The following is a 144,179-nucleotide window of genomic DNA, read 5'->3' as shown; positions in this document are numbered from 1 at the left end:
TTATGTTTATTGTTTCTCACAAGCCACCTTAATATATTGCATTGGTGGGAAATGATCAAACAGCTTTGAAAAGAAGCAAACACTCAATCACAGGTCAATTTTTCTGCCAATTCACTTTCATGTTTATCTGGGGAGGGAATCTTGGCTTCGGTGGTGTCAGAACAAATTTCCTCACTGACTGGAGTGGTCCCAGAATTTCAGTCAGTGCATTATAGTATTTTTATTGCATCTCAGGCAAAGTAATTTCCAGCCTTTCCTCTTGGAAACTATTTAAGAGCTCAATGAACTTCACCATAAGGGTTTTTTCCCTTCTTTTTTCTTCCCAACACACATTAACTAATTCCTTCTCCACTCAGTGTTTACACACTTCAAATATTCATAGAGGGCTACCTTTCTCCCCATTCTCATCACTGCCAGGTGCATTAACTTTCATTTTTGCTAAGCTGAATCTTCATTTGTTCTTGTACTGACTCTCTAATCTCTCTAGATATCTTCACATTATTACTATTTAATTTCTGCTAAGTACTGACAGTGTTCCAAGTCCCCTCAATTTGCCAGATGCAGCACAGAGTTCTTCTACTGTGGGGAAGACAGTCTAAAAGACAAAGCAAAGAGGGGACAAAGTGTCCTCACAGCTCAGAGCATATGGTTAAGCTTAGAACATGGGTGCACCTGTGAAGCCAAGCTGAAGGATGAAAACATGCAGGCTCCTTCTGCAGACCTGGTAAAAGAAAGTGTGTTTCTTGACAGCACCAAAAGGAAAAGCTGTGTTAATTTTGTGGGATATTTATAGAAAAGAGGTGGCACAAGGCTGAGAGGATGAGATGGGGAGCAGAGGGGAGAGTGAAAAGCAGTGCATAAGCCAAAGAAAGCAGTGCCCATCTTAAATTAATATAGCGTCTGCAAAGAGTGTGGTGGCAAGTATGACAGAAGCACCCCACAGCTCTCTCTCATGAGTGAAGGCATTGAAATAAAAGGATGGAACAAATACCACCACAAAAGCAAGAGAGAATTAAGGTGTGATCAAGTGGACAGCCAGCCTGAAAACACATGAGGAAAGAAATGAAGACAGGAGCAGCTTTAGATCACAATGAGACTTGCTTCCCCAGGGAAGCAAATGAATCCCAAAACCTGACAACACTGGGGATAGCAGTTTTACTGTTCTGCCCTCAATCCTGTCTACAGTTCTACCTAATTTGCTAGCATCCATGCAAGAGACAGATGTGCTATTTTGTCTTATAGCTATAACCATAGTCCCCTTTGGAGTAGTAAGCATCTATTTTATCCCCACTACATGGATCTGTGGTCTGCCCAGGAAGTGGTCCTTCTCACATCCCTCAAAATTCAGAAAACCAGATGAATTTTTACAGCAACATTCTTTCAAGGCTGAACATAAGAGATCTTGGCTCTTTATTAGTGAAGCAAAAAAAAACCAAAGGGAACAGGAGGTTTTCCCACTGAGAACTGAGTAGAGGATCTCCCATCCTGCTATCCACAGTCTGAGAGGGAAGAAGACCTGAGGGGAAAAGCAGGGACCAAAAGCATTTCCCCTCAGGGGCCAGATTCTGCCAGCAGCTCTAAAAAGTACTAAAGATTCACTCTTACCAGGAAACAGCCTGCATTGTTTCCATTGAAATACATACAGAAGTAACACACACTTGTTACAGTAGCTCTCATGTCTGCTCTTCAGGCAAGATGTTCCTGTCCACTGGACCTCTACATAAACCCAATAATAAATATTTTATCCAACTTCAGAGCCGAGGTCTAGAAAGCTGGCAGCCAGCACTCCTTTTAAGTGTCCCCTGCACACATATGCACCTTCTGCAAATAATCAAGCTTCCCAATAATACTTCAGGCTCCTCAGTTATGTAACCAAATCTCAACTAAATCTCAATTCTTGCTCTGCCATTTCTGGTGGGAAAGAGTATTGAACACTGCCCTCCTGCCCACCTTTCATCCACTTCACTCAAGAAGGGATGTGACAAAGAGTCCCAAGTAGGTCCAACCATAGAAGGGAGGGAGAAAGGAAATACTAAAAAGTTACATTGAGCCCTTGAGGTCCTAAAAGCCATCTTCAGGTTTCTCTGTACACAGAAGTACCGAAATACTGGCCCTCAAGGAAACAGAATACCACATTTAGTACTGCACAGATGTGAAAGGATTCAGGCTTGAGTCCAGAGCAGAAGCACCTCTGACTGCATGAAAACCAGATAAACCACTGATATCCTATTTCTTACAGAAACGGCATCCCCCTCCTTCTCAGACATCTCTATTCCTTCCCTCCAAGAAACCTACAGGCAAGGAGATAAACTGTTTGTAAATAGCAGTTTCACACCAATTAGCTCTATGCTCTGCAAACAGCATTGCAGACTCAGTGTAGTGTTTCTAAGTGCTTGTTATTTTAGAGTACTACATATATATTTCTATATAATTGATCTGTTCTACTTTAAAGAGGCCATCAGGAAGATATGTGGGCAATTTATTGTAGAGGTAAGAGAGAGGGGCAATGGGAGTCAACCTCAGATTAGCTGTATTTACACAGCAGTGTTTTACAGTCCCAGCTCTCAGAATGAGACCAGAGCTCACAGCATTCTCTCCTGACTTCCCAGCATCCTGCTTTCCCCTGAAAGGGAAGACAGTCACAGAAGTAAAAAGGCAGGAGGTCCAACCTCACAGCATCAAGATAAGCACAGAGGACACTGTCCCATAGCATGGATGGGACCACTTGGACAGACATTTACAGGGCTAGGTTCAACAGAGCTCAAACATACCAGCCTAAACATATGACCAGATGGTTATGGCCTAAATTAGGCAACATTTGGCTATAGCAGCTTGAAACACCTGACCAGCAAGAAATCTGGCAAATGCTGGTTGTAAATATAGAGTACTGGAATATTTCAGAAATGTAAAGGTCCATGGCTTCAGAAATCCCTTTCTTGCCCTGAAGATAACATATCATGACAGGAGAAGAAGAGGCACACTACAGAACTACAACTATCATAATTTGTTATCCAAATACAGATATTAAGAGCAACCAGAACTATTCTGACCTGCAGAGCATAGGGTACATTCTCTGCCAATAGTTCCCGCATCACACTCATAGCTTCTGGGTCACACCATTCTGTCCATGCAAAAGGCTGCCAGGGATGGGCTGAAGAGCTGAGTGCTGGTGAACTCCCCTCCTTCAGACAGAGCTCTTCCAGCAGCTCATTACTCTGCTGTGCCTTATTTCCACTCTGTTTGTCTAGCTTCCATCTCCAGATCTCAGATCTATTCACATATTTGAGTACTAGATTAAAGTGCTGTCTTAGATCAGACAAATTCTTCCCCTGTTGGCATTATTCGGTGAACAAGACCTTTCACTTTGATAAGCTAAATAGATAGAAGTGTCAATGCCTTCTCTGCAGATGATAATATTCCCAACCCTGAATCTTTCTTGTGGATCACTGCCATTTTCAGTCTTTGCTATGTGGACCACAAAACTGAAATAAGACCTGAAATGAGTAAATGAGTAAACCAATATATATCTACTTAATACATTTACTGAGGGCTCTGCAGCAAGGAGAAATATACCCCATTGAGCTCTTCCAGGTGAGCCAGGAAACATATGCAAGCATCACATTATGGAATAGAGTGAGGGACTGAAAACCTAAGCAACATAATTCTACAAAGAATATGGAAAATGTATCTTCCCCACAAAGATTCCAGATACTCCCAGAGAAGCTGTGACTGCCTCCTCCTTGGAAGTGTTCAAGGCTAGGTTGGATGGGGCTTTGAGCAACCTGATTTAATGGGAGGTGTCCCTGTCCACAGCAGGAATCTGGAACTAGATGATCTTTAAAGTCCCTTCCAACACATGCCATTCTATGATTTTATGATATAATTGACTTGTAGTCAGAATTTTCCATTTCAAGGGTTCTATAAGAGTCCTCCTGCTGTAACCCAGCTCCCTGCAGTCACTAAGCACCACTCACACTTCCCAAGGGAACTGCTGTACTGTCAGATAATCAAGATCAACATTGGCAGACATGGCTATCTGCTCATCAAGATTAAACACTTCTCAAAACAGAAGACATAAGGAAAACCTAGCAGTCTCCTACTGATGTCCTCAAGCCATGTTCCAAGCATTCATGTTCAGCCTATTAATAGCAGAACCCCAAAGTCACTTACCAAATCAGTCCAGCAGAAGAGACTGTACTCCCAGCCTATGCCTGCCCCACAATCTCCATTTTCTTGATGCCTGACTGCCCAGGCTTAATGTACCTCTTGCTCACTAAAGCACATTGCTCCATAGAATTGGCCTCACACTGCCATTAGTTAACATGCAACCTCTGTGTAAGCTTTTGTCACCATTTGAACAGGAGGATCTAAAGAAGGATGACTTATGGATTCAGAGAGGGGCAGAACACAAAGGGAGAGATTTATACTGACATACTCTATAAAGGTGGAAAAGTCAGCAGCACCTCCATCTTTTCTTCCCACCTCCTGCTACCTGTCCTGCTGTTTGTTATAACCAGCTCACCATATGTTATCTGTATATATATATATAAAATGTAAAAAAACAAACCCACTTGTGTCCATGTTCTCTTTATATAAACACATACAACCCAATATATATTTGTATATATTTGTATTTTTTATTTTAGGTTATTTATTTCCCCCCATGTTAGTAAAATCTGTATCCAATTGTTTTCAGTTTCCAACTTAAAGTCTCCAGTCTTCATTCCCCTTTTATCTTCCCTTTGTGGGGCCTGGGGGGAAATAGAGAGGAATTCTGTCCTAGGTTTGTAGTCTGCCCAAACTGCTAAGCCATGACAGCTTTACAAGCAGTAATTCTGCCATCTCTTCCCCACAGACACATCTGTTTCACCATCGTAACAAGTGAACTTTTCCACTTTTTATGGGATGGGGAGTAGGTCTGCTAGTTTCATAATAAAATAACACCTTGATGAACAAACTTTATTGGAAAGTATTAAAAGCATACAAGTGACAGGAAAGACATACCAGCCAGTGAAGAAAGACCTTGAAAGAAGAGATCACTGAGGACAGATCAGCAAGAGATGCCATATAAGCAAACCAAATCAGAAACATTAGCAGGAGCCATGAGATGTAAGGCTCTGAGAACAGAAGCTGATTTTGATGCGCAGCACAATGAATAGGCATTGAAGTGAGTTAAGAAGGCAACTGTATAATTAAGAGATCTTGAGGTACTTTATAGAAGGTTTCATAACTTTTAGTCAGGGTGAGCTGACAGAAAAGCAAAATAAGGTAGGGATAGGTTGTTGGTTTTCCCTTATGATAGTATCCATAACATCTATCTTGTGCTGGAAAGGTTCAAAACTAAGAGAACATAGACAGAAATGTGGGGTTTTGTTTTTTACACTTTAAAAGTTTGCACGAGCATCTTGGTTAAAAGTTCTGTGGAAAGCTAAGTCAGGGATCTACAGAAGAAATACATCCATTGGATAGGAGCTATTTAAATATTTGATGGCTAATATATTAAATGTTAATTGAATACTACAATGATTTTCTCCCCTGGACAGCACACAATTAACATTTAATTTCTTATAAAATATTTAAAGTTATGAAATATCTGAGGGCAACTGAAATGTCTCTTCCACCAAATTGTCTAGGGACAGTGTGTTAAGGGGACAAAAGGTCAGGTTAGCATTTCAAATTCCTCTGATGATCTGTACAAAAGGCATGGGAAAATGTTTTAGCGTTGACAAGGTTCAAGGACATAGTCAGAGGATATGAGGGGACACAGGCAGGTATCTAATCCCACCCAGGCTAAGCAAGATAAGAAGTCCTCATGGCGACAAGGCACCCAACTCCAGATATGCTGTGGTGACTATCCATTCATCAGAGAACAGCAAATGCTGTGCACTTAGACCAAGCATCTATCTGGTTGTTATTTGTTTCAGAGATGCCAGTGAAGGATTGGACTCTTAAATGCTCTGCACTCATTTGCTCCAAGGCATATTGACAAAAATAGGATACGGATGATACAGAGCTATTGCTTTGGCTGTGCCCAATGCTTCAGTAAGCATCAGGGATGGTAATCAGCTTGGAATGCTAAAATCAAGCCAGTTGTTTGGGATCTGAAAGCAAATATCTCTCTTGCTGTAGCAGAGTTGAAGATCCTAGCACTTCAGAAAATCAGCTTATTCAAGTGCCTTGCTTAGTGAGAGGGGGAGAGACATTTGTTAAGACTTAAATGTAGAAAGGGACCTTTTAATTAGTCCAAGAGTGAATCCTTCAAGTTTAGGAAAACACAGACTCAACAGCCCTGATATTTTTGAAATAAAGCTCGAAGAGCAGAAAAAACAGTTTCACTGTTTCACTGAGTATCATTCAGGAGACAAGGGGAATTAATCTATGAACAAGCCAAACATCTCTTGCAGGCAATTAAAGAAGTGACTGCCATTGCTAAGAAATCCTGTATATCCCATGGGGTACAAAAGGTCCATCTACTCAGCTCCACCTTGCTTGTCCTTGACTTACCTCAGCTTTAAAGGGAATACATGCTTTGTAAAGTTTTGTCCTTAATGCAGTTTCTTTTAAATTCCTGACTTGCCTAGACAGATTTTTCATTGAATGTTTTCTAAAAATCTACTAAACAAACTACAAGCCTTAGGGTGTAATAATGGATTATTCTACCTTGAAGATTTTCAGCTTCCAAAAGCTTCTCTCATTTGATGCTTAGAAAGGTTTAACTAATGTGAAGAGAAAAAAAAAAACCCTGACATTCAGTTCACGACTATGTGGAAAAGAGTGCTTGGGAAAAAATCCAAGTCGTCATCAGATGGAGGTCTCTGACCTTAGCGTTACACACTGGCTTACTCCCTCCTTCATGTTCCTTTGATAAGAACCATATTGTCATCAACTGCCATGGTGAATCACCATCACTTCATGCACAAGTACAGCGCATCGCAGAAAAACTGCATCTGACAAAGCACAAGACTTGTCTGTGGGAACTGACTGACAGCTTGCACCAAGGATTTCTCTGGGCCAAAGATGGTGGTACTGGGCCCTGGCTGTAAGAGAGAGGGGCTGCCTTCTGCCTACTGAGCTATCTTTCTGTCTGGGGCAGAGAAAAGAGGGCTATAAGAGCACAGAGAGAAGGCAAGGGTGCCAATACACTCAGAAGATCATAGTAATCAGAGGGCAAAATACTGTACATCTGAGGTCATGGTCATGATGCAAGAGATAAGTCTGGAAGCCTGCTTGGTGCTGCCAATACAGAAGCTGCACAGACAACTCCAGGAAACTGAAGAGGTACCCAAGAGAAAAGATTTGCTCAAGACAATACTGACTCACTGATTCTAAGAGACCCTTAATTTCACACATTTGTTGGCCCAGAATATTGGAATCCAGCATTTTGTTCTGACCCATTGGAAAAAAAATTTTTCAGCTTTTCCTGATCCATGAATCTAGTGCTGTGGGACACCTTGGGGAATTTTTGCTGGAATCCCTCCCCACCCCCTAAGAAGGAGCCAATGAAAGGCATTTAAGGTTTTGTTAGGAACGTTTCCACAGATTTTGCTTCTGCAGAATGATTCTTGAGACAGTAGCAGTAAGGAACAAGCTATCAAATAATTGTATACACTTTTTGGTCATGGAAAGGCAAGAAACAGTAGATTATAGGACCACTGAAGGTCAGAACTGATAATCTTTTTCAGAGATAGGCAGAGCAACTTCGGAACACTTCTTTGAGAAAGAGAAGATGTAGAACATGAATGATGGGCACGATCAGACATCAGTGTGGAGAACATAGGACATGAACTAGTGAGGTTCTTTTGCACATCCAGTTTACTAACCAGATCTTTGATCCCACCCTGGGCTTCTTCCTTTCATGGTACCAGATTGTCCCTTCCCATTTCATTCAGTTCTCAGCTAAAACCAGATTTGCCCAAGCAGGAGCCCTTCTGGTATGGTGGCTGCCTCTTGCCTATCAAGTGGGTGCAGTCTTGTGGCAGGATCCTGTAACACCACAGTATATCAGTGTCATACCTAATTACCATTCTCTGAGGAGTAAGCCCATTAACAAGCTGCACTGGAATCAGATCTGCATACTAATTAGGGAGCTGCCTTGGAGGATATTAATTAGGGGTGACACTTTCAGGGCAAGTTCTACTTTTCTTCTTTGTATCCCATTTGAGACATGGCTGGGAAATGTGAGCACAATACAAATAGAGAGAAGATGGGGCATGATGGGGACAGCCCATTGCTGCAGCATAAAGTGAGAATAGAAAAGTTAACAGTATTCCTTTTAGGAATCTCTGTCTCAAAGAAAATTCTAGAAAGTCCTTAAACTTATCTTTCTCTACCATTCTTTTAACCTATAAAGGAAAATTGTTCATTTGTCTCCACATAAATAATTCTCCTACTCCTTTCATTTACACTCCTCTAGGTCTCTGTTATATGTAAGTCAAAGAGCCTTTGCAAATGGCAGGGGCACAGGCAAGAGGATCAAGAACTCAGTTTCTTGTCCTGGCTCTGACCAGAACTGAAGATTTGTTCCTCGAGTTCTCACTTCTGTTTATTATCTTTAGTCACATACAATACATTCCTCACACAGCCCTGAGCACTCTCGAGCTTCACAGATGTGCTCAGAAGTCCCCACTCCCACCTTCTACAGTAACTTTGGAGAGCCAGCAAAAGAGCAGTTTTGCAACTTACCCCAGAACCCAGAAACAGACTTTACAGCACTTTGCAGATTGCCATTTTTTTTTTTTTTTTTTAAATATGAAGGTGGAAAAACAGCAGCAGGAGTGAGAACTCCATAAAAAGAAAGACCCTGTTTAGGAGTGCGCTCCACAGCTTCATATATTGTGTTTGTGTACAATTCACACATCTGTCAACACATCACTGTACAAATAATTTCACCTCCCACTTAACTGCTGCCACCTCACTCACTGTATTCTGAATGCATCCCCTGCCATTAGTTTTTGTTTGTCTCACAAAATGAGGGAATGAGCAAAGTGACTGCTAGATTTGATCACATCTTGCAGGCCAATGCAGTCCAGGTCCTCAGTCCCCCTGTGACTGGCAGGAGAAGCTGCACGAGAGCGTGTGTAATTATACAATTAACAACCTGCCAATAGAGAAAGTTTCCTCCTTAATGTCATCAGTTATTAGTGAGCAAATGCCTTCAAGCATGAATGTTTCCATCCCTTCTGCATTTTTAGCCTGTCTAATGTATTGTGCATGCTCTGAGTGGCTATTTTGGCCTTCCCTTTCTGAATTCTGTAGAGATTTTCACCCCAAACCTTGATCACATGGCAGTAAGTTCCACAGGTTAGCAGCTTTATAAAAATGTTCCTATTTTTCCCCTCTTAGAAGGGAATGAAGATTAGGAAATGCAAATTTCTCAAACATCTTTTTGCTCACATACATACTCCTTTAAAAGGCCACATTTTTGCTGCTGATTTGTAATATAAACTTCTTTAAGATATTGGCATCAGAGGCAGCAGAAGCAAGTAAAATTCAGAGAAAACAGTTTGGCATTTCTTTTTCACATGGGAAAACTGGAAATCTATCTGTCATTTCTTTTTAGTGATGACTTACTCTGAATATCTTGATTTCCATAACAGAAGCACAGATAACATATTTGGGTCAGCAGTTGCTGAGGAAGCCAACAAAACACTGTCTCCCCTTTTTCTTCTAGGCTGAGATCACTTACCTGACATCACAAGCATGGCTACTCCATAAGGAAAGATAAGCTAGGAGCTGAGGAATCCAGAAATAAACCAGGGGCTGAGTTCATGCAGAAAGTTCAGTCAGCTAGTTGAAGCAACTAAACATAAGACTACCCACAGCATAGCTCAAGGCAGGCCTGAGAGCCTGGGTCAGAACATAAAAGCAGTTCCTGGACCAATAGAAGAGGCTGGTAGAGGGTCCAGCTGAGGGCTGGTCAGGTTGATGAAGCCACACAGGTGCACTCAGGGCCTTGATCTGCAAATAATTAATATGGAGTCTCACCTGCACTTAAGCTTCAGTGTTGGAAGGCAAGGCTTTCCCTCATTGTGCTCAGGCTCTGTAAGGTATCCTCAAGCCAAAGAAGTTTCCCCAATTTTTTAAATCCCTGTAAGGTTCAACAGATGCAAGTGAGTTGGGGTGACTGTTAGTGGGCAAAGTTATTTGCTTTAACTCTCTTACTCTTTCTTTCAGTTTCTCTAAGGCCTTCATAGCTGACAGCTTTCCAAGGAGCATGTGAAGTACTAGGATTCACTTTTTCTTTAATCTCTTCCTTTTGCCATGGAAGAATGTTCATTCTTTTTATTTGAACAGGGTTTGGGCCTTCTATCTTAGGGTCTACAGGGCTTTTCTTTTGTGTGTGTGTGTGTAGGAACACTTGTACTTTGGGGAGCAGTCAGTGGGATGGCATATATATAGGAGTTCAGTTCATCTCAGATTAGCTCCTGTAAAGTCGGTGCTACCTTCAGACAGAAACTTAGACCTTGGAGTCAGTGATTCCTGTCCAGCAATATGCATTTTGTCCCTGTCTGCACTCTGAGCCACCGATGCCTTAGAGGACAACCTTGAGATTAGCCTTGCCTAGCTCCCATGCTGCATGATGTGAGTGTAGTCTCAGGCACAGTGGCAGCATGTTTCCCACCCCATCTGGAACCAAAGGAGTCCACAGATACCCAACATGATACATTGCTGAGAGGCACAGCCTCCAAAGGAGAGGACTGGTTTGACTGTAAAGCAGCCACAGAGACCAAAACCACACAAGCTGCAAACCATTTGTGCTTTTTTGCACAACTCACTTTCACTGAGTAGTAGACATGGACTGTGTCAGTCCTTGTTTTTGCCTTTATCCCATGGGTACAGAGCAGTAATGTATTCAAAGAACACTGCTGGGCTCTATTCCCAGATTTATCTGTATTCTGGGGATGATTTCCCCAGTGGTTTTCTTCTCCACTGCTGGTGAATCATCCCCCCAGCAGAGATGACATATCCTAGTAGCTTCTAAGCATACTTTGGAAGAGCATATTTTCTGTTTTTTATTATGCCAGATGGCATCAAGTGATTAGTAGGTTTAATATAAGAAACTTCCCAGAGGAGGAAACTCCTAGACCCCACCAGTGGGTTTTCACCAGCCCTCTGGTCCTTCCACATCCAAACTTCAAATTACAGTAGCTAGGCCCCTGCTGCACAACTAAATCTTCTGTTACTCTATCAATACACTCTGAACATTTTTCAGGAACAAAGTGGAAAGCATTTCCAGCAAGTGCTTTTAATGTCACTGTGTTTGCCAAGAGATGCTGCCTCCTGCTTTGGTTGTCATTAAGAGAAAAGATATTTGATTACATAGGAAAACAAGTGATGATTTTTCCCTGAGTTGCTCATATTTCTAGCTAAGCAGCTCATACCTCTATCTAAGCACTCCCTGGCAAAGAGACATGGCCTGTGCTGAACAGAAGAAAATGTTTGGAGTCCCCTTTTTAAAAAGAACCCCTTTGTAAGCATCACCTCACCCCTTCAGCTGAAACCTATTGCCAAACATCTGTCTCTCCGTTTCCCTTCTCTCAGATGAGATCAGATGGATAGTGTGACTTGTATTTTTTTGGCTGTAATCCATCCTAACATGCTGTGCTGCTTGCCTCTCTCCTGTGCCTACACTCCACCTATGAACTCATATTTCAAGTCAATAATTTTGATACATTTCAAGTGAGAGGTATTTGTGGGAAAGCACATCTCCCTTTATAAGAAGTTGACAGCAGATAACACATAAGCTAATTGAGTACCTTTCCCAAAAGTTACCCTTTGCCTCCAGAGATTGGTTTGGAAAGGTGATGTTCCTCAGTTTCTTGGTAGTCCAGTACTCTGGAGAGAAAAACATTTTCCACGGTCCAATGTACTCTCACCTATGACTAGGTGGTAGAGGGCACTAGAATATGATCTGTTTCTTCAGGTTTTCTACTCCTGGTGGTTTTCTGAGCAGCTCTTTCATTTAGACATAGCCTCTCTACTTATGTAGTAATTGCTTACTTCTTTGTTACTCATATTTTGAAGAAACATTTAAGCAAGGGCAAACATCTTTCTTGTGAAGGAGCAGAGAGAGGACCTGACCTGCATCAAGCATCACCATTGTCACACCAACCGGCGAGTGTGACTAGAGGCATCCTAGGTATGACATTCTACAGCCAATTAGACAACAGCTATGTTGTCTTTTCTTTAGTGGGGATTTTAGAGATTGTGACAACTGAAAAATCATGCCATCTTCTGTTAAGCAGGATGATAGCATAATTCCTACCTCTCTCACAATCTGTCTTGAGTGGCTGGCTGCAAACTGCCTGCGTGGACAACCTGCTCCCTCATACAATACTTAGGGTCAGAGGTTCTGAACATTGCCATAACACAGAAGCCAGGTGATCACAAATTCAGAATTATGGTACATCTGCAGACATTTTCGCTGTTACTGGCACTCTAGCATCTTTTTACAGACTGATCCAGCATTGTTTAAGAAGTTTAAGAAAATAATTCCTGCTGTTTGTTACAGTCCTTCATATGAGAGGGCTGCCTTCAGAAAAGAGACCTAAAAATGCTCTTCTAAGAATGCCTAAGAAGTTGTAGCCTTTTACCCTTCTCCAGTTAGGTCTGCCAAAGATACCTGCTTGTGCTTTCACCACCAACTAGTCATAAACAACTAGTGCAAGTCAAGGATTTAATCACTGCAATGTATCACCTTTTCTTTCCTTGCCAAATGATAATCCAAAATGTTCATGAAAGTGTCTAGATTTGCCCTTTGCAGCTTAAATGTGGCATTTAAAACAGCTTCCAAAACAGCCATCTTGCTGGGCAAAGAGAAAAAAATAAACATTGTATGTGGCAGACTTGAAGGACAGAGACCATCCCTGAAACAAAATGATCCTGAAGTCATGGACCATGATCAATACACTAAGTGGAAGAACAAGGCCATATGGTCCAAAGGTTCTATTATTATGGATCTCTGAATCATTTAAGCCACTCCACTGGTCTGGATGTACTGTGATGCTGTGCATCTGAATGTCTCACACCTGGTCAGTCAAGGAAACACAAAGAGACCAGGAGGAGGAGCTCATGCAGTGGGAAGGGGAGAAGCACACAGTGGGGAAAAGGAAAATATGTGTTGTACCCCTTTTTCAGAAATTCAGGAAAGAAAAAACAGAGGTGAAAGCTCTGAGATCAGTCACCTGTGCATGTGCCATTGAGATCATCTCTCCTTACCCCAGACCAATGCTGTGCCTGCCTTTTGCTGTGCTAGTCCCTTTCTTTCTCTCTGCCTTTCAAACTGTAGCTTCTTTCAACAAGTAGGGATTTAAGTTTCTAGAAAAATAAGGTGCTCATATTTCCCAGAATCTGCATCCTATGTAACAGCCACATTTTCCACAGCATTGTATTCCAACAGCCACATCAAGGTGAGGATCACATACAAACGGCTCTTGTGTAAAATGGATTTGCTGATACCACACATCACTTTTGACTCACATCTGGAGCTTGTCTGTGTTCGTGCAGCCTCCTTTTACCTGGTCACCTTTCTCACAGTAAGCTGCTCTTTTCATTGCCACCTTGTTCATGTTTTCTCTTTCTCCCCTGCTGCTTCCTCAAAACAGTTTTGTGCCTGGCTGAAGGGTGCATGGCAGGGGCTGGAAGAAGGTCTCAAGGCTCCTGCTCTTCTTTTGTCTGCCTGGTGAAAAGCTGTAGCAGTCCATAAATGTTATTGCTGAGTCTTATGGTCTAACTGCTCCTCAGTGACATTGATACTACTTAGGAACCTCTATTCCAAACTTCCTTATTTCCCTGCCTTCTTTTCTTGATGTTACCTCTAACTACTTCTTCTCTCTCCTCTTAAGCTTAGCTCTCACTGACCCAAGCCCTTGTGCTTGCCCTCCATTGTTTTGTGTGTGTCACTGCTTGCACATCTGAAACAGGGGCACTTGGCAGCCACTCCACCTCTCAGCAGCCTAATGCCAGCCTGTTCTGGAGAACTGCAGACACCAGTCACAGACCATGCTTTGTGAGCACCTGCAGAGGGCAAGAAGTGAGCATGTTCAGGTGGCAGCACTGTTCAGGCAGGTGGTACCCAGCTCTTTGCCTAATCCATCAGACTGTGGGTATTTGAATGCAGGCCAGGATACTCTGGGAAGCTTCATAATAAATAAAAGTTCAGGAACCTATGGGTCTTAGCAGCTCCAAGAGCTGGACAACAGCTGTGACTACATGGGATAACAACTACATCCTAAACAAAAAAACAGAATTTCATTTTAATCCCACTCTGGCGTCAGATGGCTTGAACAATCACATTTCTGAACATGCCACTGAAGAAATCTCTCTTCTTCCCCAACTCAAAAAAGACCCAAACCCTGTTCCCCTCCCCCCAAAATTGTCTCTCCTAACACAGAAAGGTATTTGTAGGATTCAGCCTGACACATTTTCTAGCTTCACATCCAGTGACATGTATTTGTCCTGTCTCTGCCACTGGCTCATGATGCTTCTCCAGCCAGGCAGACACATATCAGCTTCGACAGGATGCCTATAGTAAGCAGACTTGGAGCCACTTCCCTACAACTGGACAGCCAGTGGTGTTTGTTGAACATATCTGGCAAAGAGACACTCAGCTCTCAGCTGCTTTGTCTTTTCCTTCAGGTCCTGTCCAAGAGGTGTTCTCTGCACTGACACCAGGAGGTTCGTTGGCAGGAACCTGCTATTTCATACCCACTCTGGTATCTACTTCAGTCCAAGCCACAATGCCTGGAGACCAAGGGTCTTATCTTAATGCTTTGCAGTTTGATCAAGGTGAAATCTGATCAGCTGTTCTGAAGCCCAGAATGGCAGATGGCAGAGAAGAAAGGTGAGCACAGCTCTTTGCTGGCATCCAAGACCCTGAAAGAAACCAAAATGCTCCTGTAGGAGTCAAATACCAGGGCAAGTAAGAAGAAAAAGGTGCCAAGAAGTGGCTTGATTTTTGTTAGAAAAGCCAACAATAAAATATTATGGAGAGATTAAAACCCAACACAGTGACCTGATTTATTGATAGTTAATGTCCTGGTCCATCACTGACAAGGAAAATCAGAGGGAAGTGAAATTGTTAAGCAATATAATTGCCCCCAGCTCAAGCTCAAGCTGTCCTCTTTCCTTTGAGACTTTCACAGCTCACTGAGATGGACATCAGTGAGCATAAATCCATCTGTACTGGTGTGTGGGTGTGAAAGGGGGGGTTGGGTAGGGTTCTGTCCAAGATTCTGGTTTCCTTTCCCAACACCAGCTGCTCCTCCAGGCAGCAATAACAGCTGTGCTGTTCAGTATTTCCACCATGTTTGCACACACAGATAACCAAGCACTTCACAGGAGAGGGAACTGTTGTTGTCTCAGTACACCCAGTGTGAAAGAGTGCAACAAGCAACTGACCCCCAAGATCACCCAGCAGCTTAGGGAGGCAGAGGATCACAGTCACAGGAGGCTGATGGCTCAGAGTGTTACCTGCTTTGCTAGAATGCCTCTCTTGGTAGAAAAAAAGGCAGAGATGAAACCTCACAACTTGTCAAAAAAGCCCAGAGATGAGTGGGAAACCAATGCAAAATAACAGGAACTGTACAGATTCAGAGAACAGTAAACGTGATTAAAGGGCTGGGGAAACTGATTCCTGGGGAGGGAAAGAAAGCTAAATATGTATAGCTGCCTAGCTATACCCAGAGGAGCATACTTAAACCTGCTACAAGCATTTGATGGAAGAATAATTGTCCTGGGAGGAATCAAGGTCTTACAGCTATGAAGAATAGGGTGAAATTAAAAGGGTGGAGATTTAGCCTCTGATGGGCACACTTGATAATGGAGATGCTGACCTGTCTCCCTAAGGAAAGCCTGTTGCTTAGCTCATGTGGAGCTGTCTGGAACACAATCATTCTCTGGTACAGCAGTGGACTCTGGAGGTTTTTCTAGCCCTATTTACTTGGTTTCTGTGGACTAACTGGAGTTTCTTGTCTCAGTAGCCTGTCACTTGGGGTCAGTTGGGGTTTTGTTTTATAAATTCTAATGACAGCTAAGGGATACCTGGCAAATACGTCTCACTGGAGAGTCTAACCAAACATCCACCTCCAGAAGCACAATGCTACAGTAATAACATACACTGCCTCCAGCCTTTCACTGTAGCAGAAGAGATATTATTATTCCTGTCAACAAACAAGGGACTGAAATCTATTTCCTTATCATTAAGGAAATACTGCAGATAGGTGTTTGTGGCCAAATGTCGTGACAGCAGACCTCAGCATAATGCTACCTGAAAGCTAGAAATAATATAGCAGTTGTAAGAAGAGAGCATTACAGTGTATAAATTCACTACACAGAGCTGGTGAGGGGAGGTTCAGCCCACTCTGATACCTTGCAAACTACCACCTACTGCTGAATGCAGTGAAACCAAATGGTCTGGGCTTGGCACATAAAGGATCTGAGTGCATTGCATTTGCCCACCTCAGGCAGTGGCACGTCCTTTGAACATTCACTGATTTACCTAGTAAGGATGCAGAGTGACAGACAAAAACTGCTTTTCTAAAATATGTACTAAAATGTCTATATGGAAAAGACAGAGAGCAGTGGTCAAAGGCAGAGAGCAGAGATTGCAGGTATTGCAGGAACCAACTATGTGCAGAGCTTTCTTCATAGATCTTGATCTTTGGGTACCTTGCACCGCACATTTGCAGGATGGGTGTTGGTATCTTTGCTCAACTTCCCCAAACCAGACTACTTTGCAGCACAGAATGGCAACAGTTGTCATTAGAACTTAACTGTCTCCACAGAAGTTCACATTCCTGGGAGAAGTTACTTCTCCACCTGTCTTAACTTCTGCTGAGCACCCGAAGGAACACACTGGTTTGAGAGGGTTGCCTATTTTCTACAACCGCTTTCCTCTCCTTTTGGAAACAAAATGTTTTCAGCTCCTATGACATCATTAATGTTTCCAGAATAAATTTCACAATATTTTCAGATAAAACAGAAGCCATGCAGACAGGTGCTGTGATCAGAAGAGGCAGAAGTGGCTCACATATCAGGCAAATGATTCTTGTAGTTATGTTATATACAGCCTCATAGTTCTCTGCTTGGGCTAGGTGACAGAATCACAATCCAAGTATCAGGATGCCACGTCCTCTTTCAGCTGGAGTCAAGAAGACATTATAGCTTGGTCAGACCTGCTGTCTGAAATGGTCCCCAAACCAATCTTTTGCCCATTTCAGGCAGAAAGAGCTGGCTTAACCTTAATAACAGATCATGACAAAACTAGTTTAGATGGTTAAAGCCAGTTATGGGGTCCTGACCAAAAAAAAAAAAACAAAACAACCAAAAAACAAACCAATCCAAAACAAAACCAGCCTCTGGAGTTAGGTATGAAAGGAAACCTATCTCAGGCAAGGGGTCCATGCAAGAAATCTGAAGTCAGCGCACCCTTCACCTGACACAGCAGCAGTCGGAAAATCACATGTGCCTCAGGGTGGCAAGGTCTAGAAATCAAGGCTCTTGATTTCGGGAACACTGGGAACAGGGACTGGTCTGCTATAACAAGCTTCAGCAAACTACTTGCTTTCTTGCTTCCCTCCTTTACAGTTCTTCCTTCAAGTGCAGGAAATCCAATCCACCTGGTTTGCAGAGCTTGTTACTGGACCTTTAGACTGGAGGAATGAGTTTTTTCTTGTAGAATGTCAGCAGAACATGTTTCTGGGAGACTGAAGGGCAGGTGGTACTGCCTTATAAATCATCTAAACATGCCTGATGTGATAAATGCCTGATGTATTTTGCATAGCATCTGGGATGGCATGGGAGAGACCTTAGGGGGTTGCAAGGGAGCAGAAAAGGGACACTTTTCTGACCATTGTGAAATGACAAAGATAGAGATGGTGTCACCAATATGGTCAAAGAAAACAGTCAGAGATGCCCAGTCCACTTCCTTTGAGGGGAAAGGCAATGGCTGGGCATGAATGAACAGCAGCCAAAGAGCATTAGTTCTGTTTGGCTTTGTCAGGATTTGACAGTGTTAAGAATAGTGTGGTCTCTCTGAGCCACAGGCTGAAAGGACAGAGGCAGGGTGAAAGAGGAGGAGGAATTGTGTGGCTTTCAGATAAACTGGGTAGTTAATTTGTCTGGGGTTAAGAGGAACAGCAGAAACCAATATGGAGAAAAAGAGTTCCAGAAATTACAATAACAGTAACAGAGGTCAGGACAAAGAAGGTTTAAAGAATTAATCTGAAAAATAGTCTGAAGCCTGAACATGATTTCAACACTTTAGTTTGACCAAACTGTCTTGAAACATCTCCATCTATTGCTGAAAAATATACATGATAGGACATCTTTTGTCTCAGAGGATGTATCTGTTTCAACTTTCCTTGCTTCCAGACCTCTCCCTAACATCTAGCTCCCACTGCAACTGGAAGAGAATCCACCGCAGCATATTTTCAGAAGGCATTGGAGCCCACTACTCAGCCCAGCCCAGGAGAGTGCTGGATCAGCCTTCTAATTACACCTTGTGCGACTGGATCATTATTTTTGCCTTTGATAGTACTGCTCCAACCCAGGTATGGAAGATTGAATCCCAGGCACATGTGGAACCACAAAGTAAAGAGGCATGGAGAAACCTCAGGAAATCATCTAGCTTGTCCTTTGCTGTGAGGTAAGATGAACTAGAACTAAACCACACCTGGCAAATGGTCACCTATCTCCTCTTTAAAAGCTTTCCAGTGATAAGAGTCTTCACACTCTCCCCAGGCAATACATTTTGGTTTTTCACTACTATGGGCATTTTACTTCTAGCCTTAATCTTCCTTGCTGCAATTTAAACCCATTTTTTCTTATCCTATTGACCATGGAGGAGAACAGTTTATTGTCTTTTTCCCTATAGCAGCCTTTCATATACTATAAGACTGTTATCACCTTCCCACTTCAGTCTTTTCTGTCGGCTAATTAACCCAAATTCACTCAATTCTTTTTCATAGGTCATATTTGTCAGAACACTGATTACTCCAATTACAGTCCTCTGGACTCACTGGTCAGGCACCTGCTTTCTTTAAGACCAGTGCTGGGGGAAAAAAATAATTTTAAAAAGTGCCCGAGTACTTCTGTGAATGGTTATTTGGGTTCACTGCAATTCTACTGATCCTAAGTCAGCACCATGTTTCTACTGGATTATTTTCTCATTACTTCTCTTCTACTACTCTTCTGTTTCTTTCCAAAGATGTTCATGACAATTCTTGCCTCTTCACAGTGCAAGTACTGTGCCTGTACTGCCCTCTTAGGTCCTGCTCCTTGTAGCACAAAAATGGACTTCCCCATAGTTTTGCCATGCCACACACTGGACAGTAGATGAAATAAGGGACATTTGAGAATGTCTTCATAGTCAGTTTGGTCCAGCTATTTCCTGAAATAAAAAGCTAAGCAAAAACTAAAAGCTAAGACAAACTGTATGAGCCAATGTACCTTTGTTCTTGGTGTCTTGGTTCTGCTGCTACCATAAACAAATCTGCTATGCAACACACTGGGTTAGTTCACCCCTGATGAGGCCAAAATCTGGAGCAGAGCAGCAAGGAGATGTGGCAGGTGAGCCACAGTGGGTAGAAAGAGTGGAGAAATGAGCAGAGAGCAGTAACTGAACTGGGACAGGGAAACAGCTTTGGTCAGTGATTGTAAGGGAAGGAAGGTTAAGATCTGTCTTTAATGATCTAGTGAGAAAAAAAGGAGCAGCATGAACTAGTATTGATACAATGCAGTTTACTCCCCACAGACACTTGTAATGAAATGCCATGCCATATTTGTAAATTAATCTCCCTCAAATTCACAGGCAAACTACTTCTGTAACTTTCCTTCACATGATGCTGGTGTGTTACCTCCTCCCAGCTGGACTCAGCTTAGAAGCTTTCAGTGAATCTGGGGGAGAAGAGTACAAGCAAGGTGAGCTTTGGAAAAACCATCTTCACTGCAACACTTGAGTGTTTGTAGAAGTGCTGTCCAGGGTTTCCAATTCAGAACAGGAACATTTTCAGTTTAATTTTTGAGTCATCATTTCCTGAATTACCTTGGATTCAGTGTTGGCTGCTTTCCTTGGCACTCACTGGTTGGTCAAGCTTCAGAAGTCAGCTCCAGTTCCCCCTTTGCCAAAGTGAAGCCAGCTCCTGAGGCTGCAAAGATGTGGTATGGAGCAGTTTCTGTTGCCTGCATCATGTAGAAGGATTCAGCTGGTCTAACTCCATATTACTTGCCAGGGAAAATGGGCACTTAAGGCTGCTCCTAAGCATTCTGAATTTATGAGTAGAAGCCAGCCAAAGTGACTCTGCTTTGCAGTGAGACAGCATGTACAGAAGGGACAAGCAGGTCTTAAAATGGGGCAATGTAGGGTGGAACAGATGACCACCAAAGAGAGATATTTAGGCACATTTCCACCATGAACCTGAAAGTGTATGAATTCAATGTGTAGTTACCATTTTTCCTGGAGGGCTTGCTAGAGTTAGCACCATGTAAAATGCTCTGTGAAATAGAGGCATAAAGACATGTTGTACCTAGCTGTGAGGCACCTCCAGGCAGATGAACATTTAACACCTTGAATATCTAAATAGCCTTGTTATCCAACAAGCTATGAGATATGTTTTCTTATACCATTGATGGAAATTGATCACAGCTCAGCCTCTCAGTGAAATAACATTGCAAAAAGCAACATGACTCTCTTCCATGGCTGCCAGACGTTTCCCATGAATAAGCCCTGGTATTAACTCTTTTTGCCTTCAGTTACTGCAGTCAACAAGGAGGGGATGATTTCAAGCCTTAACTTCTGCTTTGAAGAGCCCAAGAGCACTGCTTGGAATCCAGAAATCCTTTCTCAAGCACAAGGCCTTTACTGGGCTCCCTCTGAGGCAGGTGACATTAACACTTCTCCATATAGTTGTTTCAGAAAGAATGGTTTTTACAGACTATTCATTTGACATATAGCTCCCACAGCTAATCCTAAAGTGCTTTTCTAAAACCATAAACGTATACATGGTTACAGAGATTAGAGCTGAACAAATACTTCACTATAAATCATTTATTCAATACAGTTTCATATGAGGTTTGAGGGGTGTTTGTTCTATTTGTCTGCAAACCAAAAAGCCAAAATTCCCAACTCACTCATTAGTCAAAATTGCCCATGATTTCTTCTGCAGATAGTTTTTTTTTGCCCTGCAGGCCATTCATGGACAGTTTGTTATGAAATAGCCTCAATTCAATGCTTGGTTGGTTTAGCTGCAGCAGTCATGTGGACTCCTCTCTGTTCTGAATGAAAATTCTCTTCGAAATGGTGAACCAATGTTCACTGTGAAATTTTTCCCCCTGGTTCACTCAGTCCTGGTAGGAATCAGCTCATATAATCTAAACTGGATGGGCTAAGCTGTCCACATCAAACAATGGGCTGGATAAAGAACACAGTGAGACCCAGTTGAAATTCCTCTGTACAGAGGCTATCTGGAATACCCACTGGACTGAAAGTGCCCAGAGTTCATGTCCTGACTCTTCCTTGAAGGGTGACACCAGACAGAACTGGAAAGGTGGCTACTTCTACAGTGCAACAGCTCCTTGTGTAGCACAAGAGTATGTGTTCTATGTTTACCCAAGAAAGATGGATCCTTTCTCCTAATATTCTCATAATGAAGTAACATGGGTGAATTCTGAGTCACAGCCAGACCTAGCTCCCTCTTGCCAACCTTCTTTCCAGTAGGTTAATCTATTCAGCATGTTTCCAGGGCATTTGAAGCATCCTGCACCTCTCTAGAGAAGAAAGTAGATGAAGTAGAACATAAATAGCATGTTGTAAACACTAGTTCGAAGTTTGAGTTACCATTCAACAAGCCTGCAGGCTTCTCTCATCCTGTTATCTGTCTCTAGCAGATGTTCTTCACATCAGATCACTGTGTTGCAGTCCCTGCTGCTGCCACTACCACCAAATCCAGCTGCTGCTCACACACGGGCTCTGGACAGGCACCAGCTGTGCCTGCTGGTTCTGCTTCTCCATCACCAGCACATCAAGGCAGCAGCAACTTGAAAATCTTAGGTGAGTAACAACAGGGGATGCTATGTGTGTGTCTCTCAGCATCACAGGAGTGCCCTTAGGAACAGATTTTCTTGGCTGATGCAACAGTGCTAATTTTAAGGCTTCTTTTCTTATTTCTGAAGCTTGAATAGCTCCATGTAGCAATTTCATGATGGAGAAGCAAATTCAAAGGCCTTCTCAGTTGAGATTTTAGATAAATACATCAGCGGCCAAGAGAGAATAGTAAATGTCTCCAGCTGTAGAAAACGATGATTTTTATGTTGAGAAATTCAAAGCCAGGAGAAACCAAAAAAGTAGTCAGGAGAGGAAGGAAAAAGAAAAAGAATACTCAAACACAGTAAACAGCTGACAAACCTGAAAGCTTTTCATCTTGCAATGAAAAATATTTCTACTCCTTCCCATGAAAAGCAGATATTTGCTGTGAAAATATTTCAAGGAAATTTCATATGAACTTTTTACGATTTTTTTTTTTTTTTTTTTTTTTTTTTTTTTTTTTTTTTTTTTTTGCCAGGGAGGTTTGAAGCAGGCCTAGTTCAGTCTATACTATATGTGTATACAACTATAATAGTTATACATCTCCAAGATGCCATTTAAAAGGTATTTGTATTCTTTGTACAAGAAAAGCTCCATTACAGAGACTTCAGAATGTATACAAGATAACAAAACCTTATCTAGACCTGTATTACCTTGAGCTTTGACCATGAAACGTGTTGAGCCTCAGCCTATTCAAGACACTGCTGCCATTAGCCTCTCCAATACCTTTTGCTCAAAACACCTCCAAGCCTCTTCTTCATCAGTTCTCTTTCTCCTTTGCAGTCCATTTGAAGGTTTTTGCCCTCACCTTGACAACTCATCTTCCACCCACTTTTCTGCACCTGTTTCTTCACTCAGACTTCCATTAGCACCTTTGCTGAAGCCTCTTGAGCAGGTATTCTCTCATCTCCTCCAAAATGGTCCTGTGACTGAAGATGCTTTCCTGATGCTTCTCTGATCCTTTCTGCAATGATGTTTTTGCCAGTCTCCAGATCTCTCCTTACATGAGATTTTGCTTTCCAAGGTCTTTTTGCAGTCACATGGGAGCAAATGCAGCATTCTTCTGCTCCTCCAAACACACAGATATAACTGGTCAAGAAAATAGAAAGGCACACATGAGATTTATCTTCAAATTCATTTTAGAGTCAGTTTTACATCCTCCAGGAGAAGAGATTCTAAACTCCTTGGAACAACTTCCATGGACTTCTATCTTTAAAAGTTCCTATCACTTCCATCATGATAAGAAACACATACACACACACACAAAAAAACCAACCAACCAACCCAAACAACCAAACACCAAAACCCCCTCAAAGAAAACCAAACAAAAAAAAACCCAAAAGCACCAGCAAACAAGAAAACTAAAGAGTACTTCACCTAAAATGGAAATTAAGCCCCCCTTTGGTTTGCAACAGTAGCTGTTAAACACTGAACAGCAAAGCTGCATCCCAGCAGGGAAGGATGAGAGAAGAAAGCTTGCAGCTGGTGAAAACTATTTTGGTAGTAATTTATGGAGGTGAAATAATTTACCTTTCTAACTCTTAAAATGTAATTTAATTTCATGGCTTTTTCTTGCTGGGACACCTGAAGGTGAGTCATATCTGTGAATCTTGTCAAAATCAAACTAAACTAATCTGCAAAACAAATACATGACACTTTTTAATACTTGGAAGAATCATGCACTCACTCAAAATCCCACTACTTCCCTCTGTGTGCTGCTTGCTGCTACCTCAGCCTTGTAGCGGCTAGCACAGCCCCTCTCCCAGGCAGGCTCTTTTCCCTGTGAAAGGAAGGAATCGGATAGATTCCCAGCTAGAGTGCATTTTTTTTTTCTTGGGCCCCCCCACAAACCCCCAACCCGTGTGTCCTTCACCATTTCCAGGAAAACCTAGGGACTTTTCCTCTCGGACATTGGGCCTCGGAGACATGAGGGTTGCACCCAAGTTTATATGAATGACGGGTGCAAGTTCTCCCTATGCGCATGTGAATTATAACAAAGCTATTGTACCAGAATGAGCTGGGAAGAAAAAAGGTGCACTTGCTGGCAACTCTCTTCCTTGATTCCTTTTTCCCCTCCCCACCCTTTCCTTTGGAGCTATGTAAACGATAAGAGTAACGGAGAGATTTCGCTTAAATTAGGTTTACAAATAGCCCAGTGAATAGGGAAATGAGATGCAGTATGCTGCATTGTTAAAGTGTCACCGCCACGCAGCCCCGATGCGGCTGGGATTTGGAAAGCAGCCGGGTCCTGAAGATCAGGTGCAAAAACACTGTCAGTCAGGAGCGTGCTGGAAGGTTTCTTGGAGCCCAGCTTCCCAAGCGCTGGGTGCTGCTGCCCCCCGCCGGGTCCCTGCCAGCGAGGTGCCGCCTGCCAGCGCGGCCCGGCGGCTCCCCCAGGGTGGGGGAACCGGGCTGCTGGGGCTCCATCCCGGCTCTGGTGCCGGAGTCTCACAGCTTGCCAGGCCGGGGGGCGGGTGGCTGCAGGGTGACCCTGAAAGAACACGCGTCATTTTCAAAGGTTTAAGTGCAGTTATGGTCTGGAGGAAAAAGTCTATTAAAAATGACGACTCAGTGCTCTCTATTTATTCCCTGTCAGTGAGATTTATTTTTTGTCCAAAGTTGTGGGTTTTTTTCTTTTTTCTTTCCTTTCTTTTTTGGTTTTTGGTTTGGTTTTTCTTTTTTCTACAAACTGCAGCCTCCATCTAGCAGCTGAACATCAAGCTCTGGTTTTGACACCTTGCAGTAAGGACATGCCTTGAATTGATTAAATCAGTAGACCAGTAACTTTCTCACCTCTGGCACAGGGCGTTCTGTAACTGAAGATTCGTCCCTGATCCTTTCTGCAAAGCCGCTTTTTGCTGTTCTCCAGATCTCTCCCTACATGGGATTTGGTTTTCCGGGGTCTTATCTCCAAATGCCTTGTGACCAAATGCAGCATTCCTCTGCTCCTCCAAGCAGACATTCTGACTAGGAAACTGCATCATTCATTTTGGCAATGAAAAATATTTCTATTCCTTCCCATGAACAGTAGCTTTTTGAACAGATGAAAAATAACAATAATTGATCTTCTCCACACAAAAAGACAGGGACCTAGGTTGGTCAGAGAAGGGAGGCAAGAATGGTCAGTGGGATGTTAATACTTCTGCTGTGATGACTGAGATAGTTGCAGTTGTTTAGTCTGGAGAAGACAAGACTTCAGGGAACCTTACTGGGGCCTTCCAATACTTAAAGGGGGCTATAAAAAAAGATGTTAGAAGCATCTGCTTTGATATGACAAGAAATAATGGTTTTAAAGTGAAAGAGGGTATATTTGGATTAGATTTAAGAAAGAAAAATTTTACCATGAGAGTCGTGAACAGGTAGAAGCCCCATACCTGGAAATATTCAAGGTGAGGGCTGGATGGGTCTCTGAGCAACCTGATCTAGTTGAAGATGTCACTGCACACTGCAGTGAGGTTGGATCAGGTGATCTTTGAAGATCTCTTCCAACCCAAACCATTCTGTGATTACGTGATAGTTGAGCTGCTATCTTGGCAGTCCTAGAGACCAAAGTCCTCTGACCACAAGGTATCCACATAGTATCACCTGTCCACATAGGATTCATGGCTTGCTTCTTCTAAACACTTGATCTTTCCAGCTGAGCTCACTCTTTGTGTAGAAACAACAGCACCCTCAACCTCCATGCCTGGCTGATGGCAGGGGAGGTCAGAAAAAGGTCTGGCTGTTTTCATCATCCTTGTTATTTACTAACCTTGATGAATGATTTGAGGGCAGCTTATATCTTCATCTATAGCTCTCTAGAGGAGGGATGGGGAAATCTGGAGGTAGATTCTCTTATCATTTGAGACATCAGGGATGTTATCAGCATTCATATCAGCTTTGCACCTTGGAGTCAGGGCAAACACCAAGAGATAAGCAGCCTCCTATTACACAGGCATTATTTTAACCACAAGTTGTGTTTTCATCACCACTGATTAACAAAGGAGTGAACAAGACTTAAATGATTTTCTTAAGAGATGGTAGAACAAAGTCCTGGGTGCTAGTGAATATATTGGGCTCACCATCTTTACAGTCTGCCAGAAATCCTCCCGAGAGGAGAGTCACACTGCAGAGAGTCAGAGAGTCGCACTGAAGTTAACTGAGCCTCACCACAAATCTGGGAAAATCAGGATTTATGGAGATACTGGGTGGAGGCAGAAGAGGGATGAACAGGGGAAGGAAGGGTGAGGGAAGCCCACAGAGTTGAAAGCCAAAGAGTGAGGAAAAGGAAACTGAACAAGAGTCTTCAGCCTCAGGGACTGGGCAGACAGGCCTGAAGAGGGCTGGGGACAGGGAAGAGAAAGGGGGACAGATAGGAAGAGGAGGAATGGAAGAGTCCACAGAGAGGGAACAGATTGGTCAGCAGTAGGAGAGGCAAAGCAGAGGTGGGGGACAAGAGACAATCCCCCTCTAAGGCAAACAGCAAGGGAAGGAATAGCTTGGAGACAATATATGGATGGAAGAAGGGAAGCAATGGAGAAAGCCAGAGGTGCCTAGCTCTGAGAGCAGGATGCTGAGGAAAAAGGACATTGCCTTTGGTGGTCAGCTTGAAAAGACACTTGCCTTGGGGATGAAGTATATGAGCTGGGACAGCACAGAGGAAGACACAGTTTCCCCTGTCTGTGCTGTGGCTGTCACTGTGCAAAGGAACTGGATTCAATGTGAAGGCTCTCAACAACTTCTCAACAAACATCTGTTTTCAGCAGCTCACCTCTAAGCACAATCCCTGACTGTAAATGACCCAACATACTGGAAAGCTGTTTATGCCACAGATGCCCTGTCAGAGGCAGCCAGGGCAACAGAGCTGGTGCTTCTACCTGGTATCCTGAAAGACAGCTGAACTACCACACAGTGCAGCGTTAACAAGGTCCTGACACTAATTTACAGATAATATTGGCTATTGCACCACCCCACAGAGCAGCAATCCTCCTTCAGTCAGCAAGGCAAGCCATGAAACTGACCTGCTGGATCATCCAGTATCACCAGTGGATGATACCTACTTCAAGCCACAGAAGCTGGCAACCAAAGCTCTCCACTTTCTACAAAGAGCATCAAAAATATGAAACCTATAGCTCCTTCCCTTTACCCAATCAGTAAAAAAGGTTTGTCTTTCCATCCAGGTTGGGGAGGGCTCTGGGGTTAGCTGAGAGTGTCAAGACTGCTATCCAGGGGTGAACTAAACACAGCTCTGCCTGTGGAGGTAATACACAACTCTCCTGTGCTTAAGGAATACTCCCAGCATTGAGTTTGCTTAATGCTAGAAAAAACATGTTCCCCATGGCTATCCTGTCCACTGGATGAAGGCACCATGTTTGCCAAAGGTGACTGGAACAGAATTAAAATTTCTTCTTGCATCTCTTAAAAGCTAGTTGGAGTATGGCTGGTCACCTACTTCCAGTAGCTGCAATGCAGACAGAGAGGAACACAGGTCAGCACTAAGGAAAACCCTAGTCTCTGGTTACAAGTACAGAGATCTGCATATTCCTAGCATATCCTCCTTGCAGTACCTGGCAAAGTTAACACAAAGGGCTGGCAACATGCATAGGAAGAGATATATAGATTATTTTTGTAAAATAAAACTCTACTAAGGCAATCATTCAGAATCAGTATTGAAAATATTCCCTTTTATCCCTGTGTTTTTTAAGACCATGGACTCTCTGAGCAGAGATCTTTAAGAGCAAATTAACCTTCTTTCAGCAAGTGATTAAACATAGTAGAACCTCCCAGGCCAGATCCTGCAGGGGGTTGTGCACACAGTGTGCACATGCATGTATGTGTAGATTAGATGACTTCTTTTGACGTAGTTCTCAAACCTCTCCTTGATGACTGTATCATTTGTGCAGGTGGGGAACAAAGTCTCAGAGAGACTAAAGTTAGTAGTTTCACCATCGGGCTCCTATGTTCAGATGAACCAATGGGTCTGTCTCTGACATGTGTTCCAAGCATCCAGCTGTGGCCCCCCTGGGGCTGGGGGTCTGAATCCCTACCTACGTCAGGTCACGCAGAAGTCAATGACAATGACAAGCTGAGAGTGAAACTCAAGTCTGACTAGTACTCCAGCAGCACATTTGCTGGATCACAAGTGCCCAGTGTATTTGTCTTCATTTAATGTGCTTTTTTTCTACTCTCTTGAGTAATTTCCTTCCCTTAAAGGATATAAATCACCTACCTACAAAGTAAAGAATTATTTAAAGCACAGTTACATTTAAGCTCAAAAAGGAGTTTGAATTTAACTCCCCAGTGGCTGAGATGTAACTGGATGGTGAATATAACTTGGATTCACTGTATGAAGATATTTTATGGCCTCAATACCAGCCAGCCTGCAATCCAGTCTTCAGTACACTGGTTTGCTACTGTGGGTGAATACCTTTCCTGCAAGTTAACATAACACTGCCTTCATTCATTTCACCTAAATCAAACTACACTGCTCTCAGCCCCAAATGCACATGTGCACACATCAGGCTTTGCCCCAAGTTAACCAGATTAACAGCTCCATTTCATTCTGTGCCACCCTCAGATGTGGACAAGGTACCAGAGGTTTCTCTTCATTTCTCTGAGTCACATCACGGTTTCATTTTGTTCCTGATCCCGTTGCTGATAAAGGCCAGTGGGGGAGATGCAGGAGTGGAGCCATTCAATAGCATTGACAGTAGCAAGTGTTAAAGGTAATCTGTATGAAAAGGGATACTCTTTCAGTTTACCAAGTATAGATTAGCAGCAAATACACACGAGAAGCTTTCAATGAACAATGAAAAGGACCTAAAAGAGATTAATACATTGGGAAGAATGGTAGTGACCATGTTCTAAACAACCTAGCACCTCTTCTCTCCCACTACTACCTTGTGTAGCAGTTACATTTGTGTAAGGGCCATTTTCTTCCCTCTGTGCTTCAGTCTAACAAGCAACAAATTTGCAATAGTTTGAATAACACAAGCATATGGCAAGTTTATGAGAGCTGAAATGTAAAAAAATTATGCAAAGATGCATGGCCATTATTTCTGCAAGACAGTCATTGATAATTTCCAAAACCCTTTGTAAAAGAAAAAATAATCTATAAAAACTGGCATAAACTGGTTTGAGAAATGTTAATGCAGACCTTGAACTCCACACTCAGAAATATGACACAGCTGTCAGGAACTGCAGCTCCCTTGCAGCCACTGGGCAAGGAACTTCATATCATTTGAAAGAAAGCTTAGACCTAGTGTGTGCTAAGGAGAGATGAGGGCACAATGTTGATATTAAAACCCGGCTGAAAGGGGATGAAAACAGTCCCATGGGCTCTATGTTCTTGACTTGACTGACAAGAGTAGAAATGAGAGCATGACATAAAAATCCTCATTATAAGCTGTATTTCAAAGGCAAGCAGTATTTGTTGAGTAGCTGGCCTTAGAACTGTGGTGTGGCCCATTTCATAGACATGTTTTTGGTAAACGTAGATCTGGGACCAAGCTCTGATTTCTAGAATCCCAGGAGCCCACTGCCTGGAGCTGGAGACAGCTCTGTAGAAGAAAAAGCTTTGGAGTCTCCGCCACATCCAAAATCTGTTGGAGTCATATTTCTTATTTCCCATACACACATAGCTGAGAATAAAATCAGCCTTGGGAGGTTTGAATGTAATTACCTTACCTTTTGAACCAAAGACTCACCAGACTTCACTGAGCAAGTAGATTGCTCTCATGTCTGAACCCAAACTCTGAGGTGTCTGTGTTGCAACTAATCTGGGCCAGTCAGCTCCAGTTTCACAAGGTCACTGAAGCCTTGGATCCCCAGGGCTGACTGGCAGGCTCATCAGACTTAGTTTGCAGTGGCTCTTTCCCTCCATGTTCTCCTAAACTCTGAACTATTGCCCTAATATGGAGAAGCTAGAAAACTCAGCCCGACAGCTTTTCTCAACCACAGCAACAGGGAAGAAGAACAAACTTCAGTTCAGTTGTGAGTCCATAAGAAGTCAGTCACACTGGTTGATAAAATAAAGAAAAATAAAGAAGCAGCAGCTCTTTCCACTATCTGTGCCCACTCCGATCCACAGCATTGCACGTGTGCCAGCCCATTCCTCACGCCTCTGAATCACACATTGTCATAACAAGGGGAGGAGCTGGGAAGCTGAAGGCTGCTCCTGGTGAAAAACATTGCTTCTGGAACATAGACAGCAGCACCCCAACCACTACATCACTGCAGACACTACTGAACTGAGGGCAGAAACAATACTCGAGGTGCAGAGTACTTTGCTCTTTGCAGGTCCACAAGGAAAAGAAACGACAGACGACCTAGGAAGGAGGAGAAGCCTGGTGCAGAGTACCTCAACAAGTGGACAAGGGGAGTCAATGTAGTTCTTAATCCCTCCAGAGGATGTCATCATAGAGCCACCAAAAAAATCGAGCTTTGTGACCCAAATCTGGAGATGGAGGGAATAAATACCTAGTGTTCACCTTCTCTTCGGACAACAAACTCAAACCTCCCTGTTTACTTTTCTAGAAGCAACCAACCTGCAAGGAGAGCTTCCAGTCTGCAAGGAGAGCTTGCAGCCTGTGGAAGGACAGGAGGCATGGCAAAACCCTTCATAGTCTGAGAGATGTGCAACAGGTGCTCTGGGTGACTGAGCTGAGCAAAAGCATGGGGTGTTCACACTTGTCAGCTTTCAACCTCTCTTGGTACCCTTGATGGGGATGCAGAGGGTTCATTCACACAAGAATAACGAGCAAAGAAAACTCTGAACCTGGGAACCCTGATCATGGGTAGCGGGGCTGCATCCTGCAATCGCTGAAGCAGGTTACCAGAAAACAGCTAATGGGACGTCTATGTGATTGTTCACCTTGCTCACCCATTTCTGTGGTTTGTGTCATAAAAAGGTAGTCTTTAGTGTTGTGCATATTTGTGCCAGCAGCCAGCCACAATCAAAAGGAGGAAGCAATAATTATGTTCATGGTACATTTCTGGAATAGTTTTTATCCCCATAGGTCTTAACTTGTAGAGTCCACACTGGCTTTTCTACTGAACTAACTCTGACCTCTGCTTCTTTTGGTTGTTCATGTGGGGCACAGGAGCATACATGGCTTTGCCACAAGCCTCAGTCTAAGAAGGCAGAAGAGTACCACGAGTGGAAATGTTGTGCCAGTGATGAAGATCACTAAAACCAAGTCTCTAGGCTACTGTGCAACCTTGGAACCTGACATAGCTTAAGGTACTGATGCTGCAACCCAAACCAGGCACCTTTTTTTGGTCTCAAATGTCCACATGGACAAAAAACTTGACAAAGTGTCTAGAGATCCTTCAAGAAAAATAACAACCTGAGAGAAGTTCTTCAATTATTGATAGTATCCAGAAAGCTGGGATGCAGGCTCTTTATCACAGCCCCTGTATCAAACACAGTAGATTTAAATATAAACAAGCTAAACTATAGAGCCCGTGGCTTTACTATACAAGGCCCCTTAGCCAGTGTTTCTATGTGCATCTTCTCCACACGAGTTTTCCCAAAAATGTGTGTCAGCTAGAAGCTAGACATCATCCCTTCCCAAGTATGATTTAAAAAGTCCAGATCCAGGAGATGACCCAGACTACATTCACTGCTAAAGAATCACTTGCCATGCAAGCTACATCTTAATCTCCTCTCTTTGCTGTTATTTGTTTTGGGGGGGGTTGTTGGTTTTTTCTTACATGGATAGATTAAATTTCCTGCCAACCCATTTTCTCATTCAAACATGTTACAGAGAATGTAGGAGGTAGGAGGAAATCAGAAATATCCAACCAGCAGAAAATGGCATTAGAAGGCTTAATGAAAAGTCTGATCTTCAGTTGTGCACACTGTCTTGTACCTACACATCAGCAGTGCTCTCTAAAGCAAGGGATATATACCACAGTGAAAAGAAAAATGCTTTTTAAGCTTGTTGTTTTCTATGGAAACTCATCAGAGAATATATGCCAGAGCCCTAGAATTTGGAAGTCCCAAGGCTAGCAAATTTCTCCTCCCAAAACCACTGTATTCACCAGTCCATGCCCAATGCTCTTGCCCTCCATGACTGTATAGGTGACCTAATGAAATCTCTCTCTGGGCTGCCCACCAGCAGGCAAGAAGTGCTCTGGGCTAATGCTAGACTCAGGAAATGCCTTGCATGTGCCCTCCCTTGCTTAGAAGGTCACAGACCTGATAACATCCTCCCTGCACTTGCAACATGCAGAGGCAGATAGGAGGGAAAGCAGTCTGGAAAAAAAAAAAAAAAAAAAAAAAAAAAAAGGCTCTGATCTTCATCTGATCCCCACCTGAGGAGATACATAGCTCAGAGACAATGAATTCCCTTTCTCAGCATCCATATTCCCGATCCTAATCAGCATGTCTTGCCTTTCTCAGAGATCTAAGAGGGACACGATGGGGTAATTCCTGCTTTGCTGGCATCAGGAGAAAAGTTGAAGGCAGAATGGGCAGCAGCACTTAAAAAAAAAAAAAAAGGAGAAGGGCAACTCAGTCATCAAAATACCTCAAAACAGCTATGCTCTGGGTCTTCCTTTAACAGAGGCCTTACAAAGGGAGATTCTTCTGGTTTTGCTCTGAAGTGAACATGTGACTGGTATCTGTTTCCTCAGTTTTCCCTGCCCTCTGTCTTGGAAATGTTCAAGATCCTTTTCAGAGAATCTGCTGAACAATTTTGGGTACACTTAGTGTAGACTCACCCACCTGCTCACAAACCAGCAACACCATACGAGTGGGATGGTCCTGGTCAGAGTGCAGACACAGAAGATGTGTCTGCCTCATCAGAGTGCAGATGAACCTTGGATGCAAAATGTTGCTTTCAAGAGAAATCCAGTAGGCTGCAAAACCTTACCAATGTGTTTATGAAACTAGATTTTTCTTTCCTTTGACCAATTCCAAACCAGTCTCCCAGTCACCTCAGTTCTTCGTGTCATCTGAGGCTACCCTCTTCTGAGAACTCTAATGAGTTCCATGACATAAGAAGCCTTGATATGAGCATCCCAGGTCCACATGGAGAAGCCAGGCAGTATTGAACAGGACACCATCTGGTAGAATGGCTTCTGCTAGAAGCTCATCTGTGTTTTGGCAAGAGTTTGTTGAAGTGTGTGCATCTGGGTAATTTTTTTTGGTTGTTTGTTTGTTGTTTTTTTTTTTAGTTCAGATAAATCAGCAGATTCAGGTCCAAAAACTGTGTAAGTTAAAAAAAGTTTTGACAATATATAGACCAGATTTTCCAAATGTTTTAAATTGAGCTCTCATCAACATCGGCCTCTAAAATGATGCCCAATTCTAAAGTGTGAAGCATCCTCTCAGAAATATCTCTGTCTCACACTCAAATATACACTTAAGCCTCATGCTACTTTACTTCTAATATTCTTTGGTGGATGTAGTGAAATGAGGCAACCGGGTGCCCCTAATTGCCAGGGAGTGAGCATGAGCTTGTGTCAAGCCCACCTGTGCCTAATTAGGGTGGGTCCCCACTGCGCATGAGCAGAACCAGGGGGCCAATCCTAATTAGGCACAGGTGGGCTTGACACAAGCTCATGCTCACTCCCTGGCAATTAGTGGCACCTGGTTGCCTCATTTCACTACAGGTGGAAGGTGATATAACTAATAGGTACTGACATTTAAAGTAACATCTGTGGCATCCACCATGGTGGACAATCCTTGCTACAGAGCTGGGGTTGAAGGCTGTCAGCAAACTCAAACATTTCAATAATGACTTCCATTTACAAGGATAAGTACCAGTATCCTTAGGTACATTGGAACACTACTAAGTCATCTAACTGGTACTGGGTTTTGCTAGATATTTGTATTGCAGCAATCCCTAGTTAGGCACAATCCTAGTTAGGTACAATTTACAAACTGCAACTGCAGCATATGAGGTACTGCACAAAATTTGTATCTTAGCAAATTCTGTTCTAGATCAATAGGCAGAGAGATGCAGAAGAATGACATAAGGAGCAAGCCAGCAGCAAGGAAAGGATAATATAGAGGAATACTGACAGGGCTATCATGGGAATAAAATGCAAAGATGCTATTCATGTCACATCAAGGTTGCACAATCAAAAGATGAAAAATGCAAACATTAAGATTCCCATGACAACTTTCCTAAAATGGCAATGAAGTCATCTAATTTACTGTAAGGCCTATAGCTGAAAACACATTTATAGGAGTGTTTTAAACTAGATGATGAAAAATACCAAGGAATGAGAACATGATGCATGTGTGGCAGGGCTGAATTACCACTGCTGCTGGATCTGCAGGCTTCTGGTTTTCGTAACTCTTAGAATGTCTGGGGGATTTTAGAGAAGAACCAGGGGAAATGAAACACTGAGACAAAAATGCAAAAATTTTGGCAAAACTTCAGGTTGCCCTAAATAATAATAACCTTCTGCTAGACACTGTTGATATGGACTAAAAAGTGCATGCTTCCCAGTCCTGCCATGCCCTGGAAGTGTGAAATCAGCCACTGAAAGTTTCCGTGTTCTGTCTATGGGGATCAGCACTTATTTTAACTTCCTGACAGTTTCCCCCATCAAACATATAACAATTCAAGGAAGTCAGTGAGAACCTTCTTAGTGCCCTAGGTTTTGAATCTGGGATGAATATGCCATGTTTCAGATTGGAAAACCAATACATGAGCTAAGTTAGATGATTTTTAAAGCATTTTCCCATGTTACACAAAGTAGCAAAGGATCTCCCCTAATAAATGACACAAAATAAAACTTACCTCTGTCTAGAGAAGCAGAGACCTTGCAAGCCTGGAAAACTGTACCTTCAAAGGCAATGAGTCAGACTATTATGAGTGAGGAAAAACAAAGCTAAAGTACCAGGCTTCGCTACCAAACTATCTGGCCTAGTAACTTGCAGGTCTTGGTTGCATGGTCGCTGCTTACTGCCAGTCTTATTAAGGATGAGTATTAGCAACCAAATTCTTTGTACCTACAGAATTAGGAGAGGGTGGGAAAGCAGCAGCAGGCAGTAAGAAGTCCTTTTTTTATATGAATAGAGTTTTATTGAATTTTAGACAATTAGAAAGAACAAAGAAAGAGGAGCAAACAGTCTCATGGAGGGTAAGAACCAGAAGAGCTTTCCCAGTAGAAGAGGGGGCCTGCTGAGGGCAGTGTTCCTGTAAATGTCACACACGGTTGTTACAAAAGCAGAGAGAATGTGTCTGGGCTTTTCTTTGATTGATTTTTTTTTTTTCCCCCTCCTGCATTCAGTTTTCTAAAGCCAGCTTTCTTCCCCCATCAGTCCTACCACCCAGCAGCAAAGTGAGCAGGTAGGCAGGAAAGAGAAGTGCTCTGGTGAAACATGTACACACACACAGAGAAAATGCCTGCCTGCACCACCATAGGGGTTTGCACCCACGCTGGGTGGAGTTGTGCAGAAGAAGAAAAGGGGGGATTGAACTTTCATTTTTTTTAATATTTTCTTTTTCATTTTAAGCAAAGAAGGCACAAAATCTCAGCCAAGCTTCGAACTTAGTGCTGCCTGGGAGCCCCCAACCTCCCAAAAAAACAGTGTGTCCATGTAGGAACCCAGCCCTCAGCTCTCCTCCCTCTTTCTCAGAGTCTGTGCTTGCATTTGGAAGGTATCACTCAGGCAGAAGGGCCTGCCCAAGGTTTGTGCACTGCTAGGGAAAGTAAAGCCGTGCCGGGACAAGGACAGTGGGGATGAGGAAGAGCCTGTTGGCTTAAACAGACCCATTTTCCAATGTGAGAGCTATGGAAAGTCACCTGTGACTCCCCACACTGTTTTTCCAAGAGTAGACCTGGGAGGCCTCTGGTGTTTTTGGAGGTAACCACAGTCTTTACATATGCAAGGGTTGGTGTTATGTAGGAAGGCCAAGATACCCATCCAGGCATGGCCCCTTTGAGCCAGTGCTCTGCGGGAAGGTGAGTCCTAGCCCTCAGTCCAATCCTCCAAATGGCACCAGATTCCTTTAGTGACTTCAACTCTTGGCTTTAAGGCTATTTAGTTGCAATAGAAAAAGGATAGGTGCCAGCCACAACCACTTCCCTGGCCATGAGGAAATGGCAAAGCCACTGGCACATACAACCAGTACCCAGCCCCAGAACATGGAGGAAAGTACGTGGGACAGAAAGATAGCATGTGGGCTTCCACAGGGTTACTCCCTCCATTAAGCACCTGCTTTTACTCTTTCTGAGGAAAAAGATTTGGAAATGAATCCAGCCAACATTAGTGCCTGGGAAGTGTCTGCATGTGGGAGAGCAGGAATGAAACCTGTGATGCCTCCATGTCAAGGCCACAAGCACATGTGTCCTGCCATGCTGGCCAGCTGTGGGTACCCAGTGAGGAAACTCCCCCATGCAAACACCAAAGCTGTGGGGTTTGAAGCCACCTGCCCTGAACCAGAGCAGCCCAGAGGCAGAAAAATCCTCTGGATCTGTCTCCTGCTCTGCCACACCACCCTGCTCCTCTCTGGCTCCTGAATAACCCCAGCAACACTTAAAAAAATAAAAAACAGCAGTGATGCATCCTCGCCCAGCACTGGGTGTCTCAGGGAAAGACACTAGGATTGCTGCATCCTCCACAGCCATGAACAGGGCTTTGGTGGTGGCACCTCAAACTAGTGCAGGAAAAACACCCACTCTGAGGAGGACTCATGTGTGTCTCTGTGTGTCTGCATCTGTGTCTCTGTGTTTGCGTGCTAGGGTAGGGGCAGAACTACAAAATTAAAGACAAATGCTCCCTGGTACACACCTTCCCCCAGCTGTCCCCACGGCGGGGCTGGTGGCTGTGCCTTCATCTGTTCCCTCCAGCCTGGCCTGAGCCTCCTCAGGCACCCAGCCTTGGTGTAATGCCCTCCCTCATCCAGCAGCAGGGCCAGGGCTGTGGGGAGGGGGCTGGGACCACCATGTTGAGGCACACCCTTCCTCAGCCCCCATCCCTGCTCAGCCCACCCTGCTCCAACGGAGTCATTAGTCCTTCTGGAAATAAACAGCAACAACAATGGAAAAAAAAAAAAAATATATATATATATATCTCCCCATACCTCCCTGAAAGACCCAAAGGAACGGAACCGACCCCCAGCAAAACCAATGGGAAACAAAAGCAAAAGTTCAACCCCCCCTCCAGGGGTCAGGGCTGGGCGCACATCCTGGCCGGGGCCCAGCAGCCAGGGAGCCCATCCAGACCTCCCTGCTCCTCAGGTGTTGGCACATCTGCAGCGTCCACCGGCTGGAGGAGCCCTGGCAGCCCCAGGGGGATATGGCATGGCCGGGGCTGTCCCAGCATCTGGCAGCAGCCTTGGGAGAGGAGGGAAGGGGGTAGAGGCGAGCGTGAGTCCCCCTCCGCCACCTCACCACCCTTCAGGAAGGTGTAGGGTCTCTTTGCCCCCCACCAGGTACGAGGGGACCCTTGTTTAGCTCTTGGCTGCTGGCGTGGCCCTACACGAGGGAGCCCGCCCTGCTCTGGGCAGGCACCATGACAGGGACAGCCCCAATCCTCTCCAGTGTGGCCTGGCTGACGGCATAGGAGCGGGTGTGAGGTGGCCGCGGCTTCCTGCTGACCGAGCCATTGCTCCGGATCACCTCCTGAGGGGACGGCGCTGTGCTGGCCGTCACCACCAGCGTCTTAGGAGGTGCCGGGGAGGGGTGGCCACCATTGGCATAGACGGGGCGAGCGCTCGTGCTTCCCGAGCGGGAGAAGGGAGGCTGGTGTGCGTCATTGCTGTTGCTGAAGCGGGTGAAGGAGTCTGTGGCGTGGTTGGCTTTGGGGTCATTCCAGTAGCGGCTGTTGTAGGTGTTGGAGGAGGTGAGGGTGTCATTCTCCGACGAGGATGCATCAGGGTGGAATGTCTTTGCAGTGGAGTTGCACTTGGGTGGCAGATCGTCCTCCCTGGGAAAGGAGAGGGTGGAAGGGCACATGGAGGATGCTGCTTTGCTCTCCCCACACCTTCCCCACCCCATCCTACACCCCTGTGCTGTGGTCAGCACCCTCAATTCAAGATGAAAGGAAGCATCAGCATGAACTAGCGTTGTTCCTTGGCCCATTTGTTCAACTCTCTTTGTGGGACACACCTCTGTGCACATTAGTTGCTCCATATGCTTATCACTGAGAAAAACAACCACACTCATGTGTCTAAGGGAGCAAAGCAGTGGCTCAGCCACTGGAACAGCGACTGGTACTTCACAGGCAATCAGTACGACATTACAACCAATGAGACTAGTCCTCCAGAGAGGTGCAAGAAGATGACAGAGGGAAATACTGTAACACCAGAGAAGCTCACAGTTTGTGTCCAGAGTTTTCCAGCTATCACTGTCTGGTATTTTGGGCCAGGATCCCCATCCCCCATGTCAATCTTCTGTGGAGCTAAAAATATCAAGCCAAAGTTCTTAATGAATGCAATACTGAAAACAAAATCTGACGTCATCATTTTTCTTTGCTCCCTATGTTTTCCGGAGGTATATGCACATCTTCCCCACTAGCCCAGGGGAATACACCAGGATTAGCAAGATTTCTGATTGCCTTTCTGATAGCCACTGCTCTTGTTGGGCAATCAGTGGTCCCCTGCCACCAGCTTTTCCTGACCCTTACCTTATCTCATTGGGAATCTCTTCTTCTTCTTCTTCTTTGTGTTTATTTTTCCAGTAAAACAGAGCCACGGCCACTACCACAATGCAAACAATGAGTACGACAGCACCTGTGGCCACTGCTCCTGCAATCAGGCCAATGCTTCGAGGATGGGCTGTGGGAAAAATTACAGAACAGAGAAGAAATTAAGACTGGCCTGTGGACATCCACAAGCATTTGAAGCTACTGTGGATTAGGAAGGGGAGAAAGGCAACATCCCCACCCCAGGGCACAGTGATCTTCTAATAGAGAGGCAAGTGTTGGCTCACAGCAAACATGGTTACACACTTTACTGCCCCAAGACAGAAGCAGGTGGTCAAGCCCCCCTTGGCAAAATACTTACGTGCAATGACTTGCAGGTCCAGAAGGCAAGTGCTGGTTCCGATGGCATTTGAAGCCACACATTGGTAAAGACCTGAGGTCACAGTGCTGATATTTCGGAGAGTGACAGTGCCCTGGACTTGGTCTATTCAGAGAGAAAAAAGGTTTTAAATGCCTCACTACCTTGAGGAAAACTAAAAAGTCAAAGGCAGCAAATAGAGAATTTTGGCATGAGATTCTTATGAAAGAGATAAATTATTAAATAGCTTTCAGATGGAAGCATTGTGCATACACACACACAAGATTAGGTCTTAAGGAGCTTACACTAGGTATTTCTTTTTCTTCTAGATGAATTTCTGCAGCTGAAAACTTGAGACTCTCAGCATTGCATGAGAAAAGGGAGTGAAGAGGAGATATGCATACTTATACCCAGATCTACCTGTTAAGTTCAATCCTGCCTAGCAGAACCCCTGGCTTTCCCATCCTTGGGGTCCCCACTCCCCATTCTGCTGATTTTCCTAATTCCTAAATTATGTAAAACAAAAAATCTTGCGTATTCTTAAAATACAGCAAGATAAAAGGAAAAAGTACAGCTACCACTACTTGGACACAACACGTAGACTAAAAAATCTTGTGGATGGGACTTGGTGCCAGGCAATACCCAGTCTGACCAGAGCCTTGCTTTTACGCACATCTGAAAAGCAGCTCTGGCAGTAAGAGATTGGAGAACAGTGTGGGAAGCTGAAAGTATTTTCCTAGAATGATTCTTCCTCCCTTCTCCCAGTTTCCAATCTACGAGCCTTTCATTTGGTTTAAAATGTGGCCAAGTCAGCAGCTTAAATCTCCAGCCACATGTCAGCTTTTGGCAACTGTGTTCTCCCTTTCCCATTTGATGTGACCCTTGTTCCTCAATGAGCAACAGGTTTCTGTACCAAAACAACATGAAAATTCAAATGGCCACTGGAGGCCACCTAGTTCAGCATGGGCTCTGGGAATCTTCATTCCAATAAAGTGACCATGCAAGCAATGGCAGACACTCAATGAACTCTGGCTCAGACAAAGGAAAGCCCAGGCTGTCACCAGGGAAATCAGAGGGTAATCAACAGAACAAGCACCTTGTGTGGCAGTTGGGGGTAACTTGGGGACATTGTCCAGTTTCTCCCAGATGTATGTTGGCCGGGGGATGCCTTCTTCTGAGCTGCAGGTAAGTGTGATATCACTGCCCACATCGAGGGACCCCTGGATTCTGCAAAGTGGGGCAGAAGGAGGAACTGCGAGAGAAGAGTGGAAAGTGAGGAAATATGACCAAACAGTGGAGTGAAGGCTCTTTCTGGACACACACTGCTGCAGAAAGCAAGAACACTGGCATGAGCTGACAAGAGGGGAGCAGCAGACAAGAACCCATTAATGTTTTGAGGGTGAAAATTCACAAAGATTCCTGACCCACGAGTAGGTAACAGGCTACTGGTGACTTTCACAGGACCCAGTACTCTTAGATCCCTCCTTACTGAACATTTATGTATGTGAGACAGCAAGGGTGCTAACAAAGCTACAGGCAGAATTTGCTGTGGTTGGTTTTTGCCTTCATATCCCTATGAAGGCACATGCTCCGGAGTATTTAACATCCTAGGGAGCATCCAATACTAAGTGCTTTCATGAAAAGGAAGTAAAGATCTAAAGTCATCCTCTTCTCCTGTTGCTAATGCACAAAACATTCACGGTCCCTTCAGGTCTCCAGGGTGCCATACTTCACTCATGCTTCTTTGCAACTCCATCACAATGCTGCCACAAAACCTTTTTCTCCACCATATTTCTTTTTATTTTTTTTTTTAATATTCCATTATATGCCGCCTGCCTATGACGTTTATGTGCCCTACAAACTTCCACAATACCCAAAAGGCAGCCCGTCCCTCATCACAACATATCCATGGGCTCCAATGCATACACTATCCTATTGCTCTGCATTGCTCTACTATCATGCTCAGAAGATCCTTTTGTCCCTTTTCCTCCCTCCTCCCCCATAATCCAAATAAACACACCCAAGACAGTAAGTCCAATGACTCCAATATTTCTGACGCCTCGGTCGGGAAGATTGTTGACCAAACACTGGTATGTGCCAGTATCCGATAGCTGAGTGTTGTTGATGAAGATGGAGGCACTGGTGGTTGGCATTGTCACAGCAAACCCCACTCGCCCATAGAACTGGGGTGCACCACCAAAGATCTGACCACCTTGGTAGAGAATAACCTGGAAAAGAAAGGAAGGCTCAAACGACACTCTAGGAGATGAGGAAGGAGGAAGAACTGCAAGCAAACCATGGTCTTTCAAAGACTAAAGCATCAGTCCCTAAAGCATCTCTAAATAACCAGGCTTCAATATATACTTCTCCCTGGGAAACCCATCCTAGCAGTCTTCTCAGAAAGATACCCAAGTCTTCTGGCATAGTTGAACTGGCAGCCTGTTTCATATAATAGTCATTACTCATCTGGACAGGATAGGACTCTCTGCAGGTCAGTGAGTACTTTGCTGGAAAGCATCCACCAAGTGGCCAGTATAATTTTGAGTCTCAGCCATTAAGATTCTCCCATGATTTGACACTGCTTACTGAAGATCAGTGGGGTGAACTGAATACAGCCCTTGAACTGGTCCAGTCTCTACCAGTCAGATGAATTATACAGCAGTCTGTACTCTGACTGATCCTCTAAGGAGCAAGTACTCATCAGTGTGGGTTCTCACAACTGAATACCAAATGTGATGGGGGGCAGTGTGACCCAAGACAGGTACATTTCAGAGCAATGTCATTCTTCTGCTGTCAGAATATGTGGGCAAAAAACAGGCCAGCAGACATCAGGTTATGATTCTTATGCACCACAACAGATCCTCACTTGCTAATGTTCGTAAGAATGGACCTGCATAAGCAACAGACTGTTAAAAAGGAAGAGGAGAAGTATAAGGAGAGATGAGCTGCTGATGAGAGGCTTTATGTTCTGGCCACATTTTAGATAGATTTCAGAGGTTTCAGACTGTAGCTGCTCCTGAGCCTCTGAATACCAAACCTAGAGAACCAAAAACTCCATTACATCTCCTGTGCTCTTTTGAACACATAAACTACTAGAGATCCAGGGCAGTCATACAGTATCACATACACCTGCCCGAGTTGCAAGGCCAGCCAAGGACATAATATGCATCTGTTCACAAAGCACTTAAGAAATCAGTTTCATGTACAATCCAGAAGACATGTTCAGCAATGAAGTGAATGTTCTGGGACAAGCAGACACTCAGCTTTGTAAAGGGGCTATATCCAGATTAAAGTGAAAAGAGTGAGGAATAGGAAATCCCCAAAGAAATGCATGCTTCAGTGAGAAAGGACCTACCTGTTGAGGCTGGTTGGCATTAGAAAGAGGAATGACCATCCAGATGACATTAAGGTTAGTGAGGGCAGCGTTAGTGGTGAAGGTGCAGGGCAATACTGCTGTCTGGCCTCGGGCAACCTGGATGCTCCCTGAACTGACTGTCACCTCCAGAGGACACACCAGACCTGGAAAAAGAAGAACACTCAGTTCAAGCATTTCAGGTGGCCCCATACACATGCAGATCGTGACAGCAGCATCCTGTAGTTACACAACTGTCCCTTACCAATTACTTCAGGCTAAAAAGAATTATATTCCTCTCAACAGATGAGGCTGCTCTCATGCAGACCTTTTCACAGGCAACTGCAGATAGGCAGCCCTTAAAAGTCAGAGCACTCGAGTTTCAGAGCCTCGGAAAACAACAGGCTTTGTTTTGACAGTGGGGAAAGGGCCATAAGAGCAGCCAAGCTGGGTCTAAGAGGTAATGAAATACGTTTTCAAACCCATCAATCTTAATGATACTTGATATCACTGAAACACAGGAAACTGCATTCTAAAAGCCTTCACCAAGAAGAGAGAACTCATACCACTAAAAAAAGATTACAGTTCTTCCCTGACATCTACTCCTCTGCAAGTCCAGCATGAGCAGAATCATCTTAGTACTATTTTTAATGTAAAGGGTTAAAGAACTACAATTCTTCCAGTCTACGTATTTCTATCTAGCTGCTGAAAAATGACCTCCAATAATGGAGGATCTAATCAAATGTCATTTATTTATTTTCCAGCATTTCCAACACTCACTTCTTTGCATTTCACACAGGCTGGACAGGGCTCAAAGCCTGATAAACCCCAGTTTCCCAGTGCAACAGCTCAAGGCTGCAGTTTTTAGATTGCAAGTCATACAAGGAAATATAACCCTTCCTACTGCCAAAAATCTTGTCAAATGAAACTAACCAATGAGTCACCACCACCATTTTCAGTAGTACTAAAATGATTTAAACTGTTTTTCCCCAGAAAATCAACAATCTGACTACAAGAAACATTTCTCTGTATCACAACTCACTACCTTCTTGTTCAAAATATGTGGTGGGTGGCTACTAGAGGAGAAGGCAAGGAGTTTTCAAACTCCAGGGTAATACCAAAACACCGCTTGCACCCAGGTGTAATCTGTGGACTGCATTATTCTCTTGCTGACTCCATTGAAGTTTCTATTTTCTGCCAAGAGATGATGGTTTGCGAAGGGTTAAATGCTCCATGCCAATAGGTTTTTTTACCTGAACTATGAAGAAGTCAAACAGGCTGACTTCTGAGTAAATGGTGAGTGGTCTCCTGCATGCTTGTCTCCTAGGATCCTTTCCAGCCTACCTACAGGAGTGGTCAGATCCTGGAAGTGCTGAGCTTCGGATGCTATAGATTCAAAGTCTCTAGCACCTGGACAGCCTATGGTGAGTTCCTGGGTTTGGACTGACTGTTCTAGAGCCGCAATACCCCAGATTGCAAATCCTCCCTCAGAAACCTCCTTCAGACTTCCATTCCTTCCTCTCTATCTCCCACCTCTAAAACCCCAGGTAGATCAAGGAAGCTCAAAAATGATTTAGAACAAAGCCAGACAAAATGCCATTGTAATCTCTCCATATGAAAATAATGCGTTTCTCATTTTGAAGAAAAAAAATCCTTCTGACTTTCCTCACATGTTTGGAATTTTTAAAAAATATAGAACATTTTGGAAATTCTCAGGGCAAAAGTTCATCTCTGGTGCTAACATCTCAGAGAACTAGGTGCCTGTACGAAGAACAGCTGGTAAAAACTTAATCATCAGTCTCCCATGAAAGGCTTTCAGCAGCAAGCAGAAGTAAAATAATCCGAAGAGCCAGTAATCACCTTTATTACAAGACATTTCCCTTCCAGTTTTTCTGTGGTCAACATATTTGGAATAGTTCTGGAACCCCCATTTGCTTGTGACTTCTTGCTTGTGCCAGGCAGTAGAAGCAGCCCAAAACCCAGAAGTGATCCATATCAACTTGGGAGATGTTTTATACTGAATATGGCCCTGGAAAAGGATCACCTTACTGGAGGTCTAAAGGCTACCTTGCCGTGACTGCTCATCCAGTCTAGCATCATCCATGTGCTAAAGAGTGTGCAAGGAGTCATTGACAGAGATTCTGATATTTGTTGGATTAACCTATCTCTCCAACATCCTGCAGAAAGGTCTGTTGTCATGGTCAGTGTAGAGTCATATAGATACTCTCCACAAGAGGAAAACAAATTATTCATCTGATTAGGAACATGTGCTCTTCAGCCTGATCTCTCAGCCCCTCCAGTTTCCCCTCCAAGAAAACCCCACACATTCAAATTTTTGTCATTCAGGAAAAGTAATACTTAAATATGAGTATTCACATAGCAAATTTACTGCAAAAGTTGGAGTTTACAGTTTTCATTGCAGGATTAGTTACATCAATCACTTAATCATCAAGATGATGTGATTTTTCATACCTAACCACCCTCTTATTACTCCTAATATTTGCTATTAGTTGATTGTAAACATCCTGCGGAATAGTAAATTCAGAAAATAGAACATGCATAATTTGTTCACTGTAAACATTTCAATACATTTGAGAACTTCTCAATTTACTTAAGAACAATTTTTAAAAGGAAAGAAAACATATAATATTCTGTTTGCTCTGCCAGTACCCTACTCTTGCCCAGAAGCACCTCACAGTCCCCATAATATCCTCCTTCTTCCAAGGCACCACAATGTCCTTTTTAATTTGAATGCTGTGGAGCGGTTTCTGTGAGGGGTGAGCACTGCAGAAGAGCTGAGATCTCTGTCCATTTCTCTTATCAAGAGGAGCTACTTTGAACTGGGCACACAAGACCAGCACCCCCCCACACACCATGCTGTCCCAGTTCTCTGTTGTTAAACCACCAGGCAAGCCAGCTCCTCACACTTCCCTTTGCCTCAAGCATCCCAGAGCCCATCAGCTGCTCTCGGGCCTGGGATGCATACAAGGCAGGTGGCACTTAAAGACAGGGACTCAATTTGTTAAACTAAGTGGCACCTGCAGGGCTACATCTGGGGAAAACACACACAACCATTTCTGACAAGTAAGCTTAACCATGTCAGCAGGGGAGTCAGAAGACTGAATACAGGCAGTCCTCTTCCACCAGCATGAACAGGGAGGTAGGTTGGTGTGTTAACACAGCACTGTGGGGGCATTACTGCACTGTGATTGCTTTCCCAGGGAAACAGCTGAAAGAGCAAAGATCAAATCCTCTTCAGAAGCTACAGTCTCTTTCTTTATATCTCGGACTACTAGCAAATGTAACACACACATGCCCTTGTCCATTTACACAAGGATCTACGTGACTGCCTCCTTCCACACCAATAGTCATGGCCCAAAACCCAGGTGGATGCACACAAAGCCACACGTACTTCTCAACCTGAATGCACAGAAAGGTCTCTAATAGGAAAACTCAACCAAATATTACATGTTTAAACATTTCAAAATTAGGAGTTGCAAAAATGTAGATTTGCATTAAGGCAAAGGGAAGGAGTAGAGAGAAAGATATTTCAAATTTAGCATATCTATTGGATAGGGACTTTTCAATGCAGCCTAAGGAATAAAGACTTGGATCCCCTTGGATGATATAAATGCAAATATATATTTATGCACATGCATACAGCCCCATCTAGTAAGTTAAATTACACAGAAGAGGTCAGAAAAATTAAGCAAAGGATGTTTTAAAGGGCCTCCTTTTGCCAAAGTACACAATCCAGGTCTTTTCCAAGCATTCAGAGTTGTTTTATGACTTGTGAGAGGCAATAAGAATCAGTCACCAAATTGTGTCCTGGAACTGTATTACAGTGGCCATCATACCCTCTCTTGTATGTGCAGTCTCCTCCTTACTTAGTAATTAAGCATCCCCAGAAGCAGCATGCCTGGAGAAAGAACAGGGTACACTACCGTCAGCAGAAAGAGGAATGGGCCCTTACTGTACCTAGCTTTGATCTTAGCTTGATTCTGCAAACAGCTCTCTCCTTTGATCCCGACGCAGCAGGCTCCCATCACTAATTAGAACGGATGCTCCATTTTTTTGTCCCCTATTAGGAAACCAGCCAGCAGAATGATGTTTTGGCTACAGAGGCGCTTTTAGAGTTTCTTCGTATTTCCAGGACCAAGCAATCTGGCAACAGATCACTCTGATTTCATTTTTCACGGGTGACTACTGCTTCTCCAAGTAGCACGCTCAGCTCCTGCCCCTGCGCCCATGAAGCAGCCTGGGTAGACAGTTCGTAGAGCATAACACAAGCATGTAGGCCCAAAGTCCCACAACTAGCCTTTTCCTCATTACTGGATATGATAAGAAGACAGATGTTGCCACATGTTTGCTAGCTGCCCTACAAGGGCTTCAACCCTGAGAGTTTTCAGAATATATCAGCTCCAGTGAAAGACATGGGCAGTTCTTAGCACTTTGGCTCTTACTAAGTTGACTGAAAATTTTCCCAGCTCCTACTCACTGCCACACCTCCCTGCCAGAGATCACTGGCAAGACCATCAAACCACCTTGGCTGACAGGCCCATGAGTAAGATGAGAAATTCCACCACCACCACTTCACATCACTAGGCCAAATTATAACATGAATGACTGATGAGCAATCACTAGTCCATACCACCGTGATGACAGATGGTCACAGAGCACAGGGGGTCTCAGAAGCTGTGCCTTCAGGAGGCACTGTGTTCACACTGTGGAAATTTTGCTAAGGGTACACCCTTCTCTACTGCTGGATCATCCCCAGCAATGTTGTTTTAGAGGTAACCATGCTCAATGAGATATCTGGGTGTCACTGGCTGGGTTGCACCAAAGTGCACAGAAAGGGTCTTCCCCCACTGGACTAACCTTAGGAATGTTGATATCCCAGGACTACAGAAAAATAAGAGGTTTTTTTTTATCGTAATTTGCACCATAAAAGTCAAGCTCTTGCCCTGCCTCACCCTCTGGAGGACAACCTACACTTTTCAAGTACCCCCAAGAACTTCTGGCAAGTTAGCAGCATCTGGCATCTGCTAGAATTTGGGAGCCTCTTGATACTCAGTGATGTGAGAGACTGATCTATCATGACTTTGCATATGCGGAGGCAAGGGTAGAGGTTCACTCTGTAGTGCTGGCAAGACAGGGAAGCAAATGGCCAGGGGACCAAGGAGGAAGGAATGTGTGAAACAGATGAAAAAAATCTTAGCTGTGTGTATTCTGCATCTCCAGACCTCCAGGGAAAACATGCAGATGTGTATGGCTGAGGGGAAATGCGAAGAAATTTTCAAGCTGTATCAGCATGCATTCAAAACCCAGGGAATGCCTTCCCTCTTCCCAGTTCAATTAGCAACCCTGTTGCCATGTGCTGGGCCTTTGGCAGTATGACATTTTGGGTTCCTCATTAGAGAGGCAAAGATGAGGTCACTCAAAAGTTTCAAGAACACGAAAGGAACACACTGTTTGATCTGGCAACTGCAGGCAACCAAGGGAGAAACTGCAGAGCAGTCTTTTTCCTGAGATGAAAGAAAAACACAAGTCACTGTGCCTTTGGCCCACCCCATATCCCTGAGTCTGGGACCAAAGCTGCCTTCTGTGCTGAAGGAGAGAAATGTCTCCCACCCTAAATGATCTGAATTATGTTGCTGACTCAACACACTGAACAGCAGCAAATCCCAGAGCCCAGGATGGAGTAACTCACAGCTGGAGGGCACAGTAACAGATGCAAGTGAGTTCTTCTGCCAAAGGACCTGATAGTGCAGCAACTATTTAAAAGCCCCTGAAAGAGCCTGACTTGAACTTGTAAACAATGATAACATTGCCTAGGATATGTAGGATCCAGTAGGATATGACAGCATCCAAACAGGCTGCTCAACGAGCTGTCTGAATACTGGTCTTCCTCATTCTCATCAAGGCCTGAGTGTTTTCCTGTCATTCCAGATTCTCTATACTTGGTAGTTCAGAATCTATCTTCAGAAGCAGTATTTACCCACCCTGGTGTCTGGAGGCAGAATTCAGCAATTTCCATCTTGGTCATGTAACCAGCATCACTAAGCATTCCACAGTACCACAGGTCTGAGTTGATGCCCATGCTCTTGGGAGAAACATCCTCAGAACAAATATACAGGGAGGTGGAAGCAATGGTGAGAAGAAGGGAGGGCTCCACCACACTATCACCATTCTGCCAGTTCATAGCAAGGAGAAGGAAAACTTTGGTCCAAAACCAAAGTGACTGCCTCTATGCCCTAATTTGTGGGTATGTCATCCAGGTGCTAGAGGGACCCTTCCCAGGGAGACTGCAGGGCATACTGAGGACACTCAAAAAAATGTCATTCTTCTGTCAGAGAAGGACACAGCCTTTCTAGCACAGCTCCTCCTTAAGACACAACCAACACACCTAAGCCACTCCCAACAGAAGTTTGTCTAATTTAGTCTTTAAAGTCCCAGACAGGGGCCGTACTGTGCAGCACAGCTTAGGTGTCTGGTCCAGTACTCATCAGTCCCTGCTTCCTTGTAACCCTCAGAACTCTCACCAGTGGTAGTGCCTCTGGGACCTTGTCCTTTTCTCTTTGCAACCCAGCCATGCAAGTCACACTTGCCAACCTGGTCCCTTCCTCTCACCTCATCCTGACCTTTTTGCATATCCTTTGCTACTCCCACCACAATGATGGGCAAATATAGAGCTCAGAGTAAAATCAAAAGTTGCAGCTGAACAGCATTTGGTCTGTTTATTCTCTGAAATAACTGCATCAAACTTCAAATACCTTAATACCAGAATGATAATTTATTCCCTTTATTTAGATAGGCTCAATATGCCGAAAAAGGCTCATGCTGGTTCTTTCTGGCCCATAACATGATGGTAACCTGACAGTGTATAAGACAAAATAATTCCCAGCTCTTTCCTTCTTGTATTTTCTGGCTTTGCAGGACAGACTGAAACAAACAGCAGGAAAACTATCACATCCAGGATGATTTTAGAACAAGTTGCTGTAACACAAGCGTTAAACCCATACTGACACTAACTTTTCCTCTGAGGTATATGCAGTCCTTTGAAAGTGTTACTCTCTATATCAAAAGCAGGTCAAAAGCCAGATCAGAAGTTAACTTCTAAGCACCTTTATCCCTGGAGGAATCATCTATACACAACTAATAGTATCCTCCAGCATGGGGTCTCCCATGTAAATACATCTGGTTTACCACAGTGTAAGCAATCTCAAAGTTGTTGCCCACCCTCTAGGATACACAGGCTAGCAGAGATTAATCCAGGGAGAAAACACAATGTCAGGGTCTTGAACTTAACCCTGTCAGAGTTTCTTGTCAATAACTCAAACCTGCTGATCAGGGACATTGGCTACCTGTAAATCTGTGCTGATCACACCAACCTTTCTCCCTTACCATTTATGACCTCGTCTGAACTAGACAAAAAGAAAACAGTGCAATTTCCTGCTAACCCATTAATGGTCACTACAACCTAAAATCTCCCCCCTTTCAGAAATAGGTCTTTTTCTGCTGGCCATCTGGCAGGAGGATTTCTAACAACTGTCTGATTGAGATGACATGGAGCATATCCTCCTGCCTCTGACCTTCCCAGCCTGTAGCTGTAGGTGGGAAGAAAACTAGACTTTAAGATAAAAAAAGGAAAAAAGAAAAAAAAGGAGGAAAGCTTTGAGCTATACATGCTTCAAGAATGCTGTTCCCTCCAATATCCTTTTCAGAGGAACTTGACTAATGCTTGCAGGGGCAGAAGAGGGGCTCTCATTAAAGACTGGAATTTGATTCCTTTCTCATTTCTGCCACAGACTCCCTTGGTCCTGCTGAGCAAGTCAGTCAGCTCCAGATATCCTCAGAGTTTAGATCTCAAGGGTTTGATTTGTTGGAACTGCTGAGCATTCAGACCTGCTAGGGAAATCGAGAGGAGCTGTGTACCCCATGTAGCAGGGGCCACATAATGCTCAGCTCTTTGTGTAACCTGAACAGTGCTCTTCCAACAGATCTTAATGCTTGTGTGTAATTAGTCCCAGTCCTGAAATGCAAAAGAGGTTTTTGAATTGTGAGAAGAGCATAATGCTACAGCAGCTTCCCGACATGTACAAATTTGGAACAAAATCCCAACTCTGGTTTGCAGGTGCCCAGGTGATCACAGGGTCAGCGGCCCAGTGACCCAGATGGTCCTTTCCAATTCCAGACTCCTGCTGTGCTTCCATTACTGCCTTCTCTTCTGTGTCTCTATCCAACCTGGATGGAGATGCCAAGAGCGCTGACATCTTCACAGATCTTGCTAGCAGGATCTAGGGATCATTGCATTGCATCTCTGCTGTGTCTGATGTAGTATGCATGCAGGTTAGCCTTAAAAACCCCAATTGCATTTTATTAAAACAAGACCACAAAAATAGGAAAGGACATTGATAGGAACAAAAATAGCATCTACAATGACATTAGCTAGGATAAAAGTAATCAATTGCTGTGCTCTGGGGCATACAATAATCCCCTCTCCATGGTATAGTGTTGCACAATTAGGTACGTAATGGAAGGTTTAGCACTTCCCTCCGATGCATGCGGCATTGGCTGGAAACAGACACTGCTGCCATCTGAGCTGGCAGTCCTTGAAGTCATAGCGTTTGCAGAGGACTCAAGGAGCAGCTGCACCAGTGAGGCTGGGGATTTTTTTTTCTTTAGCAGATGAGCAAGACCAGAAGGGGACCCAGAGACAATCAAGAACTTACTCGAGTGCCTACTCATTGCTCCTCTGAATCGAAAAAGTGGAAGGGTGGATAAGCCTATTTCAGACCACTCTGTGGGACAATTTGTTGACAACTTTGCCCATTTCTGGCTGTGCCCAGCATCAGTCACCCATGACTCATCCCCTCAGGATTCCAGTGGGCAAATCAGGAGCGTGCAATCTGTCAACAGAAGATGGCTGAAGGCCACAATGAGGCAGCATGCCCAAGGTACTAACAGGATAGTGTGTCTCTGCAATGAGGTGCTCGTAATTTCTTTCCCTCCTAAGGTCCTCTAGAGATGTCTGAAGCACCATTTTCCAAATCACAGGCAAAGGGGAAGGTGAAAGTCCAGGTGAGCATAGAAAAGTCTCTCCGTATGCTTCATCCTCTTCAAAGCTAAGACTGGCAAACAGAGTCCCTTCTCCTGCACCCCTAGTTCTGTGACAGATCAGCTCTGGGGAATCCTGCTGCAGAAACTTACAATCTTGTCCTCTGCTGCTGTTTGCCTTGTCACTTAGCACAAAGTTATTGTTCCAAAAGCAGCAAAAGTAGAAAGCAAACTGTTCCTCCATCTCACAGCCAGATATTAACCAACATAACTTGCTGAGGAAGGGGTAAAAATAGAGTGATTTGCTTTGCTGAGAAAGGGAAAAGCTGCATTGCAGACAGGCTGTCCTATTCTGCCCACTGCTATAGTGAAGGCATCATTCAACAGCAACAAATGTCTAGTGGTGGGAGCATTTTAAATAATCGTGGCAAGTTACTTTAGCTGCAGTCACTTGGGAATGTTCATGCAAGCACATTCAAGGTGGGAAGCTTAGTATGAGTTTGCAAACAGCCTGTAACAACACTTCAGAGCAGCAGAATTTCCCATTCATCTACCGCAGATGCTAACATAAACTTCCCACATCCCGCCTCTTAATTATCCCACTGATTGCCAGACCACATCAGAAAGGAAAATACACCTTTTACAGCAAAGGTTTATATTTATATTCCCTAAAAGAGGGAAAAGGCACAGAGTTGACTGAGAGCAGTGAAGGCATCTGTTGGCTTCGTTTTCCTGAAGCAGGTTGCAAAACCACACAGGAGCCAGATCTTAACATTTGGGAAGCACCACCACAGCCAGTCAGTGTCTCTGGAAGCATCCCATGGGTATCTGTAACCATACCTGAGGCCAGCTAGGCCTGCAACATGCAAAAGGGCAGAAGGAGGGTGCATGGGATGAGATGAGAGAAGTCTCTAACTTGCTTACCCCAGAGCAGGAGTCTAATTAGAGCTCTTGCTAAGTTACAAAAGCAAAAATAGCCTCGAGTTCCCCCCTGCCCATCCCATTTCTTTGCTAGTGTTCTCCCAGCGCAGCCCAGTCAGCAAAGATGTGTCGTGCTGCAGAGAAGTGCCAAGTGCTGGCAACAGCACATGACATTGCTGACAGAGCAAAGTGGCCTCCTTCGGGAGAAGGTATCCACTGGTGCCTCAGCAAGAGAAATGTATCTCCTCCCAAGACTGGGGAACAGAGAGGGAGGGTTAGGAAGCTGAAATTAAAACAAGTCAGTGAAGCTCCAAGACACTCACTCCTATTTTCTGTTTGCCGAGCCATAAAAAATACATTAACTGCCCAGCAGCCTGTTAAATGATTTATGGTCAAAAGAATAAATTTCTTCCTTTTGTCCTGGTTAAAAAAAAAAAAAAAAAAAAAAAGGGGGAACATATTGATAAACCGCTTAATAAGGGAAAACATCTTGAGATTTAAATATGCTTGATGGTATATTGAGTGGGAAGGACAGAGCCCATAAAGGTTGAGATTAAAGCTCCATAAGGGGAGCTGGCACAGGGGAAGGCAGGATGAATAGGTGGACAGACTGGAATATATGATTTCTGTATTTGTGTGTGGTGGGTAGAAGCAGGAGCATGGGGTGTAGCTCCATGGGAAATGGGGAAAAGGGAATGGGGAAAGGATGACTGTCTTTTAATGCTTCAACAGAGCATGCATCAATCATTCTGCACATCCCTCCAGTTCCTTCCCTTATTACAGGAAAAATGCCATTTAAATGGAGACTACAGACTCCCACCCAAGTGGCTTTTTCACATACCAAGCTAAATGCAGGGGACCTTCCCCAGTGCTTCCTGGAGTATCCACCTTACTTGCCTTCCCCCATTACCAGGATATTCCAGCACCATCATCATCATCCCATGGTTACTTATGATGGGCCATGGCAAGTTCTGATGGTCAGGTCCCTTAACAAAGAGGTGCCTAAAACAAAACTAAATACAATTAAATAATGGTAAGCCCTGAAAAGACAGAATCTAATAATTTCTAAGGAAAAAAATTCATTTATAGACTGATCCCTTTCTCCTTGAAGTCATTAAGGGCTGTCACCAGGATGGGTGTCAGATTCTTAAAGGATTTGGTCCAGCAACCTGCAACTTTTGGCTGAGGCAATGCCATCAAGTTAGCTGTCTGCTTTCCACACCAGTTTTGTGTCTCCGGTGTGAAATGCTCTCATCCTACGGAGTCTGCAAATGAAAGGATATTTGCCAGATACTCTTTGGTGTTCATCGTGCTCTTGAGCCCCCCCAAAAATTTGCCTGCTTTGTGGCTTGGTTGCAAGTCCTTCATGGCCAGCAGAGTGTCCACAGCCAGACACTAATGCCTGGGCTGATTTGGTATGTCTGAGCAATTCCACTGAAGGCAGTAAGTCCCTAGAAATACATTTGATGTTTAAAAATTAAGCATGTGTTCAAACATCTTGCCAAATTGAGGCTTAAAAGGTCTCATCACATTTGCATCCCTTTTGATAACAAAACTCCTGTGGCCCGGTGGTATGAGAGACTGCCTTTAAGTGAGAAAGTGAACAATAACAGTGGAACTTCCCTGTCTCATAAAAGATGCTCAAAGTAAGCCTAATAAAAGCATAATTTTCAGTCTCCAAAAGTAGTCAGATTGAAACTAGCTTTTATAGAGATGTTCAAAAACATTACACTTTCATATCTTAAACTTGATTAATCACAACTATTTTGGATGCAAAATTATTAAAATCAAACAAACAGACAAGAAACAAAAAAGACAGGCTCTTTTTCATTTAAATTGAAGAGAAAGGAAAACCCAAATTTGTCTTCTGATCTGGCAGATGTCAGGTCAGTAATTGAATGTTTCAGATTATGAGTTAAGCTGTCTGAAAGAGGTTGTAAAAGGAAAATTTTCCACTGGGAAAAAAAGAGTTTTCAATGAAATCAAAATAGGTTGCAAGAATATCAACTTTGATGACATTTTCAGTGACTGAAGTCAAAATGAATTGCTTCAACTTTCCCATTTAATTATGGTAATATTGGCACACTTCGGTTCAATAAGGTAAAAACACTTTATTTCAATTCACTTAAGCTTTTGCCATATATTGAGATATTACATAAATTCTGACTTCATATAATTTTATTCAGTAACAGTGCAGTGTTATACACAGACTTTATAGGCTATGGGCTTTCAACATCACGTGAAGAGTATTTTTTCCTAATAGAAATTTCCTATGAGTTTCACTACAAAACCTGTACTCTAACTGTGATGTGAAATGAAACAGAGAAAACTTCCCTGGAATAGATGACCACTTCATTATTAGCTTCATTTATGTACAACTCTAGTCCAATTTTCGCATTGAAACACCCAGAGTTCAGGAGCTGTACATATTTCCACGGGAAGTTTAGTCCCGATGTTGCTCAGCTGGCCAGAGTCAGGCACAGATACTTCTACACATGAACCCTAGGGACATATTTGTTTACACACTTTGCTGTCACCTCCCTGAAAGAAACTCACTCCTGGCTCCCCATCCTCAGAGAGCTCTGTCTTCTGCACCATCCTGCCCCAAAACCCAATGCTTTGCTGCAGATGTTACTGACTATACTCCAGTTCCTCACTCTCCAGCCATTTGAGCTAATCATTCCCACACTGCCTGGTGAAAGCAGGACCAAAACATAAAATGGTCCAGATTAATGCAACCAGATTAATGCAAATCTACTGTCTGTCTGCTGTCTGCCCTTTTGACATACAGGTATGTGCCAGCACAGGATGCAAAAGAAAACAAGTCCTAATGCTGGGAGGTTCTCCCAGCTCACAGTGTACCCAGGGTTGAGGCATCTGAAGCTGTAAGCATCCAAGCAGAGATCACTGGGCCTGACTTTGTCAAAAATACTAAACATCCATCCTCATTACCAGCCAGTTCCAGAGCTCCTGCTCTCTAGTCTGGTGCCCACCATCATGCTGGAAAATCTCAAATGGAGAAAGCTGCACCAGTAGTTCTAAAATACACCAGCAGGTAAGGCACTGGAGCAATGCAGAGAGTCTCCGTTTTGCAGTGAAAAATCAAGGTGAAGAGAGAGTATAACTCACCTAAACACCACACAGCAGGTCAATGCAGAGACGAGAGCAGGACTTTAGCACCTGATTCATGGCCCTTGCTCTGCCGATTAATCACACTCTGTACAACTGTGCCAAGTATTAGTATTGATTTCAAATTAACACACACATTCCTCATCAAGGAGAAAAAAAGTAACCAAGAAGGTTCACTACGTTCAGCTCTATTGGAGGCAAATGTGACTGTAAGAGCAAGGGCTTTCTGCAAAATGTCCTGCCTCAAAGTCTTCCAAACTGGAAGACACACAGCACCACCCTCAAGGAAGTGTCAGATGCTCACAAAACTCTTCAGAGTGCTTAAGGAGGTTTTCCAAAAACACAGAGTATCATCATAACATGTCTGAAATGCAGGAAAGAGCCTTTGTGAAGGCAGCTGCTGCTGTTATTCTACATTACAATGTTCCTTCCCCTTTACCACCTTCTTTTCTGATGCAAAGTCCTGAGAGTTAACTCTGGGTGACCAGGCTTCACAATTCTGTCTGATTTCAGGCTTGCCCTCTCCCCTTCCCCTGATGTCCTAAATTCCCTTTTACAAAAGCTACTAACTTTGGTAAACATAAAGCTACTACAGGTTTCCCTTGCCTTTTAGAGTTAGGGTCTCAGGAAAACACTTAGCATATTTTCTGGCCATAACAGATAGAAGAAGCTGCCTATACCTAAGAAGCAAAGCACACAATTACTTAGAACTAAGAAGTATTTTTTAGCACACCTGGCTAATTTTTCACACCAGATGTCGTTTCTCTGTTGTGGCTCCTGCCAAGCCTAAGAGCATGCAGAACAGCATTAATACAAAAAAACCCAACTGGACACTGGTTTAACAAGTTGAAAATTCCCCAGGCACAGTCTGGATGCTGTATTTTTTTTTTTTTCTTAAATGCACCTAGAAAAAAAAAAACAAACCAAAAAAAAAACCAGAAGAAGACACTGAAGGAAGTCAGTCTTTCGGGAATAAATTTCAATTTTGAAATCCAAAACATACATGTTAATCTTTAATGTTAACCTCTGGATTAAAAATTAATTCCAAAATCTCACAGTTTGGAACACTTACAAGTCCATTGCATTATTAAAAGCACAGATCAGTGCTACTCCTCATAAAGCAGTCTCTCCAAACTCTTCCCATTCTCTTGAAATCAAGAGCAAGTACTCATTGCTCTCTCCATTTATCCTTTAAGCTCAGAGAAGCCTTGTTCTGGTTTCCAAGAGCTGGGAAAGACTCACCTTTGGGGTCTCTCAGTCCCATTTTGCAGTATTGCCACTCAATCTATGTTCCTGGGGAGAAAACTTAAAGCGAAATGGAACAAGCAGTACACTTCCAAACAGCAATCCCCTGTTTAGCAAGGGTTGGAAGCGGGACAAGGCTATGGATTGGCTCAACCCACCCAGTTGTACACTTCTGAAACCAGCTCCTATCCACAGACATCAAAATTATCACTGATAATCACAAAATTATCAATCTGCCTGAGTGCCTGGGCAGTGCTAGGAAGGACTCACACCAAATTCTGCAGGTCAGCCCAAAGTGTTGAACTTGCTGGTACCCACAAACACTCTAGTTTTAACAAAGTGATGCAGGATACACAGACCCATGGGAAGAACAATCTATGCCTGGTATGGTCTGGGCTGCTGCAACTCATTTTGTCAGAATAATTTCCAGAGGATTTACCAAAATGTTTTTCCTCAAAGAAGGAAGAATTGTTCCCAAACTGCACTGTGCCACCTTGCTGCAAAGGTTCTTATTTAGAAACGCATAGCATGAAGCTGAGCTCTCAATTTTCCTTTTTTTTTTTTCTGTGCTCCCTTTTTGTTTGCTTGGGGAAGGGGAACCAAGGGACCAGGCAGCATGTGCAGGTGTTGCAGATTTTACAAGTATTTTTGGTACCATTTGCTCTCTTACCAGCTGCAGTCTTGCAATGCTGCAGTAGGCTGAACAGGAGGTTTCTATCTCTAGAGTCTGTGCAACCACGTCATTTACCTTAAGGGGTAAAACTGCCTTTTTTAAGCATCGATGTTTCTAACAGCCACCTCAGCACAGTTGTACTGGCCATGAACATCACGAAGCAACCACTCTCCTACCCTCTACCCTGCACTCAGAGGCTTGTTTCCTTCCAATTCTTCCACCTGAGACCATCCCCAGGAGGCTGCCCTCACCTGCAGCCAGCTGGGTTCATGCCAGATGAACCACAGTGCCAGCCAAGAGGAGCCTTGCCCACGCATCTCCTGGGTGAGGAAGGTACACAGGCAGCAAGCACAACTCTTAGAGGGGGTGTCCCTCCTCAGGGATGTGCTGATGCCTCTCTGACCCTCCAGATGCCATCAGAGAAGAGGAATTGTCATCTGCAGTCAAGGTTGATTCCCGCTGCATGAAAGGTACTGTGTGAGACTGAATAAATTGTGCTGCACCTCGCAATGGGCAACACCGATGTCATCAGACTCCAGGCAAGAACAAGGCAATCTGTCCTTGGCTTTAAAGCTGTCCTTGTCATCAGGGAGGAAAAGAAAGAAAAGGAAAAAAACACACAAAGAAGATTAAACATGAACAAAACACGCGTCTCTCTTGTTTATAACGTTTCCTGCCATGTTTGCTAATGGCAATAATAATAATAATTGCTGTAGTAGAATTATGCTTTGGCTTCATTCCCAGATTCTCCTCTTGTTCACCAGGCAGTGAAGTCATTGTATCACCAAAACTTCACAGACACCTGACTTTGCATGAAGGGCCACACCAAGAAAGGTTTTGACAGCTTCCCTTGGAAGCTGAGAAAATGGGAAAGAGGAGGAGGATAGCCCTTGTCTAGACAGGGGAGTGATAAACAGTAAGTTAAAAATGCAGCCAGTCTCCAATACACTTGTCAATAGCAGAAAGTAAGGAAAGCAACAATTATGAATGAATATGCAATCCAGCACAGTCCTGCTCAGGATGCAGACTTAGTTTCCCATCAGGATCTGAGCACCCCTGGGATTCAGGGGAGTCAGGGAGCAACAACCCCAGATGTCTTGTCCATGCTTGAGCTAGACATGAACCTACATTCTCCAGAGTCTGGATTGGTAGATCATCTCACAGATCTTCTCTCTTTCCATAAATTCATTCTTCTACTTTAAAACCATATGCCTGTGAAGTCAGCTTACAAATAAGACTCTTAAAATACAGCAACATGTACTAAAGAACAGCTGTTTGAATAATAAACCTGAATTTGCTTTGACTCAACCTGGTTTCCTTGCCTTCTGTGAGTACTCACACCAGCTCTCCCCTGTTCAAAGACAATGACATAAGGGAGAGTCTGCTGCACAGACTCGTGTAAACATGAAGATGTTTTTGGTAGGTGGAGGAGAGTTTTCCAGCTTCTGGTGCATAGACCCTCCCAAGGTCACAGGCTACTTGTGGACTTTGTAAAAATCAGCTAAGATAAAATAGTCTGAAGGCAGAAGGCTAAAATTTACTACACAAAGACCTGGTCTAGCACTCAGAATTCTCTATGTGGGTTTGAATCCTTTACAGTTTGTACTTGCTGGGAAAAGAGTGGTATTGCTTAAGTTGAGGCTATACCTGCTCCTCTGACTGGGTGCCCCCAGGGGTGCAGGAAAGCATCCTTCCTGCTACTCATCCCAGCCTTCCCCCCCTCATTCTGCCAGCATAAAGGCTGCTGTAATAGCTTTCCCATACAGCTCTGGCAAGAAGATCCTCATTAGTGAGTAACAGCAATTTTTTTTCTACTGCAGATCATGCTGACACTGTCAGGTTACAGAGCAAGAATGCAGGCAGCCGTGCTGGCAACCTGAACTGATGGTAACCCCTGGCAGGGAAAAGGGGAGCAGGGACAGCCTCTGACCTCTCCATTCACCTCAGTGGCAGTCAGGGCAGCACATCTTAACTGCAGCCTTGCTCCCTGCCTCCATTTGCATGGCTGTGGGCTGGGGCACTGTCTCCTTACTCCACCACTGTTCTGTGCTGCTAGGACATGTGGTATTGCAGAAAGGCAGGTAAACAAGAGGGGAGACTGATAGAAGGAGGAGAAACCATGCCCTGAGATCTACGTGCAGGTTGAAGGTAATAAATACCTAAACCAATAGATTGCAAGACTATGACCCAAAGAAAAACACTTTTTGAAAAGCACAGAGGATTATACTCAATTGTATATGCTTGATGACCAGCTGAAGAGAGAGCAAGGAGCTACATATGCATGGCTTAAAACACACATCCCAGAGATGCGTGGGAAGGCTGCCCACTGGATTCTTCTACAAGAGCACCATATCTATGCAGATATTTTCTCTCTCTATAAGCAGGATGTGGAGTGGTTGACAAATAGTACAATGAAACAAGAAGGGTCTCCAAGCAAGAGGAACCAGGATTTTGAGAAAGACCAGCACTACACTGGCTAAATCCTAGATCAACAGAAGTTCAAAGGAATTGTCTTTTCAGGCTGCCACAGGGATGCTTTTTACAGTCTCAGTAAACACAGGCCACAGGGAAGGAATTCAGCTCTAATGACAAGGTGGTATTGTGGGAGGCTGTGCTATACTGAGAGTGGCATAAGGATGCTGCCCATCCAGGGACAATTTTCATAAAAGGAAAAGGTTTTTACAATTGCTTGCCCAGCTCTCAGTACTGTAGGACCTACTGATGTGTACTTTTACTTCTGTGTAAAAAAATATGAAAGTCTTTTCCAAACTCTAGGAAGAAAAAGACATGGCAGTGGAAGAAAGCACTTTTGCTAGGCTAGAGCACAGCATTACTTCAGATAGCACATGCAGCAAAAATACATTACGGCAGAGGGCAGATGAAGAAACTACAGCTACCTTTGGGGAGTGGAAGTTTAACAAATGAAAACAAGCTTCCATTAGTCTTTTGGCATGAACATCCCTGGCTCAAAGTAATTAAATGGATTTGGTTCATGCTTTTCCTTTTAATTCATCAAGAGGAGCTGCCTTATTGCCTCCTTACATCTAAAATGATGAGTTGTAGCTCAGGACTTCCCTGGCAGGGGAAGAAAAGCCTTGGTCATTCATTCACCTACCCTCTTTCCTGCATTTCTGTCAGTCTCCCTTACAATGCCAATATTGCCCCCCACCAGTGAGGGGACATGGTTTAAAGCAGTGTGGTTGTCCCCACCACCACAACAGCATTGCTGGCCATGGCTGTGAGAACCAGAAGAAGAGGCTGGGGGGAAAAATCATGCCCCAGGGTTGATGGGCATCACATGGAAACTCACTGCTGGAAACCTGTGCTTGCTTTGAAGGCCACACCTCCAGCCCTGTGGTGGCAAGACACTGAACATGGAGGGGGGGATGGATGGTGGCAGCACACAAGCTCCCTACCATGACAGCACCTTCATCCCCAGGGCGATGGAGAAGGGGGTGCTCACTGGGTCTGACAAGGCCACGCAGCACCGATTCAGAGTTTTCCATCCTCCAAGAAGAGAAAAACAGGAGGTGGCAGGGTGGTTTACCCCCTGCTTCCTGGATGCTTGGGTTTCTGACAGTTTTCTCTGCGAGGGGCTACCCAAAAGCTCCATGGAGCTGGAGTGTCAAACGTTAACACTCAGCACTTAATTTGTGGTGCAAATCCTGTCAAACTCGATTACGTCTCTTCTCCCCTCCGAGGCATCCCAGGCCCTCTGCACTTCTGGAGGGGGCTGAGGCTTTAAGGAATGACCAACTGTTAAAGCAAGCCTGAGAAGCTGCAGGATGCACAGCATATGCTCTAGAGTCAGGCATGCCCTTACCCCCTTCCTCCCTTCTGCCAGCTCCATGCCCATACACAGGGTGGTCAGCAGGGAATACACCCCAGGAGGCTTAATTAATGAACATATTTGGAAGCTCCAGGCACCATCATGCTAGAGGAAAAGAGTGATAAGAGTAGCATCTGAGCAGGAGCTGTTTGGGTTAAGAGAAGAGAGAGATGGGGCCCGAGGCGCTAGCAGGCTGGGAAGCATCCCAAAAGCACGGGGATTTGCCGTGCTCATCTGTATCAGACACAAAGGTACCAGAGGGGAAGGAGCCTTCTAACACTGGGGAATCAGGCAGGATTAACTGGGAACCCACAAAACAAAGCAGATGAAGGGCAGAAAGCCCCCTGTGAAAAGAGAAAGTGATTATGGTGGAAGAAGGAAGGTGGGAAATAAGGTAGATACGGAGAGATACATCAAAGGGACAGAAAAGAAACAGAAGAAAATTCAATTGAAAAATGCTAAAAGATAATTGTAGTATGTTTAATATGCTTGTGGAAAGTAGTTCTCTTTTCCTCACTGATCATATTTATTAGCAAGAAAATCTGCAGCGAGGTCTCAGACTAGCTATCTAGTTATGACAACAGCAAAACTCTGAAACAAACTGCTCCAGGGTGGCTGTGAAAACTCCACCTCAAGCAGCTTTTAAAGGCAGAGTGTAGGACTGATGGAGCCTTAAGCAGGTATTTTGCCTTTGCAGCACGCAGACAAGATCAGTGGTGCCTGAACATTTGGCCCACTACCCACTATCTCATTTTTGGAGAGCAGCCACATAAAACCATTGAGTCTGTAAAAGCTACTGTTTTATACAGTTTATCTGCCTTGTGCTCACCTCAGTTTCACAGACCGCAGTCCTGATATCATCGGCATAAAAAAGATGCCCCAAGATCCTCTCAAGCTTCTGCAGCTCTGCTTTTTTACAGCTCTATCTACAAGCTCCAGGAGAGGTGAAGAAGGCCACAGGAAAAAAAATTTAAAAAATTAAAAAAAGGGATATGTAGGAAGCCCACTTCACCCCAGAGACCTGTAGCTTGTTCAGCAATAGTGTGTGTATTGTATATGACCACACTGGGAGGAGCAATCTCCCCAGTGCTTCCAATCCCCCTCCTAAATCCAAAAACCCACTATCCACCATTCATATCAACTTAAAGCATTGAGCCTCGAGATGGAGCATATCAGGCTGAACTGCATCATTTTAGACCTTGACTATAAGCAATGAAATCAGTGACTACACCCTGGGCAAGGTGAGAAGTTGGTGTCAAGTAACTCTTCCTTCATCTCTCTCTTCATGACACTCCAGGGAGGAGATACATGGAAAAAGATGCCTCTTTGGACATCTTTCTCTGAGCATCTGTTGCAATCCAAATTCCAACTCTTAGCACAGTTATGGGGCTAAAAAAGCCTGAGGTAAGGCTCAGAAAAGGCCCTGCTGTTAAGAGACTGAAAAAAGCAGTGACTAATCTTGGGCAGAGAACAACCATAGATAAGAAACCTCCTGCCAGGATCAACGGAGCATGACAGGAGGTCTCAAACCTCCTTTCCCACTTGAAGTCTTTTCATTTCTCAAGCCAGCAGATTTGATAGGAGAAGACTGACTTCCACAGGCAGGGAGAAAAATTAGGAAGAAAAAAATATCCTGCTTCTTCCAGGAGAGAAGGGTAAGCTCTGCTTGCTAGAGTTTTCCTGCTTTACACAAAGATGTGAGCAGCTGGAGGGTGATGATCACTCCGGCTGTGGCTTATCAGGCTGACACCAACACAAAGCCCTTGGCCCAGCAGCTTGCCAGACTGATGTCCAGCTTTAGAGATGAAGAAGAGGTCATCATCTTAGCTTACAGGACTGATACCAAGGTACATTTTTACCTGTGTTTTTCTGCAAGTTTCCTGACTTCCTAGCAAATATCAGCGACTGGCAGCTATTGATGTTCTCAGGAAAGTGACTGCCTGGAACTAGGGAAGCTATGAGAAGCGGAATCAAGGAAAAGGAATGAAGAGGAAAACAAAGAGAAACAAAGTAGAAATAGAAAACAAATAGATTATCATTTTCCAGCACCAAATTTATATGGAAAAAACCTTACTAAAAAAAACAAAATAAACAAACAAAAAAACGCAGAAAAGTTTCCCTCTCTTTCTTGACTTCTTTTCAGTCATCTTTTCCCTCCTTCTTCCTCTCAGTGAAAACTGAAACCTGGGTCAGAAAAAAAAGAAAAACCACCACACTATTTTCCATAGGAAAAAAACCCCAAACATTAAACAAAAACATAGTGGAAGCTCCTGTGAAAAACATTCTCTAACTAAGAAAACTACCTTTCATCAATGCATACAGCTGAAGAAAAAAACTGGACCAGCTCCAGACAACATTTTGGAGATACAGGCTGGCCCCAAACCCACAAGTGTTTGTCCTCAGTGAAAGGAAAATTCAGACAGTGTGAGTCCATGTGTCTGTACTAGGTTTAATCCAGATAGCATGCTAAAACCATAAGAGATGCCATGCTGGAAAGCGCACTGTGTACTTTCCTGATAGCAGCTCACAGTGAGACCTGTGCTACTATGTATTCCCTCTGCCTCTTACTCATGCTGAATACAATGGGTGCAGCAGTGTCATTACATCTTCCTTTATCCAGGCAGACAAAATCCCTAAGTGTACTGATTTGGCACTATAACCTCATCCAGCAGGCATCAGAGCTCCAGCTCCTGGCCAGGAGCAAGAGAGCAGTTCATGTACATGGGCCCACTGTCAAAGGCACACATCTTTGTGAGGTTTACTGGCTCTCTACCTACCATTTGCTGGGAGGAAGCCAAGATGCAGGAATTTGTGCTAACTCTGCCTTGCTGGCACAACATCTGGACACAGCCTTCTGGAAATCTTATGTCCACTTGTTGGTTGCAGGGCCAAGGCTCAAGTCTGGGTCTTTTGCAGCTGTTGCCCCAGAGCATCAAAGCTTAATGCTATATTACAGGGTAATGAGAGCAGCACTAAAAATTCATTAGGTAAGGGAGGGCTGTGAGGATCCACTGGGAACAAGCAGCAGGCACTGCTGCCCACCTGGCAGCCACGCTTGGACAGTGGGCCACTGGGTCACACTGCACCCCACTGGTTGGGGGATTACATGGGGCATGCCAAGAAGAGATGGAGTGCACCAGGATTAGAGCCACATGCTCTGAAATAACAGAGTGAATCTGTTCATGTATGCAGGAGAACTGCACTACTTCTAGATCTCCCTCTAAAGCAGACTGAGGAGAAGCAGAGGTGGGTTCTCACGTTTTCTTCAGTGCAGTAGTCCAGCAGGAGGGAGCAGAGGAGGACAACATCTCCCTGTGGAGGGGATGATGCACTGAAAATTCTCTGCCTAAAGCACTCTGTTGTTCCCATGTGGAGTGTGTAATGCTGCACCCTTAGGCAGTTGCCTCATATTCCCCTCATGCCTCCTGTGCCCTCACAAAAAAAAAAAAAAAAAAAAAAAAAAAAAAAAAAAAAAAAAAAAAAAATCCCCCTGTACAAACATTTACCCACCTCAATTTGTTTCTCAGTGTTTCTCAGACACCCTGTGTTTCACCTATGAAAACACAAAAAGAAGCTGAGCTCTGATATACCACTATATCCTCCCCATTAATCCCCATCCTTTCTTCAGCACAATTTGAAGGATAATGACCTGAACCAACCCCAGCTTAAAACAATGGGTGTCTGTTTACTGACTTCAATGGAATTTGGATTAACATGGGATTGCAAAATCTCCAAAATTAATGCAACTATAATGCTGTTAAAACAATGGCTCAAAGGGTAGGAGATCCCTGAAGTTAAAGGTTTCCCTCAAGATAAAGTAAGCCACACTGCAGATCCTGCATTGCCTAGGATTACGCTTTCATACAAGAGACCAAGTGCTGCACATTTGAGAGCAAAACCCAAGAACAGAGAACACCATGCATGCAAAACAAACATTAAGAGTAGATAGCAGTAGCTATCTACCTCTTTCTTTATCTCCCAGTTGGTGCTGATATCTTGTTCACTGCGATGCTTTTTGTTCTTGTGCTTTTCTTGAAAAATTAATAAAACAAAAATGTTAGAAGACGACAGTGCATGTAGAACAAATACTCCTCTGACAACAGTTATGCTACAACAACAGAGCTCAGGGACCAGCAAACTCAGCTTCAACCTCAGCTTCATGTAGGCAGGGGATGGCACATTTGAGCTCCCTTTCCAGCTCACCAGATGACAGGCAGGAAAGCAACAAGATGCTGATGAATATGGCACTAAAAGTAACACCTTCTTTCAGAGCTTCTCTTCCCATACAGGTAATGCCCTTGCATGGATTATTATCCTGGCTGCATAAGAAACACTAAACCACTGAACTGCCTGGCTCCAGTATTAATTAGAGCACCCACTAAATTGTGACTACTGACAATATTTCCACTATTGCTCATCTTTTGGGAGGCATTTACCCCAGACATTTCCAGGGAAATCCTGACTACATTCAGTTTGGCTATGGTACAAGGCTAGTTTTATGGAAGCAAGCAAACAGCCAAAGATACATTTTTAAAATTTCATTTAGGTCAGGGATTTATAATTTATGTGTTAATTTTGCTTTAATCTCCTTGTCCTTCATTATTGCCTGAGTTTCACAGCAGTGGAGAGGAGGGACACATGGAGAAGTGTGAGGAGTAGGACCCAGTGGGAGAGCAGTGATGAGGAAGGTACTGAAAGAGGGCAGAAATTGAGGGGGGAAGAGTATTGGTGACAGCATCTGATCCTCCGATTAATGTTTTTCTAAGCAGATTAACCGAAGCCCAACTGCTCTCTGCCAGGTTTCCTCTCTAAGCTTCTCTTTTCCCCATGTAAACAAAAAGATATTCCCTCTGAACAAACATCCAATGTACTGACCAGAGCTCTGGCAGACTCCCTGTCCTCGTGTAACACAACACCATGGAGCAGAGATGAAGGGGGCAAGTATAGGTCTATGGAGGTGACCTCTATTTTTAAGCATATTTTGTGTTTGTTCTTTCACTTCCTCAGTACCTGACATGACTCCTGACTTGTCCATTTTCAGGAAGTATGAAAGGATGCCAGGAGTGATGTGAGAACATGAAGAAGCAACAACTGGTACTATTCTGGTCCCAGAGGCACATGAGAACTTGTGACCTCGTTACACTTTGTTTATCCATTGCTGCTCTCCGTGGCACCCACACAGATAGGATGAGAGGGAGAAAGGTGAGTGAAAACATCCCTGAATGAGGTGTTTGGGATCACTGAACACAACCCACTTCAACAAGGGCCCTGCCCCACTATAAACTTCATAGTCACTTCCTACAGAAAAGAAGCATTGCTGTTTCAGACCTGGTTAATGGAGCATTTCACAAACAGTAGCTGGCCAGTCCCTCATAACCCTGTATTACAGTCCCCATTTTATAAATGGAGAAACTGAACATAGGAGAAACTTCTCAGAGGTCACAGGGCAGGTCAGCTGCACAGCCTTGTTCACATGAGCTCAGTTACAGGCATCTTTCCAGGTCACAAGATCAGCCTTGGATGAATGAGTGTTCTCTTATGAGTCCCTGAATGTAGCCACTGAGTTAATTTGTTTGCTGACCTTGTGAGGCAGCTCCTTCACCAACCAGTCTCCAGCCCTGCTGCCCAAAGGCAGGTTTGCCATCTCTGCTAGCAACAGTCTTGGTGATCATGGGATAAGTCTGCCTGCCTAGCATGAAGATGGAGTACAAAGACCACGTTTGCATTGCAGCATTGCCAGCCTGTCTTGAAAAAGAGCCTTGAAGGATGGAAAAACTATCTCCTCTCCCTCTCCTCTCTCCTCTCCTCTCCTTGTCCTCTCCTCTTCTCTTCTTCTCCTCTTCCTCTCCTCTTCTCTTCCTCTCCCTCTCCTCTTCCTCTCATCTCCTTTTCCTCTCCCTCTCCCTCTCCTCTCCCTCTCCCTCTCCCTCTCCCTCTCCTCTCCTCTTCCTCTCATTAAAAGAACCCTCCTTAAGCACAACAGTGGATGAAACCACTCAGAAAGAAGAGGAATACCCATTTGCTCATCTGCCCATCCTGTTCGGCTTAAGTCAAAACCACAACAAAACTAAAACACTGGCTTTGCCACACTACAATTGTTCTCAACATAAATTGCCCCTGAGAAGGTTCCACCACACAGAAATAAAACACTTCAGATCTTATGGCACTGTACAGCACAACATTTTCCTGCTGATGTGTTTTCATTAAGAAAATCACAAGAGGAGTCCTGTGCTTCAAATAGAAGTGATGATTGTGACTAAACAAGAACATACAGAGTCAGTTAAGGCTGTAGAAAAAAGATAAGGGGGAGAGGAAAAAAGCAAATGAATTGCCTAAGGCACTGAAGGAAATAAGAAGGGATTTACAAATTCATCAGGAGGAGAAGCAGTACCAGAAAGAAGGTAGGTTCATTAATAAATGAGGATGAGGATGAAATTAATGGTTTAGAAATGGCTGAGCAGCTTTTTAAAATCTGTCATTTTCCAGTAGAAAAAACAGAGGAAGTTTGCACTAGAATGGAGGAAAAAAAGCAAGTTTTAAAAATTAGATGCAAAATGAACTTGAAGAATGAACTCCACGAACCAAATAAAGCAAATGGTATCCTAGAACTTAATCCAGAAAAGGCAGACACATTTTTAAATGTATTTTTTACTTTAACAAAATTAATAAAGGGCTAAAAGTTGAGCAATCTATACATATAAGCACCTGCATAAATGTATGCAAGAGCAGGAGCCTAATTTGTTATGGCAAGGCATTGAAAAACATATTATCCCTGTGACAAATAATCTGACAATTTACAATGACCTAAGGGGGCTCCACAAAACCAACCAAAAAGCAAACATATAAAGATTTTCAATAAGGAATAGAGTTGGCAATCTTTAATCCCAAGTCAATATCTATCCTCAGTGAAATAATGAAACAAAGATGAAGAGTCATTAAAAATCTAAATAATAAAATCACATGGAATACACAAGTGAAAATCTTTTGCTTTTTAATACATCTGTACAACTAGCACCCAGAGAAAGGGCAGTAAAGAGAGCAGCTCTAGGAATTTGAAGGATTTGACAGTGTCCCACTGCACCAGTTTGACCAGAACCAACAGCCCACAGATCAAAAAACCGTCAGAGGTACCAAAATAAAATATGATCTGCTGGACCGGGATATGACAAATGATGTGCCAAAGAGTTTGCATCCATGTTGGTCTTATTAAACCATTGTCACAGAAAACCAGCACTAACTATCCTTGAAATCTGCAGCTGATGCCCTACAGAGAGATTGCAAGTACAGTGGAAGACAAAGAAACAGGCCCTCGATGAGAACAGAGCTTCTTAAAATTAAGCATGCATGGGCAATGGTCCGAAAGCTAAAGCAGAGAGTAGCATGAGTGGGACAGAGAATGATTGAATCGAGACTCATCAAAACTGCAAGCTGTATCCAACAAAATAGAAAAATGCAGGTAATGTCCCTAGAGACCGACAATCCAAAAGATGGATGCTCAGCAGGAGGGAAAAAGCACAGAAGCTGTTTTCATCTCCGAGACTTAAGGTTATAGAAAAAAGCAAATAAAAAATCTTGATGTCCTATATTAGCAAAACCAGTTCTTGTGGGTTTGGGTAGTGAATTTAGGGGCATCCCATCACACCAGAGAGAGAGAGGAAAGAATTTCTGCACCATTTCAGAGGAACCAGCCCAAGGATTCAATTTTTTTCCTTCCGCATCAGCAAAAAATGTGTGACAAACCAGGAAAAAAATCAGAGGTGATTGATAAACAGATCTGGAAGAATATGTGAATAAGGCTAGGGAGGGATAAATGTGTACAGCTTATTAAGAAACAACCCCAAGGAAGTAAACTAAAATATACTTAATGCATGTGAATACTACAGAGTGAGAGGAGGTAATAACTAGGAGCTAGGAGATTAAAATAGGGGGAAAAATAAAAATATACTTTACATTAGGAAATAAGCTGGCCGGGTCTGCTTCTGCATCAGTGCAAATTAGAAGTAACTCAAGAAAAGGGGGAAAAAGGGGCATGGAAAACAGGTACTGTGAGTGCAATCAAAGAGAGTATTTTTAAAATCCTTTCCTTCTCTCCCAGTCTTGGCACTATGCTCCATAACTCCAGCAGCATTCTTTAAGGCAAACAGACACTTTACCCAGTATATGAGCATTGAGCAGAATTCACAGAATCACGGAATGTTTTTGGTTGGAAGAGACCTTCAGGATCATCCAGTCCAACCTTTGACCAACACTGTAAACTCACCACTAAACCATGTCCCCAAGGACCATGTCCACATGCTGCTTAAATAACTCCAGGGATGGTGACTCCACCGCCGCCCTGGGCAGACTATTCCAATGTCTGACAACACTTTCAGAGAAATTGTTTCCTAATATCCAGCCCAAACCTCCTCTGGCATAGCTTGCATCCATTCCCTCTGGTCCTGCCACACACCACCAAGGAGAAGAGGCTGTTTCCCTCCTGGCTCCAGCCTCCCTTGAGGTGGTTGAAGAGAGGATGAGGTCTCCTCTCAGCCTCCTTCTCCAGACTAAACAACCCCAGCTCCCTCAGCTGCTCCTTACACAATTTGTGCTCCAGGCCCTTCATGAGCTTCGTTGCCCCTTTCTGGACACGCTCCAGCACTTCTGTGTCCCTCCTATAGTGAGATGATCAGAACTGAACACAGTACTCAAGATGTGGCCTCACCAGAGCTGAGTACAGAGGGATGATCACTTCCCTATTCCTGCTGGCCACAGTGTTCCTAACACAAGCCAGGATGCCACTGGCCACCTGCACACACTTCTGGCTCCTGTTTAGTCTACTGCCAACCAAGTGTTTCCCAGGTCCCTTTCCAACTTGCAGCTCTCTAACCACACATCCTCGAGTCTGTGGCTCACCATAGGGTTGTTATGACCCAAGTGCAGGGCCTGGCATTTGGTCTTGTTAAACCTCATACAATTAACCTTGGCCCATTGGTCCAACCTGCCTGGGTCCCTCTGTAAGGCTTCCCTACCCTGCAGCAGATCAACACAGCCACCTAGTTTGGTGTCATCTGCACATTTACTGAGGGCGTACTCAATCCCCTCATCAAGATCATTAATAAAGATATTAAAAAGAAGAGGCCCCACTACTGAACCCTAGGAGACACTTTTTGTGACCAGATTTAGTTCTCCTTAACACCATTCTTTTAGCCTGGCCAACCAGCCAGAGTGTATTTATCCAAGCCTTGTGCCCAAAGTTTCTGAAGAAGAATGCTGTGGGAGACAGTGTCAAAGGCTTTACTAAAGTCCGGACAGAGAATGTCCACAGCTCTTCCCTCATCCCCTAAGCAAGTCAGCTTGTGGAGAAGGAGATCAGGTCAGTCAGACAGGACCTGCCTTTCATAAACCCATGCTGACTGGGCCTGATCACCCGGTTGTCTCGTACATACCATGTGATGGCACTCAAGATGACCTGCTCCATTACCTTCCCTGACACCAATCCAAACCATTTCTAAGGCAAAACATCAGGTTTCAGCAGCTCTGACTAATCCTATGCCCATTAGCAACATGCATAGTCACACAAAAGAGATACTAAGGTTCTCATTCCACTATTCATTACCATTATTCATACAGTAACATACAAATGCGTAATAAAATAATGACCTAGGGAGGTCATGTTTTCAGATGCCTACTCATCACAAGAAGGACTGGGAGAGGGGCACAGTTTCTGAATTCCTCTAGTCCTACCTTCTTAAGCAGACCACTTCTTCTGGACAATAACAAAATTGAACATTCTTATCTCTCAGTGGAATTTAAGTCAACACAAACTCCAGATAGGCCCACAGAGGACTAAATCCAGGGAGAAGCATCTTTGGGGTCCTACATATTATGAAAAAGATAAATCAACAACCCTGGTCAGGTGATGTCAGTATCTCTTATTAGAGAGACAATGAAGAAAAAAAGAGTAACAGTTCTCAGCAGCTCTGAGGACTTTATTTAAACTGCTGCCAAGGGTGCTACTGCAGGCATGAGGACAGAGTACACTGGGGAGATGACTGGAAAGTGCTGCTGCTTGGTGGTAATTCATGTGACAAATTTGGTCACTCCTTCCACCCCTTAGTGCAGGATGAAGGACCTGCTGTGATAGGGATTTTCAGAGTTTGTGTCCACTTGTGGAATTAAATGGACACTGCCTGCCTGTGAGATGTCTTCTGAAGGATAATACACTTAATATCTTCATTACATCCATTCCTAAAATTCAGATGGCTAAATCCTGGCTTATCCTGCCTTCATATGCTGTAGACTTAAGCAGATGAGATGCACACATGAACTGCACACCTTGTATTTTGGGCAGGGACAGGTCCAGCACAGCTTGAAGTGTTCCCAGGCTACCCAATGTTCAGCTGCACCCAGTGGGTCCCAGAGAAGCAAGCTCAGGTGTTTGGGGCTCAGGATTGGAAACCTACCTTCCTCTTAATGTCTGGCAAAAGCACTTCAGGAAAAGCAATGCTTCTAATCCAAGAAACATAAAAACTTCTGTACAGCTCAATTGCCCCACCCAGAGGCATTTTGCTCCTTGTCATGCAAATACTGGAGTTAAGCAGCCTTCAGGTTTCAGAGGGAGGGGTGAAGATAACACCCCTCAGCTGTATCACTGAATTAAGTCCGAGAAGCAGTAATACTGGTTGTGAGGGAATCCTACAAACCTTGACAGTTATCAAGTTCAAGCTCTCTGGAGCCTTTCTTCAGTGTCTCAGAGCTGTGGAATTGATCTGGAAACCACTGTATTAATGTTCTTTCTTTTCCTTCCCTTCTCCCCAAGCAGCAGCATCATTTATTAATTTATGATTAAATGAATTATTGATTCTCACTGCACCTGCAGTATTTGCCATTGTCCTTCTTCCCCAAAGACATCTTTGACTGATGTGAGAATGGCAAGATGTCAGAGAGACAAAAAGAGGGAGAGAAGAAATTCACTGTGTATAGGACCTCAGACCATGCTCCCCACCAAAGTGCCAAGCTCCAAAGGATGGACCCAATTCACCAAGGCACACCAATGGTGCCACATTCTCAGGCATCAATGAAAATATAAAATGAAAGAGCAAAGCAAAATTGCTTCTGATAGAGAGGGAATGAGTAGCAGAGCTATTAATAGGCATTCAGCACACAGGGTGGTATTAAAAAAAAAAAAAAAAAAGTCTGACCCAAAGCAGAAGCTTTTGTTTTTATTCAGAAAAGTCAACTGCATTTCTTTGAATACATCATTGAAAAAAACCTTCCAGGCTTTTGGCTTTTGCCTTGTGATTACAATCAACAGATGGTGATTATTTCACAAGCTGGGGCATCTGGTCAGCCCCTAGCCAAACATAAATAAAAGACCTTTACTTGATTCTATAGGGAATTCTGGTCCAAAAAAAACCAAAAACAAAAAACCAAAACAAAACAAAAAACCAAAAACAAAACAAACCAAGTTTGGAAGCAAAAGGAAAAAAGGTAAAAGAGAAGAGGTATTTAAATTTCCTTGGCTTTGGAGGGATTTCCTTTCCAAGAGAAAAGATGAAGGTGGGGTAGAATAAATAGATTATCTTTACAGCAATGTACCCCTTGCACAGATAATCAGAGCTCAGCATTCATGAAACTGATGGAAATTTCTGTGCCAGAATCTCCCTGTCATGAATTAAGACTAAACCCTGGCCCTTTATCTGGCTTTGCAGGCCAGATAAAAATTCATCCTTTTTTATAGCATCTCTCACTCAAGCATTGTGATGTGCTTTCCCCTAAAAAGCCAGGCAAATTTTACTCCATCTGAGAATGGGAGGAATGTGTCAAGGTGCTGCTCCTGCAGCATCTCCCCATGCACCTTTCCATGACCAGAGGAGCTGAAATATTGTTCCAAACTAACTGCACAGAAAACACGACTCCCAGTAGTTGTCTTTGTCACTGCTCACCCTGAGGCCAGGTGGTGCACACTGGCTTCATAAGCTTGACCACTGCCCACCCAGGGGCTGAGCCCACAACAGCAAGGAAAGACCTAATTGCTGCAAAGAAGTTACCCCCCTTAGGTGGGAGGTGAGGTATTTTGGGGAAACAAATTCCTCAGTGACAGAGACTTCAGGCATACATATGTACAACCTCCCTCGAGAGAAGTGCAATGACCACGTCTGTTGTTCCCACACCCTGGTTTTGTGATGCTTTATTAGCCCACAACTCTGTTTCCTTCTCAGCATATGTGAAAGGACAGCAGGTTTTACCTCTCAACAGCCCAGACACTACAAACCTCAGGGAGGTAAGAGGAGGTTATTATTTATTAACTGCATCTCACCCAGCATCCTGACAGATTTGCTGCATATGAAAATAGTTGTATACCACCCTTCTGCTCTCCTCTTTGCTCTTGATGACACTGCAGGTCTGCCTTGCCTGCTCTGCAGAGAACCTTCAGAGCACTCATTGCTATTTTGTGCTACAGGACGGTGGCTGGAAATCTGCGAGGCACGCGACCAGAGAGTAATTTTGTTAGGAAAACAAGGCAAACACTTTCTGTTCCTGCCTTACATATGCCTCTGGGTTATTCAGCCATTATCTGCTAAATTAAGGCCAGCATGGCTGGACTTAAGAGCCCACTCTGTAGCAAAGTCACAGCCAGCAGTGACTTCCTAGCCATTGCCGTGGGGCACACGTGGGCTGTCTTGAACTCTCCAGCAGCTTGTGCAGAATCCTTGCCCACTGCTTGTGAACATCCAAGCCCTGCTCTCACAGGCAGTGCAAGGGGAAGAGATGAGGATCTCCTCCAGGTTCCCTGCCATCACAGTTCACATTACAACATCCCATTGAATGGTTTCGGACTCCCTCCCAGGCAGAATTGGTGGATTTTGGCCATTTCATTACGTGCTCGGCAGGACTACTGGTGAGAGTGGAATTGGATGTCTGCTCTCTAGCTGAGGAGGCGTGAAAGAGACGTCCTCTGGCCCAATTTATACAGTGGTATCTGAAGACAATGGTAAAACAGGGCCCAAGGTGGGGCAGGGGGCATGGGAAAGTAATACAGGAGTAAATTCTCTGCAGAGAACATACATACGTCATGGGATGAAGGAAGGAAATTAAATTACACCCTACATATAGAGCTTGGCTTTTAAATAAAAGAACAACACACTACCCCACCACCTCCTATTAAATTGATGGACTACATGGCTGTGCCCAGGAATTCTCAAGATAAAATGTTCATTTCTCTAAAGAGCAAGGTTTTGACCTTCATGACCTTGCTGGGCCTGTATGCATTTACTCATTTTAATTTCAGATCAGCATCTCACATTTTCAGTACCCAGGGAATTACTGTTTTCGCCTGTGTAGCAACTGCAGTTCACAAAAGTATCAGTTACCCTCCCCCTTGTTCACAAAATCAAGGCAGATCTGACCAGATGGCACATGTTCCTGTGCTCTGTGTCAGGCTGCATTAATTCAGGGGAAATGAACTCTCCTCCAAAACTATATTTATTTCAGACACCGCCATGCCCGGTTGCTGGGCTGTCCTCAGGAAAACCTAAAGCCAGCTCTCTTTTCCTGGAGCTTAGTAGGGGGAAAAGGATGGCAAAGGTCTTGCTGGAAGTCTCAGATGCCAGGAAGGAGGACTATACACAGGCTGCCAAGCAGCTTGGAGTATTTCAGTGGCCCTTTCCTAGGGCTTTGCTGCAGTAGCTGTTTTCCTAATGTCCAAAGTATCAAGAAGCAGAAGGTGCTACCACATCTCATTGGACCAGCCCGGTAACATCTTAAGCCAGTACTACTGGAACAACTCATCCTTTTGGGAACACTTGCTAGGATCAAGAATGGAATTCTTCCAAGCAATGGAGAAAGGCAAAAGCTGTTCTGTTACAGTGGAGGATGTGCCACTTGAGTTGCAATCTAAATCCAGTTCTTTGACAGGCCCACATCTATGGGGTTTAGGCAATGCATTTCAGCTACTTATGGCCCTGGCCATGTTGCCCACTGATGGCCCATTTCTTCCACCTTCTGCTAGGGTAATTCTCCCCATTGCTGGAGAATACAGTGTGAGTGCTGGCAAGAGTGTCTTGTTGGGTAAGAAATGCCCTTTGTTCTTGTCTCTAAAATGTTATTTACTGTCTTATATAGCACATATAACAACACCTAAGTGCTATACTATAATTAGTAAAATCATGCAGAGAAACTGTTCATGTGTATAATGATACTTTGCGTCCTCCCATGTGGGTAGTTTAAGGTTGAATTAATTTGTGTTTGCCCAGCTTTGTGAGATCTATGGAAGAAAGGCTATTGTTATGCAAATAATTATTAATAATGACTCCTCCTGTGCTGCTCGCCATTAACTGTGCTCAATTTGTAAGTCAGAAGGTGGGTTTTCTCCTTGTTTCAAGACAAACTGGATTCCACAAATGGAAGTGTTGATGTCAATGTACCTGGCAAGGCAGGACAGCTCTGGAAAAGGGTGCTTTTCTGAGATTAAAGGCTCGGATTCTGGACCCTCCTTTTCTCTGCTACACACAATACATGTAGCCCTGGAAGTCACCTGGAAGAGCAGTCACACTGCCTAATCAAGGCATCAAACTCAGGCACAGTTCAAAGGATCTTAACACAGAAGAAAGGCCATGTAGAGGGATATTCAGATCACCAAATACCATATAATTTGCCCAAAGGCAAGCAATTAATTATCTTTATTTCACAGACTGAATCACAAATACTTTTGACAATAAACCAACTCTTAGAGGTGTAGTGAGTATAAATACACCATATATATAATGCTCAAATCCTACAAGAAATATAGACAAATATCTAGTAAAGACTGTTTTTAAGAGCAAGCCTCAATACTATGCAGGTATGAAGGGGTTGGAATCACAACCAGTGCCCTTTGGAACAGATGTGAAAAACTACTCCACAGCTGGCTGCTAAGGTCCCTGAGAGGTCTCCCACTGTGGTTGAATGCAGAAACACTCAGGGCAGGTAAATAAGGAATTTCATATTGAACAAAACTTCTTCCAGGTTGCATGGTATATTGTGAGCCACACAGGAGTCACACCAACACAATGCCCACAGGACAGTTACATGACTGGGTGCCCCTCAAAAAACTGTCTTTTTTTTTTTTTTCATCATGTAAAACTGCAAAGGCAGGAAGAGGGAAACTTGTCTATTAGTGTAGCCTTTTTAGAGCTTCATCAACCCTGTACAGGAATAATAAACTTATAAAAACTTATAAACTTATAAAAAAGAAAAACTTTGCCCACATAGTGTGCAAGCCTGCTTGCAGCTAGGACACACCAGCTTTGCTGTGCTGCTTTCACTAAGGAAACACCCAGGTGCAGCAGGTCTGATGCACCCCAGGTCCTCATGCAAACTTACTTTGGTGAGGGATTTTCTCAAAGACAAACACAGAGGAAGAATTAAGTTACACCTTTGGCTCCCAAGGCAGTATCTTGCATGCACAGAGCTCCTCTCTGAGAGAGGTCAATATATCCTGTTTTGGGTTAGTGCAGTGGTGTTTTGGAAGCACAGGAGACCACAGGGGTGGCTCCTGTGAGAAGCTGCTGGAAGCTCCTTGATTCCAGTCTGGCCAAGGCTGAGCAGACAGAGGAAGCTGGATGCTCCTCTGCGCTGGTCAGTGAAGAAAGAGGAGAAAAGGTGCCTGAGCAGAGATTTCCCCACAGCCTGTGGTGAGATGGCAGCTGTGCCCCTGCAACCCATGGAGGAAAACCATGACGCAGTCCCTGAAGGACCACAGAGGTGGTAGACATGGATTTGTAGCTCCCAATGTCACAAGTGCACAGACATGAAGCTGCAGCCTGTGTGGGGTCACAGAGAGGGGCAGATGTGGATCTGCATCAATGGAGGACCCAGTGTCAGAGGAGGTGACTGTTCCCACAGAGTCGTGACTCTTTGTGCAGCCTGGGCTGGAGCAGTTCCTGAGGGACTGCACCTGTGGGAGGGACTCGTGTCAGAGGGGTTCCTGAAGGATTCTCTCCCATAGGAGGGATCCCATGTTGCAGAGGGGGAAAGCTGAGGAGTTCCTCCATCTGAGGAAAATGAGCAGGAGAGACAACATGTGGTGAAATGACCCAAACCCCACCTCCCTGCCTGTCCCCTGTACTGCTGAGGGGGAGGCAGGGGTGAAGCAATTTGGGCCTGAGAAGAAGGAAGGGCTGAAGTGAAGGGGGGGAGGTAACAAGATCTGGTCATGTTTTCCTTCTCATCGCAGATTAAATTAGGTTTTTGTCTTCCCAAGTTGAATCTGTCAGTTTTGCCTGTTACCATATTTGGGACCTGCAAATGTCCCTATCTTTGTCCTGATTAATGAGCCTTTAGGTGGATGTTGTCCTCCCTACCCAACAATGGGGGTGGGTGGTGAGTGAGAAGAAGCCTGGTTAATACCAGCTGGACCTAAACTGTGACAGCCCCTCAAGTGGTTACCTTCATTACTAACAAACATTTTTGCAAGGCTTCCACTGCACCAAAATTTGCAGATGTCTTAGGCAAGACACAAGGTAATAAGGTCTGAGATGGAGAGCATCCTAAAAATTCAGCAGCTGTGGACACTAGAGAATTTGCATTCAGAACTTAGGTAAAAGGGGGTTTGACGACCACAAGAGACAAAAATGATGCCTATTCACTCCCTGTAGTTCTGCAGTTGCAATCCAAGGAAAGCATCAAAGGAAATTGATTAGTGCTACATGAATGAACCAAAATTAGGTGAAGATACTCCTGGAACTGGTGTGGTAGGAAGAAAGTCCTTCTCCATTTTATTTATCTGCTATCTCACTTTCATAGTAGCTGTGCTAAATAGATACTAATCATTGCCACAGACAATCCAGCATTCAGGTGTGTGCCCCTTCCTGAGGTCCCTGGAAGAATGCATACTGTGTGTGTTGACATGAGAAATACAGCCAGCCCCATACCTCCTTGCATATTCCTGCAGATGTGCTCATTCAGTCATCAGTCCAAGGCACACACACTTGCAGTCCACCTGCAGCTACCCAAAATCTTCAAGAAACAGAACAAGGTGTTGTAGTGTATGGATGCTGGTGTAGCCGCCAGGAAGAAAAGGGTGTGCCCTAAACCCTACATAGCAGGGCAGTGCCTAGGATCAGATGTTTAAGGGATTCCCTAGTGATTTCAGATAGCTGATAAGAAACATCCTAGTGCAAGTAATTTTTGAACTTTAGAAAATTTAACCTAAGAAAGCTCTTCCTCGCTGGTTTGTTTTCGGCTGGGGGAAAGTCAGATCTCTGGGTAAGGTTTCCAGGTACTGGGAGTAGAGTCTTCATGTTCTGACACATCTGAATCCTGTCAATGTGATCATCTCCACAAGCAGCAGTAAATGAGGTGGGTGGTAAGGATACATATTGATGATATTTTATATAGGTCTCAGTAGTTCAATTGCATATGAAATTTTATTCCAGCTCAAACAGCATTTCCAAAGGCTGTTTCCCACAAAAGGTTTGTGTCACTGGGGTCTGCTGTAGCAGCCTAGTTTGGGTAGGCTAAGGCATTACAGTGGAATCCTACAAGAAGACTTTTCAAAAAAGTCAACAGACCTTAGCTTAAAGACTAAAAGATTAGTCTTTAAAACAACACACTTGGTCTCCCTTGTAGAAAGTAAAGACCATAGGACACTTTCTGTTGGCCAATCAGCATCCTAGAATTGTATGAGGAATCCAGCTGAAAGACTTTAAAGATCCAAAACCATCATACATGTGAGCAAAGTATTCTCTTACCTAGACAGCCATGAGTCTGTCTAGAAACTTGAATCTCTCAGGGGCTGTAAAACCTTTTATGGCTTTTTGACAAGAAGAAAATATGAGACTGGCACAGCAGAGAGGACAAGGATAGTAAGCCCAGGAAGGCCACAAAGAAGAGAACTTCACTTATTTTTTTCCCTCCCTTAGACCCACTCAAGCAGCAAAGAGAATATTCACAGGTAATAAATATACCTAATTCTTTCAAATGCCATCAGAAATACACAAAACTTGGGTGCAATTAGCCTACATGTAAAAAACACAGTTTTCAGCTCACCATCTGGGTAAGGATGCTATTAGTTAGTGATCATACATTGTGCTGGTAAATCACAGAAATTATGCAATTGCTGGGGTCACAACAGGACAGCTACTTCCTCAGTGCTCTGGTAAAACTTATTCTTTCAAAGAGGAACAAAAAGCTTCTTGAGCAGCAGAATATCTGCTTAATTTACTGCAACTGCCTGCAATGGCTGATGCTGTTGGTTTTGCTGGTAAGGGTAAAGGCATGTACATGCAGTTCTCACCAGGGTAAAGGCCAGAACAGAAGCATTCAAGAAGCAGAGCATCAAGCTTTGTCACAGATGCAGTTAGCTGGCTGATTGCTCTCTTCTAAGACTGTCCCTGGGGGATAGTTGTGACATACGACTGCAGTGCAAATGTTGCAAGTGTTCCCTAAGCTGGGAGTTTCTCAGCATCTAGTACAGTTTTCACATTAGAGTTCAAAACATACAAGCAGCATCAGAAAAAAAAAAAACAAACCACTAATCAGATGGCTTATGAGCCCTGAGAAGACTTAGGCAAACCAAAGCTTCCCTTCTAAACCTGCAGACCAGTCACTGAGCAGTGAACTGGCAGCTGCAGTCGTGTCTATCACCTCCACTACTGGCTTGGCACAGAGCAGCTTGAGACTCACCATTAACTGCTTTATATAATAGACACCTCCAGCACAGATGAAGGCAAAAAATGTCCCATTAACATGTCTGCCAGGGTATGAAAAAGTACCAATACTTTTGCTGTAGCAGAAGTGCAGCAAGGATGAGGAAACCAAGTTTCCAGATTTTAGAGCTGAGCGCTTCTCTAAGCCCATGGAGGAAGAACGTTTCAGCAAGTTTTGATGGAAAAGGGAAAAGACCTGACATATCCCCTGCTCGTCCATCCGTGGATGAGATCTCACCACAGCCTGCTTACAGCCCATGACAGAAATGCAGAACTTAAATGTATGGCAAGATACTTTTCCAAGGGAGGAATGTGCAGTTCCATTTAGTTACAGTAATGGTCCACAATCCTTTCCTACTCCACCACCAGTTCAAAAGATGCACAGCCTGTATGAGAAGTCTGTTTCAGGACCAGTTTTTGTCACAGAAAAGATGCTGCAAGTAAATCATAGACTCGTGAGGTCCTCTTGCTAACAGCATACCCAGGTGTAATTAAAACTTCCATTTTACAGACAATTGAGACACGAAGCATCAACCTGACCTGCCTTGACCCTACAGGAAATGAATGACCAAGGCAAGAGCAGCAGCTCTCTCCGGGTTCCCAAGAAGGCACACAGATGATCAGGAATAAAGAAGGCAAATCTGCTTGCTTTCTTTTTGAAATCCCTCCTTCTGTCTGCGCAGGCTTATGATGCTCTGTTGGCACTTGTGCCGGCCCTCCATACAAACCATTGATCACAGACTGGGCTTCACAGGATGCTTTCCACTTGTTTGTTTGCTAATGAATATTATTTTTTAAAAGTAAGAGGCACAGGGGAGGAAGGTTGAGGTAGCCCAGGGTGAAAGCTGCCACTGTGTTCAGTCTCTATGGAAATAATCCACAATGCTAATACGCCCTAAAATGGTAATAAAGCCTGTGTTCTCTTATGTAATCCCATAGTAAGAAAGAGCTCTGTCAGCTTGCCTGACAAATGATATCTCTGTAACCTTGGAGGGGATTATTACTAAAAAACACACATGGAGAAGCAAAGCAACACAGACACACACTGGTGCACACAAATCCATCAGATGCAGCAAAAGGACAAACAGCTCCAGCTGGGCTCCTGTGCATTGGCCCCACAATATTATGTCTCTGCCATCAAACAGGGAAAGGACCTCCTGGCAAAGCAGCAGCCCTGTCCTGGCTCTTCCTCTGCTGGCAGTGCCCCCTCCTTCCCCAGGCACCTCAGCACCAGGAGCACACAGAGGGCAGGTTTTTCCTTCTTCTGCCCTCCTCTCCCTCTCTCCCTCCCTCCCCCAAAATGAACATTCAAAGCCCTGGCAGCTGGCCAGATCCAGTTTGCCTGCGTCACTGGTGCACGTGGAATCACATCTGTCCTGCCCAGCGGTGATGGAGCCAGGGCTACGTGCATCCCCGAGGAGGATTCATGCCCCCAAATCCATCAAGTTGTGTTTCAGCAATGGAGGAACCGTGCTTTTTCTGGGCACAGCTGAATGGCACTGCAGGGCCACCCACATTGCCTTGGATGTATAGGGAGACAGGAGGTTTGGAGGCAAGGGTACATTCATTTTGGAGCTGTCTCTGCTTTTGGCTGGTGAACTGTAAACCCAAGCCAGGCAGCTCTTCGCTCTTGTGCCTCAGGTGCAGAACAGAAGTTGGGCACCACCAAACTAAAGTCATGCTTCATGAGCTGACCCACAGTGTACATCTGTGCAGGTAGCTCTTTCACCACCTCCCTCTGCTCCTCTCTCCCACCACAGTTTGTGACCCCACTGTGAACATGGAAAGGTATCCACCAGATCACCCTGGAAACCCATCAAAGGCACAGGTCCAGCACAGGAATTTCTTGAACAAACACTCCCAGTCTCGTAGGAACAAGCCAGCCTCTAGCTCCCTCCTCCAGGACAAGGCAACCAGACAATCGGGAGGCTGACCCCAGGAGACAACTCACACACAGTAGTATTTGCACCAGGCTCTCATCTTGATGCCAGCAAAGGAGGGTGACTGGTCCAGTATCTCTTTCCCACAGATGAAAGCACTGGAACATTCAGCAGAGTGCCAGAAAATTTTCTTGGGAATGAGAGATGAGATCAGGCGGGTTTCCATGCCTGATTGAACATTCACCCGTTGACAATACAGTGGGTTTAAGAGACTTTCAATGTTTCTCAGACAGCAGAAGACAAATGAACAGGGAGTCTCAAGTCAGACAAGATTCCTGAAGGCAGGAGAAAGCCAATTCTGAAGAAAAAAATCCATCCTAACACTTCAAAAGACTTTAATATGGCACTTAAAAGAGATGTTTAAGGGTGCGTAGCCTTTACGAGTTACTGAATGTAAAAAGCTCTAATTCATAGATGCATGCAGTGACTGCCTGGAAAATAAAGGGTTATAATCATTATTCACATCAGCCACATTTTTTTAATTAATAGCCTTGTAATTGGTATTGACTTCAACCAACTGATGACAGTCTTATGATGAGCCATTCCCAGCCAAGCTTCCTACCCAATTACCCTCAGGTCAGGAAAACACTGAACTCCGTTACTGGGCAGAAACTTTCCACCCCGCATCACTCTCCTTCCTGAGCCATAGAGAGGTCACCCCATGTATGACACAGCAGCTACCCACCTCCACAGCCTTCCTCCAGCCCTTCTTTGTTGCCACCATGGCTGAGCTGAGCCTCTACCATGCTTCCCACATGTTAGTGTCTGAAACACCAGCACTTCAAGTGTGGTGATTTATGTGTGAGAAATTGTGATTTAAAAAAGGTGATCCCACAATCAGGGCCACTGGAGCCCCTTCCTAGTGCATCCTGGCAAAGAAAGCAAAGCTTAATCCTCCTCCAAGCGTTTATTTCTAGGAAGCAGAAGGAGCAAATCTTGCTCCTCTGTTCAGGCACAGGCTCAAGCAATGGAAGTCCCGCCCCAGATCTGCAAGATACGGTAATTTTGGACATCTCTGGCATAACTGCAATCCGCAGCTTGGATGTGCCTCTCCGAAGCACAGGGAAAGCAAAAAGGGCAGTGCTGATGAAGGGCAGTGCTGTCTCTGCAGCAGCTCAAGCAACAGCCTGATCTATGAGAGATTTCAGCTAAAAAGAAAGCTCTGGGGCAATATTTCTGTCCTGAAGCTCATTAACAGCAAATTTCAAGAGAGGTTTACTTCCAACAAGAAAATCACAGGTCACCTAGGTACAGGAGGCATCACAGAAGTCCCTCTCGAAGCTGCAGCACCAGGCACACCAAGGGAATAGAGAGCTTTAAACACCGTTCTGGCAGCAGGGCTTGGCTAGGGGCATACCCCAAAAGAGTGCTGTGCTTTGCCCCCTCCCCGGCGGGACGGCAAAAGTCCCTTTCGTCCCCCAAGTTTCGGCAGGGAGTCCAGGGGGCTTCCTACAGCCGGCATCCTCCGGAGGTCTTTCCCCCTCCACTACCACGGAGTAGCATTAGAGGGCACTGCGCTGCCTTGAAAGCGGGATGTGTGTGTTCCCCTCTTCCCCAAAACCGTGGGCCGGAGCCACCGGCACCCCCTGGTCAGGGTGTCCCACACTCTATCCCTCAGCATCGCCGCCGAAGGAGGGGCCACCGCTAGCCCCGGGCCCAGGTCTCTCCCCCGCGGTGGCCGCCGCAGCGAGTCCCGCCCGCAGCCTCCCCCCCGCGCCAGGCGGCAACCGGGAAATTCTGCAGGGGCTGCTTTTTACTTAGAAAACGCCGGGTTTTTAATTAAATAAATGTGAAGCTGAATAATGCAATCGGGAGGATTGCCTGTGCTCTTTTATTCTGCAATTCAATTTATTTTGTGCTGTCTCCACACTTTTACTTTTCATCTGCCAAAGACTTTTGCATTGATCACTGGGACCTGCATTGCAGAATTTGCCAGGGACAGAGCTGGAAGCGCTGGCTGTTGAATAAAGGGCAGTTGGAACTTCTCGCAGCTGGGGATGCATCGGAGGGAGCCTGCATCTGCAGCAAAGGAACTGATTTTTCCAGATTTCTGAGCAGCAAACTTCCCACTGACCTCAGGCGGAGTTCAGCAACACTCCTCCTGAAAATCAGGTGCAAAAGGAGAGGACTAGAATACACGATGTCCCTTCTGTAACTGGGGAGAGCAAGCGAGTAAGCACACGCGCAGGCTAGGGAGCATATAAACAGGCAAGGTGCCACAACTGTTAATTTTAAGGTTCTAGAAACCAAAATTTCAAAACAAACCCAAGATTTTTGCTTTCAAAAGCCAGTGCTCGTTGCTAAGTGACTATAATATACTTCTCTATCACATCATTTGAAAAACCCACGCACGAAGAGCAAGAAAATCGCTAGGTTAGGACATCAGGAATGTGCCCTAGCGAGATGATAAATTTTATATATGTATTTGTACTATACTAGCATTTAGAGACCCCAGGGAGCCATTGTCTTTGCTAATGTTAAAAGGAGGTCTAAAACAAGCTAAAATGGAGCACAACAAGTTGGTGTACGAAACCATAGCACAAAAAGGAGGGCAAGGAAGCAGTTCTAGCAAGACTAAAAAGAAAACCCACCATGAAGAGAAGGAACTGCAAAGGGAGATATCTAAGGGCAGAAACTGGTGACTGAGGCTGTAATATGCTATGTTGGGATGGAGAGCTGCTGGGGGCTTGGGGAAAAGAACATGAAAAGGTACAGTCATGAATGAGGGGTTAAAGTAGAAAAGTTTTAAAATGAGGGACAGAAGTTTGAGAGAACAGGAGGAGGAATATCCTTAAGAGGAAAAGGCTCCTATTAAAGGTACAGACATAGAGCTATAGTTGAAAAGCTGAAGAAAAAAATATGAAACTTTGATAGACTGTAGGCAAAGATGCAGAAAGAACTGAACCTATCAGCTTAAGCAGCACAATCAGTAAAAGCTGCAAGACAGCAGGCACTAGCTCTTGTTACTGTAGCAGTACATGCAAAAATGCCCAAACTGAGGGAATATTATTCTCTGTGGTTTATTAAGCATTGCATGCCAAAAAGTGTGAAGCGACTTTCCTTCCTTCCTTCCCTCATAGCCCTGGAATTCTTCAAAAGGACTACTGATTTTATTTCCTAAATATTCTTTTCCAGAATGCTTGTCCTTAAGAATTATTGTCAGTGAATAAATTAATCGGCTGACTGTGGCTGTGAATAGTCTTTCTGCTTGCTGATTCTTAGGAATGCTGGCATTACTGTCTAGTATAAAGTCTACATGTAGCTATAACAAACCCTGTTGTTTTGTAAATACCCTTTTATTCATGAAACAGTGCGATGCTTTCCCATAGGGCTCTCCTACATCCCTCCCAAACAGGAATTTCACTTGTGGTGCCAAGAAGAGAACAAAGACAAGTAGACACAGATACTGTGCCACAGACTTCAGAGTATCCACACACAGGGTCTGTGTCTGGGAAGCGGGTAGGGTGCTGGCCCATCAGGACTCGAGCTATGTACAGGCATGATGCCCATCCCCTTCTCCAAGCCAGAGGACCACAGCAGCACTGATACCTGGGACTCTGGTCCCAGTGCAGCTGCCCTCCAAATATCCACCACAGAGAAGCTTAGAAAAGACCAAGATGATTTGTACAGATAATTCAAAAGGGAAAAGGACAAAAATTTGACTGGTAATGAAATTAGAGAGGTAAACCCGCTTTTAAGATGAAAAGCTATGATTACTGTCTACATATATAACACTTACGTCATTTATTGAGGTCACACTGCGAGTTTGTGTGGGTGTACATCACATTTTGTCACCCACACGGTTTTTGAACCTGCTGGTCAGAAAATTTAACAAAGCACTAGATACCTCCAAGATTTAGAAACCTGCAAGTTTTGTGACATTAAGGAGATGAGTAAATTTGTGTTGTGGCAATCTTTTGTAACAACAAAAGAGACAGCTGCCTAGTTTTGCCTGCCAGGCAGTCAATCAAAACACATAGATCCCAAAGCTAGGTACCTGACAGACCAATACTTAATCAAGCAAATAGGCAGCAGGGGAGAATATAAAGGTCCAAATTTCCAAAGGTCACAGAAGACATGGGAAGGAGCTAAGTGTTACCCGCTGGGGTGCACATGGAAGACTTTGGCAGAGCACAGGGTGCCTGAAGATGTGTGAACTCTGCACGTACTGTGGTGCTTAATCCTGGGGGTGTCAGTGGAAGAAGGTTGTGTTACAGGAGTGCTGAGGATGTAGGACAGAAACCTCCAGGCATCCAAGTTCCCAAATGGACTTTTTGTGTCAGCAGGTCAAAACACCATTTTCTTTGAAGGTCTATAAAAGAGGGCTAAGTATCAGGTACCAAGGAGGTACAGATTCAAGTTACCATAAGCAAGCTCTTTCTAGGTGTGCCCACAGACTGCACAGTGATGTTAGCTGCACATGTGTGTGCAGCACTATCCTCATTCACCCAAATGTTGCCAGCAAGCATAGAGAAATCAGAGCAAGCCAGAGCCAAGTACACTTGCTGCCCTACCCCTGAGGTCATGAAGTCTCTTGTCTCTATTTCCAAACTGAGCCTCAGGGACCTATAAAGTATGTTGAACAGTACTTTGCATCTGAATGAATCCTGATCGCTATCTGTAGAGATATTCAGAACTGAGTACCTACAAGCAATCTCTGAAAGGAAGTTTACCCTCTAGCAGGTAAGCTACAGATCTACCAGGCCATCTGTGATCAAGGCTTTGGTCATGCTGGCTTCACAGCCTCTCCATATCCTCAGACATGTCACTTTACCATGCCTATCCACTCAAAAGACAGATCTCTATCCTGTCTCTCACAGCCAAGAAGGCACAGTAGCAAAGAGTTCAGGAGGAGGAATAATTTAGGTTAGTAGATGAACTGCTCTTTTGGTACCACTACCTCCCAGTTTTGAATTACCCTATTTTTTTCTCTGTATTTATCAGTGTAAAAAAAAAGTGGCTCAAACAGCCTTGCAGTTCCTTGGCTATCCTTTCCTATTCCCATCTTGCAGATGCTGCCCCAGTACCATTCATCTCCCTGCCAGTGATACCCAAGCGTCTCTGGCATGCTGGAAGTTGAGAGTGGTAATGGAACACAACCCCTCAGAATAGACACACTCCCCCCATGGCTCCCATGCCCCTGCATCTTCAGTAACCCTACCCCACCAAGGCAGGGTATGGAGGCAGGAAGCCAGGCGGGCCAGCAAAGCAGGAGACACTCAAGACCCCAGGGATTAACTTTGTGCACCAGACACAACTGCTGCCCCAGTCCTTCTCCCTACTCCATCCACAAATCTTCATAACAGGTGGAGAAGGAAGGGGTGGCCACCACCCTCCCAAGAATCCCCACACACATGCCTAAGGGCTGGATATAACCAGGTACAGCCAGAGGCATCCTGGCAGAGGGATAAAGATGACAAGCCAAATAAAGACAAGGAATTCAGCAACCAAGTGGAGATAAAAATACATGGACTTCAGCCCTGCCCTAAGCAGAAGGAAGGGACGAGAAATCTCACTGCCAAACCCAGCCAGCTTCATTCTGCCCTTACCAAAAAGTTTTAAAAGATATGGCAAATATGGACTCAATTACAACTTGTAGTTTTGCTTTACTCCTGTGACACAGCTCCCAAAAGGTAAGACTGTTGCCACATCACAGGTAAAGTGAAACTGGGTTCACAAACTCTGCCAGGTCTGTACCAGCTCGAAGGCTGAATACTGACACAGCACCCCAGGAGCCATTGCTTAGAGGGAAGAGCTACCCAGGGCTACAGGAGGGTGAGGATGCAAGGGCAGCCTGGGGCTGGTGGATGAATGTGACAAAGTCTGGAAGATGGCCATGCTTCTCAGACATACACGGGTGGAAAAAGGACTACTGTACTCCAGCATCCTGGCCCAGAGAGTGGGTGAAGTCCCATGACTTAGTGACTGGTTAGTCTGCATGTAAGCCCAAAGAGAAGCAGGGAAGGAAGCTGTGGAAGAAATGCAGTAGCAAGGGTGGGAGCCTTTGACTGTGCATGGATCAGAAAAGGAGGAACTAGAAGACTGAAGAGTACACAGGGAAAGGATAAGTCTCAGAGAAAATTAGAAAGAAGCAACAGCCACTAGATAGAAAACACAGACTCCATTTTTCTGCACCAGTGATCTCAGTCACTTAGCTTTTTATGAGACCAGTGATGTAGTAGAACAAAAAAACAAAAAAACCCACCCCCTCCACCTGAGGAGATGAGGTATTCCTAGTGCAGAGCACACAAGAACCAGTCAGAAGACTGCCCTACACGTATCTCTCACAGTAGACACCATGACCACAAGGCACACAGCAAGGGCAGGATGACAGCACAGTATGCAAAGGCAGCAGGACTACAGAGGTGGTGAGACCAACCAGACTCAACCCCCTGAGAAAGGCTGGTGAAAAGGCTACTTTGGTGGGTTGGAGCCTTCAAATCCAGCATCCTTGCAGAAGTTCAGACTCAGGTCTGGGCTTTGGTATTTCACCTTTCACAGGGCAATCGAAGTACAGCACTGTGCCCATCACAGATCAGAATCCCATGTTTCATCTATCCATTACTAGATAGCTTATCTACACTTGAAGTTCTCTTGATCTAGGTACTCTGCATTACTGTAGAACAGACCACTCATGCAGAAACCCAATAAAACCATCAACAGAGAGAAGGGGAAAAAAAAAAAAACAAAAAAAAACCTATGTGGTGGCCACTTTTGATATCATTTGTGTGTGATGCACCACCAGACTCAGCAGAGCAATGGATCTGCTCCAGTGGCCAGTGCAGGTCTAACAGAAGGCATTTCCACATGTGTAACAGATCGATCAAGAAATATAAGGTAACGTGCACAGTGCATCTTTGAGACACAGACAAGACAGGCATAATTTGGTAAAAGAAGGCACGCACTTAGGCAGAGCTATTTAGGAAAAAAATTCCTACAGGTTTTGCTAATGTGGTAATAAATACAATCAATATAGATAGCTGGATAAGGTTGTGTAGAAAACCCAATACCTACAGATACCAGGATCAATAATGCAAGATTCTTTAAACACCTCAAGAAGATATTTTAGTGTCCAGACTGAACAACTTGGTTTGCTCTGCCTCACCTCGGAGAAATACAGCCCTTTTCATAGATAGGCTTACTGAAAACAGGATTATGTCTCTATTTCACCAGTCACTCTCCACAGATGATTTTCCTCCTTGGATGGCTTCAAAGCTGTACCAGTGTTATGGTTTGAAGGTGCCAAACTGGATTGGGCAGACCCAGTGTGCTCTGCAGCAACTGGGATCCATTGGTTGACATGCTGACAGGGCCGAAATCTTGTCACCTATCACTGAAGCTTTTAGCAGGTAAAAGGTAACATGAATCACACACTCAGTGATGCCGTACCTATGTTAACTACTTTTACATAGAATGTACTTTAATTCATCTTCTTACATTCCTCCCTTCATAACTATCAATTACTTATCAAGAAGTCTTGGAAGCAAAGGAGCTGTCAGGAAGCTGTAGCAAGTTGAGCATCAGACAACAGGGCTCTTCACACTTCAGCAGTATGTTAGATGCAGTTAAGAGCTGTGGTATTCACACATTTACCAGATATTCTTGCTCAGCAATTAAGGAGTTAAATACTCCAGCAGCTACATTTTTGGGTTTAGGTCACCCCTCTCTGGACTTACTGGTCTATTCACCTCTCTGAGAGTATCGCTTGCAAGCAACTTTTGTGAGTCATTGCAGAAAACCTGCTGCAAACTCAGGAGCCCTGAGCCACAGCCTCAAACACACAGCTCTGCCTCGGGGGAAAAAACACCCCAGAATCTGAGATTTCTCAGTATTGCTGAAATTCTGGAAGCCTGGCAACAGTGAGGGTCAGAAGCATGACAGCAACACTGTATGAGTGGAGATTTTGTTGAGCAAATATCCTAATGGGAGTGGAAGAAGGAAGAAGGCAGCTGATCTGAGAGGTGGTAAAGAGGGGCAAAACAGAACACAAAGCAGAATATAGTAACAGACCTTGGCTGGGAATATCATCTCCATAGGAGATGGTAAACCCTTACAGGAGGAGGCCAAATCTGTGTCTTGGAAAAGGTGTGCAGAAGTGTTGTATTTCGTAAAGAAGTTTCTCCAAATAAAATCATTTCTACCTTCAGTGCGATCTGATCACACAATGATCACCCAGCAGTAGCAACAAACTGGGGCAGCAACCCAACTGGGAGAACTGATGATGGGAAATAGATGACATGCACAAATCAATACATGCATATATATGCATGCACACAAATGTACAGAGGAAATTCCTTAGTAATTTACTGTTGTGTAACAGTATTTGGCTGCTTCATAACCCTCTCCAAGGCAGATGAACAAAGGTTTGACCTCCTGTGTCTGTCCTGTGACAGGTAGGTAAGTGGGGCTTCCTACAAAGTATCAGGCAGTGGTCTGATATCAGATCATTTTGCTGGAGGCAGGGTGCTCAGTGCTGTGATGGAGGACCACAATCTCCCATTTCTACCCAATTCTGACTGTGAACTCTCCCCAGAAAGGGAACAGTCATACCTCTTTTTTGGGAATGAAATAGTGATAACTTTTGTGCTAACAGCCTGAGGAGACTGAGAAGCAAAAAAGAGACTCTATAAAGGGACAGCAGCACAGAGAAAAGAGCTCTTACTAACACCAAGGTGCAAGGTTGCATGTTTGACTACTCAGCTTCCTATTTCAGTGCCTCAGGCTCAGCAGCCCAGCTCATAAGGAGAGTTCAGTGTTCCTTCCCTCACCTTTGCCGCAGGGTTATCCTCAGCTCTTCTGTGGCTGCTACCCCTGCTCACACATGCACATTTTGGACCTGGCATGTTAACTCAGTCCCTGCTAGAGGCCCAGGTTAAAAATAAAGAGCTGTCTCCACTCCTGCTGATAACCCCTAGCTTTTTTGCAGTGTGGACAAGGAGTCCTGCCCATAACGCCACCAAGATGACATCTCCAAGCCTTACCTACACACTCCCAGTGTATCCAGTATCACCTACAAGCTTATCTTACCCAAACCAGACTTTTGAAACCACATTTTACTTTGCTACATCAACACTTCCAGAGCAGTGGGCAAAGGCAGATGACAGGAAATCCTTTGCTTCTTCCACTTTACCACATGCCAGGGTCAGGGACTCGGATCCCCAGCCTGTGGCCGGGAGGATCTTGAGTCCAGAGATTTGCACTCAAAACTGCCACTACAATGACTTTGAGCAAAGCATCTCAGGCCAGGAAAAATTCTCAAGGCCTCAAGCTATGTATCAAAGAGATGAAATATCATATCCCTCATCCTCAGCTTTTACAGAAATGTGTAGCAGACTCAGCAGCAACTTCCAGCTGAGAGACTGACTGGTGACCTGCAAGGAGGACAAAGGCACCTGAGAAATCTCCCAGAAAATGAGCCACAGCATCCAGCCATCTTTCAGCTGCTGGTGATTCAGGAAAACCAATATTTGGGGTGAATAAGTTTCACTTAAGTAAACTTCCCTGTACTACAGGACATCTCCATAGCAGGACCCCAGCAGGTACTGATTTATTGCAAGTTTTCACTGAAGCTTTTTGCAGTGCTCTGCCATTCAGATCAACTCTCTGCATGGCTCTTCAGGAAAATTTGCATTGCACTGTGTGCGCAGACAGGACCTGAAAAAACCTCTTTTGCTTCCTACCTCTCCCAGCACAGTACACAGCTGCCCTTTACAGACTCTGGTAAAACCAGTTGGCCAGTGGTCCTCCAAAGGCCAAGTGCCCAACAGAGCAGCCCTATGACCTGTAGCCCAGAGACAGCACTACAATAATAAAAAAAAAGATGCAGAGGGAGAGGCAATGAGCCCACCTAATGCAGCTGGGAAGAAGCAAACATCCCCTTGTGAAGTAGGAGAGGCAAGCTGCAAGGTAGGCTCAAGGCAAGAGCTGTGCTCCTGAGGCTCAGCCTCCACTAGCACACCAGTCCTGGGAGCACAGGGCTGCTGGGCTGGAGCTGTAGAGGTGCTTTCCTCTGGCGATGGCTTTGAAGTCTGCCCATTCATCTGATTTGTGAGTTATGTAATCACCAGAGGAAAATAGGGTTTGTTTGCTTGCTTTTTGCTTTAATAGAAGCCATGTAATCACTTTAGGTTTAAGCTCCGGTCCAAATCAGACTATTTTTACATTTCAGGCTTGATCTCTCTGGAAAGAGGATGAGACCTTTCCCCTGGCTTACAGAGCAAGCTGTGATAATGCAGCAGCTGCTGGAGGGCTACATGGAGAGCAGTGTGTCCCTTCTCATCCTCTGCCCTGGGGTGCACTCATCAGGTCCTCACCACACAGCTCCCAGGCAGAGACCACTTGGAGCTGTTGGTGTAACCTGAACCAAGTGGCCTAGACAAATCTGGATTACTCTTTCATTTCCTAGTTCTTGTTCTAACTTTCCTGTGCTTAAACAGCCCACTGCCATCTCCCCAGAAGTAATTAATTCTCTGTTTCATCCCAGGTTTTGAGCCCAAGATGTTGTTCAACATTTCTGTCTAAAATCCAGCAGTCCTTGCTTTCATGATGCTTCCCTTGACACTAGCTGTCACCATGCACACCACCTAACATTCAAACATTGAGGTGCTGAGTTTCAGCCACTAGGACTGGCAAAAACATCTGTACAATTGCCTTGGTTTCAGCAGGAATAAAGTTAATCTTCTTCCTAGTAGCTGTTACAGTACTGTATTTTGAATTCAGGATGAGAACAAGGCTGATAACACACCAATGTTTTGACTTGCGAAATAGTTCAAACTGATTTAGTTGCTGCTAAGCAGCATTTATGTTAAAGTCAAGGACTTTTCAGCTCCATATAGTGCCCCGCTATCCCAGTCTAGCAGTACATAAGAATTTAGAGGGGACATAGCAAGGACAGGGGATTCAAATGAGCCAAAGGGGTATACCATTCATGCCCCGTATTTGGTAGGATTTGGCTGGGTGTCACCGGGGCTCAGTGATTAACTGGGCATTGGGGAATGGCTACTGAGCTATTGTATTGTGCATCATTTGTTTTGTATATTCCATTATTGTTATTTTTATTATTTTCCCTTTCTTTTCTGTCCTATTAAACTGTCTTTATCCCAACCCCGGAGTTTTACTTCCCTCTGCCCCAGAACTCTCCACCATTCCACTAGGGCAGGGGACCAAGCAAGTGGCTGTGTGGTGCTTAATTGCTAATTGGGGTTAAACCATGACAACATTTTAACAAACCATACTTTCCATTACATTCTATTACTTTCCATTGCACAGCTACTCTGTGCACATAACAAACCTTAACTCCTACTCCATGAGTGTTCCCCACTACCACCCTGTTTCTCCCTGTTTGCCTCAGAGACTGTTTTCAATTGAAGTCCACACTTTAAAGTTCTTAGACCTTGGCCCAAACCATGGCAGAAACAAAACCTGTGTGAGGACCTTCCTGAAAGTGTACTGTTTGCAAACTGATTTATTGCCCCCAGGCCATGTCAGTGGCTCTTTTTGCTTCTTGTCAAAAAATCTGGATTTCACACAACGCTTTTTCTCAGGCGGAAACGCCCATCATGTTGGCAGCAGGATTAAAATGGCATGCAAGACATCCAGGGTGAAAATCTCCCCATTAATTTTTCATCTCTCCTCAGGCAAGTCTGCCTATAGATCTACACAGGTATTAAGACAGCCTTGTCAACTGAAACCATGAGCTCCTCTTTCTCTTGTGTCTCTGTGCACCTCCAGCAGACCTGCCAGTGCAGCAGGGGAATGCAGTGACCCCTACCAAATGCTGGGACTTCTGCCATACTAGTGGGGGCCTGAGGCATGGGCTGAGGTTGAAGGCAGGTTCCTGTAGACCAAATGCATGACTTCTGCTCCTCCTTTCCACAAGAGCCCTAGTGACAGCTGAATCAACAGTAGCAAAAGAGCATTTTCGATGGGGAGTTTGATGCCAAGTTATTTGTGATGGCTATCACTGGGCAGTCATCATTTTGAATCAGAAGTGCCTGCACAGCCAAGAGCATCTCTCCTCTGCACACCCTCAGCCCTCTTCAGTGGGGTGCCCAGGGGTTAGACCATGTTGGAGAATCACATCTCTCTGGGAGACACCAGGATACAGCAACCAAAATCTTCCTGTGCTCTGCCCCAGAGCTCTTAGTGATGGCAGCAAGGGTGATACCACCTCCAAGTTCACAGAGCTGCTTCTCTCTAACCCATACTCAGCCTCCTCTGACATCGCACCTCCCTTAAGCCCTCCCCAGAGAGGTACCAAAAGAAATGCCAAAAGCAATGATCCCTGTAAACACAAGAAACCTATGCTCACCCTTCCTTAACGGGAAGACACAGCCAGGCCACCCGCTGGCTCCTGCACTCACTGAGCTTGAACAGGAAAAAGCATAAAGCTAAGCAAGGAGACCTTCATGGAGAAAGAATAAAATGCTGCCCAAGCTGAGTTTGCAGCAGGTTGTTCTCTCTGTTGAGGCTGGGCTGGAAAAACAACCTCTCCTATATGAGAGCTATGCTGCTGAAGACCCAAACTTTCAGGTCGGAGATAAAGCTGAGAACCAGATCGCTTTCAGCCATTAGAGATCCTGCGGTCCTTTTAAGATATAAAGTAATAAGCTCAGTGTCATGACTAAATTCAAGCTCAGGTGATTACATGCTCCATATCTTAATTCTCTGTCACCCTTCCACTGGTCTAACTGGATCTCCTAACAGCAAGGCAACACTTGCTCAGTAACTTACATTAATTTTCAAGAGGAGGCAGCAAAACCAGCAAGCCAAGCTCAGGGAAGACTCTGTTCAGAGGTATTTGAAGCCAAAGAGGCTTTGACAAGTGGAGATAAGAAAAAAAAGTATTTTGGCTGTCTACCAGGAAGAATGTTCTCTTTAAAAAGCTGATGAGAAATTCAGAGATTTGTGTGCGTTTCATTGCATGTGATCATACATCCTATTGCTATAGATCCAGCCTTAAAATTATTGCTAAGGATGCAGCCTCACAATACATCCTTGATGTGAGGACCATTAACGATGAGAGCTATGTAAGTACTGAACTTGACCAGATGGCAGAAAGATTTCTGTGTTTTCTCATCATACAGTTACTGATGGCTCTGCACCATCATAATAATAGCTTTGTCCTTCAGCTGTACAGTCATAATTGCATTTTATTTTTGTATTTCTTTGCAATTTAGTGCTAAGCACAGCTCTCAAAATGGCTGCTTTTCTTCCATGTAAGACCCTTACCTCCCTGTGCTGGCTGACTATAACCAGTTTTGTCGATATGTTTAGCTTCTCTAATATTTGTTTACCTATTTTTATTCCATCTGTTTTCTTTGACATACATTTTTAATTAGATGCACTTCTCTGCTTTCATTGCCTGCTAACATATTCATTTAAAAAGCACAGGGCTCACGATTGCTGCAATCTCTCTTGTATGCTTAAAAGGTCAAGTTTATTTCTTGCAGTAACCTTTGTCTGGCAAAGTTATCTGTCATACACCACAGGTAAGATGATCCCTAAAGAGACTACTTGTATTCAAATCTTTTTCCCTTGGTGATAAGGATTCATAAACAGGATGGGTAACAGTATCAGACCACTACAGTAATAATTATTACTTTTAGAGAGAATATATCTTTTGCAAGAGACACTCTTCCTTCTAGACTCATGATACACTTTTAGTCCCCAGACTTCGTTCAACATAATGCAGTCCTTTTTGAGCTGGCACCTGCTGCAAAGCTCCTGACCCTCTAATCCTCCTATGAGTAGTAGCAGCAAGCTTGAGACTCACTGCCCCTTCACTGATTTCACTGAAATGTCTCAGAAAGCTGGGAAGCACTGAAGCCACCTCATTCAACACTCCATTGAAGCTAGCAAACTTCCAGGTGTTTTCCTCAATCTGGTGCTTAGGATGAGGTGCAGGAGAGAAAGTGGCAGTGCTGAAAGATGAACACACTTCTTCCTTCCCCAGCCCTGTGAGTTTTACAGAGGACCCCAGAGTGGCCGGGTGTTCCATCTTCATCTTTGCAAAACAAGGCAGGTACCAGGCTTACACAGTCTATTGGAAAGCATCTGGGGATACTGATCACAAGAGCAGTTTGCCCTTTGTCCTTCCTCTAGGGTGGTCACAAACAGCCTTGGGTGCCTCTGCACAACTGTAGAAAGAAGGCAGAGCCTCTGGGCTCAGGGGACCATGCTGAGGCATAGAAAAGTGACCTGCCTTCACCCAGGTCAGTGGCAGAGCTGAAACTGGAATGAGTTGGGAACAGGAATCAAAACAGGCTGAAACTGCATTTTGCTGACATCTCAGCTTTGCCCACGTCTTCCCACCACTTTCTTCACATCAATTTCAGTGACTGCAGCTATCTAAAGACTCATCTCAGGGGCACATTTGCAAATGTCAGGATAGGGGAGGTGGTGGGAAGTCATGGATGGGCAAGCAGAGAGTGGCAGCACTGTCTTAAAACGGTTTACACCAACCACAGACTCACACCTTGAGTGGCCCTGACTCTCAACCTTGTGCATTTGTAATCTCCTCAAGTGTACAAGAGTCGGACACATATCTCGAGCCAAGTAACTGAACACCTTCCAAGCTAAGCCAGGCTCTCCTCAGCACTGCTTCAGCACCGTAATTAACTCACCAGCCTTCCCCCTCCCTGTGCCAGGTCAGCAAATTCACTGTTATGCCAGTTACTAAAACTGTATCTTGCTCTCTCTGGCAGTTTATCAATTTTATTGGCACAGATATGTCTTTCCCGGACAGCTTTCTAAAGTAAACGTATGGTAGAGCAAACAGCAGGAAGCGTGCAGGACAGGCAGAGCAAAAAGCTTTCCTGATACTCAGGGAGGAGGCTGAGAGATTATGAGGTGAAGACAGCAGGCCTGAGAAGAAGAGAGCCATGGAGCACACCCAAACAAACCATGGGACTGCTCCTGTAGGACCAAGGGTGGGCAACATTGGTGTTGCTTGTGCTCAGAGCCACTAAGTGGTTCACAACACCCAGGAGAAGCTGTGCAACCCAGAGAAGGCTTCCAATGAGTTTTCACCATACTTCTCAAAGCACTTGCTTTTTCCAGCAAAGCATTGCTGGTTTCTGGGATGTTGTGGGAAGCCTACTGTGAAACACAGTCAAATAAGATGCATCCAGGCTTCCTGTGGGTTAGCAGGTACAAAAAGCACTCCTGTACGATGGAAAACAAGTTGCTAAAATAAAGATATTACCTCTCCAGCTGGGTAACCAGGGGTCTTCACTGTGAAGGCACGTGTATACCAGCCTTCTCTGTTTTCAGAGTGCTCCTCAGATTCCATTGCTATCTCAAAGCTGATTATATTTACCCTCCAGGTATTGTCTGCATTGTATTTTAATAATCTGCCACCTATTATTTTCTCTTCCAAATCTGTCCCTCTTCAGCAGTGTTGTAATTTAACTCCAGCTGAAGGCTGCTTGGATTTGGATGAAAACTTTTTCTTTATTAGCGTCTGCCAGAGACAAAGCAGAATCTCATCAAATGATAAACGATCATAACAGCTTTTCATTCCCTGAAATTTATTTAGATCACAGTGCAGAGGAAAAAATAAAAAAGCTGAAACATGTTTGGTCATCACAGCCCAACTGCCAGTAAATGCCAGTCCCCAATAACAGCATGACCCACAAAACAGGGGTGCCCACTGGCCTCAAAATTTTCCTAATGACAGTTGTGGCATCACAGACATCCACTGTGATATTTTTTCCATCTTATCTCTCCTCTCTCAGAAAAGGTGAAAATCAAGACCAGATGCTGTTTTACTGGCATTGTAGTAAAAGGCAAAGAGAGAAATGGTCATCAAATGGTCTACCACATCTCCATGGCATCCAGGCTGTGATAAAAGACAGGGCAATATCTGACCTGTAACATCAAATAAATTTGATCCTCGTGAAAATACAACACACATCTCTTCAATACCCCATATAAATATGCATGGGATGAGAGGGTGGAAAAAACTTTCCTGGGCATTATGGGTGACCAGCAGAAGGCTCAAAGGACTTGGGCTCCTTTTGCAAAATTAAGAGAACCCTAAAACAGGCTGACTGCAGAAAAACAAGGCTCTGCTACCCTAAACAGGCACATTCAAGGTAGCTGGTCTGTGCATGACTTGTATTTCCCTTGGCCAGCATCTCTCTCAACTGTTCAACATGCCAACATACATGACCAGCAATACCAGTCAAGATTTGTAGCATCTCCTCCCTGAAAGGAAAGTAGAGGAAAAAAAAAAAGTATCATTACACTTAAGTAATTCTGATCTGGCCTGGGGGTATATTATGATGAGGCTTCACTCCGTGGTCTGTTTCCAGACGTTTCTATTTCCTCACTGTCACTTCCCCTCAGATAAGTTTGCCTGCACCATTTGCACAGCTGTCAAGTTCACTGGAGATGCCAGGAAAGTGACAGCCACTCTCAGAGCCACACTGTCCTGCAACACAACTCTCCTGCCCAGCCCTGTAGCCCTGCCAGTGCTGTCATTTCCCTCCAGCAGGACACCAAACATCCACACAGCAGCTGCCCATGAGAAGAACCAGGTTAAGGAGTTTCTTGATCCTCTGGCAGGGAACAAGTGGAAAGAAGAGTAGGACTGTCTCTGTGTACAGGTTTGTCCCAATGTGCAGAGTCAGTCCAGAGTTGTTCCTTGGTGGTACTGCATCCTCACTGCTGTGCAATTGCCCTGTCTGCTCTCCCCAAAAATGGCAGCTGGTGTTGACATTAGCTTGGACACAGAGAGGGAGTACTACCCTTGTTCCATGCCATCTTTTTGTCAATAAGCTGCTGTCTCACAAGATCTTGTGTGTTTAAGATGCCTTCAAGGAAGAGTCTGGACCTTTGCCTGGACAAGAACTGGACACTTCCGTGGGGTGCTAGGATCCTTTACTCTTTAGACAACCATCTGCCTTCCCTCACAGATGCATGATGACCATGACAACAAGCAAGTTGCTTTTCACTGGAGCTTGCATACAGCCAGTTGACTGAGAGGTTCACTGAGCACTGATGGAGCCAACAGTAGCAGCTCAATCCTATATCCTGAAGCAAGCTAAGACCAGCTTCAATGAGAAGTGGGCCATAACATAGAAAGATGGAGCCTCCCAGCCCAATAGGGTAAGCTGATATCATAGCAAGTCTGAAAACATTACAGTGTCCAGTCAGTACATTTTGGCTGTGAAGGAGCCAATACAACCCTACTTGAGAGAAAGATGGCTTCAGTTCATCAAGACACCTAATGTCAAAACTTAGATGTCCATGTCAACATCACACTACAGATACTGATTTTTTGCATTCTCTTGTAGAATGTAGATATTCAGAGGTGCCTGGCTGTGGGAAGGAGGCAAAGGATTGATCCTGCAGTTGCCTTTCATTGCTTCATTTGGTTCTATAGTCACTGTCTGTCAGTGGCAGACATGCTCAAGAGGTGTCTGGAAATTTTCCACAATGAAATCTTGTATTATTTAGCTGGTGCTGTTACCTCCCTGGAAAGAGAAGGATTCACCCCTTTGCTGGTGATTTCTGAGGATACAGCAGCTGTCAGATTCCAGCAGAGATGGTGAGCAAAACAGTTGAAAGAAACTTATTATTATTCTGTGTCAGGTAAAAATGGCTATCTGAATCCTGAAACGTCCCACGCAAGTTCAGCCTCACTGCTCTTTTATCAGCCTTGTTAGGAGCTCGTTTCATTACATGCTTTGTTATTGCTAGGCTGAGTTCATTCTGGGGCCTCTTAATTACAATGCAGCCTGCTTTGAAAATAAAACCTGCAACAGAGTCTGCAAGCACTCACAAAGCAGAAAATTATACTCTGCAAGCTGAAAAAAAACCAAAAAAACTATATGTTAGAGGCAAACCATCAGCTGTAAAGGTCTCCAAATCACAGCCAGGCAGGTTACTGCAGGGGCATTAGAGCCAAGTCACTCTGTGTTAGGATGATGAAGATGGGAAGCAGCTGCCCCAGGTAAAAGCAGCAGCAGAGCAGAGGTACCACATCACAGCCTTGGCCTTGCTAGTACCTGGTGCCACAACTTTTGGCCAGCTGGTGCACAAAGCAGAAACATGTTTAGGGGAGCACGATGTAGGCTTGGTGTGAAAAGCAGAATGAAGCAGGAGAGAGATGAGGTACAATGCCAGGAATTTGTGTGCAATACAGGTAAGTTCCCACAGTCGGCTGTAGCACTTGGTAAATGCATTATATTTTGGAGATTTATGAGGTGAGATGATTGTGATGGGAACCTATTCTAGGCAATACTTTCTGCCAGCAAAAAGTCTGCAAGCTCTCAGGGGAACACACAGGCAGCTGCCAGGCAGGGGGACATGGGTGTAAGTATATGGAGGGAATATATGAGTAGCCAGCCCCAGCAGTGCATAGGCAAGCCTAATATCAGAAGGGGTGGCAGGGTATATTTTTAACCTTTAAGAAAGCTGCAGCAATGTCATCACTACAAGCACTCAAGTAGATGCTGCTTCTGTGTGTCAGGAGAGTGGTGCCACTGCTTCTGCACAGGCAGAACCATGGGACAACCAAGAACTCACATGTTAGGTGTCTGCTACTGTGCTCCATCCATCTTCCCTCCAAGAACACAGGCTGAGTGTACTAATCGCTCATACAAAACATTGGATCACTCCTGTATGGGTTAAGGGAGAAACTCTCTACACTGCAGCTGGGGGTCTGCCATCCAAAAGGAGAAATTGGCAATATTTAAGCCTTATTGAAAGGCAGATCACAAGCCCAGCAGCATGACTGGGACACTGATTTTAAACCAAGCAGAATGTACAAGATCAATATAGGCACACTCTGAGGCTTTTCTCTTTCCAAGCAACTTGGCACCACCAGGACTGCCCCCATTTCACTGAGAAGAGCTGCTCTCAGCAGAGTTTGGAGGGGTGTGGTGCCACCAACCTGCACCAAATCTTTCCCAGACCTTATCAGAGACACGAGGACTGACGCGCCACTACTGTTTGACAGCAGACAGATTTAACAGTGACAGTGTGGGGTAAAGTGTTACTGGAAAATGTAACATTTGCAGCAGAGCTCCACCATGACACAAGAAGTGTCGGCACTCTTTGTTTCTGCATGTAAAAAAAGAAAGACATTGAGAAGTGGAAAAAAACTGCGTGGGCTAAGGCAGTGCAGAATAATGTACCACTGTAGGATCTCTCCTCCAGCATTTTTCTGTCTGTATTCATGTGCCCCAAACAGGGATCATCTTACCATTGTCACTCATAAGCCAGATCGAAAAATGTCTATTAGGAGCTTTTCTTGATATTCTACCTGCATTTCTTTCCCTCAGCTTTATCACATTACTCCTTATTCTATACCTCCTGCTGCCCTCCTGCACAGCTCTCCTCCCTCAAGTTCAGTCCCTTCAAATTACAGGAAGACAGTTGGGTTTCCCCTTTTAATCACCAATTACCCATGATAAAAGCACTTAGTTGCTTTAATCTTTCCTCATACCTCGGCTCCCCTACAGCACCCTAATCACTGTTGGTTTTCTTTGAACTCCTTCTAACTTGCCTGTCTCTGTGACAGTGAGGTGTCTGGAGCCAAGCACCAAAGTGCTTGGGTGGGATCTGACCAGAATTGCACAGTAATTTCGTCATTAGCAAGATTAGGTGTCTCTGGCAGGATGTGGCTGTTTGTTCATTTGCACATCTCGTTGCTTGTGGCGCGGCTGTCCTCCAGCTGCCTGCAGATTCCTACTCCTGCTATCATTTGTTCATTTTATTTAACCAAGGGATTAAAAGCTTTCAGGACAGTAATTACAATGATCTTTTGAGTGCCGGCTCTGAAGCCTGATAGCACATGCCAGACGTCCTCTGGTTCTGCCTGGCATGTCCTCTGGCATAGGTATTGCCCACAGGGATGGGTCAGAGAATGCTCCCACTCTCATGAACCCTGAAAGCAATCCCCACCCAAGGAAAGCTGAGCCCAGAGGAAGTATGCATGGCTTGAAAGCCATAACTACAGGCAGAAGGGCCTCTGGGGGCATATGCAGGAACCTGGTGCCATCTGAAACTTAGAGCACTTCCTTGCCATCACCAGCCCTTCCAACAAAAACTGATGATGCACACATCCCAATAGCACTATCCACAAATGCAGGCTGAATCCAGGGCAGGAAAGTCAGCTAGAGATGCTTTGAAGTGGTAACTGCAATCTTTTACTGTCAAGGAAAAGGCAGCATAAAAAGCCACCCACACATGGCTGTAAAGTCACATTAGCTCAGGCATACCGAGCCAGAATGAAGGATACCTGGTGATACATGACCACATTATAAAATTATGTTGTATCACTTGTACCCAGAGCAGAGACTGGAAAGTGTCCTACAGGTATCACCTACAATAGTCTTCTGTATTATGCCCACAGGGTAGAAATGCAAGGAAGTCATTATTTTAAATTTGTTAGCTTTCTGCACATAGTCCAGGAACAAATTTCCATAAAATGGAGCTAATGAGTCTTGCATGGTTTGAGACGTGGAGCTGAAAAGCCCTCCACATTAGGAACAGGCACTATTAATAATATATTAGACTTCTCTGCAATAGTGCTCTCCTAGCTCAGAACATATATGACTGTGCAAGCTTCATCATCTTTCATCTATGTGCCTTGGGGGGCTTCAGGGTAATTTCAAACTTTAAAAGCCTTCCCCTCCACTTACTCAGTTTCTGTTGTTCCTAGAGAGCTGTTCAAATTTCACATCAGCACCTGAGCAGTAGATAAGTAAAAATTGCCTCAGCCGTAGAGGAGAAATCTAGGTTAATTATGTTGATAACTTAACCCTCGGGCTAATCTCTAGCCCATTACAGAAAGCAGATGGTCAGCTCACTGCAGGGAAGAGGAAGAGAGGACAGAGAATCAGCTCCCATTCACAACATGCAGGACCAGACATATCCCTGGGAGAGTGGGCATTCCCAGCCTGTTCTCTTCCTCCATGGATGGGTTTTCATTGCACCCATGGCTGGCAAGGCAATCCAGGAAGGGGAGGCGCAGAACCAGCAGTAGAGAAACAAAAGCCCACGCAAGGTGGTATTTTTTTGTGATTCAAGTCATCAGTGCACCGGCACAGATTGAAATCATAGAGCGATAGGGAATAGAAGGCACACAGGGATGTCTTGCAGGCTGGCATGACCAAAATGGAGCGGTTAAACAATGCTCCCATGAGAAATAAGGGTCAGACAATGCATCATTGAGCAAATGGAGAGGTATTTGGAAAGCAGTGTCCTGACCAAAACAGACACTGAAGACCCTCCCAGGAGCACCACTGTGTGAGCTTTGTCCCTCCCAAGGTGACAGGGAGGGAGGAACTTGGGGCCAGAGCACAGGGCTAGGAATAGATTCCCCAGCTCCTGTCCCCAGTTCTTTCAGCAATGAATAGACCAAGCAGGAGCAGGGCATTTTATCTCAGTTTCTTCACCTGTAAAGAATTCCTTCCACAGCTTGTAAGGGTATTTTGTGAAGCTTAAATGCCTATGAAGTACTTTCTGGCTCTCGGATGAAAAGGGACAGTAGCACTTCTCATCTCTGTTAGTAGCCTTCCCATTTCTTCATCAGAGACACTATGGCAGGAATGGCTCTGTCTGCATAAGAACTCCCTGGCTTTTAGTGAAACTGCAGAAAAGCCTTCAATTGCAGAAATTTCTCTGCAGAAAGCAAATTCCAGGAGGAGAGCTGGTGAACATAGGCTCGTGTGCAAACAACTATGCTGCATAGGAGGGATTCTCCAAGCTACCTATTTTGGAGATGATTTCTCAGGACAAAGCCACTCTATCCCAACTTAATCCTCCAACCATTGCAGCAAGTGACTTCCCAAATAATGCAGACCATCTGCTAAGACACTAAAGGTATCCACAGCATGGGAATATTCAAGCTCATAGGAAAAGAGAAATTGGGAGCTTCAGACTATTATTTTTAAAGGTACAGTTCAGGACTAATGGTCATGTTGCAGTGTTCCATTGGGATATTTGAGATACCTGTGTGAACTCATCCCAGGATCAAACCACAACGTGACTGACGAGTTGCCAAGCAGAGACTAACGTGCAATGTGTACATTAAGGAATTCCATCTGAAGGAGATGGGACCAGCTGATGCATGTTAGAGCCATTTTACTTATCTAGGCAACAGCATTAAAGATGCACTTGAAGGTGAGCTGCACTTCAGGAAAATCAGGGGTTGTAATAAGATGACAGCATCATAAAGCCATAGGTATGTTTATCTGCTGTACTGAAGGCAGAAGTCCTGACCATCCTTCAAACAGATAAAGCTGCATAGCTGTGGTTAGCACGTTGAGATGGAAGGTGTATTAGGCTGGTACTGAGTGCTGCACTGAAGCAGTCTCCTGGCTTTCAGACCGGTGCTGGCTTGCATCCACCAGCTCGGATGGAAGGTCAAGGGAGCATACTTCTGCCTGCAATATACTGTGTAAGCATCGCCCACATCACCTCCCTGTGATCCTATAAATCCCCTGGCTCTTCATCTTCCTTTTTCCCCTCCTTTCTGTAGTCCAGGTCCCTTTGGGAGACAGGGATGGGTGACACCAAGTGACGTCTCATCAGCACTAACGCGCACACGCACAGAGGGATGGTTCACAAAAGAAACTGCTGCTTCCCTGAGGAAACCTCACACAGAGCTTCACCTCCCAGGAGCACCCTCCAGAGTCATCCTTTCCCTGCTGCACCTTGTGGGAGCTACAGTAAAAGTGCAGATTCTGTCAGAAAAATGACTGTAACCGAAGGACCCTGTCTTGCTGCTGAGACCTGCTGCCTCTGTGTTTGCCCACCTCTGCTCACCCAGATACATTTTAATGGCTCTGCTGGTACTGCTCCCCTTCTGGTTCAAATTTCAACATTAATAAAACACATCCTAAAAATAATGCCTATAACAAGCAGCACCAGCCCTTTATGCAATACTGCTGGCTCAGGCCCTGGTGTGAAGAACCAGGCATCTTCCTGGACCTCCAACAGAGACAGTTCACCACCTCCTCAAAATATTAGGTCTTTCAAAAAGGCACAGGAAATTCCTATTTCTCCTTCAGTTCTGGGGAGTCAGACTGATCAAGAGCAGGGGTGGGACCCAGAACTTGTCCCACATGCACACCAGCATTGTGAATGTTGTTCAGCAAGTCAATGCCAGAGGAGATAAAAGAGGTTGTGCTACCGTCCCTGCCCTGGTCCTGCTCAGCTTTACCACTCCATGATGCCCTGAGGAGGAGAGGGAAGACACCACATCCCAGAGACTTTTCCCTCTCCTGAGTCACTAGAAGGAGGAACAACCCTGCTTCAGATTCAGTCCAGCCCTGCCCAGTGATGATTTCTCCTCCAGCAGCTGAAGGACTGCAGAAAGTTAGAGGAGACAGACTGCGTTGCAAAGATGGAGAAACCTTATTGCCTGACTGCAGCCTGTGCTTCCCAAGGTTACAGTCAGGATTTCAGAAAGGTCCACCCTCTGTGAGCTGCTCCTTGTCCAGGACTGGACAGCCCTGTGACATGCTGGCTCAGTGTGGGAACAGCAGAGGTTGCTGGCAGGATGGTTTGCAGAGGGTCCACAAGGAAGACAGATACCTCCTCTGCACCACAAGCTACTGTCACCCTTCCCAGTATTACCTGATGGAAAACAAGGCACCAGAATTTCACAGTGAGTTAGTGGCAGAACCTGGGACAAAGTGATGGAGTCACTTAGGTGAAAACTTATGGATGATGGATTTTTTACATCTCCGTTTTTTTGTGCTCTTTAAGACTCATTAGAAATACTAGGCCTCTGCTTCCTCATTCTTGCCAAAGATACCTCCAGTGAGCTCATGAAACAGTAACATCACAAGCAACAAAACTGAAATCTGAGACAGGAAATTTAAAGAACTATTGAAAACTCACTCTCTGCTTCGCGTTAACACTTATTTAAGGCAGTTGCCTGAGAAACGCTTGTGAGAAAAAAACAGTCTTTCCTGAAATACATTGCAAATTTCAAGAAGAAACTTCACAAAACACCTTTCTAATCTTCCAAGAAGCCCTCTAAGAAACCCTGGAAGACAGGTCCCTGATATTTTCATGTAAATAACAGAGAAAAGAAGCAAAACATACTTAGAGGATTTCAGACACCTCTGGATACCAGCACAGTCAGCAGCAGCACTGCAGTAACCTCCACAAACCAGCAATGGATCAGTTAAATGTACAGAAGTCTGACAAAAGAAACATGTCTGCTTATAATGGCCATATATTTTTCTTTTCATGGGACATCTTTAAAATAAGGCAAATCAAAAAAACCTGACTCACTACACCTGGTTCTGCTCTTGGATCTCCCAAGGCTGCATGGACCTCAGCAAAACACTTCCCTTTCCTACCCCTTTGTCTTGCCTTGTCTTGTCCCTCTCAAGAACATTTTCGAGACCTAAAGATAAAAATGTATTTTGACACATCCAAGAAGAATTTGTGGCACCCCTAATTTTTCACTAGCATAGCATCAGGACACCAGTTCCCCTTCCTGCCCACTCTGTGTTTTCAGTCACTTTCAGGACAGGGATGGCTCAGTCTTCTTGCATAACTCCAAGTAGCTGCAAACTAGAGAAGCACCTGTGCCCTTGATTTAATTAATAAATAAAACTCTTTGAAAGCCCACGCAGTTCCCCCTTTCTCCTCTTTCAAAACAAACACATAAAGCTCAGTGGACCAAAATGCAAGTGGTGAAGTTGAGCGTGGTCGGGGGGCAGACAGTGCTTTATACCTCAATCTTCTGCTTCAGTGGAATGTGCTGAGGGCGTTATTTACAGCAGGGGCATTGTTGCACACCAGTTACTCTTTCTTTGGGAGCTGTGGAGGCTGTAGGAATAATGCGATAATTATCCCCATTATTCCCAGCAGTGGTGGGAATGAGACTGTGTTTGTCCCATGCTCCAGAATGCACCAGCTCAGAAGGCATTTCTCCTACCACCGGAGTTATCTTTGCAGAGGTTCTCTGGATGTTTCAGCTGGGGCAGCCCTTGGTTCTACATCTGGGGACACAAAGACCTCCACACACCCTGGATACCCCTGCACAGTAGAAATCTTCCCCCTCAGAAATTTCAGCCTACCGAGAGCCCAGTGCATCCCCACTCCCCTCAAAACACACGCTGTGCCCTACTTGAGAGAGGATCTTTGGGAAATGCAGACAGCAGATGGGAGGGAATTAAACTCAGATTGAGGAGAGACTCAGGCCCCTCAGAATTGAGACTTATTCCTGGCAATGCACAGCTGAACAGCACTTACATATCAGCAGTCCTTGTTAATTCACCAGAGGGTATTATCCAAGCTTGTTACAAGATTGACTGTGGTACAATCCTTAACCAGTCACCCTCAGCACTTGGCCTGGATAGAGATGTGAAATCTAGTAGCCAGTCTATTCCTCGCTTGATCATTTTGCTGATCCCTTGGCCTGAGCACAGTGATCAGATTAGAAGGCATTCCTTTTTTTTTTTTTTTTTTTCCCCTGGCTTCTTAGTCTGCTTAAGCTAGATTCACACTTCTATGGGCCACTTGTCATCACTGTCAGAAGCACCTGATCTGGCACAAAAGCAGCATCATGAAGGAACACTGACTCCACCAGAAGGCTTGACCCACCCTCCCATGGTGGTCTAACACCTGCAATGGCTCTGCAGGCATTCAGGAAGTCAAGAGACCACTGGAAAACAAGAAAAACCTGAAGCAGCCATCAAGCCTGACAGCAAAAACACATCTGAAAGTCCTTAACACAAAGCTACGTGCTGCACTGCTCCACCTGTAGTTTGGCTTCACAGGCTGCAAAGCAACCTTCGTTAGGTAACACCTTTCTGCAATATTGTTATTATTTCAGCAAGCAATGCCAGCATGAGGACTAGGTCCTCTGGTACAGCAGAAAAGCTCAGCAGCAGCAGGTACACCTCAGATTCTGCATTCTGTGAGGTTATTTGTAGAGGATGGCTGCCCCGTGCCTCTTCTCCACCAGCATGTCTGCTGGCTCTCAGCAGTCCCTGGCTCAGAGGAGCCTCTGTGGGCCTGATGGGACCAGCACAACAGAGATGGTCATCGTGAAGCTGCACACAAGAGTTGCATTTACAGAGGTGGTGGTTGTGACTTGTCTGAGCAATCTCAGTTAGAAAACAAAAAGCCTTTTTTTTTTACCCCACTCTCTTATTTTCACATGGGCACCAGGCACATGAGAATGACTCTGGCTTTGTGCTCAGCTGCAGCACCTGTGCCCTGTACCACCAGCAGCAGTAACATCACTCCCTGCAGGACCTGCTGTGGTGGGTACATACACGGATTTATGCCTGAGACTCTCTAGAAAAAAAGACAAATGTCTTCAAAGGCTCCTGCCTGCCCACTGAGAAAAGCAGAGGAAAGGGGTTAAGGAGGGACTCTGCCATGCAGTGAAGGGGAAGCCTTCTGGTTTTGGCGCCAACTGTTTTTGGCAAACAGAAAACAGGCAGCAAAACTGGACAAGGTGTGAAAATGCTGAAAGGAAAATTAAGTTTAAAAGAAAAGATCCTTCTACTAGCACCAAGTTATTCCCTCCTGGCATATCCAGGCTTCCCTGTTTCTCTCCTCCAAAATAGTTGAGGGAGAAAATAAAACTTGTTCCTTACTATATCGAGATGGCAATTCTTTCTTGAAGGGAAGATGTATAGAGGTTATAGATTACAAGGACAAAACAGGAATTGAAACTCAGACCTTTGTTTCCACATTACTTTCCACCCACATCCCCTCTTCCCCAACCTCTGCCAACATCCAGTGCATAGCTAAAGCAACAGACACACTCCTCATTGTAAAGTACCAGCCTGCACAACCCCTTCCTGGCCTGTCTTTTGTCCCCATTTCAAACTAGGTGGGAGTCATCAGCCTTCCAGCTTGATCCCAGCAGAAAAACCCAACCCCTATGCCAGGATAGGGCTGTCCAGGATGCCTCTTCCCCAGAAACACCCTCCACACTGACCATGCAAAGCTGGGCTGATGATCTTTTCCTGTCACAAGCCTCTCCACATTTTTTCATAACGGGATTGTTATTTTCTTGTGGGTTCCACATTTAAGAACATTATATTTGGAGCACAGATAGAAAGGATGTATTTAACCAGATCTTTTATTCCCTCTCTCACCCACACACTCTCATTGCTCCCCCATGGGCAGCTCTCTGTGCACACACACACCATGCTTGCCTTTTGGTTGCCTCCATCACAATAGGTTTAATTAAACACCCTGGAGGCTTGTGTCTAAACCCAGATCATTGATAGATTTATATTTCTTTTATATACTCTGATTCCTATAATTCAAAACTAAACAAGATGAACAAAAAGATTGCAGTGGGAGAAAGGGAGGGAGGGGGAAGCACAGCAGCACTCAGATCTGAGCAGTACAAGGAAATAGGCTGCACTTGGGTGCAGGATGCTGGAAAACACAGTGGCAGCTTCCATGGAGGGGAATTCCAATCCTCATCATAGGCTGTGAGTCCCTGGATTAATTGGTCCCAGTCATTAGGAAAGAAAGACTGGAAGGGACCCTTGGGGCCACCAAATACAGCACCATGCAATTGCTAACAGTCTGACAACAAGCATTTTGTAATGGAAAGGTCCCACAAAGATTAACTTCACCTTCTTCTCAGTGCCCTGTGCATCTGACAGAAGGAGACAGAAATAACTATCGTGAACCATAGAATTGTTTTGTTTGAAAAATACCGTTCAGATCTTGAAGTCCAACCATTACCCTAGTACACTGTTAACAACAACACTAACCCAAGTTCCTAAGTACCACATCGACACATTTTTTAAATACCTCCAGGTGTGCACTTCCACTGCCTCCCTGGGTAGCCTGTTCCAGTGCCTGACAACCCTTACAGTGAAGAATTTTTTTATATTATTAAATCTAAACCTCTCCTGACATAACTTGAGACAGTTTCATCTTTGTTCTATTACTTGTTACCTGGAGAAGAGTCCAAACCCCACACCTCACTGCAACCTCCTTTCAGGTAGTTGTACAGAGTGATAAGCTCTCTCAGACTCTAATTGTCCCAGCTGCTCCTCATAAGATTTGTTCTCCAGACTCTTCACCAGCTTTGTTGCCCTTCCCTGGACACTCTCCAGCACCAAAATTTCCTCCCTATACGAAGTCCTCCACTGACACCCTGCAAGGCCCTGCTGTGCATCTTCACCATCTGGGCAAAAATGCCCAGAAATTTCAAAGAATGGAGCATGTCCTGAAGTACAGGGGAGGAGAAGTCAAACCAGCCACATTACAGCAGATCTTGCCATGCTGATTAGAGAAAGAAATGCCTCCTGACACTAGAGATGACCAGCAGGCAGTCTGAAACATGAGATTAAAGCATGTGCAAGAAAGTCTAAGGTTGTGAGTATTGTCCAGGTAAGCTGAGAAGGCCTAGAAGGAAATCCCTCCAGGGATGCCAGCACTCAGACTGTGAAGATCCTTTCCTCTCCAGTTGGTGCAGGCTTTCCTGCCTAACTGAGGCTCTGGTTTCCAAGACACCTAGTGCAAATGGCACAGTGAGATGAATCGGGTGTATTATTTACTCCAAAAACCCGCTCAGGATTTATGCTGGCTGCTCAGCTTCGTGCTGGATCCAAATGCAATGCCTCTACTCTTGCCAACACTGAAACAAGAAAAAGGTTTTGCTTTGAGACATCAGGAAGAAGAAGCCACAATAAATCACATGCCACTGCTGAATATCTTTGGGAGAGCTTATACCATCCCAGCAAAGACAAGAATACTGGGGGGAAGTGGGAGGGGGAAAAGAGTAACTCCAGCCTAATTTTTCAGCTCTGGATATGAGCATAGCAGGAAAAGAACTTCATTCCCTTTCAGCAGCTGCTGCTGCACAGGCCAGAGGAGCAGCTGAGGAGGAAACTGCAGCTTGGAGTGGCCAATCCAACATGCAATGAATGCTGGTGGTCTGAATGCTGCAAAGAGAGGGAGATTGCCAGCAGTCTGCCCCTGCTCTGGCCACCCCGTGACTCCACAAGTGTGACCAACACATGCTCCCTCAGCTTGTCCTAGCTTGCAGCATACTTGACCTACCTCCTGGGTTTCTTGCCAGAATCTGCAGTGGCCCATGATGAAAAGTACTGTGTAAAGCAGTGCAAAGTTCTGCATGCACTGATTTCTGGTAACATTTGCCAACAGTTTTGCTGCTTCACTAGGCAGACAACACAGCACTGTCACACACAGCATCAAAACTCAGGTTCAGCCCAGTCCAGCACCCATGGCAACAGAAGTCCCATGCCCAAGTTGATGCTTGTTTTAGTGGCACAGCACAAACTACAGTTTGTGGTTTAGCTAGGGAAATGCAAGTCTTTCATACCACATAGCACCTTATACTCAGACAGCCTTCTTGTTCCTCCCACTCCTCTGGAGAATACACCTCTAACGTGCAAACTTTTATGCCTTGAAATACATGGGATGGCTTCATTAACCGCAGGCACAAGTGGCACCTATCCATGGTATGAGGAGAGCTGCACCTGAGGAACCTGTGCTGGGGCCATAAGGAGCATCTAATCTTACCCCTCAAAGAAAAGGAGAGGATCTCTCATTGCCATCAGGGCTGCCTGGGGATTAGCCCACAGTTGTTCATCTTTGATGAGAGAGAAGGCAGGCATGTGAGCCCAGCTGTCAATCACAGGACTGAAATCTGCAGTAATCAAGGCCAGAAAGAAACTCAGCTGAGTTAAGCTATAACTAGTAACTACAAAACACAGCAACATTCCTGCCTCTTAGTCTTGTACAAGCTCAGAGAGAGACTAATTTTTACACAACACCATCACCACTCCCAAATACTTAAGGAATCTATGAGTAGCAGGGCTAAAGCCTGAATTCCTGCAACTTTCTGGATTGCGTTTTCTTATGCCTCATAACCTACCTAAATTCACATTATAGAAAACCTTTACCATAGTGGGGTGTTAATTTTCTTTCCTTGCTTAGTCATGAAATTGTTTATTTTCATGAATTCTGCCAAATTCAGTATGTTTTGGAGACTCCTGTCAAACAGGGACAAAATTTCTTGAGGTACAAAGCTACAAGAGTGCAAAGTATGAATCTTCACAGTCCTTCACTCCAAGTGAGACTGAGATAAAATTTAATCCTGCAGGTCCACAGTCCAGTTACTGCATCAAGAAGGACCTGAAGCCTCAAATCCTGTCTGAAATACACAGCTTGGGCTAAACAGCCCTTGCCATTCTTGGCTTTACTTAGGCAATAGATTTTTTTCAAAGCTTTCAAATACTGTAAACATCTGATGTGAACTGTATAAGAAATTACTGGTGTCCCTTTTCTTACCTGACTTAACTCCTGGATCCATCCAGCCTGTCTCAGGATAGACACAGCCATTAGGACATGGGAATGTAGGTGAGAATGGAAACGCTAGTGGCATGCCAAGGTACCACTCCCCATCAAAACTCTAGGCACAAGCCCAGGTTTAGGCTGAGGCTGGCACCCAGGCTGTATAATGCCAGGTGCTTTGCTGAGCAAGCCCACACCATCAGGTTCATTCCTGGTCATGGCCCTCACCCCATTCCCTCTCCTTAGGCACAGTGATGTTGCTCTGGATCACCCCTGTGGCCACCAAGCAGCCAGGTATCAGCTCCCCTGATGGCTATACAAAGTGTGTGTGTTTAAACTCCAGCCACTGCAGTTCTGGATCCTGCAGAGGATGAGCTGGAATTCAGGGCCGAGGTGTTATTAATTCCAGGAGGGCCAATAACGCAAAGTCTGGAGCCTAATGCTGCTCCTCCACACTGCCCAGTGGCCACTACTCGATGCCCTACCACTTTGCTAGCCCTACCAATTTTTAACAAGGCAAAAACCCAAAGGCCAGAGGCTTGGTGAGCTGAAGGTCACAGCTAAACACACCGGTGCCTGACTCCAGAGCATCAGAGAGCAGCCTCATATCACGGCACAAGAACACCATTCCATGGGGCATCAATGGAGAGAAAGGGGCAGGGAGGGAGAAAGTGGGAGAGAAAGGAGGGAGGAGCAGAAGCTCCAGCAAGAAACACTCCCCACTGCCTTTCTCCCTTCTAGAGGTCGGGCATTAGAGCAAAGGCACCACAACCCTGCTGCTGTGTAGGCACGAGAGCTGGAAGTGCAGGCAAAGAGCAGACACTATTTCAGGTTACATGACCCTAACATCACCAAATAGGATTGCCAGATACAATCCAATTGGCTGAGGTGGGTCATGGTGCTGAAAATAGTCTTGTACTCTTGCCCTCTTATAGCTGGTAAACAGCTTTCAGCCCCCAAAAGTGCTGAGCTGTGCTATGCATTGGTGGACACAGCTTGCATAAAAGTAAGACAGTTCACAGAAGGGGAAACCTGGGCACCGGGTAAAACATTGCTGTGGCATATTCAATACCAAAGACACCCTGAAAAAAACCCATAAAAATAGTAATAAAAAAAATTAGTTAGAACTAGTGAACCACTTAAAGTTTCATCTATGATTTCTGTTAAGGCCATAAAACCTGCATGGTCAATGTGGCACTAGGAACACAGGCACCATCACAGCACATGTTCTATGAGCACAAAGAACCTGGCCCTCCTCATATAATCCCTTTCACAGACAGATTGAGAGCCATCTTAAAGACTTTACAGGTGTCCTGCTCCCACTACTCTATTGGAAGCCTCTTCCCAAACATCCCTGACTCAACAAACAGTTTGAACTTGTTTTAATGCCTGAACTAGACTACCACAAGTGATTTATAGGCACCTGTACCGTTGCAAGCACCCTCCCTTAACCTTAAAAAGCTCTTTTCTCAACACACTATTTATGTGCTGACATATTTACTCAGGCTAAACAGTCCAAGCTCTCCCAGTCTCCCCTTGCAGGACAAGATTTCCATTGCCTTATCACCCTGACAGGCACCTGCTTCAGCAGAAGTGCAGCTTGTGCTTAGCAAGATCAGCTAAAAGCAACTCCCTTTGCCCAAAGAAGATGAGGTTTTGGGATCTTGTTTAGTTGTTGATTTTTTTGTTTGTTTGTTGTCTGGTTTCTTTTAAATAAATTTTCTCCCTTTGGTCACTAGATTTTCAACGTCAACACTTCGGTCTGCTCTGATCCCAGGGGAGCAACACTGTTTGACCCCTTCAAAAACTCCCTGCACTCAGGTGTCAGGACAGCCCATCAGTTCCCTGTCCTCACCACAGGGCTCTGGGATGATGGGAAGGGGGGCTGGTGATGGGACGATTTAATTTCTTCTCTCTGGCACAGCAGATTCAAACAGGAATGTCATTCCTAGGTGTCAACACAGGGCAAGAGAAAAGCACGTACATGGCAATACTAGCAGGAGTCTTTATCCTACCAAACCCCAGAGATGGAGGGTGAGTGGGGCTCAGCAGGGCTGTCTCCCTCCTGCCCTCCCTGTACCTAGCACATCCAGGACATGCCTGGCACTCACTCCTCCTGCTCTCTTTCTTTTAGAGCATATGATGATGCAACTAGACTTTTACTGCAATTTGCTGAGGAACACTACTGTCCAAAGTGATGAAACAGCAATTCATCAGAGGATGCAGGAGGCACTCTAGGAAGTGTCAGTGACACCAAACAAGCTTTCACCACATTTATCAAAGTGCCTGCAGATTCCATTCAAGGAGGCAACAACACTTAAAAATAACAAGTGAGCTCCTCTGTATCTAGAGCATTTTAACAAATTAAAAAAGGAAGGAGGAAAAAAAAAAAAAGCCCAAGCAGCACAGTTCTGCTCCTATGCTCTTTTTGGTCTTCCAGCAGTATGCATCAATGATTTTTTCCTTCATAGTCCCTGCAAGTACAGCTCTCCCTAGGTGATGCCTCTTTAGCATAGACATGAACTTTCACATACAGAGGCCAAACAACTGTGCCATTACAGACAAATGCAGAGCTCTGTGTGTGCACATACATGTGTATATGATTTCACTCACCAGCTGCTTGTTCAGGCTTGAGGCACAGAATAAACCAGCCCAGTCCTTTCCCTGCACACTTTATGCATACTCTCTTCCTTCCAATCACTACTGGTTTTGTGGATGTCATTTTGTTTAGGGAAGTTTTCTAATTCATCATCCAACTTTGAGTCCTCATGAAGGATAACAAAGGAAAGAGTAGGAAAATTGTTCTTGAGACCCAGCTCAGCCAATGTCCTCTCTTCCTGCCCTACAGCATCCCCACCTCTAGCCATGAGCTTTTTGAGAGCACAGGTGTCAAAACACTTAGCAGTCTTCCAACATGGGATCAGAGGGACATTTGGAGCCCACTGTCAGCATCAAACCATCCTTTCCAATACCATGTTTTCTTACAGACCATTAAAACCCATCCTGACCTAGTAGGACAGCAGGATAACAATACATACACACAGCAGCACAGGCATGCCCACACTGCCCAGACCACATCCCACTCTGCAAGGATGCTCTGCCAGAGCACTCACATCTCTGGAGGTCCTGCTTGTTTCTGGAGGCTCAGCCTGTGGCCAGGCTGAAACAAGGTGCACCACGATGAGCTTCATGCTTAATTCAGCTTTTACAGGTCTCTGGGAGAATAATCAGGACTGCTCTGGCACTGCTGCACACCCTGCAGTGCCTACCCCTTCACACCCAGCCTGAGTGTTGCCCACAGTATGGCACAGTAAGCATGCCCTCCCTGCTAATGCCATTCACTGCCTAATTAATCCCCTGCAGAAAGAGGACATTTTCTCCACGACTTGCTGTGAGTTATCCACACACATCTCTTGCCGAGATGCAGCAGTGGCTGCTACCACAGTGCCCTCTCCGCAAAAAGAGACAGGAAGGTGCCATGGGGAGGGAAATGGCTTCCACTGGAATCATTTACTCCGTTAATGAATACTTGGAAGTGTCTGCTCACCAGAGATTCCCAGTCCCCCCCTCCTGCATGCCAGGCAACCTGAGCTGGGAGCCAGCCTGCTGCAGCTGCTGCCAGGGTCCTGCCTTTGCTGAAGAAATACACCTGCAGTGCCAGTGAGAACCCAACTTTCCTTCCAAGGCTGCTCAAAATTATCTGAATCTAAAACAAGGAGCACATCGTTACTGAACCCACCAAACCTTGAAGAATGTAATGCAGTTTTTCATGCAGGAAAGCAAAAGGGGGCAAGCAAACAGTTCTCAGGACCCTTTATCTTTGTAGGACCCAAAGGGACCAAAACACCAAAGAACAGAGAATGTCATATGTGGAAAAACTGGGAAAAAAAAAAAAAAAAAAAAGGGAGAAAAATAAATAACTTGAGTTTAAGTGCCCAAGTATTAATGTGCAGCAAGTTGGGGTTTTGTTTTGGGTTTTTTTTTTCTGTTTTTTTTTTTTTTGGTTGGTTGGCTTTGGGGTTTTTTTGGGGGTTTTTTTTCTTGCCATATTTATGCCCGGATTTACAAGGTTTTATATAGTATTTTTACCTACTGTTAGGTTTGGGTGCTTTGTGAGCAACTTCTGACTTTTCTTTTGCTTAGTTGTAAGTCATCTTGGTAAAAACCATCTGCAGATTTGTTAGTAAAACTGAAGTGCAGCATGCTGAACTATCATCACAGTCTCATAGTTAAGCACTTTGACCTGGAAATGAAATGCTGCACCATTTTGCATACCAGACATCCAGAAAACTGTTTTTTGAAAAAAACAAAGACAAAGAAATATCCATACTGAAAATAAAATCAAGTATAATAAAGCCAAGATAACATTTTTCACATCACAATTTAGAAACCTATTCATCTGAATCATTAATGCTACAGTAACATAAGCATATATATTTTTCTCTCCCTGAATTTCCCACAATCTCCATAACTAAACAAACAAAAAAAAGACCATCTCAGCTGTGTACAAGAAGGCCTACAGGCAATATGAGGAGGGATTTTTTTTCTATTGTAGCAATAGGACAAGGAATAATGGCTTTAACCTGGAAGAAAGTTTCCCCTTGACCTCAACTGGTCACATCCAGGCAACCACAACAGTGCTGCCTCCATAACAATTGCATTGGAGTAACCAAGGAGCATCACTCAGGGGCATCAGCCCCCAGAACCTGAGGAACAGGAGAGGCTGGATTTCCAGTGCTTCTGTCAGCTGTAGGGAAGCAGTCACCTATCTGCCCCAGGCCTCCACCATCAACCTGAATGAGCCTCATCCTTCTGGAAGGTTTCAGTGCCACCTTCACACCAGCAGTCCTACCCTGCTGCCAGGGCTGGGATGGAAGTACAAGGGGTGAAGGCAGGATCTCCAGATCCCTGGTTAGACTCCACCACTGGCCTGCTGCAGAAAGGTGTAGCTCACTTAAATTACTGCCTCCATCATCAAGGGGAGAACAGGAGTGCAAGAGCTCAGCACGTGAGAGAGCATCAGTGGAGGAGAAATGAAAAGTACTCAGTGGAAAAGATAAGAGAGAGAAAAAGAGGTGCAACTAAATCCAAACTAGAAGTGACCAGAAGCAAGCATTACTTTTCTTTATCAGCAATTTACCCATATTGACATGAAAAAGGCTTCTCATTGTCGTCTGCTGTGAACTAGCAATTTAACACATTGTGACCGGTTTTAGTGGGCTTCGTTTGCTGCCAGCCTTGGCAGAAATCTGCCTGGCCTCATCACTGTCCCCACGCTCCAGCTGGCTCTTCCTATGGCAGCAGAAAGGGAAGCCTGCTCTTGCTGCTGCCCCTTCTGTGCCTGCTCTGCCGAATTTAAATGTCATCATCCGTGTGACACTATTCGGGGAAAACACAAACAAACCCGGAGTCCCTTACCATTACCCACAGAGAAAACAAACAAACAAACAAGCAAAAAAAAGAAAAAGAAAGCCACCCCAGGAAAATGATTCAGAACACCAGTGCTTACAGTTACCCTGACACATCATGATGCTGGGAGCTCCTTCCTGGCTTTGCACATGGGACTCCTTGTGCCACCATAAGGCTCTGGGAGCTGAAGGCCACAGAAGTGGCCAAGTTCCCCCCACACCTTGCTGGGGAGAGGAGCCTCCTGTGGCACATGTCCTTCATGACACCTGCACCAGCATAATTTGTAGGGTAAACTCCAGAAATATTAGCAGAGGCCTCTCAGCTCTCATCCACAATTCAGAGGCAGTAATGAGACCCCAGCATTTCAAACCCAGAAAGCTCACTTATTCCGAGCAGAAACACATTCAGCATGGTAGAAAGGGGAAGGAGGGGTTGGTTTGCCCAGACTCGGAGACCACAGAGCAGGGGCTTAGATGTTATTTCTCTGTCCTGTCTTTACCCTGAAATCTTGGAGATGGGGAATGGTAGGTGTATGTCTGGAAACAAACACCAAATCTACCTGAGTGGCAGGATGGGCTATTTAGAAGAAGAAAACAACAGTAATGAGATGCAAGTCTGCTTCTGACCCAAAGCATCGGGATGAACTCACAAGGCAGGAGTCCTGGGCACGACACACGCTTACCCCCACGCATCCTTCATACCCTTGGCAAAGGACCCTACACCTCATCCCCCATCCCTTGCCACCACTCCAGCTCAACTTAGCCTCCCCATTTTTATTACCTTGGCGCCACACGAAAACCAGCTGCCAGCCAAACAAGCCTCTGGTAGACCATACAGACCTAAGTGGGGACAGGCTGGGGCTGCTTAAAATGAGTGGCATGTTGCCCGGGGCCAGCAGCCTGCCCCCCACCAACCCGGCGCCCCGGGTGCAGCAAAGGGCTTGAAAAGCCCCATTGAGGACAGAGGGGACGTCAGGGCTGGCTGAACATCCCGTCCATGAACAGTGGCCTCGTTGTTTGCCCTCCTGGGTGGTGGGGAAGCCTCTGCAGAAAGCCTTCTATTGAAATGGAAATCAGGGCTTTGCACTCAGCCAGGAGGAGGAGGAGGAGGAAGATGGCAGGCTCCTCCTGAACAAGGGAGCTGGGAGACTTTGGATGGGGGAAGGGGATAGAGGAGGGGGAGATACATTCCTGCACAACCGGACGCTAGAGGAGGAGAGAACAAAACTCCTTTGGGGGAAATAAAGGGAATTCTGCCACTCTCTCATGAGTGAGGGTCTCACTGGGTGTCATGGCTTGGCTTACATTGTGAGAAGTAAATTCAGCAAGGCCGGGCATCTAACATGCCGGGCATCCCACAAGCACATCTCAAATGCAAGCAACCCACATTACACAGAGAGAAATTACAAGCCCCAAGGAGTAATGCCTACTGCCCATGGACTTGTAGCAGGTCTGGTGAAAAGACATGCCAATAACCCTGTACAGAAATAGAGATCCTAAGGAATTTCTCTCTCTTCTTCAAACACCAGAACCTGTGAATCCACCCCTTCTTTCTCATCTTTCTTTGGTTGGTTGTTGTTTTTTTTTTTCTGGTGTGGGCGTGGAACAAGGTGAGAGGATGCAGGTGGTATTATCAGTAACTTGTGCTGGATCATTACATTCTAACACGCCTTCCCAGGCTACAAGAAAACACAGTGGCTCTTCACACAAGCCCTCTGAGTGAGCAATTCAGCAATGGAACAAATCAAGGCAAACCCTCAATAAATTAAACTTGAATTAAATTAATTAAGAGGAGACATTATTACTTCAATCACAGGAAATTCTACAAGCCGACCTGTGGCTCTAATTTCACAGCTGTGCTTGTGCTACCCTGTGGTGCTATCAGCCTAAATTAATTCTAGGTACTCACCCAACAACCGCCTGGGAGACAGTGGCTGCCTTATATAGTCCAGCAACCAAATCCCATGTCTCTGTCATCATCCCAGTCTCCATCCTGGACCAGTCTTGACCAGACAGGGAAACAATTTCAGTGGCATCCTTTCCCACACACAGTTTCTCTATGCGTGACACTGGAAAAAGATGGAACCTAAAAATGGTATTTAGTTTGCACATTCCTCTCTTAGGCAGGAGCAAAACCAAAAAGTCGTGGGGATTTTGTCTTCAGTGCTGGTAATTTGATAACACAGAGGTAGTTTCAGAGTAATTAGCTCGGACTTACTCCAAAGTTCAATTATTACAGGACATGACCGCAGGCCACAAGGAAAAAGGGAGATGATACACTGAACTCTGGCCTTTAATTGGGCTTGCCAGGAACCCCACGTCATCCACAGAAGGATATTTGAAAAATAGAAAACAAGAATCAAAGGAACACATGAAAAGAGTGTGCCTCCTGCCCACATTCACACTTCGCTTTATAAAGTAATTGCTCCCAAAGTTTCTCATTTACTCTGTTTCTTAACTATTTCATAGATGACAGGAACATATTTGGAAATAAAACTATGAAAAAGCACAGAGAAGGTTTCATTCACCCAGAAACCTAGCAATCTCCAAAGTCCCCCAGTAGGAAAGTAAAAGCCTTTCTCTAAACAATTAAGATAAAGCACAAAGTGTCATGGACAGACATGAGAGAAATACATCTTTCTAAGGCTCACTGAGGTGGGAAGGAAATTGCTTTGATTAAAAAGCTACACTTCCATATTGGGAAAGAGTAATGTGTTCTGCAGAGCAAGGAAACCTCTCTCCAGATTCGTATCACCCCTAGGAATTAAGGGCCACTATCTGTGGGTTCTTTACAGCACCAGTTCCCCTCATACTTTCAATAGCCTCACATGCAGCTAGAACACCTGAAGACCAGAAAAGGGGAGGGTGCTCTCTTGTTGTCACTGATTTATGTAGGAGAAAGTGATTCAGTTAATCTCCAGGTAATGCCTTGTGCCCATTTTAACCCTCTTACTATCTGTGATGCCTTCACAACCTATGGGTAAAAAAATTATTTATTCTCAGTTCACAATAGCACTGAAATTTAATGACTCTTGATTCAGAATGATGACTTGGTGAATGATTTAAAAAAAAAAAAAAAAAAAAAAGAAAAAAAAAAGAAACAAAACCCAAGCAACTTTCAATCTGAAAGAGAGCCTGCTTGTATCAGCACTTTGTGTGACTGTTAAGCTTGATCACAAAGGCCTTGACACAATCTGTGAGCAACAGACTGGGAAAGCTAAACAGAAAATTTTCATGTTTGGTCCCAGGAATACCAATGCAGTGAACAGCCATCTCTCAAACACTCATGCAGCTAAACCTGCTTGTACAATGACTTAGGAGCAACAGGGCAGATGAAGACAGTGAAACCCCACAGCTTCCTCATTTGACAGAGACTATTTACAAACTGCACTCAGCATCAGGAAGCTCATTGGAGCTGAGAAGGCATGTTGATCTTAACATACATGTCACCAGCCTTCACACCTTTTCTCTATGATGGAGAAGTGGGAATGAGGAGGGAGGGGGAACATCATGACAGAAATTATCTTATTAATATCTCATTATCAGCTCATTTGATAAGCTGCCCCTCTCATTTCCAGGAGCCCCAGGCATCACACGAGGCAGGAGGAAGATGCTCCAGGAATTTTGGTCTCTATCTTGTTCAATCCCTTGTGCTGTACAAATTGGTCTCTGCCCAGACCCTGAAACACACCACCATCTATCTTGCTTCTGAATGCTGTCTTCTGTGCAAAAGGCTGATAAATTAGTGTAGGTCAGAGGACTAAGTTCAGGGAGTGGGAGCCATTTCCATGGACATTAGACCAACATTTTCATAGTTTTGAAATCTAGGAAAGGCCCCCTTCTCTAGGTGCTCCCAATTTCATTTTCAGCATGACCGAACATCTTCAACACTTGCTTTGGGATTAAACACAGAAGCTTTGTTCAGCCTCCCAGGAAAGCAACTGTTACTTCAAAGAACAGGTCACTGATCCCAATGTGCATCACTACAAATGTGGGTGTCCAGCTTTAGGCACCCAAACATAGTGTATTTGGCCTAATCAAACTGGCAGGAGTCCTACCACCCACCTTTGCAAAGGCTGGCTTAGAGAGCCCCCACAAAACACACATCATATCCAGCCAAGAGACCATTTTGTCCTCAACTCCCACTTTTTAAAATAAAAACAAAAGCAGGAAAGAGCACTTGTATTTAAAGAATGTCTTTTGACCACTTCTCAGGAAAACAACAACTCCATCTCCCTTGGTGGTTCTTCTTCCTGTGACACTGGAGGATACTTGAAGTGCAGGTAACATGGCATACGTGAGCTCACCCACTGCTTTTGGCAGACCTTGCTGCCATAAAGCCCAACTGTGATTCCCCATTTGGGTAACAAACACATGCTGCCCACTACACTCAGTTCTTGGGGAAATTCAGTGTCTCTTTCACATCCACCAGCCCCCCATTTTCAAGCATTACTTGAAGCCATTTATTTTACGCTAGAGTCAAATCTCCTTTTTTTCCCTCAATATTTTCTTCCTTAAGGAAAAAAAAAAAAAAAAAAAACAACTCTGCCTATCCTGCCAGCAATGATGATTAAATACTTGTAATGCAGAAGTCCCATAGTATGTTTTGCTGGATGGTGCCTGTACCAAAACACTTCTGTGGTACAGGACAGCAGCAAACCCAAAGCAGGCAGTGAATGATCACCACATCACTAAGTTCTCAGCACAGAAGTGACAAGAATTTTCAGGAACATAATATACCTGCAGGGAAAGGATGAAAGGTGCAATCTACTTTGCAGAGCTTTACACCCTTTTTTTTTAATTCATTGCTGTTTAAAGTTATTTTAGTAATAATTATTATTTACTACCTTCTTAAGTTAATTCATCTCTTTTTTAACCTCTTTTGTGTGATTACAAGCCTTCACTAAGGCAGTTTATAAGCAAACTCAAATCACTCATGTATCAACACATCTTAAGGATTCAGCCCAGATGCTGCCAGAAAAACAACAGCACCAGACAGGATTTCCATTGGCATTGCTAAAACACAGCTGACTATATGCAAAATAAATAAATGTAAAGATCACATACTTTCTTTGTTCTTGTTTCTTTCAGCCTCCAGAATATTTAATACAATAAGTGTGTGACTGTAGCTTTTATTTGCGGTATATGTTCAAGTCCCATCCAGAAGACAGAATCCCTGAGGATTTTTTTTTAGGGTGGTCATCTGTATAACATCCTACCCCATTCACAAGCAAATTCTTCTATCTTTTTATATCCTCTGGGATGGTATGATAGTCTTCCCAGACTCAACCTGTCCCTCTCCTCTGAATCTTAGCAGGCTATAGTATCCCTCACAAAGCATAGCCCCACTGTGGAACTGTTGTCTCCCACGAGAGGCCAAGAGAGCTAGGACTGCTCAGTCTAAAGCAGAGAAAGATTGAGGGGCACCCCAGTAAGTCCTACTTGCCACTCAGTCACATTTGACTCCAGTTCCTACCTTCTTCCCCCTTTCCCACTCTCACCAGGCTCCTTTTTCTCCAGGCACCCTCTGCCTTGGTCACCTCCCTGACCACGTCCCTCTTTCAACATGAGCAGGATGTCTTGCTCCTTCATCACGTCCAACCACGACAAAGGAAGTCCCCTGAGCAGGTAAGGGAGATAATGGACCTGCACTCCACTTCTGCTGCTAAAAGCCAGGCCCTAGCTCAGCTCATGACATCTGAGGGTGGTCTGGGCTTGTCCCTATACCTACCTGTACCTGAATCAGCATGGTCTGGATGTTGGGGGAAGCACAAGGCACCAGACCATCACACATGGAAGGTGCAGGAGGATGAAATGTTGGAGGCTTTTTCCTCACTAAATTCTACAGTGCCTCTCTTCAGCACATGGGCTATCATATTTGATTTTTCAAAGAATATTTACCTAGCCAAATTCAGATAGATTATCTGAAAAGTGATTAAAACCAAGACTGGGTCACACAGACCCACCCTTCTGCTGTGTTTCAAGGTCTGGCTGTAGAACACAGTGGAAAGGTCACATCCAAAAGAAAACCTTTTCCTTTTCAAACAAGCAGGAAACCATTTTTCCCCTTGATCTTATTCTCAAAAAATATGACAGAGGAAGCTAAAATTTTCCACACTAAGTCAGTCTGAGCTAAAATTCGAGGATGGGAAATTTTCAGCCCATCATTTCATGAAAATTAAGCGTTTCAAAGCAAAGCCTGGATAACAGTAATGACCATCACAGTTATTCAGTGGACAACAGATGTAACCATTTACTGAGAGTGAAACTGAGGCAAGAAAAGTACAACTGAAAATACCAGGAGCTCTTAAACCCAAGCAGCACAGCCAACCTCCTTAGCTGCAGTGTTTTTATTCTTAAACCCTAAAAATACTGTTACTGTCTCTAGAGAAGATCTAAGCAGGTTGCTGTTGGTGCAGAAATACAGCAGTGGCTCCTATCAGGGTTACAGCAGGTCCGGTTGGCCAGGGAGCCCTGGCTGTGCACAGCAGGAACACGGGGAAGCTCCTGGGAGAGACAGATCAAGTGCACGGTGGCTGGAAGCCTGAGAGAGGCAGCTCTGCCAAGCAGGCAGCATGTGGAGCCAGCAGGGATGTGGCTGGGCCCCTGAGCTGCTGTTGCTGGTCAGGAGTACTCAAGTGCACAGCACAGAGATGCTCGAGTGACCTTGCACTGTGCCAGCCAGGTCTGATACAACCACTGGTGAATCAGAGCAAAGAAACCGTGCCAGAGCTCCCCTCCTGCAAAGCCAATTAGGTGCCTCTCCACTGTGATCCCTAATACACAGTACCTGGAAGAATTTATCCTGAGTACTGAGCAAGATAGCTCAGGTCTGGTGCTGCAGCCAGACTGCAAAGCCTCCCTCTGACCCAGGCGGTTGGGAACAAAGGGACAACAGGTTCATGGCCCCAGTAGGGGTCACTATCTGTGGAAAGAACCCCACCACTCCAAACACACCCTGTTTCTAGATGCATTTGCTTTCACTGTACTACCCAGTATCTATTGCACCTGGGTGCTTCATGGTCTGGGTTTTACTCTGTATGAACTCAGTGTAATAAGAGCAGCATGCTACCCTGAAACAAAACAGGGGGTAAAACTCCATGCACAGCAGCCCTAAGGGGAATCACCAGCTTCATCTTTCTGCCCCAAGGCAGGATTTCCTACAACTCTGTGATTCTGGCAGGGGGACCTATTCTTAGAGGCCGTCTTTTATAGTGCAAAGTCCACACCTTCCCCAGCCAGCTTCCCACAATGGTTGTCAACCCCTCTTGCATGTAGGAGACCTCCAAGGAAGATGCCCATCCTATAGAAGGCAACAATTTGTACAGCACTCTGGCACCTGGGATTAAGGTTGCAACTATTTAGGAGAGCATGAGCACACAAGCAAAATGAGCCTTGGGAGCTTTAATAAACCATGCACTACCCTGACATGGAGAGCAGCCCATAAGATAAAAAACCTCTTCACAGTGTCTCTGAAGTCTTATTTATAGTCTGTTTGTATATCTGTACTGATGCTAGTGTAGATACATCGACAGAGCACAACACACCCTTGTACATAATGACAAGGGAAAAACATTGCAGTTCTGCTTGGCTGGGCCCCAAGTCAGGGTAGTTTTGCTGCAGACCTTCATCCTCATTTTATATCTTTGGTCATGGTTACAGCAGTATTAATAATACAGCACTGACAAAGTTTTTCCCGGACAGCATCTTCAGGAAGAAGCCTCTGTCACTTCCTTACTAGAGGCTGGGAGAGCAAAGCTCAGGTGTGTGCACCCACCATGGTGCAAATAACCAGGGGGTGAGACACATCTCACACTCATTCCATACTCCTCTACCACATTCTTCAGGCAGCACTTGCTCCAGCCTCTCCCTGCCTTCTGTCAGGAAACAAAAACCTAAGAACAGGTATGCCATTCAGTCCCAGGACAAGAAAGAACAGAATAAAAGTAATCTGGGAGGTGGATAAACACAGCACTAGCAAGGTGGTCTTTTACCCACTGGGAAAAAAAACGCCTAGTAGAGTTGCCCTACCCAAGTCCTCAGCACAGAAAAAGAACTCAAAAAATCCTACAAAATGCTGCCTTGCTGCTTCTTTACTGCTGTAAATCACTGCAGGACAAAAAAGATCAGGGTGTTCAGGCACAGCCAGCCCACAGCCAGCAGTCAGTCTTTCAGTCTCTGTGCATGCTGCATAAAAACATGAGTGGGAGCAGGACAAAAGCAGACTCCACACCTATCGCTCCACACCAAAACAGCTACAAATTCCTCCAGTGACTTCAAGTACAGCTGCCCCTTCTACTTACCAAACCAACTGCAGGGGAGGTGAGGATGTGCAGTTCTAACCCATTTTATTCGGTGGTTTTTTAATCCCTGCATCTGTATAACCAGAGACAAGACCTGAAATAAAAGCCTGCCCCTGCACACATACACATTCCTCTGCCCCACAGAGGGGACAGCTTCAGCCCCTATCAGTCCCCACACTTCCAACTGAAAACACATGGACAGGGATGGGGGGGAAGAGTCATGAGCAGAAGCTGTGATCTGACTCTGTCAGCAGATGACTTCTATTTGCACTCGTTAGCACTGCCCTAGCGTGAGTTCACACCACCCCCTTGGGTAATTTAAATTTATGAGAAAAAAAGAAAAAAAAAAGGAAAAAAAAAAAAGAAAAGAAAAGAAAAAAAGCCCATATTTCTATATTTAGGAGGCTAGGATAATCGGGGTGGAAGAGCCCATCTGTTTCACGTTCACTCCAGCTGCTATGGATGAGGAAATTTGACTATTTTCTTTTATTTTGCCTGTTTCAACTTGTCCTGGCTGACTGTGACACACAAAGAGACTGACGTATGGCCACAGCCATCTAGGTCTGAAACTGTGCACTATCCCATAGGAGTCACTGCAGAACCAGTTGGCACCACTGGGATCTTTCCCAAGAGAGTGTAAAACAGTAATATTAAAAACAAACAATAAAACACAAAAAACCCCAACAACAATCTATGTTTATGACATGAAATGGGAAACAACACAGAATCACAGAACACGAGACTCATTGTAGACCTCTATAAAAGTCAGTTTTAGGAAGCCAGCCCCTTCCCTCTGCCACATCCTCCGCTTTTTGGAGATCTCACCCTATAAACCTGAATTTCTGTGGGATGCCAGCTCATCATCAGTGGCACTAGCCACTGGATGGAGACATAGCAACACTTCTATTCAAACTAACCTGTTCTGCCATTTTCCTCCCAAGGCTATATGAAAGTGAGCCCAAGCTAAATTCAGAAGTGGCCTCTGATCTTCCACCTTCCTGCACTGCCCAGGTTCTGGTCCCAAAAATAACAAGGATACAGCTGCTTCAGGTAGTCTTTTGATGCTGTTCCTGTCATAGATATGAGTGCCCACAGCCCTTGCAGGATATAGCATTGTTGCCCCTGTAAATCTTGTGCAGTCCGACTTATTTTGCTGCTAAAGGCACTACTGCAGTGTGTAAGGACATGTGGCAGAGAGTTGGGACCATTTGCTGTTTATTTTGTTTGTTGTAGGTGATTGCATTTTAATTTCACAATGTTCATCGCTGGGGTCATTAAAGGTGCCAGGGATGAGCAGTAAACCTGGATAAATTTTATGCTATTAATGTTCCCAAAGCCCTACAAAGAGGAGAGAATACTCCCAGTGCAAAATTCAAAATCTCACTGCCAGCTTTCCCTTGCAAGGTCCTCTCCAGACCTAGATCTCGAATCATACAACACGGATGAGAACAGATGGGCGAGGGGCACAGATTGATAAAATAGGAATATAGATAGGGAAACCATCATTCCCAGTCCTCCCTGCAACACACAATGCTAGTCTATACCTGGTGTTCCTTTCTTCTGCTTCCCATACCCTCCTAACCACACAGAGATGATATTGCCCTGATGATTTCCATGTGTGCAAGACCAGCATCTAGACCATCACCTAAGGGGCAATAAATGTGTCCAGAGTTCAAAAACCATCCCTTTGGAAAAAAGGCTTCCCCTCATGTACCTTGTGTAACTCGCATACCAGGAGCTGATGGACACTGATGACCACATTTTTCAGGCTTGCCCTTGTGATACATCTGGTCTGAGTTTTGGTACAGAGCATGGCTTGGATGCATTTCTGATGACTGTGGCATAAGAACCAACATCTTACTCCTTTAAGTCTCTGCCCCAAAAAAGGTAATTTCTGCTCTTGCAAGTCAGCAGGAGCAGTCATTCTTCCTCACCCAAAAGTTACTACCTACTCCTGCAGCTGCCTCCCACACATCATCCACTGTCCAGAGATGATCCACTTTCTCTTCCAAGACCATACTGGTCTCAGTTGCCTAGGGTCTTCTCCTAGCTACCCCACTCCAGATCCCTACATGCATTGTGGCCCACAAATGTTAGTTTCCTTGGGACATGAGGCCTCTGAACTCATCCCTCCTCTGACAGAGAAGTCCATAAAAATGTTACTTTACATAAGGTTCATGAAATTAGGTGGGTAGGTACAGATGAGTTATTGACCACTATGAGAAAAAAAAAACAGGACACACACAACCCTCTATTAAACTTAAGAGGCTCCACACAGGTCACCCTTAAGACACAAATGAGAAGTAGATGAGATCTCACTGGCTCACAAACCCACAAAACCAATTATTTAACTGTGTTTTCAAGCTGGTCAACAAAACATCACCTGCATTACAGAACTGAAGGGTACATCACGTAACTTCAGAGGATGTTTTCTACAATGTGTAGCCTCCAAAAGATGCACAGAAAAATTTAGACCTTTCCCAATCTATGCTGTTAGACAGCTCTTTTAGATGCTAATGTATCTCATAGCTATTCTTCACAGACCCAGAGGAAATTCCCCTTTCTGTGCAGATCATTTTTGTCCACTGTTACTTAATATTTCCAAAATTAACCTTTGTTTGGCAAGATAACAAGCACATGGAAAATATTCTGAAATCTGAAAAATCTTGAAGGATGCAGATATAAATAAATAGAAGAAAAATTAATGGTTTGAATGTGGGTTTTATTTTTTTAGTTCTTCATGTTATTCCTCCCAGTATTTAAAGGGAAAAAGCACAGAATGACGTGTGAGAAATTTTAGATGAACTATCTTGTATTTGATGAAATCAGAAATGCTGCAAACTAGTGCGATATTTATATCATTGCCTTTCCCCCACCATATGAAAGATGCACTACCCCTTAACTACAGATGAGGAGACAAAATTCTCTCTTTCATGAAGAATAAATTTGCTTTGTTCTATATTTTGGGCCCAAATTCAGCAAAACACTTTAACATATGTTGGAGTTCATAATTTGCCACTCTACCACTTCTGCATCTACTCAAGATTATGCCTGAAGTCAAGCATATGCACAGCACCCTGCTGACTGTGGACCTTGCATCTTTCTGTTCATTTCTGTGACTATTCTAATTTGGTGAAGTGAATGTATGAGGAAGTAAAACACTTCAAGCAATTTTAGCACACACTGGCAAAAGTGAAAAATGAACCTACTTATTCACATAAATAATCTGAATAATTATTTAAAAGTAACAGCTAATTCTTGGTACCTTTCAGAAACAGCTTAATTTTAACAATTGCTTTAAGCTGTCAGGATGGTGAAATACTACGGTGTGAACTTTTGCTCTGTATCTGTGCCAAGGAACCAAACCTGGAGCTAAAATACAGCTCCCCAAAAAAGGAAACAGAAAAAAACCATGCTCAAAAGCTTGCGGTCTGTCAAATATTATTTGTAGACACTATTCGGTAAGTAATTTTAAATAAGTAAAATGCAAAGAAACCACAGGATGTTCATAAACAATTTGCAAATAGAAATGGAAGAGGAATTCATTAAATAAATTATTTGCTATAAATTATTCACCTACCTCTAATCTTACTACCACTTAGACTATAAAACTCATACCATAAAACATACAGGATACATAACAAGGAATCATTAACTTATGCATTTCCCAGTGCTGCTATATTTTGACCGTCCAGTTCTATTATTGAATTAAGGCAGCCCTTTTGTCTTTAATGCACTTCGAGTGCAATACATTTTTGTTTCAAAAGCTGAGCTAAGGAAACCTGGTCTGATTTTAGACTGTGATTTGATTTTGATCTCTAAGGATGAGTAACTCCTCGGAGCTGAGAAGACTCCAAGCTGTTCTCTGAGCAAAACCAAAATGAATGGAAATCTTGCACAGCTGGCTAATTTAATGAGATTTCCACAATCTGGGTCCATTTCACATAAATTCACAGCAAGAACATGGCATTTTTTTGCTCCCATTAAGCCACGTAGTGAATGTTTTTATAAAGGTGAAGAGATGCAGGAGACATGTGCCAGAGAGCCAAGGGTTGAGGGCAAGCCAGGAGCAGGTGGCAAGCAGGGGACAGGAGGGGCCCTCCGGGACCCACTGGCTCTGCACTGAATCACAGGGTCAGGTCAGCAGTAGCCCCATCTGAGTCACTTCTCACCTTCTGCAGCTGCCAAACATGTTGCCAGGTGTGTGAGGACTATGTGGGTTACATGGCCAGAGGAAGAAATTCCAGAAAGAAACTCAAAATACAGTGTATAATTATTTTTAGCCATAAGAACAAAATACCAGTGAACGTTCTCAGTCATAACCAAGGACGAAAAGAGATTTTTGATTGTTTGTGTCCAGACTCGTTCTGACTGACAGCAATAGTCCACTGCTTCTTTGATCTATCAGGAGTTGTTTTAATTTTATGTGTATTTTTGTGTACAATATTGTGTACTTTTAATTAAAATGACAACAATTGTCTCCGGATTTCTCTGCTTGTGGAAAACTAATACAAACTGTAGTTATTTGGTTATGGAGGAAAGAGAGTGAAAAAAAGTTGTTGCAGTCGTCCAAATAATCTCCCAGTCATCTCCAGAGTGAATGTTTGCTGTCCCTGCTGTCAGCAATGGGGTGCAATTAAATGCTACACCCCATCATCCATATGCATTTTTACTCTTTTGGAATAAATGCAAAATTTGTTTTCTATATATAAATATATATATAAATAAATATATATATATATATATATATATAAAGCGCCTATCACCGTATTGATGATTTTCAGAACTTCATCACCCTGGACTGACTCACAGCAAACTCAGTCCTTGGCCCAGTGAGTGTTGGGTGCATTTATCAAGCCTCTGCACATACAGCATTATTACACACTGGCATTTCCACAGTACTTATGAGAGCTTTAAAACACCCTCAGCACAGAGCAGGAGGAGGCAAGGGCATAGGGTCCACTCACATCCGAGACTTCTTGAAGGTTCCAGTCCCAGCTCCTGACCCACAAATCTTAAAAGCTGAATAAGCTGTATCTATGGCAGTTGCTATATCAACACAGGGAGAATAGATAAGGCACTGCTAACAGTACTACTTCCTCTCCTGGTTTATTTTCAAAATATATTCACTTCAGATAGGATTTTTAAAAGGAACCTGAAGGAACTGAGTTCTTAATTCCTACAGGTACTCTATAATATCCCAGTTCTGACAGACAACACTATTTTTTCAATTTCCAGAGTGAAGCCACAGCATGGGTAGAAAGTGGATAAGAAGAGCTGCTTCTGGACAGATGAGCACTAAAATTCCCCTTACTAATGAAGACAATCCTTCAAAATGCAGGAGCACCTGATCCACTCCAGCACATGTCTGCAACCCATGGCAAAACTCACACAGGAACACAAAATAACGGCAGGCCGTTCATTCAGAAGACTGTCCTGAGCCTCTCAAGCCAAGTTTGAGCACTAAGCTATCCCTAACTAACCTCACAGCAGAACCCAGAGGGGTCAAAGCTTGCTCTAAAACATCCTGAAGCCACAGATGGTTTAAAATTGCCACGAGCATCACAGGCGGCACCCAGTATGGGAAGAGGCAGCAAGCTGGGGGCAAGGAGGACAGATGCCAGGGATGGACATTCCCATCCCTAGTCCCCCCTAGGCCACACCTCCAGGTGTCCCATGAATGACTTTCATTGTGGAGGTGGCCAAGGCAAGGATAACAAAACAGCATTCAATTTAGTCACCACATGCTTTCCATAAAGACCATACAGGAACCACTGCCATGAAAACTTGGGAGGGAAAGCATTCAGCAGGCCACTGACTACATCAGCAGGTAGGCAGCACGCTCCTGTGGAGAAGACATGGAACCTGCAGTCAGGAGATGCAGGCTCCAACCCCAGGTTGGCCATGAGAATCCTGCATGACCATAGGCAAGGTACTTCCCATCTCTGGGCCTCAGTTATTCCACTGAGGAATCCAGTAAGATGATCTGGATAACACGTCTGTTACCTTAGTCAGTGGAAAGATCATATGAACATCAAATCTAAAAATGTCAGTGGAGCACAGCATATATATGAAAGGTTCTGAAAAATACTTGGGCCTCCTTCATGTTCCTCATTCCCTTCTATGAAGTGATTACCGAAAGTAAACATTATACCCTTCTTATAAAGGCATCATACATCACAAATACAGGTTTCAAAAACTGTGAAAAATTACCAACCTTCTCTGTGCTACAGAAGGAGGAGAAAGACAAAGATGTCTGAAGTCACCCTGGAGCAAGGAAGAGAAGGATCCAGATCTCCGGGACAAATTCAGCTGTGGTGGTATAAACACTGATGATAGCCACACTCAAGGTCGGGGTAAATGGCAAAGCTCTCACGAGCCTGACCTGAAGGTCTATCAGGTGCCAGATGTATATAGGACAAGCATTCATCTTCCTGTATGTTAAACAACTCATTTCAAACCCATAAACAAATGGTAGGACACTGCAGCAGAAGCAACTCTCAGGAAGGACAAGACAAAACATCTTTTCAGTCATTTTATTTTGCAGCTTTTTCTGGCTTGCTAAGCTATCCCCCCTTGCCTCAGCTGAGGGTGGCACATGCACCTTTTTTCCTTGACCAGGGGACAGTCTGTCTCTAAGGCCATCCGTCCCCCTAACATATGTTTTCTACCCCTTCTCTTTGCTCAGAGTATGGAAATAGCAGCAGAGTGGCCCACTGGCAGCAGGTGGGAACAGAGACCACATCTCTAAATCCCTAGGTCTCACAGCCAAATAAAAAAAAAAAAAAAAAAAAAAAGAGAGCTCCACCTCACCCCATGCCTCCCCCTCCTCCTCTCCCAGGTTTCTCCCTTACATGCATAGCATCACTGCTGCTGAATTGAAGCCTCAGAAAAAGGGAAGAAAGAGGCCCAAAAGGCAGCAAAGGAAACCCACCGTCCCTTGGCTTTCCTCCACGCAAGGCGAGCGGGCTCCTTCTGCTGCAGTGACTTGGCAAGCACACCTCGCTCTGACTCAGCACCTCGCCGGCACCTCCTGTCAATTATTCCCTCAAATTGCTGACGCCGGAAGGGCGATTTGCAATTAGGATGCAACACAATCTTGTGGTGGTGGGATGTCTCAGCCCCCCCAGCCTCGCCCCCCCTCCCTCTCCTCTTTACCTGCATCGGTCCCTTCCAGCCTCCTGGCTCAGGGCTGGAGCTCCCAGGGAGGGTGAAGGAAAGGGTGGGTGTGTGGGGGGATGGGTAGCAGGGTGGGTGGGGGAAGCTTGTCTGCTTTGTACCTGTTCTGTGGGTAAACAGACAACTGCTGTCAATGTGGCAGCAAAAATGCAATCTTAAAAGAAAAAAGAAAAACAAAAAGGCAGCCACTTGGAACAGGGGAGAGAGCAGTAAAGCCAGATGAGGCTACACAAAAAAGCTACTGAAGAATTGAGCATTCAGCAAGGAAAACAGCCTTGCTGCAACTCCATGCAGCTGAGAAACACAATCCTACACTCTGTGTCCGAGGCATTTTCAGTGCAGGAGAGGGAGGTGCTGATTGCGGATGAGTCCCATAATAGGGGCCCAGGGCACACCAGCTGTTTCAGGGGCAAAAGGAAGGGCTGCCCTTGACAAGCCAAGGACATGATGGTTCTGCAGACAGACTGAGGCTATTCTGTCCCTCTGCCAAGTAGCCAAGGTCCTCTCAACCTCTCTAAGCTACCAGCTCCCAACACACAGCCAGAAAGCCAAGCAGGCTTGCAGCCTAGCAGCTCCACAACTCACCGAGGCATTCAGACATCGAGCCCCATCCGACAGCAGAGTTCAAGCACATACTCAGATATGGAGCAGCCCAGCAGCCACACAAACCCAGCAGCACCTTGCAGAAGCTCTCTGGCACCTTCCCTCTCAGGGCTTCACTAAAAAAACAGGGTCTGTCACCCATCTCTCTCCTTCCCCTGGCATCATAGGGCACTCTTCAGGTCCCCCCTTACTAGCAGAGGCAGTAAGAGGCAGCAGAATGAGAGATGCACACAGGAGTTGGGGAGACATCCCCTGCTCTAGCACCCAGAGACCTTTCAACCAAAACGCAGGACTGTATTTTTTGAGATACCACTTCAAAACCAAACATTTCAGAGTGCAGCTGATGCTGACAAGGCTGCATGGGAACACAGGTTGATGCAACTGGGTGTGAAGCTGGAGCAAAAGGCTCCCAAGAACACTTAGGGTTTGATGCTAAAGCTTGCAGAACTGCTCCCAGCAAGCATAGTGTTACAACGACTTTACACCAGGTAGGAAAGGGAAGAAATAGCCACATTAAAAAAAACACCCAACATGTCTCAGTCTCTTGTCCCACATCTGCAGAGTTCACCACAGAGTAATGCCCTGCCTTGGAAACCCAGTGTGGGCAAAAGGGCTGAGACATCAAGCTGCAAGATGAGTACTGCACAGATCCTATCGAGACAGCCAAGGCTGAAGAGGGAGAAAAGTTAATTGTAAGCTGAATCTCACTACAGCACTCCTGACTCACCAGTGGCCTCCCTGTCAGGAAAGGAATAGCTACTGAACAGCACTCAAGGAAAGGAGAGGAACAACAAAGTCAAAGAAAACAGCAAAAAAATGATGACTTCAGCAACATGGGCAGGAATTAGCTAAGTGTCACAGAGGGTTACAATTCTGCAGTGTCTTAGAGAGCGTAGGTAGGGCTTGGAACAGGCAGTCCCAGGGCACTCAGAAGCTGAAACACTGCAAGTGATGCAAAGCGCAACCTGAGTCACAAAGTAACAGTGTCTGCTACATAATCAAATTTAACATCCCTGTAGGAGGGAAAGCAGCAGAACTTCGCATCACACCTCTTTCATGTTAGACAACCGAAATGGTCAAAACATTTTACCTTCAAAAGCAAGGGAATTAAAGTTGTTATGCTCTTGTAGCCTGGTTCACCAAAGCAACTTCAGCATGGTCACTGGAAGGGTATTCAGTGCCCCTGAACAAAACACTGCTGAGAAGCAAGAAAGCTCATTGTACGGGCGAACAAAAAGTACACGAAGTCATTCAATCTTAGCAGTGACTTCCTAAGGTGGTAGCTAGGAGGGCTGAGAACAAAACTGAGGCCAAATTGCAAAAGTCAAAAAACAAACTGATTTAAGTATATTCAAAGGGCAAATCCAAAACTGCTGAACAGCAGAAGAATGACATTTCTCAAGCAGCTGCACTGCTAGGAAAGGCATTCAGCCTCTTGCAAAGTCAGGAGTTTCTTGAAGTTAGCAATGCTTTCCTTAAGAGAGGGTACAAGCTAACCTGGAAGTTGAAGCAGGTATTGGTTAAACTGGATGAATTCCCTAACCCCCTACAAGTTTGTAACCAGCTTGTCCTCAGCACAGAGGATCTTGTGCCCCCTTTAATCCACTCAAATTTTGGAAGGAAAAGGACAAGACTAGGTGATTAATTTTCAGTCACTTCCAAGCATGCCTGCTAAACTGTTCTGGGCAGGATTCCAGTTCAGTTCCAGCCCTCTGCCCTACTTGCCTGGAGCAGGACACATCCGCCCCTTACCTCCCCCCAGGTGGGGTTCCTGTCACCCAGATTCAAGCTTGGTTCAGAGCTGCTGCCCCATCACTCAGTGCCCAGGATTGGAAGCATGGGAAGCCCCTCTGCCCTTGCTCTGGCCCTGATTACAAGGGATTACCCCCTGGTTTCATACCAGCTCTAGGGGGGTTTAATCTATTCCTTAATATCTGGAAGAGCGAATGGGAGCTGGCAAAGTGATTTGGGCTGGCTGAGACAAAAGAAGATTGAGGGAGACTTCCAAGGGATCTGACAAAGCTCAGCAAGTGGGCAGCATAATGCAAGATGAAATTCAACAGTACCAAATGGACAGTAATAAGAACTTGAGAGAATAATCCGAACTATTTGTATACCATGGGGCTCTAATTCAAATGTAATCACTTGAGGAAAATATCTTGGTATCACTGTGAACAGCTCAATGAAAACATCTGTTCAGCATACAATGGTGGTCAAAAATAAAGCAAGATGTTAGGATGTCTAAAGAAGGAGGCTGAAAAGGATGCTGGAAGTATTAAAGTGCCACTGTGAGTATTCACAGTGCACCCTCAGCTGGACTTGCTGTGGTTACTGCTGGATGGCATATTGAAAATACAGAAAGGTTTCATCATGCACTAGTCAGTAATGCTTAGTGGTCAAGCACAGTTAAAATTGGGACAACTTAATCTGCGGAAGAGTTAGATAGAAGAAATTACCAAACAGGTATGAAGTGAAGGAGATCCTTCTGTGGTTTTCATTAGGGTTGTTTTGGTTTCATTGTGTTTTTTTCATTGTTTCTTTAGGAGAAAGACAAAAGGTTGTTCATTTTATGATAGTCAAGAGCTAAAAAAAAAAAAAAAAAAAAAAAAAAAAAAAAAAAAAAGAGAGGCCTGTGCATTTATAAGGATACTAAGACCATCCACTGACTTTACAGTGGTAAAGTGAAAAAAATAGAGAAGAAGAAAAAAAAAAAAAAGAAAAGAAAAAAGGAAAAAACAAAAAACTTAGCAGTATTACACCTTCATGCTTCTAGGCATTAGCCAACTTCTAATTAAAGAAGATTAGGAAGTAATCTCCCCAGTGGGCATGCAGAGAGGGTGTACCAACCCACTTGCTCCTGGCAGACACAGCTCATCCACCAGGCAGGAGAAGTCTTGAGCCTTGACAGCCCACCCAGAGCTCACACCATTCAGGAGTCTGGTTTGCATGTCCACTGGGACTGGGGATCAGCTCTCTCCAAGTAACAAAAGAGGCTAAAAGAGGGAGTTCAGTTAACCCAGCCCAAATCTGCTCCTGGCAAGAGGGAAAGTTCTGTGCGTGGTTGCTTTGCAAGCAGAGGAAACATCTTGAAGAAAGGAAAAGGGATGGGAATATTTCAGGGGCTCTGCATGGTAGAAGGAATACATATGTCTTAGTTTATTTTATGGCATAGGAGTGTGGGCACCCTTTCAATTTAAGAGGAAATTGGCTTGAGTAGGCTTTAAAGTTTTTTGTGGTTAAACCCCAGCTAGCAACTAAGCACCACACTTACTCTTCTCCTTCTCAGTGGCATGGGGAGGAGAGTTGAGGGGAAAAACCTATGGCTTGATATAAGACAGCTTAATAGGGAAGAAAAGGAAGAAGAGAATAATAATAATAGAATATACAAAATAAATGATGAATAGCACAACTGGTCACCACCCACTGCCTGATTTCCAGCTAGTTTTCAAGCCATGATCACACCCTCCAGCCTATATGCTAAGAATGACACCTTAAGGAATGGAATATCCCTTTGGACAGTTTGGGTAAGCTGTCCTATCTGTATCTCCTCCCAGATTCTTGCAAAGAATCAGCTCAGAGGAAAGGGGAAGGATAAGTAACTGAAGAAGTCCTTGGCTCAATGTAAGCATTGATTGGCAAAAATAAAACATCATGTTATCAACATTATTCTCATCACAAATCCAAAATAAAGCCTCATACTATGAGGAAAAATAACTCCTAGCCAAAATCAGGACCAAAATCCAGAACAATATAGACATTGACCTCCTCCTAGGGCAACCCATAGCACTGGAAAGGCATCAGACACTCTTTACAAAACATATGGTACCAAGTTCTCATTGTGGGAGTTTTGGTATCCCGTGTTGAAGTATAATCCAGTGGTTTGACCTGATGCAGTACTGCTTAGACAGGCCTCTGAGAAAAGCATAAAGGTTGTGTGCCCATTCCCCTGCTTCCCAACCTCAGCCCCCCAAATGACACTTGTATTCTGCATTTTTAATAAAACTGAAGCACAGATGTAACTGAGTGGAGTTCAGACATCAGCTCACTTCTGCTGATGCTTGTGAAATGCAATCTAGCTCACATTGTCAGAGCTAAGTTGACTGAGGAGGATGTGAGAAAAAAAAAAAAAAAAACAAAAGTTTAAATCCCTAAGTAAGTGATCTGATCAATCTAATACTAAATTGCACTTGAAATTAACTTCATGCAGATATGCAAATGCAGAAGTACTGCTGTGCTGCCAGGAGGAGAGCTGTGGCTCTGCGCAAGTAAGAAGAGACTGAGCTTGATGTGCTAGTCCTGTTCTGACTTCTCCAGTGACTGTCCCAGAAGGGGAAATAAAGATTAACAAGCCTGTATTTCTTAAAGAAAAAATTGTCTTATATAGATATAATATAGAAGCTATATTCTGCTTCTTTTGGTGCAAATAAGCATCCTGATTCTACAGCACTATGAATAAGGAAAAGACAGAAGCAATGCCATGTCTGTTTACATGGTGTTTCCATATATGTGTCAATATGCCACCAAATGCTTTCAGTTGGTTTTTTTCATTGTTCTCAAATGCTCTGTCGAAAAAAAAAAAAAAAAAAAAAAAAAAAAAAAGAAAAAAAGAACTAAGGCTTTACTGTATGTACTTCTACTAAACCAAGCCTTGTCAAGCATGAGATGTTTTGTAAAACCACAGAGTCACAGACTGGTTTGGGTTGGAAGGGACCTTAAAGACCAGCTAGTTCTAGACCCCTTGCCATGGGCAGGGACACCTCCTACCAGACCAGGTTGCTCAAAGCCCCATCCAACCTGGCCTTGAACACTTCCAAGGAGAGGGCAGCCACAGCTTCCCTGGGCAACCTGTGCCAGTGTCTCACCACCCTCACACTAAAGAATTTCTTCCTAATACCTAACCTAAATCTACCCTCTTCCAGTTTAAAATCATAACTGTTTCAAAAGAAAAACAGGGGAATATTGTCAGAAATAGAGAAATACCTAACAAGCCTGTTCAGGATGGAAAGTTTTGACTTTTCACATAAAGAATATTTTTGCTTGGGGTATTTTTTAAACCTTATAATAATGCAATTCTGCAAAGAAACACAATATTAGTTGACCTAAAATAGAAACTTCTTTTCAAAACCATCAAAGCTTTTAACTTCTATTTTCATTCAGAATGACACCACATTCCACAATCCTTATAAAACAGAACACTTGTCCTCAGCCCAGCTCAAGCAATGAAAAAAGAGGGCAGAAGCCAGAATAGACACAGGTGACCTCCAAATCTCCAAGAGAGATGAAAACATAAGGAAAAAACCCTCCACCATAACAGTTCACTGTATATAATTAATATCATGCTTTCTCCCTGGTACATAAGTCATGAAATATTTGTGAGAGAAAAGTGGGGTGGCATATGACTAGAAGCCCTGTTAGGGGGACTTCTGTAAAGGAGAGGCTCAGGAGATGTCCCAGTTGACTGCAAGCAAATAATTTCATCTCTGTACACTTCAGTATTTCATTCTATAAATCAAAATGACTGCCCTCAAAGTAAGTTTGGAGACACTCAGTTAATGTTCGTAAATGACTGTGCAAACACAAGGCAGTATTAACCAGGGAACTGTCTTTGTTAAACTACTGTCTGTTAAACAACCAGGAGCTAAATTTCTCTCTGAACATTTACAAAAGGGAAGGCAGCATTAATGCTCCACAAGGAGAAAACTACAAAGAGATTTTCAGTGCATGCGCTTCTCCTTGAAACAAACTGTGTTAAAAGCACTTTACTTAAAAAGCACAATGATAGTAGCATCCTGCTAAATATAGATGACTCACCACAATTTATTAGTGAACATCTCTAAAGAGCACCATTACAGTATTGCTTAACTTGCTGCCTAAATTTAAGCATTCTCCTGTGGTTCCAGTTTGAACCAAGACACTCCAGACTACCAGCAACCACTGACATTCATTGGGTCACAAAGCCTCTCTTAGCCTCACTTTCTCCACTGTATATGGTACAATAATAAAAATGCTGGTATGCTGGTACAATAATAAAAACTTATCTTCCCAATGAAAGCATGAAAAACTACTTCTAAGTTTCTTAATGAGTTGTTTATACTATACTTGGCATATCCATATTAATACTGAGCAGCTAAATATAGCTGTTCACGGGGCACTCTGATATCCTTCAGAGAAGGGAAACTTGCAGAATAAAATTGGGTTTTAAACAATACTGAAGAACCAGAGAGAAAGAATTGGTTTCCAAAGTAACGGAAGGATGCCCATATCAGAAAAGAGATGCAAGAAGTAGTTTATGCATCTGTGCCTACCACTGGGGACCAAGGTCAGGTTGTGAGCAAATGATTTATTGACACATCATAAAATCACACAGCTTGACACAAATGGCAATCTGTTCCAAAAAAAAAAAAAAGGGCATAAGCATGGAAGAGCAAGGGACTGCCACAGCTTTCTCTTGCTAGGGTTGAGGACCTATTGCAGACTGTGACGGATATGTGAGCTGGTACAAGGGTGCTGCAAGGCCAGAACTTAAGCAGTTTCAGCTGTGATAACCTTAAGCTGCCAGAAGGCAGGTAACTGCAGCTGAGGAAAAGTGGAGTGAAAAGTTGCAGAACTGCTGTTGCATTTATGCACTACTGTCAAGTCACACATGCACACCCTACCCTGATCTTGCAAGATCCAGATGCAGGAGGCTGCACTGACATCTCACCTGTTGCAATAGTATGTCACAGAATCTGAACAGCATGCAGTTAAAAAAAAAAAAAAGTTGGATCTGCAGCTTAGCTGTACCTAAAATGCGATTTCTAACACATTTGATAATTTGCAGTATGCTATTTCTGGTTAAGTAGCAGGACTGATTTGCAATTACAAGCTTGGTTTCAAAGCTCCAAACAGAATTCCCCCCTAGTTTTCCTTAAATTTCTCTAGGGCGACTGAAAAATATTATTTCCACAAAAATTATTACACTTGTGATGCTTTAGAGGGAAAACATAGACGCTGACCCTGCCACAGGAGCATTAAACATGGGTGTTTACAGGGCCAGAGAAAGCAGTCCAGTTAAAACTAACAATTGCTCTTCTACAGATTGCAAAACAATGAAAGATAATGGGACTATAATACTTGATTGATATTTCACTACAAAGCCTGACTGTATTTTATCATAGGCACAAAGCAGGAGAGTGACAAAATGACTTCCAGGGACCTTCCTCACTACTTTTCAATTTTTTGGCATTAAGTAGTTATTTTGATTATACAGCATTACAGCTTTTGATTCTTTAACTTTTAAACCTTTCATTTAGGTATCACTTTGCATATGACCACATCATTTTTCTTCTCTATCTTCTAAAACAATCTAAAGTCTCAAAAAGGAGAAAAAAGAAAAAAAATCACTCCTCCTACACCAGAGTTGGCAACTCAAACGCACTTACTGATCTTCTGCAATTGTTGTTTAGAAAACTTTTAATTTTTAATTTTATTACAGCTTCCATGAGTGTATGTCTGTTTTTTATACGCTATCAGGGTTTTCTTTCCAAATCCAAGAATCATTGAAAGTATGGCCACACTATGCAACACACGAGTAACACTGTACCACAGCTAGTTTCACCTACTGTCGTATTCTAAAGACTTTTCCTAAGGAAAAAAACAAACTAAAAAAAAAAAACAAAAAAATACCCCAACAACTTGACACACAGGTGGTTCGTTTAGGTAATATTTAAGCTTTAAATTCAAGAAAATGCATTACTCTACTGCAGATAAACACATTATGGAAACTGTGCCTACACATAATGTGTTTTTGTTCCTACTCATCTCCATTGTCAATGTCCCCACGAGCTCTCAGCAAAACAAGACCAACAAACAGTATTAATATTCAGTCAATCTTCTTGCCTAAACAGATAATAGTAGCCAGATTTAAAATTAAAGGGGCATTTGATTATGTTTTTGCAGGGATGTCCCATCAACAGAAATGCTTCATCCCTTGCATACCTTGAACTGCAGTAGACACAGTTGCACCTTCAAAATATCTGCAGTCAAAAAATTGTGGCATTGAAAACCTCAAAGTCATTGAAATCACTTTCCAAAGTGGGGAAAAAAAAAAAGTAAACAAATTGCATGAAGTGCTAAAGAGTTGAGATAATTTTTTTCAATTAAATACAAATAAATTTTTTTTGTAGTTCATCATATTGACATCAGCAGGTGTAATAACCAGTCAACGTATGTGACTCAGACTCCCAAATGTTTTCTGAGGATGGGACTAGGGGTACTTTGAGGGCTGGGGCATTTGTGAAAAGTTCATCTTGTCCATCACAAGACTTGTTCCTCAATTGGAATGGCCTGCTGAACCTCTCAGGACAGCAAGAACCAGGCACAGCTACCCAGGCAGCAAGCTCCATCCAGTTCCAAACAGAAAGGAAGCTTCATCCCGACCATGCTAAGACATTTTTGGAATTCCCATGGGAGATCCCATGATTTCTTACTGTCCTTCTGCATTCTGAGCCATCACTTGCAGCAGTTTTCCCAGTAGCCAAGGTGGCCAGCAGCAATGCCCAGTTAGCTTGGAGAAACTCAACACCTCTCACTGCTGAGCGGACCTCTGCAAAACTACTTGGTGGACCTCTGCATAAGTGAGCAGATCTTGAGGAAATTACCTTGCAGACCTTAGTAACTAACACAACCGAGCAGGCCTGCTCTAAAGTTTGCTATTACTTGAGGGAAGGCATTACCACCCGATCAACAGATGAGCCTGAACATCCTGTACTCAGTAGTTTCTTCTGCTGCCCTTCCCGCAGCACCTCCTGGTGCTCTCCAGCAATGCACTGAGTGATGTGAGCTGCACCTGTCACATGCAATTTCTTCCCTCTCCACACAGAGGACCGGGAGATGCACCTTATTTCAGAAGGGATTCTAGGGCTGGGAGGTGATGGAGTGGTTTGGGTCTCCACACCCTTCCTCCTGAAGGAGCCCGCTATGCTCCTGGGAGTATCAGGCCAGGGAAGGAGCCCTGAGGGACACAGACGGCTCCGAGCAGCCTGTCACCATCTCTGCATAAAGTTCCCTGCTGCCTCAAGGCCTGAAGGATAGACCAGAGTTTTCCAGGTAAGCTTACCAAGGGGCAAGGCCCAGACAACTGACCAAAAGGTGAAGCCCAGTTTAAAGCAAGTTTCACAGCAACGTAAGGGGAGAAAAAAGATGTAGTACGGAGGATGGTGCAGCAAGAGGAGATGAGCAGAACAAGCGCTCATTCCCCGAGCCTACCTGCAAAAGCGCTCACCCGCCGCCGCATTTCCGAGCATCACCGGCGGGACCGCAACCAAAACTTCCCCACCAGCTCAGAGAACGGGGCATCTCCGTGGGGTCGGCGCCGGGGATGGGGCGGGCGGGGGACCGCCCGCCCCATCCCCGGCGCCGACCCCACGGCGATGCCGTGTTCCCGAGTACTGCCCCCGCTTCCCCCCCCACCTCCCCGCCCCGTTCCGCACTCACCTCGCAGGGCCAGGAGAGCGGCCAGGGCTACCGGCACCCACCTCCCGCCGCCTCCGGGGCGCCGCCGCGTCATGCCGGGCCGGGCGAGGGGCGCAGAGCGGGCCGCCGAGCCCTGCTTTTTCCCCCCGCAGGTGCCGGTACCGCCGCTGCCGGTGCCGCCACCACCGCCGCCGTCCCGGGACCGCCCGCTGGCGGCGGAGGCTCCGCCGTGCCCCGAGCCCCGCTCGCCCGGGGAGGGCGGCAGAGGCGGCGGCCGGCCCGAGAGCGCAGCCTGGCGGCCCCCAGCCGCCCCCGCAACCCGCCGGGATGCGGCTGACAGCCCCCGCACGGCAACACCGCGCGTCCCGTCCCACCGGCACAGCCCCAGTATCATCCGCCTTCCCTCCACCCCCCCACACCCTCCCCTCCGGGCCTCCCACGAACTGGGGGGTATCGCCCCCCTCCCCCCCCCATCGCTGCCTTCACTGCCGAGACAAGGCAGGGTGAGCGATGCGGGTCCAGCGCAGGTTGCAGACTGCACCCCCAACAAGCCGGGGGGGAGGGGGTGTCTGTTTTCTAGCCCCTGCCTACAGCTGCATGGATGATAAAAAAAAAAATAAGCATAGAATCAAAGAATTTTCTTTTTTAAAAAACCTTTAGATTATCAACTCCAACCATTAACCTCACATTGACAAGTTCACCACTAACCCACGTCCCTAAGCACCACACCTGGGTGTCTTTTAAATAACTCCAGAGACAGTAACTCCACCATTCCCTGGGCAGCCAGTGCCTGACAACCCTTTCAGTGAAGAAATTTTTCCTCATATCCAATCTAAACCTCCCTGGCACAATTTGAGGCTATTTCCTCGTTCTATCACTTGTCACTTGGGAGAAGAAACTGACCCCCACCTCCCTATAACCTCTTCTCAGGGAACTGTAGAGAGCAATAAAGTTTCCCATCAGCCTCCTTTTCTCCAGGTGAGAAGGATTTGAGACAGGCTGCATGGGAGCTGGCACTGCTGCAGCACACTGTATAAACACTGCAGGCTTGTTCAACTGTACAAGCTTCCCTAACCACGCTATTCAAGAGGGTGGGAAATGTAAGCATTCAGC

At 44.6% G+C, this 144,179-nt stretch overlaps 1 protein-coding gene across 1 annotated transcript; it reads right to left on the bottom strand.

Annotated features, from left to right (window-relative positions):
- Nucleotides 1-37,408: 37,408 nt before the first annotated feature.
- IGSF11 (immunoglobulin superfamily member 11) lies at nucleotides 37,409-143,160 on the bottom strand. The gene is made up of 7 exons (XM_030456527.1): nucleotides 143,088-143,160; nucleotides 42,383-42,546; nucleotides 41,048-41,255; nucleotides 40,124-40,279; nucleotides 39,031-39,153; nucleotides 38,652-38,802; nucleotides 37,409-37,952 (listed from the first exon to the last, which is right to left on the bottom strand). Exons 1-7 carry the CDS (start codon nucleotides 143,158-143,160, stop codon nucleotides 37,502-37,504), a joined length of 1,326 nt encoding a protein of 441 aa, XP_030312387.1. The 3' UTR covers nucleotides 37,409-37,501.
- Between the last annotated feature and the right edge of the window lie 1,019 nt (nucleotides 143,161-144,179).

This window comes from Calypte anna, chromosome 1, assembly GCF_003957555.1.
Source record: "Calypte anna isolate BGI_N300 chromosome 1, bCalAnn1_v1.p, whole genome shotgun sequence".
Classification (NCBI taxonomy): domain Eukaryota; kingdom Metazoa; phylum Chordata; class Aves; order Apodiformes; family Trochilidae; genus Calypte; species Calypte anna.
Note: the sequence above shows the minus strand (reverse complement) of the source record. Positions and strands in the feature narration are given on the sequence as shown.

Coding starts and splice junctions, on each gene's coding strand:
- IGSF11 (XM_030456527.1), bottom strand. CDS start 143,160: ATGACGCGGCGGCGCCCCGGAGGCGGCGGGAGGTGGGTGCCGGTAGCC. Junction 41,256..42,382: donor ATGCCAACCAGCCTCAACAG/GTAGGTCCTTTC, acceptor TTTCTTTTCCAG/GTTATTCTCTACCAAGGTGG. Junction 37,953..38,651: donor GAGATTCCCAATGAGATAAG/GTAAGGGTCAGG, acceptor CTCCTTTCCCAG/GGAGGACGATCTGCCACCCA.